General features: G+C 45.4%; 1 protein-coding gene and 1 non-coding gene across 2 annotated transcripts; both read right to left on the reverse strand.

Annotated features, from left to right (window-relative positions):
• Positions 1 to 17,260: 17,260 nt before the first annotated feature.
• PA2G4 (proliferation-associated 2G4) lies at positions 17,261 to 72,263 on the reverse strand. Its single transcript, XM_088473058.1, has 13 exons — positions 71,919 to 72,263; positions 63,710 to 63,838; positions 62,668 to 62,773; positions 52,285 to 52,354; positions 51,662 to 51,754; positions 33,126 to 33,189; positions 27,323 to 27,401; positions 26,877 to 26,955; positions 25,985 to 26,118; positions 25,408 to 25,502; positions 21,082 to 21,209; positions 20,412 to 20,465; positions 17,261 to 20,078 (listed from the first exon to the last, which is right to left on the reverse strand). The coding sequence occupies exons 1-13, from the start codon at positions 72,226 to 72,228 to the stop codon at positions 20,025 to 20,027; spliced, it is 1,395 nt and encodes a 464-aa protein (XP_088329184.1). The 5' UTR covers positions 72,229 to 72,263; the 3' UTR covers positions 17,261 to 20,024.
• Positions 58,909 to 59,022, reverse strand: LOC148523491 (U6atac minor spliceosomal RNA). The gene has a single exon (XR_015878465.1). It is a non-coding gene; the product is annotated as a U6atac minor spliceosomal RNA (small nuclear RNA).
• Positions 72,264 to 144,179: the final 71,916 nt, after the last annotated feature.

Here is a 144,179-nt window from a genome sequence, read left to right on the forward strand (position 1 = left end):
AACTTCCCAGTAATTTTGCAGGTCTATGGGGTCCCAGCCTTAATCTCTCTATGGTAGCGCAGGTTGGGGGACCACCTCCTGTGGTCCTGCGGTTTGCGGTCTGTCTGTCCATTAGAAGCCATGGACTTAAGTGCCGGCGAGAATCGGAGGAGGGATCTGAGTTTGCGCTGCCTCCTATTGCACCTATCCTGCTCCCTGACTGCAGGGGATTAAATTGTGGAGCTGCTGCCTGTGCCAGAACAGGAGTTTATTCTTTCTGGCTGCACTGAAGAAGGCTCCTAAAGACAGCGTTGTCAGTGCTCTCTGCCTGATACATGTGGGAGATTTACTGCAATAGGGTACAGTGAGTACCTTCTTATCTAGGAGCCCTGAAAATATGCTTTGTTGTGTACATAGCCCTGTTGTCCATTTTGTAAAGTCCCACTGGCTGTGGAGTGGGGCTTTACAAAATAAGATAGATCTTTTTTTAATTTTAGATGTCATTCCTTATAATAGATTGTGGTGTGCCTGGATATTATGTGAATATATTCCTGACTCCCCAGCACCATCTTGTGGCAGAACGCTGTTATTACAGTCCTGACTGTTCTAAAGCATCTGAAACCTACTCTTGTGTGTGTACTCCTGATGGCTTCCTAGTGCTCCTTTGGGGGGGACCCCAGACACACACTGAAATTATTATGTGACAGGTGCTCTACTTCCTGTACCCTGTGGAATACTGCAGCCCCAGTGTGAAACTCATCGCTTAGTGATGATCTCTGTCCACAGCGAGCCATTGGGTTGGATCTGTGCTTTGTGACGACAATCCTGTATGCACAAATTCCGAAAATTGTCTGTTTTTGTTCTCTATATTTGTCTTTCTACAGTACTGATCTCCTTTCATGAGCCGACGTCAGACACGTGGGTCGAAGAGTGTTCCCAACTCCACTGAAAAGTTGCCCAGTTCAGATCTACGGCGCTTTCTTCAATCTCCCAGAGGACCCACCAGGTGTGCTTCGCCGGGTCCCCTCCTCACCGGCCCACTCTTTGACCTCGGAGACCCCTTTTGGCATAGGGGACCATTCCGATACTTCTGCCCCAGAAGAGCAAAAGGATAGCCAGAAAGTTCTCCATCTTCTCGAATCCCTCCCTAGTAAAGCAGAAATGCCCATCAAGGCGGATTTTGAATCTTTGCAGAGTAAACTTTGAGAAATGGTGCAATCGGAGGTTGCCATGCTCAAGATGGAGCTCACACATCTGGGGTCCCGTATCACCACCCTTGAGGACTGTGGGGAGGCGACACATGATTTCCTGCACGCACTCGTCAGGGTTCTAAACGAGCAGGTTGAGGAGATTCAGTTTGCACGATCGCCTTGACGACCTGGATAATAGAGGATGTCGCAACAACCTGAGGGTTTGAGGCATCTGGAGGATATCCCACATCAAGGCCTCCAGACGTTCTTACTAAATTCTTTAATGAAACCCTTGGACATGATCCTAAGGAATCCATCATCTTTGATAGAGCTCATAGGGCATTGCGCCCCAGAGGTCTTCAATCTGACCACCCGAGGGATGTCATGTCGCTTGCACTACTTCACCCAAAAAGATGAGATTCTTCAAGACTCTGTGAATCTGGAGGTTTAGAATTCAATGGTCATCAGATCCAGGTGTTTCAGGACCTTTCCTGGCACACTCTTCAAGCAAGACGTCAGCTTATACCTCTGACTGACAGCCTACGATCCCTCAACATTAATATCGCTGGGGTTACCCCACACATTACACATAACTTAATTTATGGACATCTATGGTTTGATTTCTTTACATGTGTGGATTACATGGGTTGTTGCTGACATTTGGTGAAAATTCCATTACAATAGCCCCATTGCAAATATATTTACTGAGAAAAATGTTGGTGTGCTCATTACTTATTTTACCCACTGTATATCTGTTAATTCGGGAAACTATATTATTGTATGTGTTTCTTATTACAATTTTGTGTCTGTGGTTGCAACCGTCTCTCGCCAGTTGCCTCCTTGCACTGCTAGATTTGGTCCTAGTGGCGAAACAGGATTTTGCCATTACGCTGCTCAGGAGTGGTGTTGTGCTCTCTGTAATTTTTCTTGCTATGTTTTCATTTTTAGGATGTTTACGGTTTTTCTTTCTTTTTTTAGATTTTCTTTTTTCCTCACTGCCGGGGTACTGTTTCTCCAATATTTATTTTATTTTCTCTGTCTTTTTATTTGTAAGCGATTAATGAGGTTAGTTTTTGCCCTATCCTATACGTATTATATTACTTTTCAATGTCTCAGTTAAATATTGTCTCTGTTAACGCCAAGGGACTCAACATTAAAGAGGCGTTCTCGAGCATTATGTGAATTGAGAGCAGAGAAGGATGATGTTGCCTTCTTACAGGAAACACATTTTAAAGGTGCCGATGCTCCGCCTTTCAGGAATAGAGATTTTCCATGCGGGTGTTTACCAAATAATCCTGAAAGTAAGGCTTTGGTAGTTGCAATCTTATTTGCTCACCATCTTCCTGTAGCTGATATCACTTCCCTCCAGCTAGTTGTAGGTCGTGTTTTGCTAGTGAAGTGTACTATATGTACAATATATATGCTCCAAATAGTGCTCTACCGACATTTCTCAACAAGGTTTTTAATTTTGTTCAGCCACATGTTGAGGGGGTGTTGGTGCTGAGGGGTGATTTAAATTGGTCCCTAGATCCTACCCTTGGACTCTTCTAAATCATCCCCTAGATACTCCAACAAACTCTACCGTCGAGTCAAACGTTCCCAACATGAACCCCAACTGGTTGATATGTGGCGTGTACATCATTCCACTGTGCGGGATTACTCCACCGCCGTCAGAGTAGAAATCAAGAGAAGAGGGGGGCGTGTCCTGGAGTAGCTAGAACAGAGCATTTGGCCGGCTCTCCCGCTTATATACTTTTAATTATCCTGCTATTGATGACTTGTAACTTCCCAAGCTGATAATTACTGTGGGGAACCTTCTTCTGAATATTTGGGGCTCCGGGTGGAATCCTGCTGGGTGTCTTTCGTGATATATTCCTGGTGTTCTCAGCGACCGGGTCCTCTCCTTGCATTGTGTGGCGCCCCTGTCTCCGGCTCCAGAGGCTGTATCGTGTGTTGCACTTACCTGAAGACTTAGTCCTGTATCCTGGCTGCACCCTTTAAGATACTGTTGCCAATTCCTGCCGTCCACCTCCGATCCAATCCGTCTGCTGCGGTGTTTGGGGAGTGCTGGACGCGGACTGCAGCCATCTTGCTGTCATAGTTCTCCTCGGCTGCTATACAGATGCTCCGGGTTGATTCACACTACTGCAGCACAGCCAGCGCAGACCTTTGTCTGACTTCTAACTTTTACGTCTATTACCGCTGTCCACAGTGACCCTTGGATTCCCCTACTGCATACTATAAAGCCCTGCATGCTGGCGGAAAACTAAGGGGACTCTGCACGGAGACACCAGGGGCTCTCTATTCATAGAGAGAGAATATCTATAGCAGTGAGTACCTTCACAGAAGCTGCTATAATACCTATTATTTTTTTTATTGTGACTCTAATTGAAGTCTGACCCAGCACTGAGATGTAGAGAATATAAATACCAATAGCAGAGACCGCACGTCAGTGAACCCAGTATAACAAGGGTTAAATCCCAATGTGGAGACATTGCTAAAGGTGTTTTTTTGCAAATACCAAAATCATAACTGGTGGTTACTTTGCTTCTTATACAGCATGATCAGAGAAACATTTGTGAATACAGGTCTTATATATTTGTGACATTCAGTTAAGCAAAGAATACAATATATTTAGGTGATTGTCTCATTATTGTTCTTTTATATATACCTACATGATATGATATAATATGAGATATGGTAAGAACTTACCCTTGTTATCTCTATTTCTACGAAGTCCATAGGGTTCCACAGGATACCTTGGGGTATAGGTGTGACGTCAGTCGCAGGGCACCAAAGAGTTAAGCTTTCAGCCTCCCAGGATGCACTAGGTCCCCCTCCTATACCCCGCCCCCGAGCCAAGGCACCTCAGTTAGTTACCAAGCCATAGGCCGGAGGAGGAGAAGGAAGAGAGAGAACAAAGATCTGGACACATACAAGAATCACATTCTCACCAGAGGGAGACGGAAAACCGGTGACCAGAGCAAAGCACATCTGCAGCACAGGTGCGACAGGGCGGGAGTCCTGTGGAACCCTATGGACTTCGTAGAAATAGAGATAACAAGGGTAAGTTCTTACCATATCTCATATTTTCTACTTCAGGGTCCATAGGGTATCCACAGGATACCTTGGGGATGTCCCAAAGCAGTATCCTTTAAGGGTGGGGACGCTCCTGTGCAGAAAGGAGAATCCGCCGCCCAAAGGAAGCATCCTGAGAGGCGAAGGTGTCAAACCTGTAATACCTCACGAAGGTATGGACAGAGGACCACGTAGCAGCCTTGCAGATCTGGACTGCAGAGGCACCACGTCGAGCTGCCCACGAAGGACCCACAGACCTAGTGAAATGAGCCTTCAGAGAAGGAGGAACCGGTAGGCCTTCATGAAGATAAGCTTCAGAAATAGCCATACGGATCCAGGCTGCCAAAGTTTGCTTTGAAGCAGGCCAACCCTTTTTACGGAAGCCATAGAGGACAAACAAAGCGTCCGACTTCCTAAACGAAGAAGTGCGGTCAACATAAGTCCTTAAGGCCCGCACAACATCCAAAGAGGCCTCACCCACGGAAAGACCCGGTGAGTTAAAGGCCGGAACAACGATTTCCTCGTTAACATGAAACAGGGAAACAACTTTGGGAAGAAACTCGGGCCGAGTGCGGAGTACTGCCCTGTTCCCATGAAAAACCAAGAAAGGGGGTCTACAAGAAAGAGCCCCTAACTCAGAAACACGTCTGGCCGAAGCAATAGCCAGAAGGAAAACAGTCTTAGCTGTTAGCCATTTAAGATCCACTGATCCCAGTGGTTCAAACGGCGGTCCTTGGAGAGCCCTCAGGACCACAGCCAAATCCCAAGGCGCCACAGGTGGAACAAAGGGCGGCTGAATGCGGACAACACCTTGCATAAAGGTGCGCACATCCGGGATTGTAGCAATCCTACGGTGAAACCAGACAGACAGGGCCGAAACCTGTACCTTCAAAGAAGCAAGGCGAAGCCCATGATCTAGTCCCACTTGCAGGAAGGCGAGAATCCGAGACAGACGAAACTCCCGCAGTGCATAACCTCTCGGTCGACACCACTGGAAGAACGTATGCCACACGCGATGGTATATCCTCGCGGAAGACGGTTTCCGAGCTCGCAACATGGTACGCACCACAGAGCTGGAAAACCCCCGGGACCTCAGCATGGCCGTCTCAACAGCCACGCCGTCAAAGACAGCCGAGTCAGGTCCGGGTGACGACAAGGACCCTGAGACAGGAGGTCCGGTCGTAGCGGCAACCGCAGAGGACTGTCCACGGACAGACCCTGAAGGTCTGAGAACCAGTGCCGTCTGGGCCACGCGGGAGCTATCAACAGGAGCGTCCCTCCTTCCTGTTTGAATTTCCGGATTACCCGTGGAAGAAGGGAGACCGGAGGGAACAGGTATGCGAACCGGAACGTCCACCGGACGGACAGAGCATCCACCAGAGACGCCCCTTCGTCTCTTGTGCGAGACCCGTACACTGGCAACTTGTTGTTGTGCCGGGACGCCATGAGGTCGATCTCTGGAAGACCCCATCTGTCCACCAGTAGTTGAAAAACGTCCGGGTGCAGGGACCATTCCCCCGGATGAACGTCCTGGCGACTTAGAAAGTCCGCCTCCCAATTGAGCACTCCCGGGATGAAGACCGCTGATATGGCCGGAAGATTGCGCTCCGCCCAAACCAGGATCCGAGACACCTCTACGAGAGCCGCCCGGCTTCGGGTTCCTCCTTGCCTGTTTATGTAGGCCACGGTGGTAGCGTTGTCCGACTGGACCTGTACCGGGTGACCCTGGAGAAACCGATGTGCCTGCTGGAGAGCATTGAAGACCGCACGGAGTTCCAAGATATTGATTGGAAGCTCCGCTTCTGTCGGCGTCAACCTGCCCTGGAACAGATGTGGACCCGAAACTGCTCCCCAGCCCCGAAGACTGGCGTCCGTTGTCAACAGGACCCAATTTGGAACCCAGAACGGACGTCCCTCGCTGAGGTGGGTCGTCTGTAACCACCAAGCAAGGGACAGGCGAACCTCCGGGGTGAACACAATCATCTGGGACTTCAGAGACTGAGGCAGCCCGTTCCACTTTGACAGGATCAGGTGCTGCAGAGGTCTGGAGTGAAACTGGGCATATTCCACCATGTCGAACACCGACACCATGGAACCCAGTAACCTCATCGCCGAGTGTAGAGACACCCGGCGGCTGTGCAGACAACTGCGCACCCTTGACTGTAAAGCAGAGATCTTTTCCTCCGTCACGAAGATCTTTTGCTGTCCCGAGTCCAATAAGGCTCCAAGATGCAGAATCCTCCGAGACGGGATTAGAGTGGACTTCTGCCAGTTGATTAGCCAGCCGTGCCGTTGCAGCAGGGCAATGGTCAGGTCCAAGTGGCGTAACAGGAGCTCTGGAGATCCCGCCACCAATAACAGGTCATCCAAGTATGGCAACATGCGGACTCCCTGCAGCCAGAGAAGCCGCCATGACCGCCATCACCTTGGTGAAAACACATGGTGCTGTCGCCAGGCCAAAAGGTAACGCCCGAAACTGGAAGTGGTTGCTGCGGATTGCAAACCTGAGGAACTGTTGATGGCTCAAAAGAATAGGGACATGCAGGTAAGCGTCCTGTATGTCCAATGACACCATGTAGTCCCCAGGTTCCAGTGCCAGAATGATGGACCGTAGGGTCTCCATCCGAAACTTCGGTACCCGCAAAGACTTGTTGAGTGCTTTGAGGTTGAGAATCGGACGATACGACCCATTGGGTTTCTGTACCAAAAAAAGATTTAAATAGAAACCCTGGCCCCTCTGGGAGAATGGAACAGGCACTATAACTCCAGCCTGGAGCATAGTGTGCAATACCTTCCGCAGCTCCGTAGCCTTGTTCCGGTCTGATGGTAGACCCGTGGTGAAGAATCGAGCCGGGGGTCTGTGCCGGAAGGAGAGGGCGTACCCGTGGGAGACCACCTCCAGAACCCAAGTGTCTGTCGTAGTGACCGACCAACACTGGGCGAACTGCAGCAGGCGGCCTCCCACCCTGGGATCCTCCAAAGGGAGGCCCGGACCGTCAGGCCGCAGGCTTGTCATCTGGCTTGGGGGCCGGACGTCTGGTACTCCATGCCTGCTTCCGGGGCTTGACCGATTTCCTAGGGCCAGCCTGACGAGGAAACGACTGTGGTTTGGGCCTGCCCTGGGCCCTAGATGACCGAAAGGACGATGGTCCAGAACCAGAAGGAGCAGCGGCCGACGGGAGACAAGCCGATTTGGCTGCCGCCAGCGTGGCCACAATCTTATCCAGATCCGGACCGAAGAGGACTTCTCCGGTAAACGGCAATGCTTCCAGACCCTTCTTGGAATCTGCGTCCGCCTTCCAGGATCGCAGCCACAAGGTGCGACGAGCAGCTACCGCTGCTGAAGAAATTCTAGACACCAGAGTACTAATGTCTAGAGCCGCCTCGTTGATGTAAGTGGCCGAATCACGGAGATTGCCAATCAACTCCGCCTGTTCGGCCGGACAGTCGGAATCAAAAGATGCCTCTAATGAATCTGCCCAGCGCTCCATCGCTCTGGCAACCCAGCAAATGGCCATAGCCGGCCGTGCTGCCCCCCCGCAAGGGAATAAGCGGACTTCAGGCAGATTTCCACCTTGCGGTCCGTAGCATCCTTAAGGGAGGACATGGATGGCATCGGCAATGTGGCACTACGGACAAGACGGGTCACGTGAGAATCCACCTGTGGAGGGGATTCCCACTTAGCAAAATAATTATCCGCGAACGGATAAGCCACCGCCAGGCGTCGCTGCGGCTGGTATCTTTTGCCAGGCTGTTTCCACGCCTCCTCTAAATGGTCCACCAACTGACCCGAAAGAGGAAAGACTGTGGCATCGCCCTTCACGTCTTTGAAAAAGGCATACTTAGATTTAGCCGCTGGGGGAACTTCGTCCTCAATCACCAAGGCTGTGCGGACCGCCCGAATAAGTCCAGGAATATATACTTTGGACTTAGCATCAGCGTCTTTAGTATGGAGAGGTTCCTGATCGTAAGGATCCAGAATCTCCCCATCATCAGACGTCCCTTCGTCATCCTCATAAGGAGCGGACAGAGACACCACCGGCCGTTTATGAGGCCGCATCACAGACTCCCCTTGCAACACATCCGACAAGTGCTGTACAGAACTCGTCAGGGAGTTAACCCACGCTGGCTCCTGAGAGACCGGAAGGGGGGAAATAGGGAGACTGTGGGGTACCACCAATTCTCGTGGGAAACCCTGCATGGGTGACGACACCACAGACTGCTGGGACAAACCCATCGGAGTAAACGCGGGCTGCAGAGCTAACTGGCCCACTAAAGCTGTTAGCGCCTGAGCGAAACAAGCCCAGGGCGGCTCCTGTACCGGTGCTGTAACCGTAAGAGGCCGCGCCATGGACAAACACTGCCGGCAAAGACCCTCCGCGCTACCCTCCCCCTCCGCTAACGGTACTTTACACGTGGTACACTGTAGCCGGAGGGGAAAATCACTTTCAGACATGATGGCACCACGTATGTGACCCCTCTCACCAATTATATATTAAATAGGCGAGAGACCACCCTGCAGCACCGCACCGCAAGGGCTTAGCAGAAAGAACAGGGACAGTAATAAAGCTGACAGTCTTGAGAAGAAAAGTTACAGGCAGCAGCGCTAGCACAGTCACATACAATGCAAAGAAAATCAATTCCTGCACTAACAGCGCTGATCACTCAACTACACAGACACAGGGCCTGGTAGGACACAGCGCTGCATACACAGACCTGACCACAGCGGAGGAGAGGTATGCGGGGGGACCCAGACCACGATGCTTCCAATGCAGGCTTCCAGCAGCGTTCACCATGCTTCTGAAAAGATGGCCGCCGAGGAGCAGTGAGAAGGCTGGCCTGGGGGAGGAGCGCTGACACAGGGCCAGTCAGCACAGTGCAGAGAGGGCTGTGTGCAGCGGGGGAGGCGCCGGCTGTGAGACAGGGAAGGCGCGCTCCCCTGGCATGCATTTAACCCCTGGGACACCGCAGCGCTACCGCTCTGCTGCGGTCCGCTGTCCCAGGGGGTAGTGGAAGCGCAGGTTGGTCGCCTGGCTCCACGCTGCAGCCAGTCCCCAGGGAGCCCCCTGCCTGGGGACTTAGGACCATGTGATCAGCGGGGACCCACCGCGGGACCCCGCTGCTTACCTCTGTCCCCCTTGAATCCGGCCATGGTCCGGAACATCTGGGGTCACCGCTAGCTGTGACCCCAGATGCCCACCAGCATCCCCGTTCTGGTACCGGCGGGGTGTAGGGAAGACAGCATGGACGTCAGGAATGACTGTCCATGCTGTTCATCCAGATGTGCAGCCACAGCTGCATAAAGAAAAAGCTTCAGGGTCTCTTCTAGCCCCCACTCCAACAGGTGCACCCGACTCCGGCCGGGCACCAAACTAAACTGAGGTGCCTTGGCTCGGGGGCGGGGTATAGGAGGGGGACCTAGTGCATCCTGGGAGGCTGAAAGCTTAACTCTTTGGTGCCCTGTGACTGACGTCACACCTATACCTCAAGGTATCCTGTGGATACCCTATGGACGCTGAAGTAGAAATTTGCATTTCAATAAAAATATTGTTTTTTTTATATAATTCTGTGGGACAATGTGTGATTTTCAGTGCGCAACCACTTCCCTCTTTTGTACTATTTTGGAGAATTGGTACTTTCTTCTATATTAGCAGCTGCACTTATATACCGAGGTGTATTACAAGTAGCGCTGTCAGCATAAGTTTTCGTAAAATACAGATCCTCCTGCTGCTTTGGTGCTCCTGGTCTGGTGGAGCAGACTTTCCATTTGCCACCATCACTGGTCCTGAGGTTGCACTGCTCAGTCACCTCCTGATTCAGCGATCGTCATCTGGTGCTTCTTCTCTACACCTGCTGCCTGCTATCTCCTATTCATCTGTTGGTGAGCTCTGGTGGTGTGCTAGTCGCTGCCACCTTGCCTCTGGTCACCTTTCTGCTTGATATTTCACTGTCTCTGCTGTGAAGTTTGGACCTTTTATGCTACACTCCATATATTGCACCTGTAATCCTGTTAATATTCCTGCTGGAAAATAGTAAAGATGGCTGACTCTGTTACAGCTTCTCCGGGCTATTAATACCTCTACTGAGAGGCTTCTTATTAACAGGGCCGGCTCCAGGGTTCTGAGCACCCTGTGCCGGCTCTTGAGAGAGCGCCCTAAACTCGCGTGTGGCGAAGCCGCGCGCGACTGAATTACCATAGGCCACGCCCCGTGTGCCATTATTTGGAGGCGTGCCCGCATAGCACGCCTCCAAATAACATCAGGCTGTGGGTAAAGCCCAGCACTCCGTCACTGGCTGGGCTTCCCCCAGCCCTCTCCCGTCAGTGAATGGTTGCCGCGCGCATCATCCATTCACTCTCTGGGGGTCCGGCACCGCCGCACAGCTGCGGCTGTGGGGGTCCCCAGCCTCCCGATTTGACCACCCGCAGGCCACCTCAGCCCGCGAGTGGAAATCAGGATGCGGGGGAGGGGTGCTGCCCATGTGACTGCACTGGTTGAACACCCCTAGAGCCGGCCCTGCTTATTAAGCTTGGTAGCATGATGGCTGTACCCGTGTTCAGTAGCAGCTGTATGCACGGCTTATATGGAGGAGTTATCTTTGGATTTATCCTGTTCACTGGCGGAGCTTACGCCTGAGTTTAATACCTTATCTTCTCCTGGATGCTAAGGCTCTGTGGTGACTTCTTTGAAGATCAGTTCAATTGGGTCCGTGGATGGTCAGGAGTCTTCAAGATTTATTGTATATTTTTCTTTATTTTCTTGGGAATTCGGGACAGGACTGTTCATACATTCCTGCAGGAGGCTGAGACCTGGCCAGATTAATATTTTTGAAATTTATTGCTCTGAATTAAATATTTGGTCTTTTTTTTTTTCTTCTAATTAGTTTTTTGATTTACATGTTAGTTTGGTACCAAGCATTATATATGGGAGGAACACCATTATTCTGTTCAAAAGGTGGGAGAGTTGGTTTAACGCAGCCTGGTGGTTATTTGTCTTTTTTTTTTTTCTATCCTTCAACATATATATATATATATGGGGGGGGGGGGGTATCAGGATTTATGGTAGTTTTGTGTAGCTTAGGGGGATGGGGGGTTTAGGGATCAAAGTAGGCCTGGGCTATACAGGGTGAGGGGTCATGGGGAGTTTTGTTTTTCGGTTTAGGGGTATATGTATAAATTGGATAAATGTGGATTTTTTTTTTTGTTTTCTTTTGATATGTGGCCCTTATACCTAAGTTGGTCATGGTGGGGTATCTATGGGCCGTATTCAATTCAGTACGATGATGAATAGCCGCAGGAGGAAGCTCCGACAGCTATTCAATACACCGCGCTGTATGGGCAGCTAAAGGATTTCTTCTTGCACCCCCCCCCCCCCCCCCCAGCTGTTTGCTAGCTTAGTGCAGCACTAACAGCCTCACACCCGGCACTTGAGCCAGAGAATGCCAGTTACCGCGCCTTAACACCCAGGTGAAGTCGTGAGAGCCGGCATTCTCTGACTTAACCAATTCCTGACCAGGCAAACAGTGTGGTGTACTGAATTGCTGCAGGAGCTCCCTCCCGTAGCCATTCATCTTCACACTGAATTGAATTCAGCCCTGTATCACTTAATATTTTTTTTTGTAATCCTGCTTGCATACTGTACTTCTCTTATCTCCAAATGCATGTGCCCAAATGGCACCTTCAAGTTTTTTTTGCTCTGACTTTATATATTCCTGTTATTTATATACCATATTCTACTCTTATGTACACTGCCACATGCTCCTGCCTACCCTATGCTATATTTGTTTTTCACATTACCTCAGTTCAATTGCTTTATATCTTTCACTGTGTAAGTTTAAGCTTCAATAAAAAAAAAAATACTCAATTAAAAAAGAAAATCAGGAGAAGAAATACCAGTCAGTGCTGCTAACTCAGAATCCGTCTGAGAAGAGGCCATAAGCCACTGCAGGTCAAATTGACACGAAAAGGGTCAACAGGAGGCCACTAAAGCTCACCCAATACCAAATTGAGGCCCAATGCAGAACATACAGTGAGTGGTTGTATATGCAGAACACCCTGCATGATTGTCTGGAATATCTGAAACTGGACAGAATGTCAAAACTTGACCATTTCACAAAGAAAGCAGAATACCTTGCGACAACCTGGGCTGCAAAAAGGAAAGGCGACACGGTAAGTGAAACAGATGCTGAGAATCTCCTGAGCTCACACACAATGTAAGTTTTCCATATACAGTGGTTAATGGCCACAGTGTCCATCTTACAAGCCTAAAGCATAGTCCATATCACAAATGCAAAAAAAACCTCTTAGCCATCAAAAGCTTGGTTTCAAATCCCACAATTACAAAGTCAGCCGAGGCTCATCCAGATGCAGGAATGACCTTTGCCTTAGCAGATCATCCCGCAATGGCAGCCACCAAGGCGGTTTGACCAATAGTTAATACGATCTGCATAACACGTTCTCCACTGCCAGTCTGGAGCTAAGATAATAGCATAAGCTTTCCCCCTCTTGCAGCGAATCACATGCAGCAGGGTGATTGGAAGTATCAAGTAACCCACACAAAAAGATGACCTGTGGGTCAGAGCATTTACTAAGGCTGCCTGTGAACACAGTAACCATGTCCTGTAACAGAGCAAATTCTTGTTTAGGTTGGAGGCTACGAGATCAATGTTAGGAAGATCCCAATGCTCCAGATGAAGGTTGAAAGTATTCTGGTGCAATTCCCACTCAGCCAGGTGGACCTTGTGCCAACTGAGGAAGTTGGCTTCTCTGGAATGAATATGGAATAGACAGCCAGAACGAACTTCTCCACACACCACATGATTCAAGTGGTCTCCACCATACCCTGGCAACTCCTAGCCCCACCCTGTCAGTTACAATCTGACTGGAGGTGGAGTGCTGAGCTTGAAATAGGACATTCCAGACTGCTCACAGCTCCAGCACATTGCCCTTTCTATCAATCTCCTCCTGGGACCAGAGCCCCTGAAACTGGAACCCTAGGGTCACACGTGCCCCAGCCCAGGACTGGCATTGGTAATGACTAGGGTCCAATCCCAGATTGACAACCTTTGGCCAAATTGGGGTAGCTAAACCATAAAACCAAGAATTGTTGTACCAGAAGAGACAAATGTGACATCTGTCCAAGCAAGTATCTGATTTCCTCTAATGCTGCAAAATAGGATGTTGGAAAGCCCAGGAATGGAATTGAGCAAAGCAGACTGCCTCAAAAGGCAGCTACCATCTTCCCTTCAACTTCATACACCAAAGAATGGTCAACAGGCATGGTTGCAAAAGAGACTGTACCAAAGACTGCAGGTTTCTGGAAGAATCCACACCGACAACATGTGTCAAATAGAAGCCCCAGAAAGATCTCTGAACCGGTACCAGGTTTGGGAAAGTTGAGAATCCAATTAGGTTCCTGCAAGGCCAACACCACCACCTGTGGATGACAGCTGAGTAGGGACTAAGGATGCCTCCAGTCATCACTTATCTGGGAATCTGTATGTAATGCAGGCTGTCAGGATGCTTCTTGTCAAAATACCGAAAGCGGCATCCCAACAGGGGTCGGGTAAGTATACTTAGCCTCTCCTCCCAACCAGTGGTGCCTGACCTTAACCCTCCCACTCTAAGGGTGCCTAACCACCTCCCCCCCCCCCCCAAAAAAAAAATAATAATAATAATTCTAACGCTAACCCTGCTATGCCACCTAATCCTAATGCCCCCCCATGGCTAACACACTGGCTTACCCTCGTTCGGGCTGTCATCCTCCTGGATTCCAGCGTCAGTATTTCAAAGCCCATCTTAAGTCCCTTTTCGGGCTTCCAGCGTCTGGATTGAGACCGGGTGGCATCGCGGCCGCCGGTCTCACAATTACATCCTTATCTGGACACTGATCATCAGGTCATCCAGATAAGGGATGGCAGAAATTCCTTTGTGACATAACAGGGAGTCAGAAACTTGAAGACCCTGGGAGCTGTAGCAAGTCTGAACTGCAAAGCCTAAAACAGGAAGTGGAGAGACCCATGGGAAGCTGAAGCACCTTGTGGTCTCATTCCCAAATGGGAACATGCAAATACACATTTATCCTTGTCAACCGATGCAAAGAATTTCCCCCTCTTTCATAGAAGAGAAAGTGCAGATTCCATATTGAATGTTTGTACCCGTTGAGTGTTTAGCCACCAGGCTGAGAATGGGCCAAATAGACCCACCCAGTTTCTGCACCAGAAAAAAAAAAAAAAGTGGAAGTAGAACCCCAACCCTGGTTGATGTGCAGGAACTGAGACCACCAGTCCGAGGCCAGGAGAGAGCGCACCTGCAGCAAGTTAGCCAGTCTGAATTGGTCCCATGGAAGAGGGGTGACCCAAAACCCCATGCAGACAAGGACCAACTAAATCCAAAACGTATCCTCAGGTCAGAATACCCCCCCGGACCCAAAAGGTCCGCGTCCAACCGAAACAAGATATCCCAGTTCGCCTTGTATATTTTGGCCAAGGAGTATAAATGTCTGGCCCCCTGCCAGGGTGACAAGCAGTCGACATGACTGCTGCTGGGTCTGCTTCGGAACCGGTAGGTGCCTGCCAGTTTACTTTTACCCAAACTTTGCACAGTTCTTTTTTGCCAAAGAGGGCAACTTGCAATTTTTTGGGGGGGTAATTTATCATTTTGGGGGGTGGGGTCCAAAGGGTTCTGAAAGAAATCTCATTTTTTTTGCCAAAAATAGGGTTTTTGCATTTTTTTTCATCTGGAATGGAGATAACTTTTCTACGTTTTTTTATGCCAATTGCGTTTGCCTGTTTTTTGGCAAAAATAGTGCCTTTTTTGGTTGAAACCGTCCGTTTTCGCCGCTAATTGAATACGGCCCTTAAAGCTTAAAGGGGTTCTGGTAACACCATTATTCATGCAGTCACTAGTATCAGGAGTGATTCCAGAGGACTGGAAAAGAGCAAGTGTAATACCCAGGGCCGTAACTAGGGTGGTGCGACCTGTGCCATGGCTCAGGGCTCCGCAGGGCAGGTGGCGCTGTTTGGGCCTGTCAATTTTCTTGTTTATCATCATTCTCACTTGTAGCTTCCTCTTCCCTTATCCCCAGCACCTCCTGGCCTCCCCCATCTCTTCACTGGCCCTTCCCCATGAGGCCTTGGCCCTTTTTTGGGTTATCTCCCTATTTAAAAAATAGGGGGGGCACCAATGCTCTTTCTGGCACAGGGCACCAAAAAGTCTAGTTACGGCTCTGGTAATAACACTGTACAAAAGAGGAAGCAAAGCAGCAAGTAACTACAGACCAGTAAGCCTTACATCAGTAGTAGGAAAAAAATAATGGAAACACTATTAAAAGAGTTTTGGAATATCTCAAATCCAACAATTTGCTGATTCCCAAAGAGCATGGATTTTCTTGGGGGAGATCATGTCAAACAAATTGATCTATTTCGTCACCTAGCCAAAAAAGTCAAAAATGTAGCTTATTTTAGTAAGGCTGTTGACATGGTCCCGCATCTCAGAATGATAAACAAACTGGAAATCTTCGGATTGGATTCTATGACTGTTGAATGGATAAGATCTTGGTTGCAGGATAGGAGACAGTTGTAGTAAATGGAGTGTATTCATGGGAGGGCAAGGTTACCAGTAGAGCACCCCAAGGATCTGTACTTGGGCCAGTGCTTTTTAATATCTATATTGGTGTTATTGCAAATGGTATTGAAGGGAAAGTATGCCTTTTTGCAGATGAGACAAAAGTATGCAACAGGGTAGACACACCAGGAGAGGTAAGACAAATGACTGAGGATCTGGATAACTAATGGTAATTTTTGATAATGGTCAAAAATGTGGCAACTACAGTTTAATGTCAAAAATACAAAAACATGCAATTGGGTCTCAGTAACCCAAAGGCTAAATATAGTATCAAGGACACTATAATGGAAAATACAGAGGAGGAAAGGGATTTAAGAGTCACCATTTCAGATGACTTGAAGGCAGGCAAGCAATGCACCAAAGCATTGAGGAAGGCAAGTCAGATGCTTGGTTGCATAAAGAGAGGATCCAGTAGCAAGAAAAAGTAGTAATGCCCTGTGTAGGTCTTTGGTACAGCCTCATCTAGAATACGGTGTTCAGTTCTGGAGGCCATATCTCCAGAAGGATATAAATGCATTAGAGATGGTACAAAGAAGGGCAACTAAAGTGATGCATGGCCTACAGCACCGAACTTATCAGGAAAGACTAAAAAGATTTTAATATGTATAGTTTGGAGCAGAGAAGGGAAAAAGGGGGGCCATTATAAAACCCTTGATGTATTTTAAAGTTTCTAACAAGGTACAGGATGGAGACATTCTTCAAAAGGAAGAGATGTACAAGAATACAGAAGGAAATGCACTTAAACTTGAGGTAGGTAGGCTCAGAGGAATTACTTCACAGAAAGGGTAGTGGATAAGTGGAATAGCCTCCCATCAGAGATGGTTGAAACTAAGACAGTGGAACAATTTAAACACGCTTGGAATAGGCATAAGAATATCCTTAACAGAGACCTAAGGAGCACATAGGGTTGAAGTTGCCAAAAGGATAAATGAAAAGGGGCAGACTAGATGGGCCAAGTGGTTCTCATATGCGGTCAAATTTTGTGTTTCTATGGATGGCGAGAGGTGTATAGGCAGCAATTATTGCTATTGTAATAAAATATGTACTTAAGAAAAAAAATAGAAACAAAGCCTGAGGGGCAGGCTCCGGTACAATTACAAGTGCACTATGCTTCCCTGGCTTGCCATTCACACAAACCACAACATCTGGGAAGCTGCGCTGCTTAAAGCCGCAGAGGTGTACTTTGTTCAATACAGGGTCCCAGAGTACCACGGGTGCCTGGTGACCCACCGTACTTCGAGGGGGTGGAGTTTCTGCTACAATATTTTTTACTATTAATGCCTACACCCAGTGTCGGCAGCATTCCACAGATAGGCTGTAAGGCGGAATTACTACCTGCATCTTTAATTTAAACACAATCAAACAATAAAGAATACTTTGCTAAAACATATACCAGTCAGTCAAATTCAATTTTATTTGGGAAAATGTACAGTTTGCAAGGGAATTTTACAACACAACTTGCAGGCATTTTTTTTTCCAAGAAATACATATCCAATAGTGAAAGGGAGTAGATCATGTATTACTTCCGTGTTGCAGTCAGCGATTTAACCCATCCTTGACTGCAACTGCCCCAGTGGGAAATTGCACCATACGTCCTCCATCAGCACACGGATTTACCATGTACATGGATCGCCTCAATGTTTCTTCCTCATAAGAAAAGGTTTGTCCCTTCTTGTCACATTCATGTTAAGTGTGTATAACAACTTTAAAATGTAAAGCTTTAAATTAATCTAAGAGTTGGGCCAATATCAGCCAGAGTTTTCTTTAACATACAATTCATATGTAAAATTACACTAAAGCCCCTGCAGCACACATCTGCCCAGGCAGAAGAGAAGTTCACGTGAAGAAGCTCCCACACATCTGGGAGTGGAGATCTTTTGCACCTCACATGTCTTCCACATTTCATTCTTAAAAGCTACTTTTTTGCTTTTTTTTTTATAATTACATGATATAAAAATATATATTTTCCCCTGTCTGGGGGAGGGTTGGATGGATCCAATAGTAACAAACTGAAATGAAAGGGGAGATCCCATCACCAATCTGCTGCACTAAGAACACACAAATTTGTAGCAACAATGTCTTAAAATGCTACAAATGGGTCATCATTTCCACAGGAATAAACCACAGGTTTGCAGCTAGCAATGAATAAGGAAAATGGTACTTTTCTTAATTAGAGCATTAATTATACCAGTTGTAGGACAGGGACACCCTTTTCTAGACTTGTTTCTGCAACAGAACATGAGGGAAAACACCTCTGCTATTTTCTGGTCAGCTCATCCGGGTTTAGGAAGAATGTTGGTTTTCCCTATTAAGTGGTTCAGGTTTTTATCCTGGCACTTGTGTAAGTCCAATCTTTAAAGAGTACCCATCATCTACACTTTGCTGTGGCAGCCATTTTTTGGACTGAAAATAAAAATATTTGTGAGAATGCCACCTATACCTGCTCACTAGGAACTAGTGATGCTCTTCAAAGATAAGTTGCAGGCTCATGAGACTCTTCAGACCACTAAAAGTTCTTAGTAGTCTATGTACTAAGCTATGGAGAGAGATAAAGTACCAACACCCAACTCATTTTTTTCAAACAACCTGTAAAGTGAGTTAGGAGCCGACTGGTTGGTACTTTCCCTCTCTGAGGGTTAGTACATAGGCCCTTTAGTGCTAATTATAGAAGTACGCAATGGACCACCACAATAAGGTTGCCTACAGCCCTTCATGGCTACAGATTCATTTGGTTTGGGAGAATTATAGGCATGACAGTTACATCTATTTAGCGTTTGTTTTAAACACTTTATATAAGTTGCATGTGACTATCACATTGTTATAAAAGAATGGCCACCAGAGTCCACTCATGACCAAAAAGAATGGAACTATTTTGGTTATTAGTTGCCATTACCAGCAACAAAATCTACTGTGTCTTTGTTTTATTTTTTTAATTCCCTTCAATCTATAATGTTTTAATTTTTATTTATTCTCTCTAGGGACACATTTCTAATTCTAGAACAGATAAGAGTTGGGGAAAGTCTTTCTTTGGCACAGGATTTCTCAATATGTACTTTTAAAATAAGTGCTCTTGCTAACACCTGCACATAATTAGCCCTCCTCTTGACCAACAATTCATCTATTGTATAGGACGCACTTCTAATGTAAAATAAGAGTATTTACCATTTGAGATGTAAATCAATTTCAGAGCAAGCAAAAACAAAATAACTACATTAGTATAAAAAAAAAAAAAAAAATACTAGAATTTGATACCAATTCAAAAAATAAAAACAAAATGTGGCGCAGCTGGTGACCAGGTAACAAGACCAGTATGATGACTTTGCCAGTACAGGAATAAAGAAATATTCTAACAAAGGTAACTTTAGAAGAAAAAAAAAAAAAAAAAAAAGTTACAGAAGAGGAATTCAGTAGAGGTGGTAAATAGAGGCTCAGACTGGAGGCAGCAATGAAATACAAAGTAACTGAAAAATGAACATAGGAACATATGGGTAAGTAATGTAGAGAACTTCTTACAGATACAAAATGTAATCTGTTACAAACTCACAAGCAAATAAAAACCGAACTTAACATCACTCTTCAATAAGAATACAAAAAAAATATATATATTTCCAAAGTTCCCATAATCTATTAAGTGCATGGTGTGCTTTTTACCCTACACATTGGTGATCCCAATTTCATGTTTCCAGTAGAACGTGTCCAGAAATGGCATGAGATGCAGACAGCACACAGCAGTAGTATGGTAGTCGGTAATAGATTTACATGAGAGCAGAGTGAATTTTGCAGACTTAGCGGCAGCAGTTGTTTAAACTTAAAGATGACGTATCCCAATCTTAGAAAAACATTAAACATTATTTTAGAAAGAGGGGCTTAAGACTGGTTTTTATGCCTGATTTTATTTTTTTTTGTCTTTAATATATTTAATTTTTTGGTTAAAGTAGTCTGATGTGAATTCCAAAAAGGCCCTTCCCTCAATGTCCATGTTTGTATCCAAAGAGGGTGGGGGGTAGGCCTGGTTCCTCTAGCGCTCCGTCAGATCTCTCAACAGGGGCTCTTAATGGTTTCAATTCATTTTTGGTGGGAGAGGGGAAAGAGGCAAAAGTAACACAGATACTAAAAAAATAAACTGGCAGGTGGAGCACTTCCAAAAGCTTTCCTCACTCTGTGACTTCATTCTCTTCAGCAGTAGCCTGTTCAGCGTTCTTTGAAGCCTGCAATGTACAACATTTTAATACAAGTCATAATTACTAGTACAAAACAGAATTTGTGCGTAAAAGTCTAAAGATAAACGGCATTTCTCAGTAATATGATCCTAACAGCCGCTAATACCATAGCAAGACATATGGAGTCCACTTATCGCTAAAGAAAGCATCCCTCAAGCTTTCCAACTGCCCTGACATTGAGGAATTACATTTAAGGTACTTCAGGCTTCAAAATGTAATAGCTTAACTGTGTCAGACATGCACTCACTGCACTGCACAGAGTCTTATCTGGGAAGAACATAAAAGATTGTGTCAGATTCCCCTTTGGAAAGGTATAATTACCTTCTTTTTTTTCTTTTTCTGAGTCTTCCGACTAGCTGAGCTTTGCAGAAGTGCCTGAAAAGAAAACCACCTGGTTACAATAGTGCACATCTATTGGTACATCTATTGATAAAAAAACATTCTAGCAAACAGAAGGTTATGTCAGACTTCTATAGCATCTTTTGTATTTTACTAGTTGGAAATTGTAATCATGTGGCTCCACCTTCATATTACTGCTGTTCACTTCCACTGGAAAAACGGTTCTGTAAATGCCAAATAGAAGGTAAATATTATGCAGTGGGGAAAAAAAAACCCAAAAACCTATAGAAAGCACATTACAGAGATCCACCTAACAGATGAAGTCTTTTCCCTTCAGACTCGCACAAACACAGGGACCCAGTTTCCAGGACCACAGCTGTTCCTCATCTCACACAGCAAATGTCTCTGGCTCATTGAATAAACATTACACGGAACAGTAAATGCCTGGTGAGGCAACGATTACTCACTGTAGAGATCAGGTAATTACATGGCTCTACTAGATGTGAAAAGTGTAGAAGGTGTAAAATATAATGCGTCCCAGAATGATCCCTGTGCCCCATAGTGGAGGAAGAATAGAGTTTGGACACCTCACCCGTTATTAAGCAGGAACATTTCTAATTAGACTATGCCAATACCAGAGACGTGTACCAACCTTCAACTCTGTATCCTTCACCTCCAATTCAGAATTGTACACATCTGGTTCAAAGGGGCCACTTGTTATTCTCATGGGGCCATTAGGCATCAGGAGAACCGTAAACTTGAATTGTGCAACATATTCTCCTGAGAAGAGATTATTAAACAAGCGTCAAGTTACATAATGCCGATAACAAATCACGGGTTACAAGAAAATATAAGGTAATGCTCCTACATGTCATTGGAAGGGTGTCTATGCACTTTGATTGGCTATAAAGGGAAGCGACCCATGTTGTGACTAGCACTGGTAACATTGTTGTAAAAACAAAGTGTTACAGTAGATGATGCACAAAACTAGTAAAGTATTCTACAGTGAGGCACTCATTTATGCAGTGTAATCAAAATATAAAACCTTTGTTACATTTATTTAGAAGTAAATTATAAAAACCTATTGTTCTGTAGAATATATTGTCTGCTAAGGAAAAAAAACAGACACCCCAATTATGGGGTATTATTCCCTAGTCTTTCTAGCGTATGCCTAGAGCCAAGTTGCAGCAGATTTTAGGTAGGGGTATATCGATATTCAGGTTTTATTAAACGGCTTTGTGATTTACTATGCAACAATGTTTCTCTTTGGTTTACAGGAATGATTCATGTGGTATAATCTGCTACATGAACAGTCACTAAAGGTCAAATCAATTAACTCCTTCAGCACACACCTGTGTTGGTAAAGGTATTTTACACAAATCACTTAAATTTCTGGGATGATTTGATACATACTGAAGTCTTTACTGTAGTGCAATCACTGTATAATATCCTAGTGTGGTAACTTCATGTCATGCCATATAATTGATATGGTGTACCAGATGGTCAATTATTAGAGAGTATGCCTTTCTACCTATAGATCTGTGTTATTTCCCAGTTTTGTTCTATTAATGTTTCCAATTGTAAAGCGCAATGGAATATGTTGCGCTATATAAGAAAAAAAAACAAACAAAAAATAGAACACTATCATATAAAACAAATACATCTCGTGGGCTGTCTCTTTATATAAAATTGTCAGGGCAAGCATATTCCATAGGTTTCAGATGTCTATTTCTAATGCAATTCACAAGGTCAACTAAGCACAAAATATTTTTGCTGTTTTATTGGGGGATGATCTTATCACATGCATTATTAGTGAGTTCAGGTAGTGTTCAGACATCGTGCTTTTAATGCAAATTTCTATCAGATGTCTGGTCAAGTATTGCACACAATATCTAATATGCAGGCTGCTTCCACTCGCTCCTCATTATAGGGGAGACGTATAAGATTAAGTACCAATCAGCTCCTAATTGTCATTTTTTTCAAATAACCTGTAATCTGAGTTAGGAGCCGATTGGTTGGTACTTTTATCACGCCACTGCTTAGTACATCTCCCCATTAACAAGTACCTTATTTAAGATCACTTCATCCACTAATTTGGTTACACCCTTGTCTCAGTGTGCATTATCAGAGGCTCTCCTATGCAACAGTAATGCTGATCTAGGTTTGGTTTGCCTACTGTTTGCTGCACACCATAGGTTTCTCTTCATTTGGTATATTAATTAATAGTCTATTTAAGGAGATTCAGCCCAGCGATACACACAGTATTTCTACAGTTAAGTTCAATAGCTCCCTGATGGATCACACTTATGAAAGTCACTATTTCACACTTTTCATATAGCCGCTGCTGTCTGGAGAATACCCATGACAGGAACCTGTTTTAAATGCAATCTATTCTAGGGTGCACCTCCCACGAGAACCATAAATCGCACCAACCAGATTTTAATATGGGAGCAGTAAACAAATCTGAACAACAAATTGTACTATTGTGCGGGTAAAAACCCTTACTTGATATATTTCCTAGAGTCGGTGGTACTGCAGATTTAGTGAGGAACTACAATTTCAGAAGAACTTCATTACAGGTACAATTTTGACAAAGTATTTGGAACTCACCCATGCACAGTTTCTGGGTATAGTTATATTGGATAACTTTTCTTGAAAAACGATGCAACTATAAACTTAATGTTTTCTCTGTATTAAGTGTATGTTTATTTAACCTGGTGTGGCTTTATATGTGCTCAACTGTGAAAGCCCCGACATCCTATATATTCTCATTAGGGTTGCCTTCTTCAGTGTAATGAGGTGCCTACTACCACATACAGCCATGGCCAAAAGTTGAGAATGACAAGTATTGGTTTTCATAAAGTCTGCTGCTTCAGTGTTTTTAGACCTTTTTGTCAGATGTTACTCTGGTATACTGAAGTCAAATTACAAGCATTTCATAAGTGTCAAAGGCTTTTATTGACAATTCATTTATGCAGTCTCAATATTTGCAGTGTTTACCTTTTTTCTGCAATTCACCCTGGCATGCTGTCAATCAACTTCTGGTCCACATACTGACTGATGGGCACCCATACTGGCCTAATCAATGCTTGGAGTTTCTCAGAATGTGTGGGTTTTTGTCTGTCCATCCGCCTCTTGAGGATTGACCACAAGTTCTCAATGGGATTAAGGTCTGGGGAGTTTCCTGGCCATGGTCCCAAAATTTCGATGTTTTGTTCCCAGAGCCACTTAGTTATCACTTTTGCCTTATGGCAAGGTGCTCCATCATGCTGGAAAAGGCATTGCTAGTCACCAAACTGTTCTTGGATGGTTGGTCGAAGTTGCTCTTGCACGATGAATTGGTACCATTCTTTATTCATGGCTGTGTTCTTAGGCCAAATTGTGAGTGAGCCCACTCCCTTGGCTGAGAAGCAACCCCACGCATGAATGGTCTCAGGATGCTTTACTGTTGGCACGACACAGGACTGATGGTAGCACTCATCTTTCCTTCTCCAGACAAGCGTTTTTCCAGATGCCCCAAACAATCTGAAAGGGGATTCAGAGAAAATAACTTTACCCCAGTCCTCAGCAGTCCGATCCCTGTAACTTTTGCAGAATATCAGTCTGTCCCTAATGTTTTTCCTGGAGAGAAGTGGCTTCTTTGCCGCCCTTCTTGACACCAGGCCATCATCCAAAAGGCTTTGCCTCACTGTGCGTGAAGATGCACTCACACCTACCTGCTGCCATTCCTGAGCAAGCTCTGCACTGGTAGTGCCCCGATCCCACAGATGAATCAACTTTAGGAGACTGTCCTGGCACTTGCTGGGCGTTCTTGCGCACCCTGAAACCTTCTTCACAACTATTCAACCTCTCTCCTTTAAGTTCTTGATCCGATAAATGGTTGATTTAGGTGCAATCTTATTAGCAGCAATATCCTTGCCTGTGAAGGCCTTTTTGTGTAGCAATGATGACTGTACGCGTTCCTTGCAGGTAACCATGGTTAACAGAGGAAGAATAATGATTTCAAGCTCCATCTTTCTTTAAAAGCTTCCAGTCTGTTATTTTAACTCAATCAGCATGACAGAGTGATCTCCAGCCTTGTCCTAGTCAACACTCTCACCTGTGTTACTGAGAGAATCACTGACATGTCAGCTGGTCCTTTTGTAGCAGGGCTGAAATGCAGTGGAAATGTTTTTGGGATTAAGTTCATTGTCATTGCAAAGAGGGACTTTGCAATTCATCTGATCTTTCTTCATGACATTCTGGAGTATATGCAAATTGCCATCATAACAACTGAAGCAGCAGACTTTGTGAAAACCAATACTTGTGTCATTCTCAAAACTTCTGGCCATGGGTGTACACCTCCTCTATCTTTAGTATGGCCTACAGTGTAATGAGGTGCCCACTACAGCATACACCGCCATAGATTGTGCAGATTAATTTCAACACCTCACAGGTTTTTGCAACTCACCTTTGTTTTTCAACAAACCCTTTTCATCAAAGTTGATGCAGAGTTTAACGCAAGTCGGTTTCGCAGACGAATCTTGCATACTTATGGACTACGCATGCTTCAGCTCTTAGCACCTGCGTCTACAAGAAATGTGGAGTTGTATGCAACTCAATCGCATCTTCCTACGTGGCTGAAAGGACTTTGAGTGCTTTTATGTAGGTCAAGTTTAACAGGGGCATGTCAATGACATTATGGGCTATGCAGAATTATGCACACACAAAGATAAGCCCAATATCAGACGGGTGTATTGCATCAGGGATAGGGGTGGTGCAAGTGACCAGTGATAAAGAACAAAGTGTGCCGATAGGGCTGGTGCTCTGCACAATGGCAAATAGCCACCTCTGTATCAGCCCTTCACACTGATGATTTGTTGCAACTGTTAATGCTGAAAGCAAGTTCTGGATCCTAAAGGTATATTTGTACACAAACCAAATCAAGAGGAAGAGGGGAGAACATGCACCAAGAGCAGTGTATTCATGATCATCTCACCTTCCTTCTCATATAGTACATTGAAGGGCTGGAGTAGTTCATGCTTGGCGCACTCCACCACACCCATTCGCGCCTTCTTTTCATCTTCAAATGCCCTATAGAATAACAAAAAAAAGGAATTTCAATGCTTATTAATTGTTCACAGAATGTGTTTATCAGCGTGCACAGGGAAACCATCTTGTAGAACACTTAAGAAATGTGTAAGATAAAGTTTTATGTGCTTGGAGCCAGGAAATGCATTATGGCCATCAAGGCTGCATGCAACTTTCCTGGCCAGTATGGCTCCATCCGTTCTAGCAGACACTGAAGATCAAGGCTGATATCATCATTAATCAAAGTTTAAAACGAAGTCAAGAAAATGCTCTAGTGCCTGTCTGATCAGCAGGACCACACAATTCTCTGCAGGTTTGCAGTACAAAACATAATACAGAGATTCTGCGCTTCCTTAAGGACTAATAAACTAAATAGATCACACTGTATGGTGAAGCAATGGAAACAGGCTGATAAAGACAAGGACATTAAATCTAGTCTAAACCTTGTCAGCATTTAGGAGGCAGCAGCCATGAGTGAACTATACCTGAGAGTGAATGGCATGGCACCAAAACGTCTCTCAACTTCACTGAAAAAGGCACGGGAGGTTTTCATCTTCAGACCATACTGCTTTGTTGGGTCCCTTTTGTAAATGGTTGTCCTCTGTCCAGCATCCTTTGCCTAATTAAAATAAATCAACATACATGTCTGCCTGTAGAGAACAGTTACATACAGTGAATATACACTAAGTGGCCACTTTATTCGGTACAACTTTTTGTACCTAAATTATTATAGAAAACTTTCAAACTGTTGATGTAAAGTAGGATGGATACATGGATTTAACTGGTTTACACCAATTTCTGATCCCACAATCTGTATATTGAAGCAGAAATAAAGTTTCATCAGAAAAAGCAGTGTTTTTCCAATTCCCAAATGTAGAGTTTTGGTGAAAAGTGCATTGGAGGCTCTGTTCTTAGCTTACAGGAGGGGATTCTGGTATGGTCTGCTGCTATAGCTTAGACTAGCTGTGCATTCAGAGATGCTTCTCTGCATTACAACACCTGGATATTTTAGTAGCAGTCAGTCTCCTGTACACTTGAACCTGTATGGCTACCTCCTCTGACCCCTCTCACTGATAGAACTGCCCTCACTGGATGTTTTCCATTTTGCACACCATTCTCTGTAAACACTAGATAACTGGTGTGAAAATACCAGATCAGCACTTTGAGGTACTCAACCACACCACACAGTCACTTCGATCCCATTCAGTCCCCATTTTGGAGTTTGGCATGGATACGACCCAACATGTCTGCATGGCTTCCTGCATTGAGTTTCTGCCACATAATTGGCTCGTAATACAATTTCATTAGCATAAAGGTGCACCTAACAAAGTAGCCTCAGAGTGCACAAGTTACTTAATAATTTGCACCAAATCTTACCTTTCCTTCTCCGGTGCTAATGAGAACATCAACAGCATAGACTTCATGAACCTCAAACTCTGCCTTTTCATGGTCCTTCCTACAACAAATACACGATAACCAAGATGCCCAACAGAAATTATTTTTAAGAAATGAAACACTGCCATGTCACATCTACAGGGTGAACAGTGTAAAACCTGTAATGGGCATAGACTGAACTGTATTTTATTCTAATAGTTGACACTGTATATTGAGGTTAGGCTACCAGCCAGAGGAAAAGAGGGGTATAGACCATATTACTGGTTTTTCTGGTTACAGAATTTAAACATCCAGATTGTTCATTCTACTAACAGCACCCACCCAAAGTGAAGCAGGCGTTCCAGGGAGCAGCATTTTCATTCGTATGGACTAGATATTTCAACACAAAGGTCATTTTAGAAACAAGGCTGGAAGATGAAGAAACATACTTTTGCTGGTCAGTTGGGTTTTGAATGATGGTCTTCTCTCCATCAATGACATGCTGTTTCAACTGGTGAGAAAGCATCCCTGATGAGAGAAGTAAAGAGTTACAGTCACTGAACTTTAAAGACAAATAATAAAAAAAACAAAAAACACGCTCGCTTTTATAACAAAAAAAAAAAAAAAACCCCCACACCCACACACACTAAATTAACAGTTCTTTAAATAAAATAGTACAAGGTTTCCCAAAATCTGCCATTACAGTTCAGGTTTTAAGGATATCCATGCGTGAGCACCAGTGTCAGGGTTCTCTCCCCATCTGCGGCGGCAGGCAGCGCACAGGGTGGAATCAGGGCCTGTCTTTGAGCTGGTTAGTGCAGGGATCTTACCATAACAGCGCGGGCAGGAAGGCAGTGGTGGCACAGCAGGGGGTGTGTACAGTCAGTGCTGTCGTCAGGCTGGTTAGGACTGAGAGGACCCCAGGGCTGCCTTAGCAATCTGCCTGTCACACATCCATAGAGACTGCCCCTGCAGACACTGCCTGGCAACATACAGACAGCCTCCCTCTTCTCTTGGCTTCTGGAACGGTGTATTCAGTGTATATATTGTGTGAGCCAGATGACAGTAAGTGGCAGGCAGGCTAGGAATTTTATATATATATATATATATATATATATATATATATTATATCTATATATCTATCTATCTATCTATATCTATCTATATCTATCTCAATATCCAGTGACTGGATAATAATAGTTATTAAGTGCTGTGATATCCTACATGCTGCGATTACAAAAAAAAAGAAAAAAAAGTTGATGCAGAATGTCGGTCTTTCCAAGAACATTGGACAAATGAGTATTTTTTTTATTGAAGTCAAAAGCAAACCTGTGTGCCTAGTTTGTGGCGATGCGTTAGCAGTAAGGAAAAAAAGTAAATCTGGAGCGTCATTACAGCTCAAAACATGCTAAACTCAATGATTTGAGAGGCCAAATGCGTTTGGATAAAATCAAAGCACTTCAGGGGAGTTTGGAATCACAACAAGCCACTTTCACTAGGCCTCATTGTGACAGAGACAACGTTATTCAGGCGAGTTTTGTAGTGAGCGAGCTCATCGCAAAAAAGCTGCGGCCTCATATAGAGGGAGAGTTTGTGAAGGAGTGCATGGTGGCTGCTGCGGAGTTATTAGCACCAAAGTAAAATGGTTTCAGACTGTTAGTTTGTCTTGGAGAACAGTCTCAGATCGGATTTCTGACTTAGCACAAGATATTGAAAAAACACAGGTTTCTGCAGGAGATTTCCAATTTTTCTTTCTGGCTTGTGACGAGACAACAGACATAATAAATACTGCCCAACTGGCTGTTTTTGTTCGTGGGATAACTGAAGAGTTTGACACGAGAGAGGAACTGCTGTCACTAGCAGCCATGCATGGCACTACAAGAGGTGAGGACTTGTTTGAGAGACTTGTTTTGGCAATGAAAAAGCTTGAGCTAACATTTGAAAAGTTAAAGTGGCCTTACTACAGATGGAGCTCCAGCCATGGTTGGCTCACAAAAAGGGCCAATTGCATTTGTCAAGAAAGAACTGAATCGTCTCAGTCTTGATCCAAGTGATATAAATATATGCCACTGCATCATACACCAAGAAAGTCTCTGTGCACAGTCATTGAAGCTCAACAATGTGATGTCAACAGTAGTGTCATGTATACATTTTGTCAAAAGCCGAGGGCTTAACAGCGGCCAATTTAAGGAGTTACTGAATGTTCTTGACTAGAGTACGGTGAGCTTGTTTATCACTGAAGTCTGGTGGCTGAGTCACGGGAACATGCTCATGAGGTTTTACCAACTGCGGGATGAAGTCAAGCAGTTCATGGATATGAAAGGAAAACCTGTCAGGGAACTCAGTGATAGCAAGTGGCTGTGTGATCTAGCATTCATGGTGGACATTACCAAGTACCTCTCGGAGCTGAACATCAAGCTGCAGGGACCCAGCCAGCTTCCTAGCTCCCTGCTTTCAAACGTGGAATCATTTGAAGCTAAATTAAGGCTGTGGAAAGTGCAACTAGAAAGGAATAACACGGTGCATTTCCCCACTCTGGAAGGACAAAAGCCTTCTACGACACTCGAATATTCTGGTGAATGTGAAAAACTAATTGAGGCATTTGAATTAAAGATTTAAAGACGTGAAAAGTAAACAAATACGATTGAACATCTTTGCTACACCTTTCAATGTGGAACCGGCTGATGTGCCTGATAACCTCCAACACGAAATCATTCAGCTGTAAAGTGATGAGGAGCTGAAAGCTAGATACCACAACCTCCCACTGCTTGAGTTCTATAAACGTTACATAAGCAATGCTGAATTTCCCACTTTGAGGAGACATGCATTGAAATATGCATCTCTGTTTGGAACAACTTACTGCTGCGAGCAGTTCTTTTCAAAACTGACCATCGCAAAGAGTCGACTGCGCTCCAGACTGACAGACGCAAACCTGGAAAATCAGTTGCGAGTAGCAACATCAGCAATACCAGCTAACATCACACGCCTCACCAAGGATAAGCAGTTCCAGCCATCGCATTAAGAGTGAGTTAATACAGTTTTTAACCAAATATAGGAGGCTAATTTTTAAGTTAATTTTGTATGGCCCCCGAATGATTATCTAAAAATCTAAATGGCCCTTGGCAGAAAAAAGGTTCCCCACCCCTGAACTAAACCAAAACAATAAAAAGTTCTTTCTACACTAGCTGAAGATGCTTGAGCAGTCAGAAGTTGTAAACCCCAATGTATTTCCCATTAACTTTTTTCAATTGCGCTTTTTTTTTTGCTCATCCACCATTCATAAGATAATATTGTGACACCACAGAGACTTAAGGCCCCCACACATCAGAACGATATCATTCCAACCAGCCAACTAGTAGGCTGGTTGGAATGCTAATCGTCTAGTGTGTGGGAGCAAACGATTAGTCAGCCGTTTGCCCCCACACGCTGAAAAACGGCCAAAAACAGTCACTAAAGCCTGGGGATGGTTGCTCTTTTGGGAGAGGGGTCATGCAGTTTTTTTTTTTTTTTTAAACAGCAGCACAGACGGGTCTCACTGTTCCTGTCCGTGCATCTGTGTTTTATTTATTTTTTTACAGACAGATACATGCATCACGGATATCCCTGATATGTGCAAGCATCTGTTTGCTATCCTGCACGATCTAAAGATGGACAAATCTTTAGATCGTGCACGATAGATCGTGCAGCTTTCGCTGCACATAGTGTCCTGGAGTGCCGGGGGAAAGTTCAAGGGAAATTGGGTACGATATCGGATCGTTACCACATCGCCTAGTGTGTAGGCACCTTAAGTTCCCCCGGTGGTTCCTAAACCTAACCCCCCATCCCCGGGCTAAGTGTTGTACTTAACCGGCAGGAGGGAGATTGGTCCGGCATCAGGATTAACATAGGCGTCCGAATTTCGACGCCTATGTTAAATCTCTTGCCGGGATTCTGCAGTTGGAATTGAGACCGCTGGTCTCATAATTACATCCCTATGGATCGTATGTATGTATGTATGCATGCATGTACGTACCACACACATAGTAATGATTGCATTTGCAATGCGGTCTGGGCACCATATTAGCGCCCATGATCACATTGCAGGATGCGATCATACTGCCTGGATGTATGAAGTTCCACCTGCAGAGACAGCGGTCACTTCACTCCTGTGCTTGGATCCTGCGCATGTGCGGTCTGCAGACCACACATGCGCTGCGGCCATTGTAAAGGGATGTTTCCTTTGGAAATTTCTTCCAGACAGATTTGTGATGTGTAGCCCATAGGCTACAGTGGCTTACGCCATCTTCAGAAGGCTCATGCTGCGCGCATCAAGGTTTCGGAATGTTTCACATTCCGGAACTTAATAAATCTGTCAGCATTGCATCGCCTACAGAAACTAATGGGGGTTGTGTTGCCGACGGAAATGGAGGGACAGCAACAGATATCGGAGAATACTTAATATTTGCGGCTATCCCCGAAAACGCAAATTTTGAATGATAAATGGGCCTCTATATATTTTATGACCATCTGACTTCTACCGCATCCGGCCACCATGGCTCCGTACCTGCCGATCCATCCCAACTCTCCTCCCCTCATTCGGCACTGTCCAGTATCACACACTATATCTATATATATTTATTTATTTTTATTTTTTCTCAATATATTTATTCAAACCATGCAGAAGTAGGCAGGCAGTCTCCGCCTACTTCTGTGACATCATAAGTTGGACAGAAGTTGGCTGGTCTGTTGAAAGAGTTGGCAGGTTGCCTGAAAAGTTGGTTAGATGTGTGGGGAAGAGTTTTAGTTGGACAGACAAGTTGGACGGTTGGTTGGAGGAAAGTTGGTCTGATGTGTGGCCAGCTTAAGGGCCATATTCAATTTGAAGCGAAAAGGTAGTTATCGCCGATGACGTCATTTTCACCTATTTTCATTATCCCGTATTCAATTTCAAAGATTTTTTCACCGGAGCGAAAAGTCTTTGAAAAAACACGGGGATAACTTTTCATCACTGAATAGGTGGCAAAAAAAAGTGCAGAATTAGGGTTTAGGGGTGCAGGCTTAAAAAAAAAACCCTGCACCCCTGGGGGAGTCCCCTAAAAAAGCTGTGTGTCAAAAAAAAGTTTAAAAAAAAAAAAAGTTTCAATTTGGGGTGAAAGTAAATAAATATGAGGAACAAGTTTGAAACTAACAAAATTAATTCGGGACATCATTAGGGGGGTCCCTGGATGCTTTCCATAATTTTTTCCGATACTTACCTTTCCGCCGGGTCCCGTTTTCGCAGCTTTCAAATTGAATACGGGAAAAAAGCGGTCGCGCGCCCGATACTTTATCCCCGTAAACCTTCAATGTGGAGCGAAAATGCCAGCACTGACTTTTCGCTCCAATATTGAATACCCCCCTAAGGCTGGGTACACACCTAAACGACCGGCAATCGTGCCGATGTTCAGGGCGATTTGCCTTCACCCTGGACATCGCATGATTGCAGGTACACACTGCACAATTTAATGGACAGAAAGATTACTTGTTCCATCCTTCATTAATATATATTGCGCCGCACGCAATCGTGTAATTGGCTGCAGCACAGCCAATCACACGATAACGTATGCGACCAGCGGGAGCACGCAATTGTGCATACACACTAGGTGATATACATGATTTGTCATGCCGATATGCCAAATCGTGCAGATCACTCATCTCAATTAGGACTGAAGGTCTTGAATTGAAACACAAAGGAAAAAAACATGGCGATTAAACCATACGGTGTTTCTCAGTATATTGCCTGTTTTATATGTTGGTGTTTACTCTTACTAAGATTGAGAATGTTAGCTGTGGTTTTTTCCTGCCCTATCAAATTGATGGGGGAGAAGTCTTAGCTTGATGCAAGTCAGATTTAGCACCTCTCTTATCTGGTTCATCCTCCCTATATCTTTGAAGTGTGTGCGATTTACTGAATTGGTTCAGCTTACTCAGATAAAAGACCACAAGTAACAAGTATGTGGAATACTACCAGTCACGGCGTTGTGCCTGTAGTCACACCATAATAGAAAAACCAGAGCGTTTAACACCCCCCCCCCCTTACAAAAAAAACCAAACACCCACCACATTTGGTTTAAATAGAGTTGGTTTAAACCAGCCAACCCTGACGTGCGGGCATAGTTATTTGAGTATCTATATAGGTTATACATTATATTTAACCCATCTATAATCTAGACTTTTTAATTTCCAACGATAAACCTGTGATTTAACCTATCCCTACATTTAATGAGTACTTGCCTTCAATGGGTACACAGTTAAAAGACGGAGAAATCTTGTTCCAAGCTTCAGTCACCTGGGTGTTCTGAAAGTGAAAAAACACATCAAGTCGACATTGAGACAATTTCAGCCACTAACCAGTCCTTTATTGTAATCATGTTTCCCAATGTAATCACACATTAAAGCCTAGAAAAGACCATTTTATAGATATCATAGAGAACAAAAAGAATCAACGTCCCTGAAAAAGGAAGAAATACAGAGCAGACAAGGTTAAAAAGGTGCAATACCACAGAGCATTTGTTTGTGTTAAACATTTAATATACTTGTTCTAGAAGAAGTACTTAAACATTTCAATACAACTCAGTTCCCATTGCAAAACTGCTTTGTGTGGGGAGATTTACATGGCTACCACTACAAGATAAATACCCTCTCCCCATGGGAACAAATATCAACTAAATGTTTCAAGAGGTCTATTTCGTAAACAAACACCCCCCCCCCCCCACCCAGCCACCATTTACTTACCGGCGGGGCTGGTTCAGCCAGCATCAGGTTGTGCATGACCTCGCGTCACGCTGTGCGCAGTGCCAGGCTTTCAATCGCAGCCATTTTTTAGCCCCAAATCCTGGGATCCCGATCCCAGGATTGGCCTCCCTAATTAGAGCTTCAAGAGTCAGGTCACTGTGGTTCTCATGGAAAATTTGGCCCCTATCACAATGGTTACGGACAATTTGACATTGAGTTCTCAGCCTGACTTATTGACCATGGAAAAGTGAATGCTACAACCATCGATTGTTCGATGTTGATAGTTCTCCACCATCAATGGATTTGCGGCAATGTTTTGATGACAAGCTTGTGGATGCCAAAGTGCTACACCTCTGTATGGAGATGCCAGGGAGCAGATGTAGTGGACACTGGAAAGTAACGCAAGGGGCCATGATCGGGACATAAAGGATGGTGGAAGATTTAGGCCCTCATTCAGAGCCACTCGCTAGCGGCAGTACGCTCGTTCCGAGCGATATTCGCACATCTGCGCATGCGTACGGTTTTTAGTACGCATGCGCGAACCAGTCAGTGCGGCCGAAAATCGTTGGTACGCAATATAGCGAGGGCCTGCTATTTTGAGTGACAGAATGAGGCGTATGTGGGTGGTAACAGGGGAAGGTGCTTGAAAACGGGGAGTGGAGATCCGAACGCAGGCGTGCTTAAAGGTCAAAACGGGCGTTTTAAGGGAGTGCATAATTAATCCAGCAGCGTCATTGACCACGTCACTTGGTTTTTTTTAACTCAGAACTGCTCGCAAAATAGCGGTTGAAAACACCAACCACAAGAATAGCGAGCAGTTCATACGCTGTACGATGTACTCGATTAATCTAATAAATAGCGGACATGACGTATGGTGCGTGCGGCCAGGGGGCGTTTTTATCAAAAAAACGAGCGTATGTTTTGCTCGCTCGTTCAGACTTAGAGGTGGGAACAGACTGCAATTTGCGAACGGATCATTTGAATAGCCACCCCTTGTTTTTGAACGAACGACCACAAATGGCGAACGGCTCTGAATCAGGCCCTTAGTTCAGAAGATAATGTACCACACAGGATCAGAGACACGGGGCTATGGAAAGCTAATGGTAGAACTAAGGCCCTCATTCAGAGCCGTACGCTCTGCATGAGGGCCGGGCTCCTTTTTCATGGAGCGTCCTCCTGGACGCTCGTATAGCTGTGGGTCACCACCCACAGGCTATACGAGCGTGCATTTTGATGGCCGCGATGGTCGTGACCATCGCGACCATCGAAATTGCGAGCCGGAGCCTGCGGTTGAGGTTTTCAACCGCAATCCGGAGTGATTTTGGCTCTATCAGAGCCAAAATCACTCCCACTGACATCACTAGTGATGTCAGTGGGCCGGCTTCTGACGGGAGGCGTTCCCGTGGGAACGCCCCCGTCAGGGAGGCACGCCCCCGGCACGCCCACCAAAGGGGGCGTGCTGTCAATCAACATTGACAGCACGCCCCCTTTGATCGGACACAACGAGCGAAGGAAAGTCCTTCGCTCGTCGTGTCTGGCGCATGCGCACGACGGAGCTCCCTCCGTCGTGCGCATGCTCAGTGCAGACCATCGACCCACTTGCGAGCGTACAGCCGCTCGCGAGTGGGTCTGAATCAGGCCCTAAGTTCTCCTGCAGTTGGGGGAAGCTCAGCTGCATACTCTGACAGTGTTCACACTTGTAACTACATGACATCGGGGGCGATACAATTATTTTCTCATGCCCGCCACTAGATGGTGCCCATCGGCAGCAATTCTTGTTTTGCCGTTTGGGCTCCCACAGATGCGGCTGCTCACATTTCTCCATGCAGCCTCCTGAGGTGGTGAGGCGAAATTTGCGATAAGTCCAGGGTTTGGGTGCCCTAACACAGACTTTAGGCGGGTTACCCAGTGCTTTTGGGTACGACAAAAGTAAATGACACCCGATTAGAGCAACAACTGAATTGCTCTGCCGGGTGACCAGTACTTTGGGTGCCCCAAAAAAATAGACAATGGAATTCCCCACACAATGTAATAGCCACCACTTGCCATGTACAAGTAACCGCTGTGTCCAGAATACACATCCTAGCAACTCTGACATCCAAGTGTTGATTATAGCGCTGTCTACAATCCTTCCACCGATATAATCAGGACAGGCAGTGTACACAGAGGACAGGTGTAAAATACTCTTAAAAGCTGTAGGGCAGGACATGTTATCCTGACAGTAGTGGGATTTGGGGATTGTGTTGCCTCCTATAGTGCACTATCACAACATGTTGCCATTCAACATAAAACTACTAAAATGTTATCACACTCTTTGGCCACATTCGTTTTGGCACTTGGCAGAAACTGTGAATGATCACATTGACTGTAGTTCGGCCATTTTTGGAAAAGTAAAAACTTTAAATAAATTGCACAAAGACATGAAACAAAGTACAACCCATTTGGTATAGAATGGTAGTTGTAGTGCTAAACCTGGACAGAAGGCTGAGCCATAGTCAAATGTTTCAGACTATTTAGACTGCTCCAGTCAAACTAGTTCAGTAATGGGTGCACTCATATTTCTGAAGGTTATTCTTGGATATTGAAAACACAACTGCATTTGCCATAAACTGTTTAATGTGCAGATCTAGTATGTTGCATCTCAGGGAAGGCTTGCTGTGTGCACAGGGCACTTCATCCCTTCCCTGCTAACAAGCACAAGGTGTTCCTCCTCTGAAACCTTCCAAACCTGTCCACCCGTCACACTTGGCAAGTACTGGGGCATTCAGGGACACTGATCTGGACACTAAGCTTATACAGCAAATTACACACCACCCCGCCAAGCAGTAAGGAGCCTTTATGTTTAGAATATAGCACTTGGGTGTCATGACCTGAATCATATTTAGAGAATTCAGGCATCAAAAAAGGCGTTCAAGGGCTTGCAATAGAGACCCTTCCTGAACTATCAGGGACAAGAAAAACAAGAGATATGGTAAGAACTTACCTTTGTTATCTCTGTTTCTACGAAGTCCATAGGGTCCACAGGGTTGACCTTGGGGTATAGCTGGATCTGGATCCACGGGCACCACGCAGTTAAAGCTTTGCTGCTCCCAGGATGCACTTGGGTCCGTCCTCCTCTATACCCCGCCCCGGCCACAGGCACCTCAGTTGGTAAGCAGCTAAGGCCGGAGGAGGAGACTAAACAGAGAGAAGGAAGACTGGAACACACAAGAAACCATACTCACAGAAATGGGAGACGGAAAACCGGTGACCAGCCACACAGCCCATTTGAAGCCAGGTGCGTCAGGGCGGGCGCCCTGTGGACCCTATGGACTTCGTAGAAACAGAGATAACAAAGGTAAGTTCTTACCATATCTCGTTTTCTACTTCAGGGTCCATAGGGGGTCCACAGGGTTGACCTTGGGGATGTCCCAAAGCAGTTCAACTAAGGGCGGGGACGCTCCTGTGCTGAAAGGAGTACCCGGCGCCCAAAGGATGCATCCTGAGAGGCGAAGGTGTCAAACGCATAAAACCTCAAAAACGTCTGAATTGAAGACCAAGTAGCCGCCTTACACAGCTGAACAGCGGAGGCGCCCCAAGAGGGACCCACAGAACGAGTGGAATGAGCCTTAACAGAGGCTGGCACAGGTAAACCCTCCTGCGCATAAGCCTCACAAATAACTGAACGAAGCCAACGGGCTAACGTTTGCTTGTTGGCAGGCCAACCCCTCTTGTGAAAACCGAAGAGGACAAACAAAGAATCCGACTTCCTAACCGAAGCAGTCCGGTCCACATAGATTCTAAGTGCCCGGACCACATCCAAGGAAGCCTCACCAGCAGAAAGATCAGGTGACTGAAAAGCTGGCACAACAAGTTCCTGATTAATGTGGAACTTTGAAACCACTTTGGGCAAAAACTCAGGACGCGTGCGGAGCACTGCCCTGTCCTGGTGAAAAATCAGAAAAGGAGGGCGACAGGAAAGCGCCCCCAATTCTGAAACCCTCCTGGCCGAAGCAATTGCCAGGAGAAAAATGGTCTTAAACGTCAGCCACTTGAGCTCCACCGACTCAAGCGGCTCAAAAGGAGGACCCTGCAAGACCCTCAGTACCACCGTCAAGTCCCACGGAGCCACCGGAGGCACGAAGGGAGGCTGGATCCTGAGAACACCTTGGAAAAAGGTGTAAACATCTGGCAGTGTAGCAATCCGTCGCTGAAACCACACGGACAAAGCAGACACATGAACCTTCAGAGAGGCCAGGCGTAAGCCGAGGTCCAAACCCGATTGAAGAAATTCCAAGATTCTGGAAACCCGGAACACCTGCGGATCATAGTTTCTGGATTCACACCACTGAAAATAAGTGCGCCACACCCTGTGGTAAATCCGCGCGGAGGCAGGCTTGCGTGCCCTAAGCATGGTACCAATCACTGAACTGGAGAAACCCCTAGACCTCAAGACGGCTGTCTCAAGAGCCACGCCGTCAAAGACAGCCGACCCAGATCCGGGTAAAGGCAGGGCCCCTGAGACAACAGGTCCCGACGCTGAGGAAGAAGGTACGGAGCGTCGATGGAGAGGCACCTCAGATCGGAGTACCAAGGACGTCTGGGCCACGCCGGAGCCACCAGCACGAGCGTGCCGCCGTCCTGCTTGAATTTCCGCAGAACCCGAGGAAGTAAGGATATCGGAGGAAACAGATACGCCAGGTGAAACGTCCATTTCACCGACAGAGCGTCTACCAGACAGGCGCCTGCGTCTCTTGTCCTTGACCCGTAAACGGGCAACTTGTGATTGTGACGGGAGGCCATCAAGTCCAGCTCCGGCAGCCCCCACCTGTCCACGAGTAGCTGAAACACCTCTGGGTGAAGCGACCATTCCCCGGGATGCACATCGTGACGGCTGAGGAAGTCCGCCTCCCAATTGAGGACTCCGGGAATGAAGACTGCCGAGATCGCTGGAACGTGACACTCCGCCCAAGCAAGAATGCGAGACACCTCCGACATTGCTGCCCGACTGCGAGTTCCCCCTTGGTGGTTGATGTACGCCACCGTGGTGGCGTTGTCGGACTGCACCTGAACCGCCCTTCCGTGAAGAGCGGGGCCGGACGACTGCAGGGCCCTGTACACAGCCCGCAGTTCCAGGATGTTGATGGGGAGAAGTGCTTCTTCCGCGGACCAACGACCCTGAAGCGATAATGAGCCGGTCACTGCCCCCCAACCCCGAAGACTGGCATCCGTCGTGAGCAGGACCCAGTCCGGGATCCAAAAGGGGCGCCCCTCGACCAGATGCACCGTCTGAAGCCACCAAGCCAAAGACTGCCGAACCTCCGCGGACAACACCAGCATCTGAGAGCGGATCCGGTGAGGTAACCCGTTCCATTCCGATAGAATCAGCCCCTGCAGGGGCCGGGAATGGAACTGGGCAAATTCCACCATGTCGAATGTCGACACCATGGACCCCAGAACTCTCATAGCTGAATGGACCGACAGGCGGCAACTGCTCAGGCAACTGTGTATCCGCAGCTGCAGGGAGGAGACCTTCTCTGGAGTCAGGAAAATCCGCTGCTGACGAGAATCCAGCAGGGCTCCCAAATGAACCATCCGCTGTGATGGAATCAGGGAGGACTTCTTCCAGTTTATCAACCACCCGTGTGCTTGAAGACAAGCAATGGTCAGGTGGAGATGTCGAAGAAGCACCTCCGGGGAGCTCGCCAGCAGCAGAAGATCGTCCAGGTACGGCAACAGACGTAGACCCTGACCCCGAAGGTGGGCAGCCATAACCGCCATCACCTTGGTGAACACCCTCGGAGCCGTGGAAAGGCCAAAAGGCAACGCCCGAAATTGGTAGTGATGGTTCAGGATAGCAAACCTCAGATACCGCTGATGTGCCGGTGCTATGGGCACATGGAGATAGGCGTCCTGGATATCGAGGGAGACCATATAATCCCCGGGTTCCATCGCCAGAATGATGGAACGTAACGTTTCCATCCTGAACCTGGGAACTCTGAGGTATCTGTTCAGAGACTTCAAATTCAGGATAGGGCGATGAGAACCATTGGGTTTCTGTACCAGAAACAGAGTAGAATAGTACCCCGTCCCGCGCTGAGATTGCGGAACGGGAACAATGACCCCTGCTTGTAGCAAGGATTCTATAGCTACCTGAATCTGACCAGCTTTGGTCTTGTCCAGAGAAGGACTCGTACAGAAAAACTGGTGGGGCGGCCTGAACCGAAAAGACAGGGCGTACCCCTGAGAGACTACTTCTCGAACCCAGGCATCCGTGGTGGTATTGTGCCAACACTGGGCGAATTGGAGAAGTCGGCCTCCCACTCTGGGGTCCCCCAGAGAGAGGCCTGTCCCATCAGGCAGCAGGCTTATCCTCCTGCTTGGAAGAAGGGCGCCGAGCACTCCATGCCTGCTTCTTGGGCTTGGGTGCGGCCTTGGTAGCCGAATGTCTCGGGAAGGACTGGCCCTTGGCCTTACCCTGAACCCGAAAGGACCGAAAGGCAGAGCTCCTCACTTTAGCCGGCGCAGAGGCCGAAGGGAGAAAAGCCGACTTGGACTTAGCCAAAGTATCCACTATTCTGTCCAAATCTGGACCAAATAGTAAATCACCATTAAAAGGCAAGGCCTCCAGACCCTTTTTTGAATCTGCATCAGCCCTCCAGGACCTCAGCCACAGGGAGCGCCGAGCAGATACCTCTGCAGCCGACACCCGAGAAGTGAGCAGGCTGGCATCCAAAGACGCTTCCCCAATATAGGAAGCTGCATCCCGCATCTGTCCCACTAACGCTCTCTGGATATCCGGAGCCTCATCAGGAAAGGTATCCTCCAAGGCATTGGCCCATGCCTCAATGGCTTTAGCCACCCAGGAGATAGCCATGGACGGGCGAGCCACCGCCCCGGAAAGAGAATAAATGGACTTTAAACAAGTCTCCACCTTCCTGTCCGTGGGATCCTTCAAAGAGGAGATAGACGGCAATGGCAACGTCGCGCTTTTGATCAAGCGGGTAACGTGGGAATCCACCGCCGGCGGAGTTTCCCATTTCCTGCAATGAGCTTCAGGAAAAGGATAGTTCGCCGCCAACCTCTTCTGTGGATGGAACCTCTTACTAGGTAATTGCCAGGCCGCCATATGATCCGATAATTGATCAGACAGGGGGAACACAGTTGAGGTCACCTTGGCCTTTTTAAAGGTAGGAAATTTCGACCTAGGAGCCGGCGCATCATCCTCAACATGTAGGATAGCCCGCACCGCCCTAACTAAGGCTGGAACATTAATGGAGGACTTAGCTTCCACCTCCTGCCCCATGACATCAGAGTCAGGGATCCTCATGGATTTCTCCATCATCTGAGGACACTTCCGAGTCCGACAACTGCGCAGCTAGTGAACTCACAACCGGACGTTTAGACACCCTTGGTGGCACATCACCTTGCAACATGGACTGAAACGCCGAGGATGAAGCCGCCAGACTCTGTACGGAGCTGGATAGAACATCCACCCAAGGCGGAGGAGCCGTCGGAGCAAAACTCTGCAAAGGCACTACAGACTGACACGTCCCTGGGGAAGACTGCACATACACAGGCAGTCCCGAGTAAGGACCCACAGTCTGGGCCCCGGGGGAAGACCGCAACATTTGTGGAACCCTCGGGGAATGGGGGATGGTGGGCTGCGGTAACGCCCTAGAAGGGACCGCTGATGGGACCGATAACCGGTCCGCAATAGACGCCAGCACCTGTGAAAACATCGCCCAAGGAGGGTCCTGTGATACAGGGGGGTTGGAGGGGCCCGGTACCAGCTGGCACCGCCCGCACAGACCATCCTGAGATAAGTCCTCCCCATCAACTCCAGCAGCACAGCGTCTGCAGGAAAATAGCACAGGAGCCACAGAGCGCTCAGTCTCCTCATCAGACATGATACCGTAAATCACAAGAAACAGGTATCACCAGAGGAATTACGGTTTTAACACCCGCGCACTCACCAGTATGCGACACAACAGCCCAGATATGGTACTGTGTAGCACACAACAGTATGTGACTGACCCCACAAATACGTGTTTTATATAAGTGAGGGTCTCAGAAAAACGCCCTTCCCCCACACACCTGCCGGGCCGTAGGAGAAGGAAAAGGATAGGTATAAGCTGACAGTAAAGGAGAATAAGTCACAGACAGGCAGCACTAGCAATAGTCACATACAATGCAGAAAAGTTATACTCACTGCACCTTCCGCTACAATCAACCGCCCAGATTCAGTGTCTGGGAGGGCTATAGCGCTGTGTACACTGTCCTTTAGCAGGGGAGAGGTACACAGGGGGACCGGTCCACTTGATACCGCCTGGGAGTCTGCGATGTGCCAGTAAAGATGGCCGCCGGAGACCTCAGAGGAGGAGTGGCCGAGAGATAAGAGCAGCTCAGCGACGCCAGACTCCTAGTTGAAAGGCGCGCTGAGCTGAGGGGAGGAGCCGCTAGACAGGGAAGGCTGCCTCCCCTGGCTAGCAATTAACCCCCGGGTTGCCGGTCCCGCTACCAGCCTGATACCCTGGTGGTCTAGCGGACACGCGGGGTATTCCTCAATTGAGGGGGAGCCCGCCGCCGCTAGCGCCTCCGGTCTGTCCCCAGAGACCGGAGGCTCCTGACTGCATTGAAGTATCCGCGGGCCGCCGCACGCGGCGACCCGCGGCTTACCTGATCCCCGTCCGTCCGGCAGCAGTCAAGGGAGTCCCCAGGCCCGGCTAGTACAGGCTCTGGGGTCCCGCCGCGATCCCCAGAACTGTACTGGCGTCGCGGCGCCAGCGGGGAGAAGGAGCGGCAGCGTGGACGTCCTAAAGGACAGTCTGATGCTGCCGCTCTAACAGTGTAAAAAAAGTAGAAAAAAATAAAAAATTTCTCTTTTAAAATAAAGCTTAGGGGCTGCTCCTGCAGCCCCACTGCGACAGGGTGACCCGACTCCGGCCGGGCACCAACTAAAACTGAGGTGCCTGTGGCCGGGGCGGGGTATAGAGGAGGACGGACCCAAGTGCATCCTGGGAGCAGCAAAGCTTTAACTGCGTGGTGCCCGTGGATCCAGATCCAGCTATACCCCAAGGTCAACCCTGTGGACCCCCTATGGACCCTGAAGTAGAAATGAGTGTGTTATGGTAATAACTTACCTGGGTTAACTCTTTCTTTGAAGTCCATAGGGTTCACAGGGAGACCTTGGGGTATAGCTGGATCTGGATCCCGGGCACCATGCAGTTAGTTAAAAGAGAAGGAAGACTGGAACACTCGAGAATCACACTCAGAAGGAGACTGAAAACCGGTGACCAGCCACATAGCCCATATGAAGCCAGGTGCGTCAGGGCGGGTGCCCTGTGGACTTCGAAGAAAGTTAACCAAGGCAAGTTCTTACCATAATATTTTCTTCAGGGTCCATAGGTTCCACAGGGAGACATTGGGTATATCCCAAAGCAGTCCTTTTAAGGGTGGGGACGCTCCTGCGCTGAGAGGAGAATCCGGCGCCCAAAGGAAGCATCCTGAGAGGCGAAGGTATCAAATGCATAGAACCTTAGAAATGTCTGAATGGAAGACCAGGTGGCCGCCTTACAAAGCTGAACAGCCGAGGCGTTACGGCGAGCTGCCCACTAGAGGCCCACAGACCGAGTAGAATGAGCAGTAACAGAAGCCGGAACAAGCAAGCCTCTGCCTGTGTGTAAGCCTCGGAGCTAGTCATACAAAGCCATCTGGCCAATGTTTGAGATCTATGGATTTCACAAGAAAGGATGGCCATCCAATAAACAATGAGTCTGATTTCCGAAGGGAACTGGTCCGGTCCACATAAATCTGGAGAGCATGGACCACATCCAGAGAGGCCTAGAGGCAAAGAGGTGCATAATTGTTCCCACTAAGGGTATCTTGTGTTTCATGGCCATAGAAAACGTAAGAAACACGTGGAAATATAGAGACCTAGAAACTAGTCTAGCTAAAAAAGAAATTAATTGGATTTATAAGTTAAAAACGCAAGCTCCTAGAGGCCTAAATCTAGACTTTGAATTGAAATGGTTTTTATAGATTTGGATTAATTTGCATAAAGTTTTAACACAGTTTTAATGTATCTATGAATTATATATCATTTTCTTTGTTTTAGGTGCATTATTTATTATACATTTGATTGCTTTTCCCTTAAGTGTTATAATAATCTAATAGTAAAACTACAAGTTAATATCTGGCTTTTTTATCAAAACATATAATGTATACTTTTTTAGAAGTGGTATTTATAATATGTTGACCTTTAGAATGGAGGCTATACATTCCAGTTACGATAGCTGTGTTAAAAATATTAGTGTAAAGTGCCTATTTCATTCCCTTTTTCTCGAATCATAGAGTAAGGGACTAAGAAAGAGCGATGACTGGCAGACTACAGTGGATAATATGACCGGAAGGAGTGATGACGCACTTCCGGGAATCACTGAAGTCGGAAGTGACTGCGTTCCAGGAGGCGCGCCAATAACAGGAAGGAGCAGCCTATTTAGAAGCCATACCAGGAACAAAGATCATGGTGGGACCTAATAGTGAATGATCCCATGTGCCCGGGGAAGCTGTGAGGATGAACACCAACCGGAAGTAGCCGGAAGGGCACTTCTGGTGCGGCGAAAATGTTCAAAGGTCTTCTTTTTAAGTGGTGCTTTATATAGATTAAATGAAATGTAGAAGTATTTATAGAAATATAGAGAAGATGCTTCATGATGTAGAAAAAGTGTTTTTACAAATGATTGTGTTGGACCCTGTGACCCAGAAATAGTTCCCAGTCAGGGTATAAGAATCAACACTTAGCAAAACAGTCACATTACCTTGAGGAAGAGAGGCATAACTCCCGAAACGCGTTGGTGACAGTGACTGGTTGTAGACCTGGGTGAAGGATCCAAGAATTCCTCGGCTAAGGTGTGTCCTCTAAGGTTTCCGGACACCTGCAACCGTTTTACCAACTACAGGCCCTTTTGGAGGAGGAATATCTGGTAATTCCCCACCATATCGGAATATCTGGTAATTCCCCACCATATCATCTGATCCTTTTTTGGATTTTTTATGTATTGTAGCATCGTTGTGTGGATGCAGTTACCCTAAATTTTAATATTTGAGAATCAATAAATGTGTTAATGATATTACACTATGGTTCTTTCTTATGCTTTATGTTTTATATGGAATACACATCTGGAGTGAATATGGAAGACCTATGATAGGAAAACAGATTATGAAGGGAAGTACCTTTTGTGTGAATATTCATTACACTAGCGCAAGTCAATGATTACTTAAATGTTTATATCGTTCTTGCTAGGTTATTAATGGATATAACCATATCATTGATTTGCTGCTGATTGGTGTTTTTTTGGCGCCCAAGGTTGCACCACATTCAATTTATCTACTTGAATCGGAGAATGCCCTGTAGAAAGGTGTGGATATCTGGGAGCGGAGCTATCCTTCGTTGGAACCACACTGACAGTTCAGAGACAGACATACTTTCAATGAAGACAAGCGAAGGCAGAGGTCCAATCCTGCTTGAAGGAATGCCAGAATCCTGGAAACACGAAACACCTCAGGGTCGTAATCCCGAGAACGACATCACTGGAAATATGCATGCCACACCCTGTGGTATATTCTGGCCGAAGCAGCCTTACGTGCTCGGTGCATCGTGCCGATGACTGAGCTAGAGAATCTGTTGGACCTTAGGATGGATGTCTTAAGAGCCACGCCATCAAAGACAGACGATCCAGGTCCGGGTAAACGCAAGGACCCTGAGACAATAGGTCCAGATGTTAAGGTAGCAGGAACGGAGTTTCGGTGGATAGACTCTGGAGCTCAGAGTACCAATTGCGTCTGGGCCAAGCCGGAGCCACCAGCAGAACTGTGCCTCTGTCCTGACTGAACTTCCGAAGAACCAGGGATATTGGAGGAGAGAGGTATGCAAACTGGAAGACCCACTTTACTGACAGAGCGTCCACCAAGCTTGCTTCGGCATCCCTTGTTCTGTACACGTACACTGGTAACTTATGATTGTGTCGGGAGGCCATGAGGTCCACCTTTGGGAGGACCCATTTGTCCACTAGGAGTTGAAACACCTCTTGGTGAAGAGACCATTCCCCGGGATGCACGTCGTAATGGCGGAGGAAGTCCGCTCCCCAATTGAGAACTCTTGGAATGAACACTGCCGAAAATGCCGGGAGGTGGCACTCCTCTCACATCAGAATGCTTGACACTTCTGTCATTGCTGCCAGACTTCGAGTGCCTCCTTGATGGTTGATGTAAGCCACTGTAGTGGCGTTGTCTGAATCTGCACAGATTTTCCGTGAAGAATGTGATTTGCCATCTTGAGGACCCTGTACACGGCCCGAAGCTCCAATATGTTGATGGGTAGAGCTGCTTCGACTGCTGTCCAACAGCCCTGAAATGAGTGCGGACCGGTCACTGCGACCCAGCCCCGGAGACTGCCATCCGTCGTGAGAACCCAGTCCGGGACCTATAAGGGGGCGACCGTTTGTGACATGAGATGTCAGGAGACACCGAGACAGACAGGCGCACATCCAGAGAGCACCATCGTCTGAGCCTTGATCCGGTGGGCTAATCCGTTCCATTTGGAGAGGATCAGCCCCTGCAGAGGCCTTGAATGAAACGGAGCATATTCCACCATGTCGAATGTGGACACCATGGACCCTAGAACCTGCATCACCGAGTGTACTGACACTCGACTGCGGAGGAAACTGCGCACTTGAAGTTGCAGCGAGGAGATCTTTTCTGGATTTAGGAAGATTCTCTAATGCTGAGAATCCGGAAAAGCTTCCCAATGAACCATCTTTTGAGGTAATTAGGGAGGATTTTTTCCAATTGATAAGCCACCCGTGCGCTTGTAGACAAGCGATTGTCAGGTGTAGGTGGTGTTGCAAGCACCTCATGAGAACCCGCCAGCAAGAGGTGGTCATTCAGGTATGGCAGGAGTCGTATACCCCGACTCCACAGATGGACTGCCATAACTTTCGTAAAAACCTGTGGATTGGCCAAAGGGTAGTGCTCGAAACTGGAAGTGTTGGTGCAGAATTGCAAACCGTAGATAACGCTTGTGAGGACATTTTGGGGATATGCAGGCAAGCATCACGATTATATCCCCAGGTTCCATAGCCATTATGATAGAACGTAAAGTTTCCATCCTGAACTTGGGCACTCTGAGGAACTTGTTCAGAAATTTGAGGATAGGCCAATGAGACCCATTTGGCATCTGAACCAGAAACAGAGTAGAACAACCAGTCCCACGTTGAGATATTGGAACTGGCACAATTACCCCCCTGCTTTCACCAAGGACTCTATGGCTTCCTGGATCTGCAAGGCCTTGTTCTTGTTGGAAGGAGGGCTTGTGCAGAAAAATTAGTGGGGAGGTCTTTGCCGAAATGAGAGTGTACCCCTGAGACCACTTTTTACCCATCCAGAGTAGGAGGCCGAACTCATCAGGCTGAGGGTTTATCCTCAGACTTGGAAGCAGGGCGTTTTGCGTTCCAAGCATGTTTCTTAGGCTTGGTGGTAGATTTGGTCGCTGTCCTTTGGGTTTTTCCTGCGGATGAAAAGGAAGAGGTTCTAGCCTAGGCAGGTGCAGATGCTGATGGCAGAAATGCAGATTTAGATTTTGTCCAAGTCCGGGCCAAATAATATCTCCCCATTGTAGGACAAGGCCTCCAGGCCCTTTTTAGAATCAGCATCCGCCCCCCCCAGGAGCGTAACCACAGGGAGCGGCGAGCAGACAGCCGCGGCAGAGACTCTAGAGGTCAGCAGACTGGCATCCAAAGAAGCCTCACCAATATAAGCAGCTGCATCTCTAATGTGGCCCACCAAAGACCTCTGAGTTTCAGGAGCCTCCTCAGGTAAAGTGTCCTCCAGGACATTTGCCCAACCTTCTATTGCCTTAGAAACCCATGGACGGACGGGCAACTGCTCCTGAGATAGAGTAAATAAATTTCAGGCACGTTTCTACATTCCTATCCGTGGAATCCTTCAAGGAAGAAATGGCAGGCATGGGTAGTGTGGCACTTTTTATTAAGCGAGTAACATGAGAATCCACCGCAGGAGGCGATTCCCAATTCTAACAGTGCCTCTCATGGAATGGATAACATGAGGCCAAACGCTTTTGCGGCTGATACCTTTTACCAGGTGCTTGCCAAGCCTCCGCCATATGGTCTACCAGCTAGACAGAGAGGAAAAACTGCCAAAGACACCTTAACATGTTTAAACTGAGGGTATTTGGATTAAGGGGCAGGAACGTCATCCTCTATATCCAATATGGATCGAACCGCCCGCACCAAACCTGGAACATTAATATTTGATTTAGGCTCCACCTCCTGTGAAGGGGAATCAGAATCAGACGCATCATCCAATGACACGTCTGTGTCTGATAGTTGTGTAGACTGTACGACAATACGGTGCAATTAGATGCCTTCTTAGGTCTTTCAGTTCGCAACATTGTCTGAAAGGGCATAGATAAAGCTGCCGAACTCTGAATTGAACTAGAGAAACATCCACCCAGGGTGGTTGTACAGCTTGCGTTAAGTCCCTGGAAGGGAATGACAGACTGTTGTGGTACCGAAGGGGATTGCATATATTGAGGTAACCTCTGTTATGAAGAGACAGACTGTAGTACAGGAATAGACTGTACACAATGCGGGATACTTTGAGAAGGATGGTTTGTTGAGGTAACCCCATATGGAGGGCAAAACAGCCGAGGCCACCAGGCGACCCGCAATAGAGGCCAGGACCTGAGGAAAAAAATGCCCAAGGGGGATCCTGACTCGTTGTTGGGGGGGTTTGAGGTGCCAGGCAACTGATAGTGCCTCACACAATCCATCCTGAGTTAAATCCTCCTTACTCACCTCTGCAGTACAGAGCCTGCAGGAGAGCAGAGTGGGTGCAGCATTGTGCTCAACCTCCTTGTCAGACATGTCTGACTATATTTACGTATTGGAAAATCAGGAAGCGCTATACTGGGCAATCACATTGTATGCAGCACACAACCGTATGCGACAGACCTCACAAATACTTGAACCTATATATGAGGTCAAAGAACCACCCTAATTACACCTGTTAAGGCTGGTAGTAATGGAAAAGGATACATATAACTGACAGATCAGAAAAAAAAAAAAAAAAAAGACAGTCAGCGCTAGCATAAGTCACATACAATGCAGTGCTGATTCCATACAGTGCCTTGCAAAAGTATTCACCACCCCCCCTTTGCATTTTTCATGTTTTGTTGTCTCACAACCTGGAATTAAAATGGATTGTTTGAAGGTGTGCATCATTTCATGCACAGAACATGCCTACAGTTGTGAAGTTGTGTTTTTTTTATATTGTGAATCAAACATTCAGGACAACATAACAGAAAACTTCAGCGTCCATAACTAACTATTCACCCCCCTAAAGTCAGTACTTTGTCGAGCCACCTTTTGCGGCAATCACAACTGCAAGTCGCTTTGGACAAGTCTCTATGAGCTTGCCACATCTTGCCCCTGGGATTTTTGCCCATTCCTCAAGACAAAACTGCTCCAGCTCCTTCATGTTGGATGGTTTCCGCTTGTGAACAGAAATCTTCAAGTCTGACCACAGATTCTCAATTGGATTGAGATCTGGGCTAGGCCATTCCAACACATTTAAATGTTTCCCCTTAAACCACTCGAGTGTTGCTTTAGCAGTATGCTTTGGGTCATTGTCCTGCTGGAACGTGAACCTCTGTCCCAGTCTCAAATCACAGGCAGACTGAAACAGGTTTTGCTCAAGAATATCCCTGTATTTAGCACCATTCACCTTTCCCTCGACTCGAATCAGTTTCCCAGTCCCTGCTGATGAAAAACATCCCCACAGCATGATGCTGCCACCACCATGTTTCACTGTGGGGATGGTGTTCTTGGGGTGATGGGATGTGTTGGGTTTGCGCCAGACGTCGTTTTTCTTGGCGGCCGAAAAGTTCAATTTATTCTCAACTGACCAGAGAACCTTCCTCCATACATTTGGGGAGTAGCCCACATGCCTATTGGCAAACTCAAATCGCATCTTCTTATTTTTATCATTAAGTAATGGCTTTTTTCTGCCCACTATTCCATATAGTCCAGCTCTATGGAGTGTACGGCTTATTGTGGTCACATGCTGATACACCAGTCTCTGCTGTGGAACTCTGCGGCTCCTTCAGAGTTACCTCTCGTCTCTGTGCTGCCTCTCTGATTCATGCCCTCCTTGCCCAGTCTGAGTTTTGGTGGGCGTCCCTCTCTTGGCAGGTTTGTTGTGGTACCATGTTCTTTCTATTTGATGATGATGGATTTGATGGTGTTCCAGGGGATCATCAAAGATTTGGAGAATATTATATATATATTTTTTTATTTTATTTTTTTATAACCCAACCCAGAATTGTACTTCAACAACTTTGTCCCCGACTTGTTTGGAGAGCTCCTTGGTCTTCATGGTGTGATGCCTCTTGCTTAGTGGTGGTGCAGCCTCTGGGGCCTTTCAGAACAGGTGTGTTTATACTGACAGATCATGTGACACTTAGTAAGTTAAGTCCACCTGTGTGAAATCTAATTATGTGACTTCTGAAGGTAATTGGTTGCACCAGAACTTTTGAGGGGCTTCATAGCAAAGGGGGTGAATACATATGCACATGCCAATTTTCAGAATTTTATTTATAAAGATTATTTTTTATATATATTTCTCATTTCACTTCACCAAATTAGACTATTTTCAAATTGGCACTATAATCAACCGCCCAGATTCAGTGTCTGGGAAGCCTATAGCGCTGTATACACTAACCCAAGGCAGAAGTATACAGGGGGACTGGATCACGCGCTGTCCTCAGATCAGCAATCAACCAGAGAAAATGGCTGTCGGACACCTCAAAGGGGGCGTGGCAGCAGGCGGAAGCAGCTCAGCAAAGCCAGACCTTAGCGGAAAAGCACACCGAGTTGAGGGGAGGAGCCGCTAAACAGGGAAGACTGCCTCCCCTGGCCGGCAAATAACCACCGGGACGCTGGCTCCCGCACCAACTACAAGTCCATGGTGGTCTAGTGGAGCGCAGGGTATTGTGTGCCTGCCACCACAGCCAGCGCCTCCGGTCTGTCCCCAAAGGTTTGGGCTACTAATGCGCAGATCACCGCAAGCTGTGATCCGCTCTTACCTGTCCCTGTACGTCCGGCAGCAGTCCAGGATGTCCCGCAAAGCCCGGCTAGCACAGACCCCTGGGTCCCCAGATCTGTACTGGCGTTGCGGCGCTGGTGGGGTGATGGAGCGGCAACGCAGACGTCCTATGGGCAGTCTGCTGCTGCCCGCTCTGAAGATCAAAAACGATGAAATCATAAAATAAAACCAGCTTTGGGGCTGCTAATCAGCCCCTCTGCGTAAACAGTGACCCGACTTCAGCCGGGCACCAACTTAAACTGAGGTGCCTCTGGCTCGGAGGCGGGGTATACTGAGGATGGACCAGTGCATCCTGGAAGCAAAGCTTTTATCTGCATGGTGCCTGGGATCCAGATCCAGCTATACCCCAAGGTCTCCCTGTGGAGCCTATGGACCCTGAAGAGGAAAATTAAATATGTTCAAAGAAAAGATCCTGGCCTCAAGCATGTTGGTATAAAAGGAGTACAGAAATCCCCAAGCAACGAGTATTGGGAAGCATTTTCAGGGAGATCTTTTATACATTTTTCAACTGATGGATGTAAATTGGCTGTTGTGGAAATTTATAATGTAGCCAGCAATAAAGATCATTACATTCAGCTCTGCCAAGGGTATACCTACAGTATATGGACAGTGAACCAAGATCATTGCTTTTAAGTCATCTGCACTAGAGATCCTAGAGCTCTGAATCAGTGCAAGGTGTGTAGTAATTATCCCTCTGCATGCATTAGTTAAACATGTCATACAATCCACTAAACCAAGAAACAATAAATAAAACGGTATGCTAAATAACAGGCTGTCATCACGGGATTGCAGTATGACTTCTCTGCACATAAATAGATTATAAATTGCAGAGGCATCGAACACCCCATGGTTAGCGACGACCCTGCCCTCACCTGGTTTCCTGGTTTCACCAAACGCAGAGCCGCCTCCGCACACAGGTGCGCAGCCTTGATCACATCTGCTTTACGACCAGTCACTGGAGTCTCCTGAAACAAAGAAACGGAAAATATTTAGTCATTTTTTATTTTTAAATGGATTAGTCACAGTTTTGGATAAAGAAAATCTAAACTATCCTTAATACACAGCTAAAAGTCTAACTGCAACATCCAATTATTAGCACACCTCATTCTTGACAAAAGCTAGAAGAAAAAATAAAAATCCCCGTCTGTGTGTGATACTTCCCACAATAATAACATAAGTGTTACATAAATTAGCTATCTGTAAGAGCTACAGTTCTCGTGTGCACTTTCAGAAGAAATCAGCGGCCAGTCCTGGAAGCTGAACACTTCATCCTGCCCGAGGACATGAGAGCTCAGCTTCTGCCCGCACATAGGGGGTTTGAAGAAATTATACAAGTGTTCCGACAGTAAATCTAACATTTTTGTTTTAATATAGATGTTCCATGTGCTCTTGTGGTCTGTGACAAGCTTGATGGCAGACACAAGCTTACGTAATAAAAACATTCAATGACTATACTTTCCGTTTAAATGTTATGTACGTCATCAATAATTATTACCTTAGATGCACCAACGACAAAGCTGTGCGCCACATTAGCAATGAAACCATCCACATGGACTCCTAGGTCACTGCAATGCAAAAATCAGGCATTAAACATGATTATTTATAATACACCACAAAAACACACAGCACCGGACAGTAGGGAAGGAGAGCATATAACCAAGGAATAACAGGCTTAGTAGCGGGCATTCAGTAAGTAGACAGCTGTGCATATGACTAATAAAGCAATTTACATAACAAATCCAGTAAAAAAAGCATGGACAAGGCAATACAGCAAGGGTGAGGGGGAAAATGACCAAACAAGACCAGCAGGAAGGAAGGCCATGCTCATAAGAACTACCTAATGCGGTAATAGAAGTGTGAGAGAACAGGGGGTTTACATGGAGCTGGCATACGGAGGCTGGAGGTAGGAAGAAGACTCCTAGGTTTTATAAACAAGTGGTCTTAACCATTTCACTGCTGAGGATTTTATCACAAGCATAATTGTAATACATTTCCCCTCGTCACAAAATATCACTCACACAAGCTACACCATGTTGTCTTTGCATGTTCAGAAAATTATTATTTGTTTTGCTCCTTCTAACAGGCAATAAAAATTGACCAAAATGGTCAAAAGCATTTTTCTTTAAAACGCAAGATAGTGAACTAAGTAAAGGTGTAGTCTTTTTTTTTTTTTTTTTTTTTAAAGAAAACAAAATGCCAAAAAAAAAAACTAAAAACTTTCTGGCTATTTCCGTGGCAATAATCCAAACTTTGCAAAATAGAAACAAACAGGATTCTATGCGGAGGTTTTCATAGTAAACCCTGTAAATTAAAAAGAAGATGACATGAAATGGAAATTGCAATGGGGCAGTGTGGTCCCTTCCAGGATTGGAACATGCAAGAACGCATCCTACATGTCCACGGGCAGCCTCAATTGGTCCAGAACAGACCTTGCTCCAAAACCTGCAATCCATGCAAGCAGGGAGAACGCTTGTGATTAGGGCCTAATAAATATATAAAAAATAAATAGGATTTTTGGTCAAATTACCGTAGAATCCTTTTCTCTTAAGCAGGCTGGGGAACACTGGACCATGGGATTGTAGGTTGGGGCTGGAGCTGGCACTTAATGATACTGTAGCTTTAAACCCTAAGCCCCTCCCCCCTGTAATCCCACAATTCATATATATAGAGATAGAGATAGATATAGATATATCTATATATATATATCTATATATCTGGAGAGGAGTAGCAGGAACCCCATGAAACGTTTAGAACAAACCAACCAATGGGGAAAAAATATGGTCAAGAACCAAAACCTTGCACAACTGTGCATGGGGGGGGGGGGGTCAAAGTTATTATCCCGCCTGCTTAAGAGAAAGAGACTCAACGGTAAGTTGAACACAATTCCTACTTTCTCTTGCAGCAAGGCTGGGGAACACTGGACCATGGGACAGTCAAATGCTGCCCTCCAGGGGTGGGAACGCTGCCTGACCGGAGAGCTGTACGCCCAAAGTGGGTGCCACCGGAGACAAAAACCTGAAAATTAGCAAAAGTGCGGACAGGGAACCCAAGAGATGCAGTACGGACCGATGCAGCTGAATTCCCGCATTGTGCTGCCCAAAAGGTTGCCGCCGCCCTTGCGGAAGGCGGTGACGGTCTTTTTGGCGGATGCCCAGCACCAGAATAGGCTTGAGTGCTGACCGAGCACATCCAACGCACAAGCGTCTGATGAGTAGACAGCCAACCATGTTCATGCACGTCATAAAGACCCCGCAAAGAACGGCATCCCAAGAATACATACCCAAGGAAACCTGCAGAGCTTGACACAACTAGCAGAGCCAGATCTTCCCGGTCCCCGAAATCCGCCGAAGGAGGAAGAACCGGAATGACAATATCCTGTAAGTACAAGGCCAAAACAAGTGTCGGCTGGAACATAAAACCTGTATGAGACAACCGCACAATCGTCATGGAAGACAAAAGGCAACTTGCCAACCCTAAACACGGAACTCTGCCGAGGGAAGGCAAAAGCCCTAAGGAAGACCAGCTTCAAAGCAACAGACGATCCCTTGAATGCCACGACGGCAATGGAGCCTGGGCGAGAGCCAAAGGATAGAGTAAGATTCCACGACTCCACCTTTGGTTGAACGGCGGTTAAAAAAAAACAAAAAAAAAAACGCAGCATACCACCTACCTTGAAAAAGCGGTTTGGACTTACGGAAGAGCCAGGTGGAGTTTCCTAACCAAGATGTAAGCAAGAGATTGAAACAGAGCCTGGGCTCGCAGCCTAGTACAGACCCCAAGAGCAAAAAAAACAAACAAAACACGTGCAGCTTTCTCATTCTCAGTCACAGAAGTCCCGTCATGAAAACCGACCAAGAAAAGTGCCCTTGTAGAAATGGGCCAAGTTGCAGCACAACCGGACGAAGTGAAAGACGCCAGCCCAGACCCAATGACCTTGGGAGAATGTCTGCGTACCATGACTAGCGTAGGAAGCCTGGAGCCACTAGGATTACCGTCACCCAGGAAGCCCCAATGCCCCGCGGAAAGAGATGCTATGGATGAAAAATTCCACAGAACAGGCAAGGCAAATCACATGCGGAAGGCAGCGTATACCCGGATCCCATACCAAACTGTGAAGCCTTACAAACATGCAGGGATGCCCTGATATTCCCATGCTGAAGGCCTCACACCCGAACGGTAGGAAGACCACTGAAGAGATAGCCCGCTGCCCTGGGAGAAACGTGGTTCTGCTGAGGAAGTCCACTGTCCAATTTCCCCCTAGCGGTACGACCACCGCTGAGAGACGTTACAAAGATCTCCGCCCCGGAAAGATTTTGGCATTGGTGTCCTGCTCTTGTGCCTGCCAGAAGACGTACCTATGCCCTCGCCGGGTTGTGTGTCCGACCGGCCAGTCGGTGAGAACGAACAGGGCCCCCAAAGAAGCCCAAATGATGGCTGGTAGAGTCCATTGAACAGCCGAGCCGTTGTGGATAGTGATCCAAGGGCCCGAAGCCGAAAAGCAATGTCATGGCACCTCAGCCCAGGAGACTTGCAGCCGTGGTCACAAAGTCAATCCCGAAAGAGCAAGGATTGGCCCTGGAGAAGAACGGAAGAACCCCCACCAATGGAGAGTGACAAGTGCTGTCGGACAGAACGAGAATGGAGACGAGAGGGATGTGGAGTAACCTTTTCCAGTTTGGAGAATTAGCCCCTGGGACACTTGCAAGTAGAAGCTGATCCACAGAATGGTCCCTAAGTAGAGACCATCACGCCCAACAACCGAATGTTCAACATAGTCGATGGACGAGGCACCGACTAAACCGTTGGCCAAGGTTGAGTGGGTCCGTTGACTGTCTCGATAAAAACCCAGCTGGAAATAGGCATCGGAAACCACCCCCAGAACTGAATACGCAGATGAGGAAGCAAGGGAGACCTTGCAAAAAAGTCAGGATATAGTACTGATCTGAAAGTACTTGAAACAAGCAACCTAGGAAGTTCCGTAACTGTGAAGCCCAAGTAGCCTTCTCGAAATCAAACCTTCAAATAGGGCCGAATTGTGACCCCATTGTGTTGCATACACATGGAGACAAGGCGCCACCGAATGGTAGGGCCCGGAATAGCCAGGGAAACGTGGTCAATTTCCCACTGAGGCGCCTCAGAAATGACTCAGTGGGTAATTGACCATGTTTCCCATGTATTTTCAGGTTCCGAAACGGAACATGAAAATACATGTTCCAGACAGCTAGCGAGGGTTTGTTGGCCTCCTTGCTGTGGAGTCCTGATCGGGGAGAGTTCAAGCGAGTAAACTACCCACCCCCTGGAGCTTAAGTCACGAAGAAACAAGATCCGTCGCAATGAGCCGTGCAGCAGTCGAGCTAGGAAACAATTTGACGGCAGATAAGAACCACTTGGCCCATCTAGTCTGCCCCATTTTAAAACATATTGTTACCTCAACCCTTATTGATCCTTACTTCTTCTGAAGGATATCCTTATGTCTATCCCATGCATGTTTAAATTGCTCTACTGTCTTAGCCTATACCACCTCTGATGGGAGGCTATTCCACTTGTCCATTACCCTTTCTGTGAAGTAATTTTTCCTCAAATGTCCCCTGAACCTACCACCCTCCAGTTTCAGAACATGCCCTCTTGTTCGAATACTTCTTTCTTTGAAGAATGTCTCCTTCCTTTATCTTGTTAAAACACTTTATATATTTGAATGTTTCTATCATGTCCCCCCTTTCCGTTCTCTGCTCCAAATTATACATATTAAGATCTTTTAGTCATTCCTGGTAAGTTTTGTGGTGTAGACCTTGCACCATTTTTGTTGCTCTTCTTTGTACAGTCTCTAATGTATTAATATACTTCTGGAGATATGGCCTCCAGAACTGAACACCGTATTCGAGATGAGGATGTACTAATGACCTATACAGTGGTATTATCACTTCTCTTTCTGCTACAGATTCCTCTTCCTATGCAACCAAGCATCTGACTTTCCTTCCTCATTGCTTTGTTACAATGTTTGCTTGCCTTTAAGTCACCTGAAATAGTAACTCCTAGATCCCTTTTCTCTGCAGTAGTTTCCAGTATAGTGCCATTAATTCTTTATTTAGCCTTTGGATTTTTGAGACCCAAGTACATGATCTTGCATTTTTTGGCATTAAAAGATAGTTACCACGTTCTTGACCATTCCTCTAGTCTACCTAGATCATCAATCATTTGCTTTACACCTCCTGGTGTGCCTACCCTGTTGCATACCTTTGCGTCATCACCAAGGAGATAGAATGCTGGTGTCTGTTCCTGCAGCGGAAATGAAGCAAAAACATGCCCCCCAGAAACACGTAGAATGCCCAATGTCGCTGCTTCCCAGGGAAGAGCTAAGTCCATAAACAATACCCAGCTCCCTAGAGGTGGACTGCCAAGGTCCAAGATGGAACCATAGCAAATGATGCCAAGCACCCCAGCTGTCTGCAGACTTCCCTCAATAGTCTTTGAAATGCAGCCGTGTGTATGTGTGAGTGAGAGAGTGAGAGACGCAGACTACGTGAGTCCCAAGGCTTCCTTGGAGTCGTGTCTCCAGAACAAAGTGTTACTGGTAAAAACTGCCCCAGGAAATCGAATGCCTGCCGGGGAAGAGTTGGCTTGTGCCAGACTGACCCGCCAAGGACGCTCCACCTCGAAGGTGGTGCGAAAACTTGGAAACACGGACCCAGCCATTAGGGATGGCCTCCAGCAGAAAAGTGCATTCCCTGCTGGTGGGGAATAAGTAGTTCTGGCCCAGAGAGAACATCCTTACCAAACAGAAGATAGTGTAAGGAACTATCTGGCAACAAATACGTATGGAAAGACCCCGTAATTCCAAACTGGCCGTGCTGAAACCCGGAAGCCACCTGCGCCCAATCTTGCCTTGCCTATCCCACAGAGCCTGCCACGAATGTCCCACTCATTCAGCAGGGAAACCAAGGGCGAATTACTGTAAAGCCTTGTGACAAATTTGTGACAAGAAGTGACCATAGCTCACACCACCTATGTCGAGGCTCGCCAAGGTCGGATAACAATCCCAGCACCTATCAAACCAGACCAGAGACAACCCTCCAAGGTCTAGTTAGCAGAACCCTGCAGGACGCCGAGCCCTGCACATGAAGGGGTTTATGGTTAACTAAACGCCACTGTAGCGACCAAGGAAGATGCTTCCACTTGGCAACTCAATCCGCCGGAAGCGAATGTGCAAGGAGCGGATACTTCTGAATCCGGCTTCTCCTAGGCCTCCTTGACGAGACTGAAGAGCTTTGCATAATGGAAAAGAATGACTGTCCATCGCCAACACAAGGATAGACCTACAGCCATCGCTTGGGAATCCATATCTAAACAGTCTAGATAGCTGTGCACGGCAGCAATAAGCAAAAAAATAAAGAAACCACACACGCGACAGCAGGTCCTCATCCTACGGGACGGCGAAAAACTTCGCAAGCGCCTTCGCATGTGAGATGCCGTACAGAGTCCTGGCAGGTGGAAGACATGCCAAAAGAAAGGAAGCTGTCATACATCCAGATGCCGCACGCTGCAACGCATGGTGCCAGAGCGAGACATACAGAGGCTGGAAACATAACTCCTAATGCTGGCCATACACTCTACAATTATCTGTCAGATATCTGTCTGGTGGGAAGGAAAATCTGGTCCGTTTTCTAGTGTTTGGGAGCAAATTTCTATTGTCATTTGCTCCCATACATTACCAGGTTTTCATTCCAACCAGCCAGATTGGATAGATATCTGACAGAATTGTATAGTGTATGCCCAGCATTAGAGGGAAAGAATCCTGTGCCAGAAACAAGGGCATACCCAAGCCTGAACTGGGTTTCCCTGTGCAGCGCAACCAGCGCCACTAGGGTATACAGCGACATGCTTCGACCCTGAGCCCACTCTGGTGGATGCAGCCCTCAGTTGCCTGCGCATCACTGGGCCCATACATACAAGGCCCTCAAGGGTAACGCCTGGTACCCAGTGCAGGAGAGAAAGCATTGGCCTAAATTACAGTAAAAATCATACATACATACTCCATACAGTTAGGAACGAACTCACGACGGCCGTGCAGCGGGGCCGCCCTGCTAACCATTACACTATCTGCGCTGCCCCTTGTTTAAGCAAAGACAGCAGGTGCGGTTAGATGCCACGAACCGTAAATGTGTTGTAAAGGCCACTTGGAGCTCTTCAATCCTTGTCAAGGGGAGTGCCAACCTGCTCTCCTTTCATGCAAAACACTGCACTTTAAAACAAGCAGCTGTGAAAACTGTGTATGTAGACATATAGCCCCAAACACATAAGCAGCTGAACCCATAGGCAGTTAATACAATTGTAACAATTAATTGCAAAGTACTGAACCTTCCAGGAGCTGTAGGGGAGCCATCCAGTGACATGCAGGAGAAACTGGCAGTGCCAGCAGAGGCAGTATGCCCTGTGCATCTCCTGCTGAAAGCAGACTGGCTGTCTGTGCTGTTGCAGAAAGGGGAGAGCAGCATTGGAAGCGCTGCCCCCTCCATCTCCCACTCCGCCGACCGGGAGTACTTCCCATGGTGAGGGAAGACTTAAACTCTGTGACACAAGGGAAGGCCGTCAGAGCGCGCACACCCCCTCTTCTGTGGAAGGGGAGCCGCCGCCACAAGCCCGATTAAATGGCGGCCACAATCCAGGACCGCACCCTCCGACGGCACCCTCTAAAAGGGCGCCTCGTGCGCTGGTCCCACACAGTTTACAAGCCAAGATCGTGAAATTTTACATACGAGCGAATTAAAACACGGCGTAGGCAACTAAAAAAATTCTCTCATCTAAATTACTGTTCATTTTTAATTAATTACAAACCACTTTTTGCTGTACACATTGTGGGGCCTCACGGCATATGGGTAGGGCCTCGGAGCAAGCGTTTTGTATTGTCATGTTTTATCATGATCTTAATGTTTATTATCGAAGAGAGCTTTAGCAGGCTTTGCCAATATTTTCAGCTCTATGGCTATACCAAATTAAGCAGAAACATTGACTTCTTTCTTCGAACGGTGTCAAAATGATGACCTTGCAAGGACCCTGCTGTACTGTGAGCTGCCAAAATATTACACATGGAATGATTCTCGAAAAGTTTTTATGTGCAGAAAACAGGGAGTCGCTGTAGATGGTCATCCTTGTATCAGAGCAACAGAAGCTCTTGGCCGTGTTTACACTGTACATCCGACAGATTTTGAATGCTTCCATCTCCGAAGTTCGCTTTACACCGTTACAGGTCCTACTTCCTTCGAAGACCTTAGGACTGTTGATGGAGAAGTTTGTCACTTTTCGTGAGGCCTGCCTAAGGAGAGGTTTGTTGGAGGATGATGTGTAAACAAACATTCTTAAAATCCCAGGCAACGCCGGGTACTCCAGCTAGTAAGATATAGTTTAATGTATGCAATAAAATATTACCCAATATATAGGGCAATTTATTTCATAAAAAGTACATACTGAATATCCACATATTGTGCAAGTGAACAAGAATTATAACTGTTCCACTAAATGGAACAATGTCTCACTCCAGAGGATATTACTGATAGAATGTATCCAAAAAGTGGAAGATTGGAAAACAGATCAGTACTTTTATAGACTGATGCTACTGCATGTAGCGGTATCAAATGATGACTGCACTATACTTGATCAAGGGGAAATCCCCAATAGCCTCAGTGGGAGAATATTCCAATGGATAACAATGTGGTGAAGTTGCGATAAGTATCGTATCACCAACCGTGTAGTGAATGTACAACCATCAGCAGGTCCGTTACGGAAGCGCAGTGGGATCGCGGTCCCTGCTAGCCAAGTCACCGCTGTGGCAGTCCATCTCCCGGCTCTAATATTTTGGCCTCAAACTGAGAAGGTTTGGGAACCACTGGCTTATAGAACAAGCCCCAAAGTGAAGAACAACAGACATCAATGGGGAGGAGGGGGGAGCCCAATCACACAGATGAGGAGGGGGGAGCCCAATCACACAGATGAGGAGGGGGGAGCCCAATCACACAGATGAGGAGGGGGGAGCCCAATCACACAGATGAGGAGGGGGCAGCAGAACACCACAGACAGGGAAGAGAACCAGAGCAGGGACTATATGGCTGCACCCAGTGACCTCTTCCCCTTCACAGAGTGTAATTATTCTGAAAATAAGGGGGGGGCGCGCCAGTCCCTTTCTTTGCCAGGGGGCGTTTGGACCGCTAGATACACCCTTAGGGCCAATGTAGTGTTTTATTTCTCTGGGGCCAATGTAGTGTTTTTTTATGTGGGAGCCAACATGTATGTTTTTTCATAGGTCGCGCACGCCGTATCGCCAGATGGTGTGCCTTGGCAATTTTAAAATCTTGCGTAGTGTGCCTCGCGTTGAAAAAGGTTGAAATTCACTGTACTAGAGGAATTATAAAAATGAAGTATTCCCCCCCAAAAATCAGTCAGAAGTACACACTTACATGTAAATTTATGACCATTTATTATTGTAAAAAATATAGCAGGTGTCATAAGCATATTCGCAAACCTGGTGTGGTGACCTCCCAAGGGGTTCTTATACACAGTGCCTTTACATCATATGGCGCGAGACGACCAGCGCAACGGAGACACTCCGAGAGGAGTAGCGTACATTATTTTTCTTAAAATTTTGCAACTTAGTTGCATAAAATACGCTCACAGTGCACCAGAGACAGTATGCTGGGACATTACCAGCACAGGTGTTAGTATTAGACATGTACAAAGTTGCAGATGAAGCACAAAGGAACGCTGCATGGGAAAAAGCCGCAGCTGCTTGCATCAAAGCCCTTTTTAAAGCTTTAGACTCAGTCCCCCACATACATAAATGTCGCAAATCCCAGTGGTCGGATTACACTAGCTATGCAGTTTTGTCATTTCCAGTTTTAATTATGAGACATTTTTGAGCAAAAAAAGAGAAAAGGAATAAACCCAGCTCGGCCGAGTCGCACGGGACCTGGCTCACTGAGAGGGGCTATTTGTCACAACTGAAGTCACAGAATAAAAAGGACAAATCTGTATTAAAAATTAAGGAATTAATTTCAGTAGTGTTCATTTCCTGGGGATTAATGAAATATTGAGGCTCAGTTCTAGATTTCCACTTTCCCCAATAGTAAATAGAAGAAAATATGCAAGTTTAATAATTTTTTGTTCTGTATATTTGTTTGCTTTTATATTATCGTATGTTAATTTTATCTTATCTTGTAACAATAAAAATTGTGACTTTCTATTCATATTGAGTTCCATGTAACAACATTCAGTCCTTGTATTCTAAACAAATGTACGTGCTAGATATCTAGTGTTACAATAACCAAGCTAACAGTAATTATGGTGATTATTTTGTTTAAGATAAATATAATGCAAGTATCATAGTGAGATAAAATAGCGATGGGTCAGTGCTGTCCCTTCTGTGGTGGTAGGGCAACACCAGCTGCAGGTGTCAATATCGACTGTTCATACACGGCCCAGCTTATCGGTGCTGCTATCTAATACATAGCTGCGCACCTGTCATTTACTGCCCAGCCCCCCAATAATACATGGGGAGAAGCAGTATCAGCGCACATAACATGCGCTGATACCGCTTCGGTGGGTTCATACAGCTCTCCCAAATACCAAAATATAGAAAAGCTAAGAGGTAGCAGACAATCATTGAGTTTGCTTGTAGCTCACACAAAGATAAACTAGGTCTAGCACAGACATGCTTGCTAAACAAAATTAACCAAAACAATTCTAAAATAAGAAGCTTTAAAAAAATATATATTACTTGCACTAGGTATACAGTAATATTTTGCAAGCGAGTTAAATTTTATGAAAATTGTTTAGAAAACAGAGAAAAACAAAATTAGGAACATCGAAAGTACATCCAGCTCCTACTTACATCTTTATTAAATCACCATTCTTCAGAAGGTAATCTTGGTCACTCTTCAGAGGAGAGAAGTGACACACACAGTTATTGACAGATATACTTGTCGGAAAGGCGATTCCTGTAATACAAGCAACAAAAATGCACAAATGTAACTAAGGAAACTACAGAGATCGCAAACAGATTCAGGAGCCCATTACTTGTTTCTGAAGGGCCAAAGTTTGTCCTGAGCTGCATTCTAAATTGAATAGCTGTGAACTGCGACTAAAGCTGGCCACCCAATCAAAAGCTTATCACTCCAACCAGCCAACTAGTTAACTGGTTGGAAATAAAATCTGGTGAAGTACGGGAGCAAACGTCAAGTGGCCATTTCTTCCCACAAACCAGAAAATAGCCAAAAATGGTCGTTCAGACGAGATGGTTATATGAAATGATTTAACCAACTTATCTGAACAATAGTTTTTGGACATTTTCTAGCATTTGGGAGCAAACGGCTGTTAGTTGGAATGATAATCTTTAGATGCATGGCCACCAAAAACACCTTTCAAATATTTTAGAACAATGGTAAGAAACAGGTAGCCCTGGTGCAGCATGTGGCTGTTACAGGGTCATAGGAATTTCCCACTTTGATACTCTTCGTATGGAGTCTAATATCAGAAAACAAAAGAAGCATTAACACATATCAGGTCAAAGGGACTGTGATGTCTACACACACAGCGGTTGTACGTAGTGACCACAGGCAAAATTATTGAATAGTTTAATGTTGCCCACATAACTTTAAATAGTTTCTCCAACTAAAAACAACTGAATGGAAATGTAATTTGTGCAGATGGCTGGATATTATACTCCCCAGTCCCTTTACATGAGTCATTTCCCTGGCACAGCTTTTGTCAGCCATTTGTATAGCCATTGGGTTACTATTCAAACCAGTGTATAAGTTCCTACACAAATGGACTAGTACCAGTGTTTGCAAAAAACAGCTGGTTTCAACCTAGTTTATCACACTTTAACAGCTAGGCTAAAGAACATCGCTGCTGCTGAAGTAGATGATACATACCTTTTTTAATTTCTTTTTCTTTTTTGAAAATCTTCCCAGTTTCCTCCATAATCATCGCATCTCCCTTTTCGCACAGGCTAAGAATAGAAGCACCTGCAGTGGCTGCCTCCACAAGTGCACGCAGGACCCCTAAAACAGACACGCAGAAGGTTAGTCAGCCTGATAGGCTTTCATTTGTAAGTGTCACAATGTGCTAGAGTGAGTGGGCTGAGCAGCGTTTGTCGGGTATTCCAGTTAGTGTGGGAGATTCCATTCTTAGCTGAATTATTCTTCTACAGAGCAGTAATTTCAGTTAGTACATGATGTTTATGTACATGATGCTAGGATTATTAATGCTTTGAACGGCAAAGTTAGAGTTTTATCCCAACAGGTAAAATGAAAGGATATAGTCAATTTTAACAGGTCCATTTATTTGTAATAATGGTGGTAAAAAAAACCACACTAAACACAATATAATGCCAAACACATAACATTTTAGGATGGAGAAAACTATATTACAAGAAATAGTTTAGTAAAAACGTCAAAAACATGAATATTCTGCAGTCCAAAGACTTTAATTTAAAGATACAGTATATGGGCCAGATGCATCATGCTTCAAGAAGGAGTGGAGGTGAAACAATCACTGTCGGGTAAAGACGCGCACTGCAACTGTTCATGCTGCTGGGAGAATTTTGGGGCTGGTTATCTCCACGAGTACTGAGCAGCCCCCTACAATGATGAAGAGGGGGCGCATCTTAAGGACACCCCCCCCCTTTTTGGCGCGCTCAATAGTTCCTTATACCCACAGATGCCCTGCCCCAGTCCAGCCCTAGAGTGAATACTATAGATTTATTCTGCATGTAAGCAAACAATGGGCAGAATTCAATTCAGTGCGCTGTTGATAGTGCCAAGAGGGAGCTCTCCAATTCAGCGCTGTTTAATCCAAATAAGGTTTTCTCCTCACACCCTCCTAAAGATGCGGGGAGAAATCCGACTAAAGTGCCCGCTGCGAGGCAGTGTTCTTAGCGAGGCGCCAACAGCCTTGCGCCAGCAATTCAGTTCCCTCCCGACACTATTCAACTCCTGATGAATTGAATCACCCCCTATGATTCAAAATACAATTGATAGTATTGTATTTAAAATACAATAAATTTGACAGGTGGCAGAAAGTCCACCTATGGAGCAGAGAAAAATCTGGATTTCCCTTTCTAGGATACAAAGCAAGGTGAGGCTTTAGCTCGTAAAGGTGGGTACACACCTGATAGAAATATCTGCAGACTGTGCAGAACATATGTCCTGCATACAGTCTGCACGATCTGTCGTCACAACGACATTAACATGAGCCCGGCCAGTTAAGCTGTCAATCTCCGCTGGCCCATGCAGCAAGTGTATTGGGCATCGGCTATGCAGCCGACGCGGTATGTCTGTAAGCAACGTCGTTCACAGGCATATCGCTGGGTCCACACCGGCCAACGCACACACGATATATTGGCCGTTGAATTGAACAGCCGATATGCTTGGTACACACTGGCCGACTTAAGTGAAGCTAGTGGAGATCTAAAGCACTTTGGCTCAATAGGCTGTCAGTCACCATAATTGAATTAAAATGGATTGAGAAACTTGGCAAAATAATTCAAGCAGACCTGTGAGATTTGGCCACCTCCTAAAATTCCACCCTGCTTTCATATCAAATGACAATGATTGAGGACCATCATATCTGCAGGAAATGTGGGACAAATATACCCCATTGGCTTTATAGAAAACATCAACTTTCTATCAATCCCAAGCTCCTAAGAAGAGCAGTTGGTGGGATGCTCAATGTGACAAGGAGAGTATTTAGACTGGACACTAATATTGATCACACAACTAAAATATAGAGTTCCCCTGTCTTGTGTTGTAGGATGTGTGAACAGAATTACATCTTTGGGGTGTTCTATTGCACACACAAGTCAACCTTTTTTAAGTTAAAAATAATATTTATAGGATTTTGTAAATTATAGCTGCAAATGATATGATTTTAGCATTGACATGTGATTGTCTCTGTTTGTGCAATGGCAGCAGACAGTGTGAAAGACATACATCTATATGAAACAGCTAGATAAAAATATGCAGGGAGGCAATGCAATCATTGTGTGTATTGTAGCTCCTGTCTAAAGATTCCGGTGAGCTATTCGGTTGTTCTGCACGACCAGTCCCGAGGCTGCACTTATCACGGATTTCTGCTCCAGAGGTGCGAGTAGAAATCCGCACCTCTGGGCTGCTCATGAACATTAGGACACGAGAAAGGGACAGTCGCGGGAATTAAGGCAACAATTTAATCGGTCACACAAAACAATTGACTAGCTTCTGGACTCTGCAGACAGAAGCTACAATACATGTAAGCAATTGAATTGCCCCCTTGGAGTAAATCTACTCAAGCAAATTGCACCTGTTGCTATTCCAAGGAGGAGATACAAATATAACCTAAAATGTTTTGCAAATAAATAAAAACAAAACACATTTCGTGTCTTGGTAAACGCAGTTGTTTTTGCAGGAAAGCCGAGAGCTTCTATACAGATGGTTTGGATTCTCTCAGATAATTCACCACACCCATATTAATGGCTACACATTAGACTAGAACATATTCAGACATGTTTTAAGAACAAAAGCACATTAGAGAAACAAAATGTTAGGATATCTATTTTCATTATATAAGCAAATAATTGGAAGAAGACCTTTTGAAATCATGATCATCCGTTTGCCCACCTCACCATGACTTCATATATGCTTCCAAGTGCATGCACTTTTCACCTAAGCGCTAGATACAGATGTGTCCTTACTAATCTTTGCTGCAGTTGCGGTAAAATAAAGCTCCTCTTGACGCACCATGTCCCATGAGAATCTGCTAGTGCAGGACGTCTTTCAGCGAAAAGGTGTCTTGAGCGCCGTACGAAGCGATCAGACAACGATCATATATCTTTGTCTGATCGCCCTGCATGTGCTGGATGTTCGATATCGAACATCCAGCACATGCATCATCTCCCAAACGACTATAACAACCCGCGATCAACGTTCAAGGGTCTCTTTGGTAACTAGGCTGGCCTGCATGCACGGCCGATGGTCGATATCGATAACCATCCATTCCCACGCATCGACCATCGTTTGGGGGTTGGAAGGGACCAAAAAGAGGACGGTATGAACGATAACGATATGATCTATATCGTTATCGTCCTGTTATATCTGACTGTTGTGTATGCACCATAAGCCTCAATGTGATGCGACTAGGACGCACCAGCAGACTGTGCTGATTAATTTGATAAATGACACTTGTATATCTGTCTGTGACTGAGCCACTGAATCTGTATATGACGTGCTACAATCTAGCGGCCACAGCATTTTATTCAAAGCTCCGTCTGCTGGTGCTTTCTCGTCGTATTGCACCTTAGACGCATTTGCTGTAAAAAAAAAAAAAAAGACACACGACACTAGTAGAGTAACATGGGACCTGGTGGCTCACTCACAACAGGCAACTCACACTGCACGGCGTATTGAGGATGCATCTGTATGGAAGGTGAGCAGCAAATCCAATGAATCAGACAACTTACGTGCTGTCAAATTATAGAAAGTGCCGTAGCATAATTGTAAGCATACCCAAACTCACAATTGCATTTAATTAGGCTACATGTGACACGCATGTAGCCTACTTAAATGCAATTGAGAGATTGAGAGCGAGGGTATTTTTTACATTTGTTTAAATCAGACATACATTCGATGTGGTTTGAATATGATTTTCATGTGCTTGCTTTTATTTATTCTCTAAGAAGGGGAACTCAGCGCAACGTTGGCTCTACCTAATTTGGCTGATATGTGCACAGCCGGTTATCAGCGGCACACTGCATTCAAGTGAATTCCCCCCCTATGAAGTCAACTACAAATTTTGTATTAAGGCTGTTCGAAAATTAGTTTAAAGCATAAAAAAAAAGTTGTACAAGTTTATGAACCAGTATTTCCTATATACTGCAATTTAAAGGTAGTGTGCATTAGAACATGAGAAATATAGAACACACTGAACCGGTTTCTAAGTCATACGCTATATGTACATAAATACGGACCTTGGCTGTAAATTAATTGCAATTGAAATGCATAAATATGCACGCCCTAAAATGTACACTTTGCATATTACAATGTAGTTTACACTTTAATCCTCAAATAGCCATCTTTTTATTCCAATGAAGCAGTCTTTCTTTAATATCACCCAAAGTACTATGCACTTCAGTGGATCCAACATTCCAGTCACTATGAGCAATCACAAACGGCTTGGCTTCTGTTCACTACCTTTTACTCCCTGCTGTATCTTCTCCTTGTGCCCCAACACCAGCATCTCTCTGCATGTATCCTCTAAGGTAGGGGCGGGCAATAGGCAGCCCCCTAGATGTAGAACTACACATCCCAGCATGCCTTGCAACAGTTTTGTTATTTGGCCATGCAAAAAATAGTTACAAGGCATGCTGGGATTTGTAGTTCAACAAAAGCTGGAAGAACGGTTATTGCCCAGCCCTGCTTTAAGGACTCCTCTGGAACTCACTTCCCCATCTTATAAGGACTGTCAAGCAACCTGAATGATTTAAAATGTGGCCTGAAAACACAGCTGTTCATAAAAGCCCACCAGGCCTCACAACTCACTTAAGTTACACCCCCTGTCCACCTCCTCATCTCTTATTTCACCTCCACTCCCCTAGACTATCACAAGCAGGACTCTCCACCCTTTTGGCCGTCATCCTATACTATTCTTGTCACCAGGGAACACCCACTTACAGTGAACAAATCCTTCTGTCTGCCCTGCCAGGGCTCTGGGTCATTGAGTATTATGGTTTAAAACGATCACTCACTATGTCTCACTGTGTGTGGGGGGAATTCAATTGTTAGCATCCGCTATTGCTACTAATGGCTGCCCGACAGAGCAATTCAATTGTTGCTCCGTTCGGGCACAAAGCCACGGGAGCACACATTTCTGCTCGCATCCTCCTGAGGTGGCAAGCAATAATGGGGTAGATGTATTATAGCGGCACTTACCGTGCCGCTATAATACCTCTTCCCGCTTCGCCTCTTTACCGAGGCGAAGCAGGAAGCACTACCGATGAGATGTATAAACATCTCCTCGACCGGAGAGGGGGCGCGTTAACTCCCCCCTCCAGCGCTACCTGCTAGAGACAGCAGCGCATCACCCTAGTGCTGATGCGCTGTGCCTCTGTCCCGGCCGGCTCCACTGAGCATGCGCGGGATCCCCGCGCACAGCCTGGAGCCGGCAGCCGCCGCAGCAGGGACAGCGCTGTCCCTGCTGTGGGGATAGGCTAGCGCCAGGCTGTAGCTGTCGATAACTACAGCTACAGCCGGCCGAACGGTCAGACGATCTGACCGTTCGTACAAAGCCCAGGCTATCGGCGCTGCTATCTTGAGGGAGGAATTTAATTATTTTGGCCATTTGTAGATGCTATCTAAAGTGACAAGAAGCTATTCAATTGTTTGCGCAACCAGCCCCTCGCTGGTCACGTTCTTGCGTCCAAAATTCACAGGATTAGCTGCCTAAAGTTGCTTCTCCCATGCAAACAGCCAGTTAAGGAACCCAAAAGCCAGGCTTGCTAAAGTCAAGGTGCCCCAAAGACCTACTTTGGGTGAATTTCTACCTGCACCTCAGGAGGCTGCAAGCAGAAATCTGTGATAAGTAATGGGTGACCAAAATAAATGAAAAGCCCCTTGTCACTTTAGATGGGAGTTAAGGGTCCCCAGAACAATTTAATTACCCCATAGTGTACAGGGTACTTAGGATCAGGTTTTTCTTTGTTGAAAAACAAATATACGATTCAATTCAGTGCACTGTTAATAGGAGAACGCTGGTTAGCACGACTAAAGCCGGTGTTTAGTTGCACTAACCGGCATTCTCCGACTAAAGTGCAGGCCGCGAGGCTGTTAGTGCCGCGCTGAGACGGAAAACAGCCTTGCAGCCGGCACTTTAGTCGGATTTCTGCTCACATCCTCGGGAGGATGCGAGACGAAATCCTTTAGTCAGGCTAACAGCACTGTCAATTGAATGAATCCAGGAACTCCTTCTTGGGGCTATACAACATCATGCTGAATTGAATAGCCTCCATAAAGTCTCAGCTAAAGCAGAACAGTGCATGGCACAGGTCACTCATATCAGACATGTCTCTTGCCTTTTAAACCGACTGCATACTTTTTCCTCAGTTTTGAGTCTTACTTTGCTTATAGTGTACTAGGTACTTAGGATTAGTATTTTGTAACAATGGAATCTGTATAGTAGTGTTCCTTCTAGCACCCTGCACCTGTTAAAACCTGTGCAGTTCCGATTTCCTACCTGGGGTGTCGCTCTCTGCACTGGTGCTTCTAGCACACAAACTGCTGATTCTCATAAGTTTGTTGCATCAGTTGAGTGTGTTAGAAGCACCAAAGCAGAGATCGATACAGGCAGGATAGAGGGACTGCACAGTGCTAGAATGAAAACTATATAAAGAAAGATTAAGGGCTCTATGTACTAAGCCTTGGAGTGGACAGAGAAAATACTGTACCAAACAATCAGCTCCTGACATTTTTCAAACCCAGTCTGTAAAGTGACAGTTAGGAGCTGATTGGTTGGTACTTTCTCTCCAAGGCTTAGTACATAGACCCCTAAGCATACTGATACTTGGTGTGTCACTCGTATTTTACCCCTCTATTGCCTTTTTACTGTGCAATTTTGCCTGTTTTGCATCTTCGTATGCTAACAGTGTACTAGGTACCTAACTGCGCCAAAACACATTCTAAGTCGCAAAGTCTGTGGCGCTAAATGGGACTATTTGAGGATACGTGTATGTGGACACCTCTGTAGGTATGACTTTTTATAGGAGAAGGGGCAGCATGGTTGTGGGAGGAATTAAACTGATAAACTTCAGTAGTTAATAAAGAATCAGGCCTGTGCCATTGTCTCATCTGTCTGTAGGATAATGCCGGGCATACACAGAGCGATTTGAAAACGTATGACACCTCGGTAAGTTTTCAAATTCAGCCTGAAGCATCGCATGCTGCTGTGAATGGTAAACGATGCATCTTACATGATGCTTCGTTTACTTATTTAACAGCATGACGGATAGCAGATCTTATGGTTTTTTCATAAGATCTACGATGCCGATGTACGACGGCGGGGACACGCATCGCCATCTTACAGCATGCCATCTTACGCTGTGATCGATCGAAATCGTACATATTGTGTTTAAAATCTTACAGTGTATGGGGCCCTTAACAATCAAGGGCCATATTTTAGTGAGAACGATAAAATTTTTAACAGAAGCTGGAAAAGCACTTTGCTACTACAGAAGTCATTCAATGGATACAACTTAAACTTTAGTACATACATATGTTAACAACAATAGAATAGGCTGGGTGTGAAAAATTACTCCCGACGTCACGGAGTGAGCACCATACAAACGCAATCTACATTATATCTCTAACCAATCTCCCAAATATCAGGCCACAGGCTAATCTACAGCTTTATGTGATCTGATGTCTCTCTGTAGAATGCAGCCCCACGAGGCTCCAGAAAACATCGAAAGTAGTCTTTTCATACTTTAGTATGTACCTCGCAATTACCACCTATAAAACATTACCTATACTGCTCACCTCAATTACCAATATGTGTATATAAGTACCAGAAAGTCCTACACGTCTTTAAATACAAATACCGATCCTAGTTACCCATATTATATTATATTTGCTGATACATTAGACTGACCCATAGACCTTTCAAGTACCATGAAGAAACTCAAGTATACACAGTTTACAACAGAAATGGCTATCCTGTGCAGGAGGCAGGGTGACATATGGAGGGGTGTGCATACAGCACGGGTGGGATGGGAAGTGATAATATAGGGGGCACAGTGCAGTGACAGAGCCCGGGAAGTATGGCGTGTAGGGACAATGGGAAGGACCCTGGCCAGTCACACACAGAGCAGCAGGAGTGGCCACAGCACGGGGCGCCGGGCCCGACAGACACGTGGGTGCCCCGGAGGTGTATGGGTGCCGGGGAGGCACATGGCAGCCGGGACACGTGCGATCCCCTCCCCCACGCTCATTAGCACACAGCCCGGCAGCGAACCGGCGGGCTCGGTGCTGATAAGGAGACAAGACGGGGAGTCCCGGGCACCTCTCCGCCTCTCCCGGGCCGCGGCAGCCCGGCACCTGCTGACAGCTGGACACTCACTGTTGGCGATGTCTCCCCCCATCTTGTACTTGGTGACCACCAGGTCCTCGGCGACGGTCTGTTCCTGCTGCTCGTCGTCACCCGACATGTCGGCGTTCAACAGTCTCCCCTCGGCACGGGTACAGGCGGCTGCGGCGAGCGGCAGACACAGAGAGAGCGAGGGCTCAGGAGGCGGGAGCGCAGGGCAGGCGTCGGGTCGTGGGTCAAGCGAGCTGGCCGCAAAGGATGCTGGAAGTTGTAGTTCGCAGTCACAGCCCCGATGTGACGTCTGCGGCGCCGGGCGGCTCGTCGTGACCTGAGCCACCCACATCTGCGGCTTGCAGGCAAGGTATGCCGGGAGATGTAGGCCAGGCGCCCCTGGCGTCCTGTCCCCCTAATGACTACTAGCGTGTAAGGGGCGGGACACCTGTCCGTCAGTCATCCTCTGTGTCATTGATTGACTGTGGGTCTGTCAGAGAGAGACGAGCAGGGCCAGGACGTGAGGGTGTTAGGTGCAGTAGTGGGGCTCCAGCAGCTGTACTTTATCCTGCGTCTGATGTGACATTTGTCAGCACCATCTTTGTAACTCTTTGCACTGGACAACTATTATGGAGAAAATGGGATACCATGTATGATTCAGGTAGTGTCTAGATGCCTTTCACAGAGTGGACCCTGACGTCATCAGTTACCGTCCAACATCATTCCCTAGTATTCACGTGGACATAGCGAGGGGACAAATTTTTTTGTTTGGTGGCCTTTATGGACATGGGACCGCACTTCCGCCCTCACTTCCCGTCACTTTCAGGTCCTTACAATAAAGGGGAAATAAGCTCAGCCGTATGATTCAGTCTAGATCCGGTTGAGACCCCACAGGGCCCTAAGCAACATACAGGTTCAGGGCCCAGTGCTCTCCACAGGCTATTTTCTGCGGGTGCATCGCCCGGCAGAAACAGCCCACCGCCCGGCACTTCCCTCCGCCTCCTGGTGTGGAACGCTGGCCTCTGAAGCAACCGGAGGCTAAAGAAGCCTCCGATCGCTTCAGAGGCAAGCGTTCCTAGTGATACACTACGCAGGTGACGTCACCCGCGATGTGAAGAGCCTGCCCTGCGTGCCTGCTAGATCCAGTCAGAGCGAAGCAGGGGGAGTGGGAGAGCCGCCGCCGAGCATGTGCAGGTAAGTTCTGGGCTGGGGCTGGGACCAGTCTGGGGGCACTGCATAAGGGGCAAGTCTGGGGACACTGCATAAGGGACCAGTCTGGGGGCACTGCATAAGGGACCAGCCTGGAGGCACTGCATAGGGGCATTACTTCAGCCTGGGGGTCACTTCATACTTCATAAGGGCAAAACTACAGGGGGCAATGCATAAAAGGGGAAAACTACAGGGGGCAGTGTATAAATGGGATAACTACAGGGGGAACTGCATAATGGGCACTTTTGACTGAGAGCCAGTGGTGGAGCAGCCTGAGACCTGTCGGGCTGGAATGGTAAGGGAGGGCAGTATTCTCCCCAGGCTGTTTTTTGCGAGTGCACCACTCGGCACTTTGGGAGCATGCAAGTGGGGACAGTATCTGGGAACTGTATAAAAAGGACCAGATCCAACAGACTGCAGCTTTTTATAATCAGACAACTGGGCCTCTAATAAGAGGAAAATTAATAAATAAAATTTTATTTCGAGTTTAAATCATTATGAGGTCAGGGAGAACACTGAGGGCCCCTATTAATGTAAAGAGAGGGAATACATAGGGCAGCATGACAGTCATTATGTTGACACGTTATATGTGGAAGCCAGCTTCCCGGCACCAGTCTGCCATCAATGTTAATGAACTATTTTAACTGTGTCGCTATTAGATCTTTAAATATGCTATATTAGTGACACTGTTAAATGCTTAAATTGCATTTTAACAGAGCATATTGGCAGGGGCGTATCTATCCCTTGGCCAGAATGGCACTTGCCAGGGGCGCTGGCCGAGGGGGTGCGCCAGCCGTGGTGAGTCCTGGGAACGCCCCTGTCTCCTACCAAGGCACGCGTGACGTTATGACATCACACGGGCCACATAGCTGCATGTCAGACTGAGGAGATGGCTGCAGCTGTTGCCAGAAGGGGATCTACCCACTGCTCAGCCAGAAGAGATGGTAACTAAGCATATGTGAGCTTCGGGGGCAGGATGCGGGGTGGGGTGGGGCGAGCATTGCCTAGAGAGACATAAGGAGGATGGCTGGGGACACAGAAAGGGGGTTGTCTGGGGAGACAGAAGGGGGTTGGTTGGGGAGACGTTAAAAGTACAGAATGTAATTTAGAAAATATTGGGGGAGGGGGAACCAGTCAATTACTTTGCCAGGGGCGCTTGGACCCCTAGATACACCCCTGCATACTGGTGCTGGCATACTGGCGCCCAGACCTGTATGGCACACACGTAACAACCATGCATTAGCATGCGTGTTCATAGTATACATACAGCTATGATCCTGTGTGGGTGCTATATGCATGCTATATCCAAAATGTCAAAGTATCAACTTCCTCACTCAAGTAAACTTTGCAGAGCTGAAGTGGCACAGCACACAGGCGGCGTTGCTAGAAGTGTACCCAATGATAGTAGCTCAGGAGTCGCACAGTGTGATTCCCCCCACATTACCCAAGGGCCTGCATGGCGCTACTGCAGCTCCCTTTTTCCATGCTGGCAGTCAGCACACACACATGAGGCTCACTCACCAGACACCTCCTTCCATTGGTCACCAGCATGGGGGCTCAGCTATAAGCTTGCGGTCAGATTGTCCCTGTATGAGAGGGGCTGTAAATTGCCTGCTATGCTGCATCACATGTATGTAGCGTTGCTCCCATGTGTGTCTGCTGTACCAGCGACTCTCACTCTGGTCCCTCTATGTAGCATGTTGCTAGTGCACTGGCGATCCATAAAGTCCCATGTTGCATTGCTCACTCCGGCAGATGGGGTTCGTTCCTCCTAGGACTACTTCCCCTAGATGTCCGCCTGTATTGCCTTGTCAGTAATCTGGCTCTGATTCAGTCACAGCCTTACTGGGGCTTTTTAGTGTAAACTTTATTAGTTTTCAGCAAAGTCACAATAAACAGCGAGTAAACAGGAATCCCCATTCAGGACAGCAGTAGGGAGGACCATCCAATAGTGGTGGCATTGCCACCATCACAGCTCACTGTCACATTTGGTATAGAAGGACCCCCTACTGAGGGGATGGAAGCTGAGGTCCCAGGAGGAGAGAGAAGCCGGAGGCGTGGGCCCTGTATATATGATCTCATCCACGAATGTCAAACGTTGGCGAGACCTGTCCAAATGCGCGTAGCCTAACTAGCTTGGTGGTGTTCACCAGTGACCCTTCCAAGCGGGATATGGGTTTAAGTTGCACCCAGCAGGCAGGTCGCGGCCCTTTGGACAGGTGTCTGTTACTGTGGGAATAGAGACAATATAACAAATGCCCAAGAGATATACTTCTAAAAGAAGTACATTTGCACAGGAAATTGGTACTTGCACTGGTATGTAGGCAAGTGTTTTGACGCACTGTTGTGCCAAGGAGTGGCACTTGTAACTGCACTGGAAAGGGGTACTTGATGCAATGTTGCCCCAGGAGGAGGTACCTGTAAGTGTTCGCAGGCAAGGTATTAAAAACGCACTCCAAGGAATGGCACTTGTATCGCACACAGGCAAGATGTTCGGACGCACTGTTGCACAAGGAGTTGGCACTTGATACTTGAGGAAATCACGTAGGGAACCTGGAACGGGGTAACAGCAAGTATACACAAGGTAGCAACAACGTTGCACAGGCAACTTCCTGCTATCCGGAGGCTGGCTAAATACACTGAGGTAGCAGATCATTGGTGGAGAGCGTCAGCTGACCACCACCATGCTACCATTGGGTAAAGGGCAGTCAGGTGACCAGACTTATGGCTGTGTCCATGACCACTCGAGGAACTAAATAACAACACGGCTCATGGTTGTTTACGTGGCTGTTAGGTATAATACTCAGCGTGTCACTCACCACCGCACCTGACCTCTGACTACTCGAGGAATCATGGGAAGCTGGGGTGGGTAACGACCAATCCTAGGCTGCAACCTGACAGTACCCCCCTTCCAGGGTGGATTCCAGACACCCTCAAGGCTTCTTAGGAAATCTGTGAAAAGCTCGTACAAGTTGAGCATGTACATCAGACGCCTTGATCCACGCCCGTTCTTCTGGTCCATATCCCTTCCAATCAATAAGGTATTGAAGGCCATTAAACTGATATCGAGAATCCAGGATTTTCTCTACCTCGAACTCAACTCCCCGATGAGTCTGAACTTGAAGAGTCTTAGGAAGAGACTGTTGAAATTGATTAAGTACCAATTGATGTAGCAAAGAAACATGGATAGTATTAAAAATTCTTAATTGTGGAGGTTCCAACTTGTAAACCACAGGATTGATTACCTTAAGAATGTGGTAAGGTCCGATGAAGTGTGGTGCTAACTTCATACTCGGTACTTTCAGGCGAATGTTCTTGGAAGATAGTCATACCCTGTCCCCAACTCTCAGGAGGGGAACCGCGAGACATTTTCTGTCTGCAAATTTTTGTAGTTACAGGAGGTCATTTTTAAAGAACAATGAACATCCTTCCACAAATTTGAAAAAGAATCGACCAAGTTGGTAACGGCAGGAACTTCCACAGGTGGTAAGTCTTGAAAATCGGGCACTCAAGGGTGTCTACCATACACAGTGAATAATAAGGTAGAATTTGATGAGGAGTGGTACCTAAAATTGTGGGCAAACTCTGCCCAAGGTAATAAATTGACCCAGTCATCTTGAGAGGAGGATACGAAGAGTCTAATAAAAGTTTCCAGTCTGGCCATTGGTCTGAGGGTGATAGGCTGACGAAAACTTCAATTTTATCCCGCAAGAAGCACAGAGAGCCCTCCAAAATCTTGCCACAAATTGTACGCCTCGGTCAGATATGATCTCTTTAGGCAAGCCATGAAGTCTGAAGATCTCTTGGATAAACACCTTTGCTAGCTGAGAAGCGGAAGGGAGACCAGTTAAAGGAATGAAGTGGGCCATCTTTGAAAACCGGTAGACCACTACCCAAATAGTATTGTGTCCCTTAGAAGGTGGCAACAGAAATGAAGTCCATTGAGAGATGGGTCCAAGGAGCATTCGGCACAGGCAGTGGACGTAGAGGACCAACAACTTTATTACGATTGGACTTATGCTGGGCACATTTGGCACAAGATACAATGAAATTACGGTCATCTTCCCCCATAATGGACCACCATTAAGACTGTTGCAAGAATTTGAATGTTTTGAGGATGCCAGAGTGACCGGCAAAAAGAAAGGCATGGGCCCAAGTCAACAGCTTTTCTCGTAATTGAGGAGCTACGAAAATCTTGCCAGGAGGGAAAGATAGAACTTGAGTGGGAGCCAAGACAGGAAGATCCAGTATTGCAGTATTGTCTGGGCCTGCGGTTGAACCTCTTCTTCCAGAGAGGACAAAAAGGATCGAGACAGTGCATCCGCCTTTTTATTCAAGATCCCTGGGGTGGAATTGGAGTTTGAAGTTAAACCGGGCGAAGAAAAGGGACCAGCGAGCTTGTCTGGCATTTAGGCGATAAGCCGTCTGAAGATAGACAAGATTTTTGTGGTCGGTGATTATAGTGATTGGGAATTTTGCACCTTCCAACAGATGTCTCCATTCCTCCAAGGTTAGGCGCATGGCCAACAGTTCATGATCTCCAATACCATAATTTTTCCCAGCTGGAGAGAATTTACTAGAGAAAAAACCACAAGGATGATTCTTCCCATCATCTCCAGTTTGTGAGAGCACTGCTCCTACACCCACAGAGGAGGCATCCACCTCAAGAGTAAAAGGTTTTTCGAGTTGTGGTTTACGTAGAATTGGAGCTGTGGAAAAGGCAGTCTTAAGTTTCTGGAAAGCTGCTATAGCTGTGGGTGACCAACGGGAAGGATTGGAGCCTTTTTTTGGTAAGTGCCATGATAGGCATTACCACCGTGGAGAAATCCAAAATAAATTGTCTATAATAGTTAGAGAAGCCTAAGAATCGCTGAATGGCCTTCAAGGAAGTCGGCTGGTGCCACTCTTGAATTGCTTTCAACTTGTTCAGGTCCATTTTTAAAGAGCTTCCAGAAATTATGTGCCCAAGGAATGGCACAGAGGGCTGCTCAAAAAGACACTTGGATATCTTCCCATACAGACTGTGATCTCGAAAGCGAGACAACTCTGACATGAAGTTAGTGAGACTAAATTCTCAGAAAAAATTAATATGTCATCGAGATATACCACCACAATTTTATAAAGAACATCTCTAGAAATCTCATTGATATATCCCTGATACTAAAAAGGTGTGTCAGGAGAGGGTGCGCAACACCTGCAGCCCTCCTAGTGTACAGAATCTGAGTGTCACCCCACTCAAAATACAATATGAAGCGAAAACAATCTGCACATGGGATGGCGCTGGATAGCAAAAATACAGTTAATATGATGTCCAAAAGAGCTACTTAATCCTCTTTTTCTCCTTCGGTTCGGTATTGAATAAACTTCCTTGCAGGTGGTCAAAATCTTCTCCATATTGTTTAAAACCGAAAAAACACAAGCAAAACAAATGCAAAGTTCTTTTTTAGATGTGGTTTTAAACAAGATGATTCCCAATACACTGGAAACAATCCTATGTGTGTGTAGATAACGTACCCCAACTCACATATAAGCAAGTGGGGGAAATCCTATCTGGGTATCTCTATCTTCCCTCCTCGTTGCGTCACCCAGTGTGTGAACAACAACAACTAGAGGTGATGTACAAAGGCAAATACGTACCCTACTTACAGGCAGGGAACACTCAAGTAGCTCATCAAGGTTTCTTTGATGAGTCCTCAGTGGTCTTTTTGTATCGAAATAAGGAGCTTAATCCTCCCCTCATAAGATATAAACCAAAAAATTGGGAATTTGAGGCTCACATCAAAGTTGACAAATTTAATGTAGCAAACAAAATTACAATAAAATACAATAAAAAGTTCAATAAAAATAGAAATCATGACCTGGTACTGCAGAGAAAGGAATTGGAGTCCAGAATTCCAAATATTTCCCCACAAGAATGAAAAGACCAGTAAATGTCCAGAATATCAATATTACATTGATGTAAGAAGCAGTCCCATAAATCAATGCGTTTTGATCTGCTGCCTTGCAGATCTTTATCAAGGTGTGTGGGACATGTTCATAGAGGGCTTTTTATCCCCTAAATAATCGTCATAATCACAATCCAATTAGAAGCCCTTCTATGTGGCTATATCATCTGCCCTTTCTCTTATGTGTTGATTGGGAGTGCATAAAGCATGTTCCCGGTGAGTCTCGCCGTGTCCACGTGGTGCATCACTTCCGGTGCACGCCACATGTCTTCATAGTATTACTTCTGGCGCGTCCCGTGTTTGTTTTGCTATGGACGCGTCTATCACCTCATTCTACACGTGTCTAGACTGCAATCTTGCAGTGAGACATGCGGTGGACTTACCCGGAAGTGACACAAGCTCCCCATGGGTTCCAAAACACATGTCCTTATGGGTTCTAGGGAGCGGTGGCAATCTTGGAAATCCACATACTGGGGCTTATGAACTAAAAACATATATACTGTGTGTGTATGTATATATATATATATATATATATATATGGTACATAATACAAACAGACATGACAAAAATCAGACTAAAAAATGAGTTGCTATATAAAAAGAATATAAAATACAATTAATGGACAAATCCACATTACAAAACCACTTTACTTCAAAATCCTGTTTCAAACCACCAGGAATCAGGGTATTGTACCTATAAATTAATTTAATTTCCTCTCTTGCAATAATGGCTGTATTATCCTTACATCATAATAATTCTTTAACAATCTTTATTCCATAGAAATTCCTTATTTCATTTATTGAGCAATTATGGACCGCTTTAAAGTGTGCAGATAGGGCATGAGAATTTAAACCTTTTTTAATATTCCAGAGATGCTCTCAGATACGAGTTTTTAGGTTTCTTGTAGTGCGGCCAATATAGAATTAGCTACAACTACATTCTATTGTGTATATCAAGTTTTTTGAGTTACATGTAATTAAATCTGATATTACATGTGTTTTACCAATCAGATTTACTTTGTTTTTTTTTCTCATCACCTAATTTTTTTTAAGTGTCTGCAACCTAAGCATAATCCACATCTATAGAATCCTGTGGACTTATTGATAGTGTCTTTTTTTTTTACCATACATGGATGGGTGCTCCTCACTAATTTAATTTTGAGGTTAGCTGCCCTCCTATATATATGCATCGGTTTTTGTGGAATAATTTTCCCTAAAACTGGATCTTGTTTTAATATTGACCAATGCTTTCTAAAGGCCTTCTCTATTTCCGTATATTGTGAGTTAAAATCCGAGACAAATGCCCACTGGAACCTTTCATCTTTCACAATCTCTGGTTTATTCTTCAATAATTCCTTCTGGTCCAGTTTTTCCGTCAGTTCCAGATCCCTTGTGACCTTCATTTCTTCATAGCCACTGGTGAGAAAGGCTTCTTTCATAGTATTCGCTTGGTCTTTAAAAACCTCAGATTTTGTACATATACTCCTAACCCTTTTGAATTGTCCGCCCGGTATGGAAGTCAGCCATTGGTTATGATGGCAGCTGTTGGCCTGAATATAAGAAAGGGAGTCTGTTGGCTTTTGATAAGTTTTTTTGTATATTTCTCCATCTTCTACATATATGGTTATGTAAAAAAAAATGAATGGTTTCCATTTGGATATCAAAAGTCAAGGTTATATTCTGTGCATTCCTATTTAGTGCCTCACAAAAAACTCCCAAGTCCGCTTTTTCACCTTTCCAAATAAAAAATATGTCGTCTATGTATCTGCACCCGAGCACTAGGTTTGCCCCCTGGGGATTATTATGCCATATGGTCTCATTCTCGCATGCCACCATAAAAATGTTGGCATAACTCTGGGCAAACCTAGTGCCCATCGCAGTGCCAACTTGTACATATAAATCTTTAAAAACAAAATAATTATGCCTCAAAATATATTACATTTCCTGTACTAGAAAATTTTGTAGGTTAGCATTTATATCCGATACCTGTAGGGCCGATCTCACATCTTCTATCCCCTGTTCATGCTTAATTATGGAAGATTGCTGGAGCATTACATAAACCGAACGGCATCACCAAGTAGTCAAAATGACCATCATGCATGTTGAACGCGGTCTTCCGTTCATCACCAGATATAGAAGCTCATTCACACCCGCTTGCTAGATGCGTCCGCTCGCTCCCAGCATATGGAAATTCAGCTGTGACATTAAGGCAGCCGCTCGCATGGCAAGGCATAAGCACGCCCACTATGTCTTGGCGAGCGATCACTTTGAGTTTATAGATGCCCTCCAGCCTGTCTTTAGCCACCCACTAGCGTACATCAACTCCAGGAAGTATATACAACCATCAGTACATCATGTTCCATCGAATCTGACCGCAGCGCTTACAGTTGACTACCCTACCGTATGCACTGTGAGCACTTCAGTGTAATATTCAACCAGGTGACGTGTACCTTGATGCTGCCTGTTAACTATGCATGCCCCAGAAACGGCGTGAAAACATTGTGGGTGGGTACATACAGGTACAACTCGAGACAGTCAATTGTGAAAACACCAAGCAAGGATTTGCATCGTAGACCAGTCCAATGTAGGATTGTGTTTCCTGAGCCAGGGTAATACCAGAACTAATTCATAGGAAGTTCTGGGAAGGACCAGGAGTTCCAATACTTCCTGATGAAGGCAGCCCACCTGAAGAGACACTGGGTATCAAACAAAATTGGATTACCAAGAATAATGCTGCAGTCCACACCAGAGAGATCTAACTTAGTTGTAAGAGGAGTAACAGGTATATCCAAGGAAAGAGCCAAGGCTTCAGAAATAAAATTTCCCTGCTGCTCCGGAATATACCAAAGCCTTCAGTTCTCTTGTCTTCTCCTTGTAGGAAAGAATAAGTGTTAAAAAAATATCCATGACATGGGATGTCTTGATTAATACCATTAACTGGACGCTCCCACAACCAGTTAGGGTCTTGCATTTCCCGATATGAGAGGACAATTCTTTAGAACATCATCCGGAGCGGCACAATAAATGCAAAGTTTGTTTTGGAACCGGCGGGTTTGTTCAGCAGAAGATAATCGACATCTGTTGACCTGCATTAAATCTCTACTAGAAGTGGAGGAAGAAGAACAAACAGCTTGAGATGTCTGATTTTGGAAGCAATCCAATCGACCTCTACTTGCCATACGCTCCTGGTGATGTCAGTCAATTTTAATACAAAGAAAGACCACTTGAGCAAATAAATACTGAAGAGACAAGTTCATCCTTCATCTTCTCATGGAGAAAAGCTGCCTTTAGAGCCTCCTTGTTCCACTTTAATTCAGAGGAGATAGTCTGGAACTGAACCACATATTGTCCAACAGTACGGGTTCCTCAATGAACTCGTAGCAGGTCAGAAAAAGCGGAAGCCGTACGACCAGGCTCAGCAAAAATTCTCTTGAAAGAAGAAATGAAAGTCTCTTAGTTGGAAACTAGCGGATCTGTTCATTCCCACAGTGGAGAAACCCAGTCCAAAGCTGTTCCAGACAACAAGGAAATAATATAGGCCACCTTCGATCTAGGCGTGGGGAAGTTCTGCGGAAACATTCAAAATGTATCTCACACTGGTTAATTAATCCTCGACACCGTCGAAGGTTCCCATCAAAACATTCCGGTAATGCCAGCTGAATCTGGGACTTAGGGCTTGATTCAGACACGCTCGCGAGCGGGTCGATGTTGCCCAAGTGCGCATGCGCGAGACCCGAATAACGACGGCCAAGCCGTCGTTAAGGGTCTCGCACCAAAGGGGGCGTGCTGTTGATGGTGATTGACAGCACGCCCCCTTTGGTGGGCGTGCCGGGGGCGTGGCTGCCCAGACGGAGGCGTTCCCATGGAAACGCCTACCATCTGGGGCCGGCCCCACTAACATCACTGTCATCAGTGGGAGTGCTTTTGGCTCTGATAGAGCCGAAAAGCACTCCAGGGCTTGCGGCAGAGAGACCCTACCGCAAGAGTCTCGTCGCAAGCCCGATGGTCTTGACCATCGTGACCATCATTTTGGCCGCTCGCTATAGCTGTGAGTGGTCACCCACAGCTATGCGAGCGGCCAGGAGGCCGCTCCAAAAGGTAGGAGGGACGGCCCTGATTCAGAGCGAGCGCTCTGTCAGAGCGTCCGGCTCTGAATCAGGGTCTTAGTGCCACCAGAAACCGAAGACTGAGCTGGTGGAGTAGGTGGTGCTACCATCGTGGGAGAAGGAAGGAGAGTGGCTAGTGTCGCCTGTATTGACAGTAGCTGTCCAGAAAGCTCTTGCAGGTATTGAGCCACCTGGTGTTGCGCCACCTCCTGATTGTCCATGTGCGTGGCAAGATCTTGTAATGCCCCCGCTGCCCGGGAACCCTCAGCTTCCATTGGGCCTGTGCAAACTGTCACATTTGGTATAGAAAGACCCCCTACTGAGGGGATGGAAGCTGAGGTCCCAGGAGGAGAGAGAAGCCGGAGGCGTGGGCCCTGTATATATGATCTCATCCATGAATATCAAACGTTGGCGAGACCTGTACAAAGGCGTGAAGTCTAACCAGCTGGGAGGTGTTCACCAGTGACCCAAGCGGGATATGGGTTTAAGTTGCACCCAGCAGGCAGGTCGCGGCCCTTTGGACAGGTGTCTGATACTGTGGGAATAGAGACAATATAACAAATGCCCAAGAGATATACTTCTAAAAGAAGTACCTTTGCACAGGAAATTGGTACTTGTACTGGTAAGTAGGCAAGTGTTTTGACGTACTGTTGTGCCAAGGAGTGGCACTTGTAACTGTACACTGGAAAGGAGTACTTGACGCAATGTTGCGCCAGGAGGTGGTACTTGTAAATGTTCTCAGGCAAGGTAGTAAAAACGCACTGCTGCTCCAAGGAATGGCACTTGTATCGCACACAGGCAAGGTGTTCGGACGCACTGTTGCACAAGGAGTTGGCACTTGTATCGCACACAGGCAAGGTGTTCGGACGCACTGTTGCACAAGGAGTTGGCACTTGTATCTCACACAGGCAAGATGTTCGGACGCACTGTAGCACAAGGAGTTGGCACTCGAGACTTGAGCAAAATCACGTTGGGGACCAGGAATGGGGTAACAGCAAGTATACACAAGGTAGCGCCAACGTTGTACAGGCAACTGCCTGCTATCCGGAGGCTGGCAGTGTCAACTGACCACCACCATACTACCATTGGGTAAAAGGCAGTCAGATGACCAGACTGTCATGACTGCATCCATGACAGCACTCGAGGAACTAAATCACAACTCATGGATGTTTACATTGCTCTTAAGTATAATACTCAGCGCATCACTCTCCGCCACACCTGACGTCTGACCACTTGAGGGATCAGGGGAAGCAGTCGCTGGGGTGAGTAACGGCCGATCCTAGGCCGCAACCTGACACTTGCCTCATAATGCCTGTACTGTAGTCCCTGCATGTTAACCATTCGATAGTTTAACTATCAATGGTTTGCCAGTGCTCATCAGTGGGGCCGGCCCCAGACGGTAGGCGCTCCCATGGGAACGCCTCCGTCTGGGCAGCCACGCCCACCAAAGGGGGCGTGCTGTCAATCACCATCGACAGCACGCACCCTTTGGTGCGAGACCCATAACGACGGCTTGGCCATCGTTATTCGGGTCTCGCGCATGCGCACGATGGAGCCGCCTCCGTCGTGCGTATGCGCACTTGGGCAACATCGACCCGCTTGCGAGCGCTCGCGAGCGGGTCTGAATCAGGCCCTCATTCCCTTCATGTTCTGTAATGTGTTCCTGCGAGTCTGTATGTTCTTTAATGTCAGGGCCAGCTCCAGGTGTTCCAGCACCCTGTGTGAGAAATGTTGACGTGCCTCTGCCACACTGTTCATTGATCCCCAATTCCCATAATGATATCTCAGCACCACCACCTGTTCACTGCATGCTGCTGAGCTGAGTGACTAGCTCGCTCCTCTTCTAAGTTTTACCAGAACTTTACCGCACCCACCCCGCCTGCCACCACCTCCACACTGATACACAGTCCCACCCTATCTTTAAGCACTGCCACCTGCTCACTGTATGAGTGACTAGCTCGCTCCTCTTCTACCATACCCAGTGGGGCGGCCACAACCCACCACCTCCACACACTTCACAGTTTTTCTATTCATGGGCTGGCAGCAGGCACTGGCAGGCAGGTTGTGAGTGTGACCACATGACGCTGCAGCGCAGTCACTTACCGAGTCTCTGATCCGTCTCCTCTTTGGTCCATCTCCTCACCATGGCCTCGTTGGTCTTCTCCATGACTCCGGCGTCCAGCCAGACCCAGTGCTCACTGCAGATATGCTGAGCCTCACATCACGCTGGTCCAGTGGCTGGTGGCCCTCCTCCCACTACCAGCAGCCAACCAGTAACTACGCTGTGCTGCCAGTGCCCAGCCACGTCGTCCACCGGAGACTGCTCAGACAGGGATTGCGTGTGACATCACACCCGGCCCGCCCAGCCCTGCCAATCTTGGAGGAGGGACTGGCTGGCCACTGATAGTTTTTTATAGGGTGGCCGCTTCACTGTGGGTGTGTCTAAAGCCAATCAAAGTGCCCCGGGGTGGGTGGGTAGCACGGCCGGTATTCTTAGACACAGTGACTAGTGACAGCACAGCCAGACAGGGCCGGGAAGGGAAAATGGCAGCAGAAAATTGGCACGCCCACTGTAGGTGGTGCCTTGTGCGGCCGCTCAGGTGGAACATACCTAGAGCTGGCCCTGTTAATTGTGAACACCTGCTGTATTTTTTTATTGTTCTCCTCTGATGATATTAAAATTTAACCTCTATACACACCTTCCTATACCTTCTAATATCCTGCCTATACCTTCTAATATCCTGCCTATTCCTTCTAAGGATGACGCTAATTTGCATACGCAGTCATACAGTAAATAAAAGAGCTGGAATTTGTGGTTCCAAAGCACAAGTATTATTCAAGTAAAAGTACAGTCAGTTACACGCAATTGATCCAGACACAATTTAGGCACAAAGGAATTATACAGACCCAAGTACAGTATACATACGCAGCGCTTCTGGTACCAGATGTTAGGCATCAGCAAGAAACCCCTCAGTCAGCATTCAGCAAGAAGACTAAAGACCCAGTGTTTGAACACACATATTTATACCCCCCAAGAATAGGCAAAACAATAGGGACGTTTGTTGCTGATGCTATTGGTTCCCAAGGGGGATCCATCTGTTACGGAGCATTTAACAGGCTGGTTCAAATAGACTCACCCAGCCTCTAACAACTGGGGGTCTCTCCCTTCCCGCCCGCTGTAACATCCTAATAGTTAATACATTTTGTTGTTTGAAGTCTCTGCGATTCATACCTCGAGAATGCATGATGCGATCTCCCCACCGATATCACCGGAATACTGTGCAAAGAGTACGCATCAGTACGAAACCAAACACGGCTTGTTTAGCATATATAAAACCTTAGTTACCAAATATCTTTATTTCACAGCATTTATATTAACTGAATAAACTTAAATTTTATACCTTGAAGCTAATGGAACCTTGTAAGTGAATATGTAATGTGTGAGTGTACGGGGTTTGATATGAAGATGCTAGTTAACTGGGGACAGATGCATGTGCATTTAGCTACTAAACGATATTTTCATTCGGGGTCTTAAGCATAATGTGTGTATGTGAAATGGTGAAAGATGCAATCGCATGATGCTAATAATTGTGCATTCGCTACTGGGCGTCATGTTAGCAGCTCAATTGTGCGAAATGTGCGGTGTTTATGTATGAGATTCCCTCTATGATGGACTTAACATATTTATATATATACATACACACACATATCATTCCTCACAGTTTCAGACTGCAATGCAAATGTGACCTCCAGCTGTGAAGCTAGGCCATTCTGTCTGGGTGTGAAACTAAAACCTGTTTAGGATTCAGATAAATCCAATTGTGTAGATCAATGCCTGGATTATATTACAATTGCCAACAGGGATTCCCAATTTGTATGTAAAACACTCACAGTTTCTGGTGCATTGTCTTTTCTATTTACTTTTTCACATGAGGCTGTTCCTAGTTGCCCTTGGTAGATTATCAAAAACATTGCCATCTGTTCTTAGCTCGTGAGTTGTAACTTAAAGTGACGCTGGTTGCAAAATGGCGTCTTGCAGATTCTTGTTTCTAAAATGGAGTCTAGCTGCCATTTGCAAGATGGCATCACGCACGCTTCAGTTTTAAACTGATCTTGTCTCAGCTAATTATCCAGCTTTGACAGTCCACCCTTTGATAGCGAACAACATGCTATCACAATCTGCTATTAGAATTTAATTTAGGCTTACATTTACATATTATTTAGTGTTATTATGGGATGGCACAAGGTGGTTCTTAATCCATCAATAATGTGTCTCTGGATGGGGACATAAAACTACTATTACACGCACACCGCGGATCTTGGAAGATCATGTGAAAGGTGTGGGGATGCACCAGTCTTATAAAAGCAGTCTTGAAGGGGAATTTAGACTTTACATTATCTGAGGTGTTTTAAAAATAACATTTCAATAATACATTCTATGCATGGCTAAATATAATACATTAAATGATGGTGTTTCCTAGCTCAGGGTTGTAATGCTGTTCTGTATTTACCTCGGTATTCATACTGGCCACCATCATAATTTCATTTCGTTTTTCTCTATTTTTACATTTTCCACACTTCAACACAATAGGAACACACCGGACACATATGCCAATTATTATGATGACAATTAGTATAAGGATCAAGAATTTGCCTATGCTGGTGATCACTTCCTGGACCCATTCCCCTAGACCTGAGAACCATTTCACTGGGTTCAGCCATGACACCCATCCTTCTATCTTTTCCCCTACTTCAGCCACTGAAGCATTATGGTTCTTACAAAATTCCCATTTTAGCTGCAGAATTTCATCTATCCTCCGGTCTATCACCTCTTTAGGGTTGCTGGTATCATTGGTGACATAGGTGCAACATTTTACTCCAAACTGGGTGGCCAATGTTACACAATACCCTCCAGTAACAGCAGTTAAATAATTCAGCACTAGTCTGTGTTGCACCAGTTCTTTCTAGTACGCTTGCAATTCTCTCCCTGTATACCTGAATGTGTCATCGTACATCTCGGTGATATTATCTATCAATTTAGCAAGTTCCTGAATATATCTAAAATATAATGTACCCCGAGCAATTCTGGTGGGATCCAGTGCGACTAAAACTTGAAAGCCAGTTGTCTCACTGATTAACTGAGCGGCTTTATGCACATCACCAGGTATCATGTTTCTTTTGCCTCTGTGTTCATATTGCGTGTGAAGATATGGTGATGGTATGTTTTTTTACGTATACCAAGCATTTCAACATGTGTGAGGGTCATAAGTTCTGGAAGTATTCTTCCCAAATAACATAACAATTACAATACTAAGACTGGTCAGACAGTCCCCTGGTTTGGTATAGCACTCCTCCTCCTGACTTCACTCCATCAGCTCTGCCATCAGCTCATATTTCCTTTATCGGTCCTCCATCACAGACACTGAGTATCCCCAAACAGATCATCATGACAAAAACTCTGGAAAAAAAAAGAACTAGGATGACCACAGCAGACCACTCCATTGCTGGAAGCACTGATCTACACATTTCTTTAGCTCAGATATCTCACCGTCACCTTTTGAATCCTTCGGCACAAGCTTGCAATCGACAGGTCCACGTTATCGGCCTTGTCTCCGCCTTGTATCTCCACCGGTTGGTTAACCTCCCTATAGTGAGTGGAATGGACCCATGTATCTTCCTCGGCCACCCTTTGAGGATGTTGTATCGTCAGATACGGACCTTTCCACCGATCAGTCAAACAACCTGAGATTTTGTTATTAATAGCTACTGCTCTAAATAATGCCTGGGCCACTGGGTTGGATAATATTCCGAGTAGTCGACCTTAGCCTGGCATGGCTGCCGTTTATCCTTATCAACCTTGTGTCCTGTGAGTGGGAGACAAGGCACAAGTTTAATATCATACAACAATAAATCGTCCACATTCTACACTAGAACAGATCCATCGGCAGGTTGAAAAGATTGTAAACAGTCATATAAGGCCTGGGAGAAGATACTGGGGTTGCCTATGAACCCATGGGAAACCCGTGTTCATGTGTGGTGTTCTTTACTTTGCAGTACTTACTTATGTGTCCCACTTGGTTGCAGTTAAAACATGTTTTTGAACGGGTTGGATGAAAGGATTGTTGTGGGAGTTGAGCAAGAGGAAAAGGTGGTGGGTATGGGTAAGGATATGGAGGATAAGGGTATGGTGGGAGGTATGAAGTTTGTGGGTAGTATGAGGCCTGTGGTTGTGTATGATATGTGGGGTAAGGATGTGTTTGCTGTGGTGTGGGATTGGTGAGGACATGTAACTGTTCAGGTGCAGGTGTGTCTGTTGGCTGTGATGTTATTGTCATTCCATCCAGATTTTGGATACTGACAGCCATTAGTTTTTCACTCTGGGTCTCTATCTCTTCTTGGAGATGTTTTTATCATGTTCGATGGCGGTTTCTATGAGGGTATCTATTGTGAGTCCCCGCCAGCCAGGCTGTGAGGTCTGAACCCGAGTTTTTTAATCTCTCCTTCAGACCGTCCACGAGTATCGTAACTATCATTCCCATGTGGTGAGTGCTATCTTTAATATCCTCTATCCCAGTGTACTGGGTGATAGCCTGCAGAGCCCGATCGCAATAATCTTCTGCAGATTCACTCTCCTGCTTAATGGTGAAAATTTTGTTCCAGTTAACTACTGGAAAATATATACCCAATTGAGTTACAATACGGGAAATGTTACCTTGGTTTACTTGGTCTGTTAAGGGAACGTCACTATCCAATACACAATCCGTGATAAATTTTGTCACGTCGGTATTGCGTGGTAGACAGGCCCTTAAAACCACACGCCAATCTTTATTAGTGGGTTCATGTGTACTACCCAAATTTCTCAAAAATCTTTGACATTTGGCTAATTCCTTTTTGGGATCGGGGAAATAATTTATGATGGAATTTAGTTCTGCTCTTGTCCGCGGACAATGCATTACTACTTCCCTCGTGGGCACTATACCATTTGCATCTGCATTTCCATTTGGAACAGTTATTGTCCGAATGGGATGCAGACCGGTAGCGCTGCTACCTTTGACCTGGTTACCTGGCTGGGGGTTTAGTCTGCTGCTGCTGCGTATGGTATGAACAACTTCCTCTATGGGTGCAGAGGGCATTAACACTTCCCTTGCTGTTACCGATGGAGATGGCGGCACCACTCGTGATTGTGGTGATGCAGCATCTATCATTTGTACAGCATGGGAACTGGCAGACATTACAATAGGCTCATCATCCACATCATGAACATTTTCTTTATAGTTGCTTAAGAGAGGGTACAAGTTGCTTGTTACATTTTTATCGGTATTTTTGGTAACTGTACTTGCACCTCCATCCACATAAGGTGGGGGAGGTGAGCGTGAACTGCTGCCAATACTCTCCACGACACTACCTTGCCACACTGGCACGCCATTTTGCGGCTCGCCCGTATTGCAATTCAGCGTTGCGGATGTATTTTCTGGCAATGTGCTCACAACGCTAGTTTGCATAGTTTGCACATTCTTAAGCCACGCATCCCCTTCATGCTGCCACAGTTTTAAACATTCAAAATATTTAACCTTTTTCTCTCGGGAGCGCATCAGACCGATGTGATCCCGGACATTATCTAACACATTTTTATCAAAACTACCAATTCTGGGAAACGGTCTAACACTCTTCATCGTCATTTTAAATCGTACATCACAATACCTTATTGCATAAGTACCATACTTAGTATGCATAATACAATGGGTTGATCCAATTGGAGCTTTCATTAGCAGCACATCATTGTCTAACATCTTCTACTGTTTGCATGGCTCCCATTCTGAGACAAAATCCTAAGCTTTTCAATAAAGATTTAAACTGGTGAAAGACAATCAAGATACTTTCACTTACCTGTGGACGATTTAAGTCGGCGGCGCCCACACACCTGGATAAGATTTGAAAAAGGCAACTTCCACACCCGGATAAGATTTAGTAAGGCAACTTCCACACCTATGGGAGTTTATATGTCGGCCACTCCCATGCACCTCTCTACAACAAAGACAACATGTACACCTGCTATTGTGTATAGAACGGTAAAGCTACTTACCGAGCGGCTAGACTAACCCTTGCACCTAGCCCTTAAGGATCATATGATACCCTTAACTGTCCAACAAATACTCATTGTTACACACTTTTTCCTGCGCAGAAAAAATAAATGTTAACCCAGATATTGCTAACAATTGAAAAAATTTAAACCTCAACGGCTTTGTTTAAACACCATGGCAGCACAACCGGAAGTACGTATACGCTATTGTGCGACCAGCCACATAAAAAATAATGCGACTACCACACAACCATATAATGACTTTTTAACTGTGTACGCAAAAGTGCGTCTTTTCTGTGCGCAAAACTGCGACTCAGCCGCATACTCAATACTGCGGCACCCCTTTAAACGCTATGTTCTATTAACAAAGGAAAACAAACTTTTTCCTTTCTTGTCCCTGGATTCTAGTCAGCTTCCTTTGCTCATGCGAAAACGGATAGCGATTTTTCAGCACAAAGCGGTTGCAGGAAAACCCTGCATGTGGCCACTCCACCCTTTGCTGAGATATCGATAGCCGTATGTGCCGTGTGAGTAGGTAAGTGATTTCACTCGATGAGCCCCCATCTGATGATAAAATTGAACCTCTATACACACCTTCCTATACCTTCTAATATCCTGCCTATACCTTCTAATATCCCGCCTATACCTTCTAAGGATGATGCTAATTTGCATACGCAGTCATACAGTAAATTAAAGACCTGGAATCTGTGGTTCCAAAGCACAAGTATTATTCAAGTAAAAGTACAGTCAGTTACACGCAATTGATCCAGACACAATTTAGGTGCAAATGAATTATACAGACTCAAGTACAGTATACATACGCAGCGCTTCCGGTACCAGATGTTAGGCATCAGCAAGACACCCCTCAGTCAGCATTCAGCAAGAAGACTAAAGACCCAGTGTTTGAACACACATATTTATACCCCCCAGGAATAGGCAAAACAATAGGGACGTCTGTTGCTGATGCTATTGGTTCCCAAGGGGGATCCATCTGTTATGGAGCATTTAACAGGCTGGTTCAAATAGACTCACCCAGCCTCTAACAACTGGAGGTCTCTCCCTTCCCGCCCCCTGTAACATCCTAATAGTTAATACATTTTGTTGTTTGAAGTCTCTGCGATCCATAACTCGAGAATGCATGATGCGATCTCCCCACCGATATCACCGGAATACTGTGGAAAGAGTACGCATCAGTACGAAACCAAACACGGCTTGTTTAGCATGTATAAAACCTTAGTTACCAAATATCTTTATTTCACAGCATTTATATTAACTGAATAAACTTAAATTTTATACCTTGAAGCTAATGGAACCTTGTAAGTGAATATGTAATGTGTGAGTGTACGGGGTTTGATATGAAGACGCTAGTTAACTGGGGACAGAAGCATGCACATTTAGCTACTAAATGATATTTTCATTCGGGGTCTTAAGCATAATTGTGCACTCGCTACTGGGCGTCATGTTAGCAGCTCAATTGTGCGGAATGTGCGGTGTTTATGCATGAGATTCCATCTATGATGGACTTAACATATTTATATATATATATATATGTATATACATACATACACACACATATCATTCCTCACTCACAGTTTCAGACTGCAATGCAAATGTGACCTCCAGCTGTAAAGCTAGGCCATTCTGTCTGGGTGTGAAACTAAAACCTGTTTAGGATTCAGACACATCCAATTGTGTAGATCAATGCCTGGATTATATTACAATTGCCAACAGGGATTCCCAATTTGTATGTAAAACACTCACAGTTTCTGGTGCATTGTCTTTTCTATTTACTTTTTTGCATGAGGCTGTTCCTAGTTGCTGTTGGTAGATTATCAAAAACATTGCCATTTGTTCTTAGCTCGTGAGTTGTAACTTAAAGTGACGCTGGTCGCAAAATGGCATCTTGCAGATTCTTGTTTCTAAAATGGAGTCTAGCTGCCATTCGCAAGATGGCGTCGCGCACGCTTCAGTTTTAAACTGATCTTGTCTCAGCCAATTATCCAGCTTTGACACCTCAAACATCACTTTTAAGACCTGATCATGAGTCGCACGCAATGCCGATGTTCACGTAGTTCAGCGATTATTCACAACTGTGCATGTGAAAACCGCTACAGCGAATGCATTACACAGAGTGCACGCATGCAGGTTCTGTGGCATTCGGGTCAGACGGTGGCTAGTGGTGCATGCAAAAATGGTCTGATCAGAAATATGGGAATGTTGCAGGCATGTCATTGAAAGCATCCGCATTCACAGGCGCAAGCATAGGAGGCCATGATCAGACGAAGAAATTGCACTTGCCATACGTCAGGTGCGAGTTTCGATGATGGTGTATAAGGAGGTACTGATCAGTATTACAGCGTGCACTGTTGCTAAAAGTGGGTGTCTCTAACCTTGCACATTTGGCCAAATGGATGTACACAAGGGATAGTGACATTTGCATAATCTCTCAGACAGGCGACCGCCAATAGACAGCTGTGTGCAATCAGCACTTTAATGTGTTCCAGGCATCCCATCGTTTTATGATTATTGTTTTTGGTGCTAACCCCTCTCTCTGTAGTTACCTTACTGTAATTCAGTCCTTCCACTCCTTACCACAATTATATTCCCCAGACAGCCCCCATCAGTATTTGCCATAACATTATGCCCCAGACAGCCCATTAGTATTTACCATAATAATAAAAAGCCTCAGACAACCCCCCGTTACAATTTAGAATAAGAAAGTGCCCCAGACCACCCCTCATAAGAATTTACCATAATAATATGCTCCATACAGCCCCCCATTATTATCATAACTTTATGCCCCCAGAGAGTCCCCATCAGTATTTGCCATAACAATATGCCCCAGACAGCAGCCCCTTTTTGATCTGTTATTTCTACTTCAGGGTCCATAGGGGTCCACAGGGTGACCTTGGGGTATAGGTGATGATGGTAGTCACCCGGGCACCACGTAGTTAATTTTTCTTCCCAGGATGCACTGGGTCCTTCTATACCCCGCCCTCGGGCCAGAGGCACCTCAGTTTCATTGGGTGCCCAGCTGGAGTCGGGTCACTGAACGCAGTGGGGCTGTTCCAGCCCCTGAAGATCTTAATTTCTTCTGAGCGAACAACATGGACAGCCCAGTGGACATCCGTGCTACCTCTCCGTCACCATGCTGGTGCCGAGACGCCAGTACATATCCAGGGATCTCAGCGGGCTTCCGGAGTCTTCACTAGCAGGGCCCTGGAGTATCCCTGGACTGTGGCCGGACGCGACGGGGATTAAAGGGAAGCAGCGGTTCTCTGCGGTGGGGACCTGCTGAGACACAGTCCTTCTTCCCCAGGGATGGGGACTCCCTGGGATGGCAGCATGTGGAGCTACTAGACCACCAGGGAAATCGGGGCTGGAGTTATGCGGAATGATCCAGTGTCCCAGGGGTCAAACGCTGGCCAGGGGAGGCAGCCCAACAGCTGACTCCTCCCTGCTGCACAGCGCAACTTTCCACTGTAGGTGACAGCTAGTCTGTGACAGCTCTCCTCCAGCTCCGCCCCCTCAGAGATCTCCAGCAGACATTTTCTTTTGGCTAAAAGTCGCAGATCACAGCAGGCGGTGCGGAGCTTAGGTCCCTCTACATACCTCTCCTTCTGGACATGGTCAGTGTATGTAGCACTATATCCTACCAGACACTAAGTAAATTTTTTTAGCCAATGTTTGCGTTCTGTGCATGCGTATGCATCACCCTGTGCATGCGCGAACCACTGCGACAGATCGGGAATCACTCGCTCGCTCAGCATAGACAGCCCACTTGAATGAGTGACAGGAGAGAACGTTTGTGGGTGGTAACAGGGGCAGGCCAGCAGAAATAGGGGAGTGGAGGTGCGAACGCAGGTGTGCCTGTGTGTTTCAACGCCATTTCATAGGCGTGCATAATTAACAGGTTAACAGGCAACGTCATTGTACATGTCACCTGGTTGTATTTCACACTGAAAGGATCGCAGAGCTTGCGGGGACCTCAAGCGCTGCGAGCACATCCGATGGTGCCCGATGTACCAATGTTTTCATGCACTTCCTGGAGATGACATGCGCAAGTGGGCATCTTATGAATGGCTGGTGGGCATCTGCTTATGCAAAGTCATCGCTCACCAAGACACAGTGGGCATGCTAATGCCTTGCCGAGCGATCGTCTGCCTTGCTGGGTGTTCGCTGGATTTGCATACACTGGGAGCGAGCGATCACATCTAGCGAATGGCTCTGAATCAGTCCCTAAGTCTGGGTAGTTGATTAAGTAGTGCCATTAAGTGCAGGGGTTATTATTCTGCATTGTATGTCACTCTGTGCTAGAGCTGTCTATCTGAGTTTCACTTTCTAAATCTGTCAGCCATTTTACTTTCCCTGTGCCTGTTTTTTCTCACTGAGCCCTAAACACAGGTGTTGTCAGGGTGCGACCTCACAGTCAATTTCTGTGTGGTAGGTCACATACATATATTGGTATCCTCTTCACCATGTCTGGCAGTGAAAGTGATATGCCAAATTTGGCTCCCGTCCGGCTGTCATGTAAAAAGTGTACAGCGGAATTGGGGGTGGGAGACATGGTCCTTGAGGGTTTATGTTTGAGGTGTTATGCTCCTCCAGGTCCATCTATAGTCTCTGCCACGCCTCAGGAGCCCCCTTGGGCATGCTTTGTACAAGCACTTATGGCTATTGCGGGACTTTTAACTGTCCCACTGGGGTTCACATAGCAACAGCTTATGCCCTCTCAAAGCCTGCTTCAGCTGGCTGCAACCATGCAGGTGTTATCCCCCCTGTGGGTTAATACGATTCCCACTGCATTGCAGAATGTGACTGAGGTGCGGCAGGGGGAGGCACCCCAAAGTAGACCGGCTAAAATATTTTTGCAGTCTCAATCTACTCTATATGCGGATGACAAGATCTCATCTGATGGGGTGCTCCCAGATGAATCTGACTCAGAGTCCTCTACACATGATGTGGAGTCCAAGTCAAAAATATATATTCCGGGTCTGATACAAGCTGTCCGAGCAACCCTGGTCAACCTCAGCTCCTAAGTCCAAACATGTATATTTCTAAGTTGTAAAGGTGACCGCTGCTATATTTCACTTGTCCAACCAGCTGGTGGACCATCTAGAGGTAGCATGGAAAACACCTGGAAAGAGGTACCAGCCTCAGAAGTGTCTGGCCTATGCTTATCCTTTTGCTGAGGACTATTTTACTAAATGGAAAGATTAACTGGCGGTGGATTACAATGTGGCGCACTTGGTAAAAGCGCGACTCTCCCTATGCCTTCCATGTCATCCCTGAAGGATACTACAGATAGGAAGGTGGAGGTGTGCCTGAAGTCTATTTTATTCCCTTTCAGGTGCCGTGTGTAGACCAGGCATGGCAATCTGCTGGGTGGCTCGGGCTATGGAATGTTGGGCAAACACCCTGGAGAAGTCCATGTCTCCGGATGCTACAAGGGAACTATCGAATTTGGTGGCTAACCTCCGAGATTCAGCTATCTATATTAACGAGGCTGCCTTAGATTTCAGCATATTGAATGCCAGGATTTCCGTGGCGGCCATTGCAGCTCGCCGCTCCCTGTGGCTTCGCTCTTGGAGGGCAGATGCAGACTATAAGAAGGGCTTGGAGTGTTTACCCTATAATGGTAAGGTCCTGTTCGGCCCTGATTTGGACAAAATTGTGGATACACTGACAGCCGCTAAGTTGGCTTGTCTTCCTTCTGCTCCCTCATCCTTTCAAACCTATCGGGCCCTACGTAAGGTTAGAACCCAGTCCTTCCTAGGCTGTCAACCACCAAGAAAACTACCAAGCCTTCGAAACAAGCTTGGAGTGCGAGACGTCCAGCTACCAAGCCTGACGACAAGCCCTCGGCCTGACGGGGCGGGCCTCCCCATGGAGGATCCCATCCATGGAGGATCCCAGGATGGGAGGCCGGGCAATTCGCCCAGCACTGATGTACTACCACAGACACCTGGGTGAGAGAAGGGGTACGCCCTCTTCTTCCGCAGATGATCACCCATCAGTTCTTCTGCACAGGCCTCCTGTCAAACAGGGATAAGGCCTTGACTATTCAAGAGGCTTTACAATTCATGCTTCAGGCAGGGGTCATTGTACCGGTCCCGTTATCCCAGAGGGGAACGGGTTATTATTCCAGCCTTTTTCTGGTTCAAAATCCGAACGGATTCCACTGACCTATCCTCGATCTCAAGTCCCTGGACAAATTCCTCAGGGTACCTCGGTTCAGGATGGAAACTCTATGTTCCATCATACTGGCTATGGAACCTGGGGATTTTATGGTGTCTCTGGATATTCAGGATGCATACCTGCATATTCCGATTGTCTCGGGTGCTTACAAAAATGATGGCGGTAATGGCAGCCCATCTGCGGCTGCAGGGGGTCCGCCTGTTACCATACCTGGATGACCTTTTGCTGTTAGCAGGGTCTCCAGAGGTACTTCACCACCACTTACAGCTGACAATTTCTGTACTACAGATGCAAGGGTGGTTGATCAATTGGAAAAAGTCCTCCCTGATCCCATCTCAAAGGATGCTCCACCTAGGAGCTCTGTTGGATTCTCAGCAGCAGAGGATTTTTCTGAACACAGACAAAATCTCCACTTTGCAGACGCGAGTGTGCAGATGCCTTCCCAGATGCTGAGTGTCCCTATAAACACTCAGCCATGCAGTTACTGGGATCCATGGTGTCGACGTTTGACATAGTGGAATATGCCCAGTTTCATTTCTCGGCCTCTGCAGAAATTGATCCTCTCCAGGTGGGACAGATTACCCCATCGGATAAGAACATAAACAATGGTACTCTCTCCGGAGGTGCGTCCATCTCTGACTTGGTGGCTGCAGGCCGTCCACCTCACCAGGGGGTTCCCATTTTGTATTCCAGACTGGGTCTTTCTGGCGACGGACGCCAGTCTCTGAGGTTGGGGTGCAGTGACAGGTCCACACACCTTTCAGGGACAGTGGACAGCAGAGGAGTCTGCTCTACCAATCAACATATTGAACTTCGGGCAGTCTTCAGGGCCCTGCAACAAGCCAGACTCCTACTTCATGGAAAACCCGTGCAAGTTCAGTCAGACAACGCCACGACCGTGGCTTACATAAACCATCAAGGAGGGACTCAAAGTCAGGCGGCAATGTCAAAGGTGTGTCATGCATCCTGACATGGGCAGAAGGCTATCTACCAGCCATATCGGGAGTGTTCATTCCAGGAGTTGTCAATTGGGAAGTGGACTTCCTCAGCCGTCATGATGTGCATCCCTGAGAATGGTCTCTTCACCAAGAAGTGTTTCTGCACCTAGTGGACAGGTGGGGCCTTCCGGACGTGGACCCCATGGCCTCTCGACAAAATCACAAACTGTCACTGTACGGTCCAGAACATGAGATGTCGAGGCATCCTTGGTAGACGCACCAGTAAAGTGGACCTTCCAGTTTGCGTACCTATTCCCTCTAGTCCCCCTTCTTTCTTGAGTTCTTCGAAAGTTCAAACAAGACGGAGGCACTGTCCTGCTGGTGACTCCAGCTTGGCCCAGACGTCACTGGTACTCAGATCTTCGGAGTCTCTCCATTGACACTCCGTTCCTACTGTCTCAACATCCGGACCTGTTGTCTCAAGGTCCTTGCCTTTACCCAGACCTGGGTCGTCTGTCTTTGACGGCGTGGCTCTTGAGACATCCCTCCTACGGTCCAAGTGTTTTTCCAGCTCTGTGGTTAACACCATGCTCAGAGCATGGAAACCTGCCTCTGCCAGGATTTACCACAGGGTGTGGCATATCTTTGAATGGTGTCGTCCCAGAGGTTATGACCCCCAAGTTTTTAGGATATCCAGAGTTTTGGCTTTCCTGCGGGAGGGTTTGGGCCTTGGTCTCCTCCTTCACTGAGGGTGCATGTCTCTGCCCTTTCAGTGTGGTTCCAGCGAAGAATCACTCCTCTTTCTGATATCCGCACTTTCCTTCAAGGGTTCCTTCGCATTCAGCCTCCCTTTGTCCCTGTGGCGCCTTGGGATTTGGCTGTTGTCCTTAGGGCCCTCCATTTGAACCCCTGGACTCAGTGGATCTCAAATGGCTTACTGCTAAGACAGTTTTTTCTTCTGGCTATTTCTTCTGCCTGAAGAGTGTCTGATTTGGGGGCTCTCTCTTGTCGTTCCCCATTTCTGTGTTTTCACCAGGACAGGGCGGTGCTTCGGACTCGCCCTATTTTCCTTCCTAAGGTGGTCTCTAATTTCCACATTAATGAGGAAATTATTGTGCTGGTCTTCAATTCCCCAGACCTCTCGGCAGGTGAGGCCTTATTGGATGTGGTACGTGACCTCAGGATTTATGTGGACCATACTAGTTCCCTTCGGAAATCAGACTCATTGTTTGTACTCTGGATTCCACAAGAAGGGATAGCCAGCCAATAAACAAACTTTGGCTAGGTGGCTTCGCATGGCGATTTCTGAGGCTTATGTTCATGAGTGCCTTCCAGTGCCGCCCTCTATTACTGCTCATTCTACTCAGTTTGTATGTCCTTCGTGGGCAGCTCGCCGTGGCGCCCCGGCTGTTCAGCTTTATTAGGCAGCCACGTGGTCTTCTGTTCAGACCTTTCTGAGGTATTATGCATTTGATACCTTTGCCACTCAGGATGCATACTTCGGGTGGTGGATTCTCCTCTCTGCACAGAAGCGTCCCCACCCTTGAGGGTACTGCTTTGGGACATCCCCAAGGTCACCCTGTGGACCCCTATGAACCCTGAAGTAGAAAATGAGAGATATGGTAAGAACTTACCTTTGTTATCTCTTTCTACGAAGTCCATGGGGTCTACCTGGCCACTCGCAATAGCTGTGGGTGGTAAACAACAGCTATGCGAGGGGCCGGGAGGCCACTCCAAAAAAAAAAACACCCTTATTCAGAGCGAGCGCTCTTTCGGAACGTCCGGTTCTGATTCAGGGCCAGAGTACACGCGCTGGTGATCCAGACAGACACAGGAGATTTATAGCTAGAGTTTCAGCACACACATGTGCTGAAGTAAACACTGGAGAAGTCTGACATTGCTTATTGAAGTTGTTAACTGGAATTTTCAGCACAGAGCCAGGTGCAGAAATATACAAAGGAGAACCAGACGCTGATTTGTGCTGAAGTTGTTTTAACTGGAGTTTCATCACAGAGACAAAAACAGAAGAAATCACTGGAGAAGTCTGATGCTGACTAGCACTGGTAGGAGTCACTGGAAATAGCAAAAAGCCAGGAACTAATCTAGACCCTAGGATATAACCCTGGTAGGATGGAACGTGGAATCTGGAAAGCTGCAACAGCTAGAAATAACTGGGAGTAGCGAAGTTGAACAGCAGATTTCTGATCTTAGAGTCAGATTAAATACCCTTAGGTAGTGGGTCATTGGATCAGAAGATCAGCTGAGTGGCCACAGGACTACCATTGAGAGAGACTAGTCAGGTGATACCGACCCTCGAGAACCAGGATGCACGTATGGAAGCTCTAGCAGACCCCGGGTAGAATACTCAACCCACCACTCACCTCCACCCCGGTGACTGAACAGTTAAGCTCAAGGACTCTGGCGCAGTGGTGAGTATCGGCCGATCCTCTCGCTCTGCAGAGGAACCGATTTGGGGTAGGTCATTGGTTCTATTTATAGCTTCAGTTATGAGGGAGGAGCTGTCTAGTTTTGTATTCAAAACCAAAAGAGATCCCGCACAGAAACTTTAATAAGTATGTATAAATTTTTTGTGTATATTAAAAAATAACTTTTAATAAAAGCTTTAAATTATTGTGTCTCAGACTATAATTTTATCCCCTTTATGAGAACACTCACAATAATAGCAATTATATATTGTAACATGGGTTATAGAAATCAGAATTCCAGACAGGCAGGTATTCGGTTAAGCAGTTTCTTTTAATGGCAGCAAATACTGCACTTAGCATACAGGAGCTTAGGCCTGGACACACACAGGCATATAACACAAATAAACAACTAAACATAAAAGGTTCCAGCACTCCTCGTGCTTAGCAGTCAGCAGTGGTTTGCAACCACAATTGGTCATGCTCTCCCAGCATAGCCCTTGGTCCCTGGCACTACAGACACTTAGTCCTACTACCTGGCCGCTAGACAGCATCAGGGCAAAGAGCATCAGGTGTGTGAGAGTTTTAAAACCTTCCTGTGCTGCTGACGTCCTACTGACTCTGGGTGACCTGAAAAACCCAGAATTCTTTATTTCCAGGTTGAGCTGTGCAGCCCAGAAAACCCAGAGTTCCAAACTTCTATTGCAGGTGCAGAATGTGCCAGTCTTGTTTTCCTCTCCCTTGGAGGGAGCTGATCCCACCAGAATGTGGGCAATTCAGGTGAAAGACCACCCCTCTCACCACACATCCCCCCTTTCGCTTTTCCAAGCTTGGAGAAGTGCACTTTTCCTTTCGCAACAGCCAAGACCACTCAGCCTTCTGAACCACCTTTCCAGGTGTGTCTTCTTCATATCCCTTGAATGTGGTGCGTTCTGGCAGAAGAACAACCATCCTTTTCCTGTAGACACCGGGTTCTACTCTTCCGCTGCCCCGTAGACAAAGAGCCAGTGCGACATTCAAGCGATCTAGTACAGGGTCTGGACTTTCTTCTTCCCGGGTAGCTTGTCGCTGCGATAAGGACCCTGCTTTATGCCCACTCTTTCAGGTGTATTTATCACGTGCTCTATGAAGGCAGTGCACCCTGGCAGGGAAGAAAACACATCTTGATTATTGCGAATTAAGGCTTTTGCTTTTCACTGTTTTGCTGACAAGGTGTCCACCTGCGGAACTTCTGCAGTTCAGCGTGCCACCGCTTGTGTCATCCAGGTGGCACAGGCCGCACTCCAGCGTCCTGCGTGCCACCGCTTGTGTCAACCTGGCGGCACAGGCCACAGCCTTCCAAGGCTGCTATATGGCTCAAAGGCCGCATCTGATTATATGGCCCCCAGGCCATAGTCTGTATAGGCTGCTACATGGCCCAAAGGCCGCATCTGATTCTGCGGCCCTCAGGCCACAGTCTGTCTAGGCTGTTACACGGCCCAAAGGCAGCATCTTGTTCTAAGGCCTTCAGGCCACAGCCTGCCATGGCTGCTACACGGCCCAAAGGCCACATCACATTCTATGGCCTCAGGCCACAGCCTGCCAAAGCTGCTACATGGCCCAAAGGCTGCGTCACATTCTACGGTCCTCAGGGCACAGCCTGCCAATGCTGCTACAAGGCCGCATCTTGTTCTATGGCCCTCAGGCCACAGCCTGCCAAGGCTGTGACACGGCCCAAGGGCCGCATCACCTTCTACGGCCCACAGGCCACCATTAGCCCTCAAGGCTGTTCCACGGCTGCAGCTAGCCAAGTATACCAGCCCACAAGGCTGTAGCGGGACTTTATTATATCTCAGAGCATAACACCTTCTTGAATAAACCTCTGATTTCTATCAGTTATCCAGTCAGACATGTGTCAGCTGTTAACATTTGCAGAGAAGATTAAGATAGGAGCAGATTATTTAGATGCATCTTTTTAACATTCTATTTTTGGATTAGCAGTTGTGACTAGGCGAATATTACACTTAATTCATGGAATGCTGATTCTGAAACAAATACATTTTTGGAAGGCTTGCCTTTTGAAGAAAGCTTTTGTTTAGTCCGGAACTAGATAAGAGCATTTCAGAGTCCACTGGTGCTATTTTTTTACCTGTAAGTAATTCTTCTAAATCTAAATTTAGTTTTGTCTGCCCTTTAAACAAGGGTAGTCAATATCAGCTTTCTGGGACAATAGACATATATCCTTATTCCGAGGTGTTTCATGTAGAGGGCAACAGCCCAGGATGAGTAAAAAGGAATCAGGGGAATGTGAGGAGCCTAGGCTCCAGGATAAAACAGGATGACGAGAAGGGCATACACCCAGAAGTGTCTGTGGTGGGTGCCTGTCTTCTATTATTCAAGCATCAGTAGAGATTAAAAGGTCCCCTATAGACCACTGGGTGGCAGGTATAATGAGGTTATATCCCCAGTCTTTCGGATCTACCACCAAATAGATATTTTTTCACGAAATTACCAAAAGACAAGGAAACGTCTCTGGACTTAGATCAGTCAATAATAGTCCTTCTGGATTCAGGAGTACAGTAATTGTTACAGTAGCAGAAAGAAATATTAATGGAATTTTACTCCAATCTGTTTTTAGCTCAAAAACCAGATGGGAAACACAGACCTATCTTAAATTTTAAATACAAGACTGCATTTGGCAGATTCAAGATGGGATCAGATTAGTCATCTTGGCTGAGGTCAGCTGAATCCATTGCAGCCATTCACAGAGACTTTTTTCTCACATGACTCTAGTGTCCAATCCTGGTGCAGAGTGCCCTGTATAAACCATTTCCAGGCACCTGTGCTTTTTCAGTTGAACTAGTCTTTTTGGAGATCCTGTCTCAGAAGCTTGTTTTCTAGCTACTCCTTGTCACTACCAGGGCTGTGTGTGGCCAGGGCCAGCCAGCCTTACCTGTTCGGACGCTGTGGCGGGGTCCCTCTGGCGGGGGCGCGGGCATCTGGAGGTCAGCGCTGCATACTTCAGGGTCACACAGACACAGAGTTCTGAATGCAGGTGTCAGTTTGGGTCATTTTAGGCAGTGCTGCAGCACTACATGGGCATTGCCATCTTTGATTTCATCAGGTGACTAATTTTAGCCAGTCCAGCCAGAGCATTATCAGGAATCTTAGCAACCATGCACCTCCTTTGGTATTTAATGGCTGCTGAGCAGTCCTTTCTTTGCCACTGCAATGTTAATCCCAGTGCAAGCTGGGTACTAGTTCTCTGTGCTCCCTTGCTGTTACCTGTTCCTAGCTACTATCCACAGACCCTGCTTGCTCCAGACTCCAGCTACTCTTGTCAGACTTCTGTAAGACAGCAGTGCTTCTCCAGGCTACCACCCCTAGGGGGACTCCTGCTGACATCCGAACAGTCTGCGCTTCTCCCCAGTTACCAGTCGGCCGTACTCAGCATATCTGTTGAGTTTACCTCCGTCTGGGCTACCACCTGCCAGCGGGCCAATCATGAATCATACCCCTCTGTAACCTGCATCCTTCCAGTACCAGCAATCTGCCCTGAAGACCTCTCCAAGCTCCACTCCTGGGCCAAGTCCTAATCCTCTCGTGACACTCCTGACTCTGTATCTGCAAATCTGTGTAGCTCCAACCAACCTGCAATCTCTAATAGTTTCCACACTACAAACATCCAAAGCTCCATTCTGCAAAACCACTGCAGCTCCAATCTGCAATCTCTTGTAGTTTCCATACTGCAAGCATCCACCCACAGTTCCATTCTGCAAAATAACTGCAGCTCCAACCTTCAGTCTCTTGTAGTTTCCACATTATTAGCATATACAGCTCCAGTCTACAAAAGACTGCAGCTCCAATTTGCAATCTCTTGTAGTTTCCACACTACAATCATACACAGCTCCATTCTGCATAAGCGCTGCAGCTCCAACCTGCAATCTCTAGTAGTTTCCACACTGCAAGCATCCACAGCTCCATTCTGCAAAAGAACTGCAGCTCCAACCTGCAGTCTCTTGTAGTTTCCACAATATACTGTAAGCACATACAGCGCCATTCTGCAAAACACTTGCAGTTCTAATCTATATACCAAATCAATTCTCACATTGCTACTTCTAGCCTGTAACCATCTATTGAAAACCTTTATCAGTGTTTCTCTACTATCAAGTGCTCATCAACATCACCTGTAGTTCACACTGCTCAACTACTAGATACAACCTGGTCTTCTCAGCATGTGCTTACTAGCACCACCTGCAGTTCTCTCTGTATAAATTCCAAATAAAACTTTTTTTCAGCTACAATTCATCTGTTACCAGTTGCTTTGCCGGTCCCATCCCAGTGACCAGTTGCATTGCCGGTCCCAGCCCAGTGACCAGTTGCATTGCCGGTCCCAGCCTGGTTACCAGTTGCATTGCTGGTCCCAGCCTGGTTACCAGTTGCATTGCCGGTCCCAGCCCGATTACGTATTGCTACACTGGTCCCAAAACGGTTACCATATGTTATTCAGATTCCAGCCTGGTTATCTTATATTAGTTATCTCCTAGGACTTACTGTTTACTATTTCTTATCTAGTGCCTGCTGTTCTCAGACTTTACTCCATGTGAAGTAACTTATTCAAGCCTCCTAGTTTTCTTCACGTAGCCTCCCAAACAGCTCCCACTGAAAACTCAAGGCCAGGTGCAGAAAAGTCTTAAGTCCTGACAGTTTGAACTGGCCTAAAGGAGATCAGGTTCAAGGGGTTGGGTATGGATCTCTTCGGTCAGGATGCCAATGGTCAGAATACCGACAGCAGCATCACGATAGTCTGAATTCCAACAGGATAAGGTAAAGCATTCTAATCCTAACCCTCCCACCCGTAGCCTAACTCCACCCAAAGCCTTGTGAGCCATCTGGAGAATCAGGAGTCTACACAGAGACAGGTTATGCAATTTCTACAGGAGTGGTCTACGCTCCTGTATAATATTATTTATTTATTTTTTATTTATTAAGTTTCTTATATAGCGCAGCAAATTCCATTGCACTTTATAATTGGAAACATTAATAGAACAAAACTGGGTAATAACAGACGGATATATAGGTAGGAAGGCCCTGCTCGCAAGCTTACAATCTATAGGGAAATAGGAATTGATACACAAGGATAGGTGCTATATATTGCATTCTGGTCTAACCAGAATGCAGTTTCTTTGTGGGCTGCATGATCCAGTCACACAGGAATGTTGGCCAAATGTCAGGAGGATGTGAAAGACAGACAATGTGTTAGGTTATGTGAGGAATCTGAAAGCGGATGTAATTAGATCAGGGGTGGGAAACCTTTTTCTACCGAGGGCCATTTTGATATATATAACATTATTTGCGGGCCCATTGCAGGCCACACTCCGCCCATGTGATATCACATGGGGTGGGGCCACAATCACCGGTGATTACAGCAATGCTGTAGGGGATCAGTAAGGGTAGCGGTGTGACCATCTGAAGTGTCCTAAGGATGCTCCAGGCGGCACTGCATAGATTCTGGCTGCAGGGTGCCATTCTAGGCACTCTGCTAGCCCGATGAGGCTAACAGAGAAAAGCTCCAAGGGCCAGATCAAATGACTCCGCAGTCCTTATACAGCCCCCGGGCCTGGGGTTCCCCATCCCTGAATTAGATGATAATATCCAACATACTATTCATCAAGATACACTACCGTTCCAAAGTTTGGGGTCACCCATACAATTTCTTGTTTTATATGAAAACTGACTTTTATTTATCAAATGAGTTGCAAAATGAATAGTCAAGACATTGGCAAGATTAGAAATAATGATTTTTATTTGAAATAATAATTTTGGCCTTCAAACTTTGCTTTCGTCAAAGAATGCTCCTTTTGCAGCAATTACAGCATTGCAGACCTTTGGCATTCTAGTTGTTAATTTGTTGAGGTAATCTGAAGAAATTTCACCCCACGCTTCCTGAAGCACCTCCCACAAATTGGATTGGCTTGATGGGCACTTCTTGTATACCATACGGTCAAGCTGCTCCCACAGCAGCTCGATGGGGTTGAGATCTGGTGACTGTGCTGGCCACTCCATTACAGACAGAATACCAGCTGCCTGCTTCTTCCCTAAATAGTTCTTGCATAATTTCGATGTTGTCCTGTTGGAGGAGGAAATTGGCTCCAATCAAGCGCTGTCCACAAGGTACGGCATTGCAAAATGGAGTGATAGCCTTCCTTATTCAAAATCCCTTTTACCTTGTACAAATCTCCCACTTTACCAGCACCAAAGCAGCCCCAGACCATCACATTACCTCCACCATGCATGACAGATGGCGTCAGGCACTCTACCAGCATCTTTTCACTTGTTCTGCATCTCACAAATGTTCTTCTGTGTGATCCAAACACCTCAAACTTCGATTCGTCTGTCCATAAGACTTCTTTACAATCTTCCTCTGTCCAATGTCTGTGTTCTTTTGCCCATATTAATATTTTCCTTTTATTGGTCAGTCTCAGATATGGCTTTTTCTTTGCCAATCTGCCTAGAAGGCCAGCATCCCGGATTCATCTCTTCACTGTAGACGTTGACACTGGCGTTTTGCGGGTACCATTTAGTGAAGCTGCCAGTTGAGGACTTGTGAGGCATCTATTTCTCAAACTAGAGACTCTAATGTACTTATCCACTTGCACAGTTGTGCACCGGGGCCTCCCACTTCTCTTTGTACTTTGGTTAGAGCCTGTTTGTGCTGTTCTCTGAAGGGAGTAGTACACACTGTTGTAGGAAATGTTCAGTTTCTTGGCAATTTCTTCCATGGAATAGCCTTAATTTTTAAGAACAAGAATACTGTTGAGTTTTACATGAAAGTTCTCTTTTTATGGCCATTTGGAGAGTATAATCGAACCCACAAATGTGATGCTGCAGATACTCAACTAGCTCAAAGGAAGGCCAGTTTTATTGCTTCTCTAACGAGCAAACCCTGTTTTCAGCTGTGCTAATATAATTGCACAAGGGTTTTCAAGGGTTTTCTAATCATCCATTAGTCTTCTAACGCGCTTGGCAAACAAAATGTACCATTAGAACACTGGAGTGATGGTTGCTGGAAATGGGCCTCTATACACCTATGTAGATATTCCATTAAAAACCAGACATTTGCAGCTAGTATAGTCATTTACCACATTAGCAATGTATAGGGTGTATTTCTGATTAATTTAATGTTATCTTCATTGATAAAAACAGTGCTTTTCTTTCAAAAATAAGGACATTTCTAAGTGACCCCAAACTTTTGAACGGTAGTGTACCTCCAAATCTTTTAATTTTTATCTAAAATTGCCTAATTCAGAGGAATTATACAGTGATCCAAATTGGAACAGAGAATTCTGTAATCGGAGTAGGATTCATGTTAAACTGCACCGTAACAATTTATCTACAGGTATCCTACCTGAAAGAGTATTCATACCATCACTTAACTATTAAATACAACCTGGTCCTCTCAGCAAGTGCTACCTAGCACCACCTACAGTTCTCTCTACTCAAATCCCCAAAACAACTTTTACTTCTCAGCTTTCCATCTCCTCTTTTCCCTGGCTTGTTAAACCTGGGTGTGGTGCAATGACAGCTAATGGGAACTGGTTCCTTTGTGTAGGCTGTGTAAACCCAGGTAAAAGAGGAAATTAGATTTTTTGATGTTGATGTTCCTCCCCAGGGTGTAATACGAAGCCGCTGCCATCTAAGTCTCTCTAAAGCCGGGTACACACTAGACGATATGTCATCCAATCTGACGGATCAGATGACATATCGTCCACATTGGGCAGTGTGTACCTGCTATGTTGCTGATGATGTGCACTCCCGTGCGCCATTAGCAGCATCGCCCGTTAACCTGCATGCAGGTCCGATGGGCAATATCGTCAACTGCTGGATGGCCCCTTCTGTCACGCTGTTGCTCCTGGCATTGGCAAGTGAGTACACACTTGCCGATGTCAGCCCCCCTGCCGGGTACCATAATTAACGAGGTCGGTACACACTAGACATCGTCTAGTGTGTACTGCCATAAGTGTCAGTAAATTCGCTTGTTGGTGTGTGTTAAGGAAAGCTCAATTTTTGCTATTTTGGCCTGGATAGCAAGATGGAGGAAATGCCCTGGGCCTAAACTAATGTGGCCACCATGCAGCAAGCCCAGCAGGGCCAAATGCTAGCTGTCGCCAAGGCCCAAGTGGAAAGCAACAGACTGCTGTGGGCAGAGCTCAGTCAGCTCCAACAGGATGAGTACGGGCCTGCCATCATGCAAAAGATCACAGGCCTGCCATTATGCAAAAGATGACATGCTCGGATGACGTTGAGGCATTTTGTTGTCATTTGAAAGGGCGGCAACTCTGCTTAAATGGCCAGTAGAGGAGTGGGTGGAAAAATAGGCTCTATACTTGATGGGCAAAGCACAGCGGGTCTATGTGGATATGCCCGAAGAACAGGCAGTGAGTTACCTGCAACTAAAGAACGCAATTCTGGTGAGGATAGGGGTAACAGGGCCCGGGAAGGCACAACAATTTTATGACTTGATTTAGGCCACGGTCCACCATGTGTGTCCAGCTGGCTGACCTGGAGAAGTTAATAAAGAGCTGGTTAGAACCCGACCCAAATTCACCAGTAAGAATCTTGGAAATCCAGGCAATTGACCATTGTGTGCGGAACTTAAGATGGGAACTGCAATAATGGGTTCTTCAGACTGACCCTCAGTCATTTGAAGAGCTTGTGACAGCCATTGACCGGTATTAGGCCTTGGAAAATATGGCCTGGACACCTGAGGAAGTAGTCAGGTCGAAACCAGTACTAGATGTTGGAACAGACTGCAAGGTAACTCCAGTGGGGTGCTTTGAGTATGGCAAACCAGGGCACTTCTGGATTAATTGTCCAAATAAGCAAGAACCAATGGATTGTTCAGTGGTACGACTAGGCGCCACGTTTCCGACCTGTTTTAACATATCCTTATCCAAGGGTGGTCCATTTCTGTTCCAAGTGACTGCCCTGATACAATAACAGGCGGTGTAGCCGCATTATTGGGTTCGGGAAGTGAAATCAACTTGGTATCCAGCAACGTAGTTCCAGGAAGACCCGGCTACCGTCAGTAAAATTCTTATGCATATATGCAGGGCCACCAAGGGATATGACCATGTCTGTCTTCCTGTTACTGTGAGGGGACCAAGGCTGCCATACCCCCTTATTCTGGGGCGTGACTTTCTCCTGTTCCGGGAAATAAGTGGCAAAGCTAAGGGGAAATGTATGTGGCAAAGGGAGTACTTTATTCAGATTTAATTTTGCAAGAAAAACCACAGGTAAGGTTAAATATCCTGCTATTACCTGCAGAAAGAGTTCTACACACAGGTATACTACATGGATGTGATTGGTTTGGAATGTGTGGGGAGGATAAAAGGACTGTGGGATTCTGTGGGCAGGGCTTCCGACACTGAATTGCAGCAGGATGATAGCTAGGGCTGGTGGGTTCAACTAGTGTCAGGAAGCTGTGGAATGTTTAAAGTGTTGTACCACAGTGTAACTGTAACTAAATAAAGAAGCTATCTGACTAAGCAGACCATAGTGAGGAGTGGTTTGTAAGCAGGATCCTTACTATATATATATATATATATATATATATATATATATATATATATATATATAAAATAGAGTGTAGGATGCTGTGAAGGAGCTCCAATATTAGCTCATCTCAGTGCCATTAGAATAGGTATGCAATGAGTTGGTTAGGACAATCTCTTCTTATGTGTCCCTTCTGTCTACACCTGAAACAAATCAGATTCTCAGTCTCAGCTGGTGGATCAGAATGCTGAAATACCGTTTGACCATGTTCACGATACGCATGGTGGCGTTTCTTCCTTATACCTCTGTGCATATCATGTTCCCTAACTTGGACAGATTTCTTAAAGCTCAATAGTTCTTTTCTGAATTCCTCAATTATTCTGGCTGCACCTGCAATTGTGGTTTCCCTTTCTCCCATTGTGCGCAAATTGACATTTGTGTATGTGAATTTTTCCACAAATGCGCGATTTATGCCTGGTGGAGTATGGGATCTATGGTCATTGGTTCTAGTCCTATACACGGCTTCAAACTTACCACATAGAGCTGATGGCTCATGTTGTATGGTGGGTTTAAAGTTAGCAAGGATGTTGGGAGTTACTTCCTTGTGTCATAAGTGCAGAAAGTCTTCCCTCGACTTCCGGTGGGGGGGAGGGGGGGCATCGAGCATGGCCACGTTTTAAATGTGCTCCTGCAAGAAGCTTAGAAAATCCAGTTTAATCCCCTAAATTTGGACCATCTGGGACTAAACTACATATACCATCTTCTTCCTCAAATACTGGGGAGTGGATTGAGCTACAAATCGGCTCTGTGGGAGAGAATCATTATTTTATATTACACTGGAGCCTGGCTGACTGAATATCAGGCCCGCTTGCCCACACCAACATGGGCGCGTAAACCAGCGTGGGAGAGGAAGAAGAGGTGAAGTGGTCAACCGGCTGGGATTGACTACACAATAAGGCTGAGCCCGCACACTTTCCACTGCAGAGAGACCATACAGAAGACACTGGAAGCTGGGGACTAGGTGAAAACTGATGGAGCCCACAGGAGGGACCACGTGATCACCGCTAATTATACCCCTTTCAACTACCTCCGCTTAGCTGGAACTGATCTGGGGATGCTGGATAGCGGCGCTGAGGACATAGCCGCATTTAATCAGCTTGACCCTTCATGCCGACAGGACCAAATAGTGGAGTGACACGCTCATCCCAAGCAGCTCTTACCACTTTATAAAACTTTTTGCAAATGGAGCTGCAAACGGAAATCACCGGCATGAATGGGTGAGTGATGCTGACTGTCCCCACGCTGCTAACACCGGTTACACCAGGACATATCTAGGCGGCCAAACAGTGAGATAATCACAGAGATTAAACCTACCTAGCCCTTGTTCACATAACAAGCTGTTGGGAGGTGGAATATGCCCCAACCAGACAGCTAATATCAAATACAGTTCATCCACATGGAGTGGTTTCACTGATGTTGCACATAATCCGGTGCACATAATCTGACAAGACACGAAATTAGTGATCAGGGAAAATCGTGACTAGCTGACCTGTCACTGAAAACACAGCTGATTACCAGTGGGTACCAGAGGCAATAACTTTGCTGATTAACTCCCTTGAATCGTGAATTCAGCAAAATATGAATAGTGACAACCCCAAGGGAAATCTTTGCTGAGCATCCTATTTGCCCTTGATGAGGAACTAAGGTTGCAATACCTGGTGGAACTATATTTTCCTTCATATTTCAACTTACTCCCACAAGCGGTGGACCTGGGAAGTATTCTTACATTCAAAGTCCTAATAGGAAGAAGATAATGAGATAAGGGACAATATTGCCGGTTTACTATAGAAGTGACTGAGTCCTAGATTTGTATTGTTTTCCAACTTTCTATTCCACCTAAATGGAATGATATTGGTGACCTGAATGTTCGGAATATTGTAGAACAAAGTGGTTTCGTGATTACATACTGATAGGAAAATGTTTATTGTATTCCTTAACATTATCACTCGTAATAATCCACAGATTATTTTTCTCTGGTAGTATTCTTTTTTTTGCTGATATTTATCTACTGTCATCCTATTTTGTTGGGGAGAAAAGTGTAATCTGGTGTATGACTACCGCCATCTACTGGTGTATAATACAAATCATACATAGATTTGAATTTATGTGAAATATACTAGTTTACATTATACATTGCATGATCTCTTGCTGTATATATACAAGTGTGTATCGTGTATGGAGAAATATCTCATTAAGGGGCCTATTCATCAACACTAAAATAACGTTTTTAAGGACATTTTCCTTAAATAACGTTATTTTAGTATTCATGAAGCCACTTAGCACAGGAGATATCACTGATATCTCCTGGTTACGTCCCCCTGCATTAATTTCCACACTCCCCCTACATTAGTATGGGGATATGGAAATTATGGTATTCATCAAATTCTGAAAATTATGTATTTTCAGAATTTGATGGAGTTACTATTCGCTACTGTGAGGTGGCGAATAGCAGGACAGACTTACCTGCTTCCAGCTGTGCAGGTCCCCCGGAGTCTTCCTTCGGTGCTCTGATGCGTCCTCTGGCTCTGTCTGCAATACTGACATTGTGTTCTACCAGCAGAACACAATAAAGTTTAGAAAAAAAAATTTTTTTTTTTCTAAACTGCACTGTGTGCTGCTGGGAGACCACATGACAGACCAGCAGGACGGAGCCGGTGGCGTTGCAGAGGGCAGGTAAGTGCAGGATGGGGGGGAGGTGAGTGGAGGGGGGTTTGGGGGGGGGCACACAAACTTACAGCAGCTGTAGGTAGTGCTGCCCATGGTCTGCGTTTACGATTGTAACAGCGCATGCGCAGCACGGATTCCAGCTGCGGTAAGTTAGAGCAGGCAGGGAAAACTATCTTTCCTGAAAAGCTGTCACGCAAAAGTCACAGCAAAAATGACAGCTTTTCGGAATAGATAGTTATGGGGAGGAGGAATAATGAATTCCTCCGGTAATTAGGTAGAACTCCATGCGAGTTCTAAACCTAATTACCTCCCTCAATATTTTAGATATGATGAATAGGCCCCTAAATCTCTACCTCCACTACCACAGAGAACCTATTCACGTACAATGGTTAAACCAAATAAAACACCTGCGATATGAGTTACATCGCCATCCTTTCCCACAAAGATCCCTCCCATCGAGCAGTCTGACATGAGGAGAGCTGAATCTATAACCCCAAACCCAGATATAGCTGTTGCTCTCTTGAATGTTATCATGCCTAAAATAGATGAAACATTTGAAACACTTAAACCTTTAATTGACGAGATATTTCATCAATTCCTACCAAAAATGGAAGATAAACTTGATCAGTTTGCCCCTAAAATCAATAAAAGGCTAGATAAAATTCAGTCTTCCCTAGATACGGTCTTGTCTAGGATATCAGAGCACTCCGATAGACTGGACACTGTTGAATAGAGAACAAGCGATGTGGAAAATCAATTGCATAACTTACAAAAGTTGCATGATTCTTATGTGGCCTCCCACAAATTGTTACTAGAAAAAGTCGGTGACCTAGAGAAGTGACACAGATGTAACAATTTGAGATTTATAGGTATACCAGAACAGATTAAGGGATCTGCATTGTTTGAATATTTAGGCAAAACTTTGATCACAAATCTGGAACTCCAAGATGACGAAGGGGTACCTCAAATAGAGAGAGCACATAGGCTAGGCTCAGAAAGAGATAGACCAGAAGCAGGCCGAGACCTATGATTGCAAAATTCCTGGACTTTAGAGCTAGGGAAAAAATCCTATCAGCTTTCAAGAGATTTAGTGATTAATGATCAGCGTATTCTTATTTTCCTAGACTTCTCTGTTGCAGTTGCGCAAAAACGCAAAGAGTTTTCCTCGGTATGTAAATTATTGGTGGAGAACAATAAGAGATTCGTATTATTGTATCCAGCAAAACTGAAAGTTTCTGACAATGGCCAAACACTATTCTTTGATAATCCTGAAACAGCATGCTCACACTTTCTCACAAATTTCTCTCCTAGAAATTCACCTAGTCGTTCCCACTCAGGTTTGTCTACTAAAACCTAAGTATAGAGTAGTAAAGTAATACTTCCTTAATGGACCTAAGGATACTGCCTTTGAACCTCTATATACCCCTGCCTATACCTTCTAATATCCTTCCTATAAACCTCTAAGGATGACGCTAATTTGCGTACGCAGTCATCCAGTAAATAAAGACTCCAGACTTAGAACATGTGGTTCCAAAGCACAAAGTATTATTCAAGTAAAAGTACAGCAGTTACACGCTATGATCCTCATATAATCTTAGTGCAAAGAGATTATACAGACCCAAATGCAGTTATACATACGCAGCGATCTCTGGTCCAGATGTTAGGCATCAGCAAGAAACCCCTCGTCAATCAGCATTCAGCACAAAGACTAGGAACCCAGGGTCGGAGCATATTTATACCCCCCAGAAATAAACAACACAATAGAGAAGTTTGTTGCTAATACCATTGGTCGTAACGGAGAGGGCATATGTTACAAGGCATTTAACAGGTTGATTCAAATAGACACAACCCAGCCTCTAACAACTGGGGATCTCTGGTTTCCTGCCTCATGCAACATCCTGACAGTTGTTCATATAATGTACATTTTGTTGCTTGAAGTCTCTGCGGTCCATAAGTTGAGAATGCATGATGCGATCTCCACACCGATGGTACCCGAATACTGTTGAAAGAGTACGCATCAGTACAATACCAATCACGGCTTACTTATCATGTATAAAACCTTAGTTACCAAATAATCTTTATTTCACAGCATTTATGCTAAATGAGCAAACTTAAATCTTATACTTTAAAGCTTATTAAACCTTTTATGTGAATATGTAATGTGTAAGTATGCGGGGTATGATGTAAAGATGCTAGTTAACTTGGGGCAGATGCGTGTGCATGAAGCTAATAAACAGCGTTTTCATACAGGATCTTATGCATTCGCTAATATGCGATTAGTTACCAGCGCAATTGTGTGTATTAATGTGTGTATGAGAAATGGTGCACTTAAATCTCACTTAAACTAAGTGAACACCTAGCAGTGTGGAATGCTGAGCCTTGTAGTTCCACACGCCCCCCTCTCTCAGCAGCCCCCACCCTTCCCAGGCTCAAAAGTACAGTCCTTTGTTCTCCCAGGTTCTTGTGTAAATGCAAATTAGCACAGCTACAAGACCCAAACCTCAGATAACACTCTTGGCTTTGAAGGTATTTTATTGTAGGAAGCCTGCTAATGACCCTCTTGCTGTATTCGAGCAGGGCCACCTGGAGTGAGAGCAGACGTTATGTCCAGGAAGCTTGTCTACACAAGCTAGTTGTCATGTGGCCATTTGCTCTGTACAGCTAATGCAATCCAATTTTGACATACTGTACAGCCATTTCTGAAATATATCCTTTAGGGGAATTATAATAATATACACTTTATCCAGAGCACCCAAACTACGTAAAGTCATGAAATGGGCTTTTGGTGAATCGCTGTAACTTATGGCGATGGTCACAGATGCAATCGCATGATGCTAATAGTAATATCGCCACATGTACTAAAGTGTGAGTTTATCTAAAATGGCGCTTAGGCGGCCATTCGCAAAATGGCATCTTGCGATCTCATTTCCAAGCTGGCGTCTTGCGGCCAGTCGCAAGATGGTGTCGCTGCGATTCAATTTTAAACTGATCTTGTCTCAGCCAATAATCCAGCTTCGACAGACCCGATATTTATATTTTAAAGAATATGGGAACTGACAGCATATGGTAATGGGAATGAAAAATCCCACTTTATACTTTCATCCATGTTATACTTTATTCATTAATATTCTTTTAATTATTTTTTGTTGGTATAAATTTACCGTTGTCTGAGAAATACAATCTGACTAGGTATAGTAAGATGTTGGATATGAAAAAGTATAGAAGCATATTTTATATTTGAATTATTGCACAGGTACAGTAATGTTATGTGAGCTGGGCCCAGATTCTGATCTTTTATTGTATACACCGTTAATTCTCCCTGCTGGCTGGGACAGGGGGGGATTTGGTTATTTTTGAATCATACCTTCTATGTTTACTCTTTGATAGAGGAATAGGATGACGACTCCCACAGTGACCATAACACCTCCTAACTCTCAATTATCACAAAAAATCAAGGTTACTTCTTGGAACGTAGGGGGTCTCAACACACCAATCAAGTGCAAAAAGATAATTTGTCACTAAAAAAACTGAAACCTGATATAATTTACATTTAAGAAACTCATTGGAAACGGGGAGATGACTCCACTTTAATGACTGTATATCAGCCTCCTATCATACGAAAGCAAGAGGTGTAGCTATCATATTTGCTAATCATATACCATATACTACACTCTGCCTCAGACCCAGAGGGACACTACATACTGAGAGATGTGCAAATTTATGAAACCAAATATACATTACTAAACATATATGCGCCTAATAATGACCACAGGCTTTTTTCCAACCCATAACGCAAGTCTTACATAGTAGAGTTAACTACTGTATAATTTAATAATAGGAGGAGATTTGAATAATGTAGCTAACCCTAACATAGATAAATTACCAATTCCAATGAATCCCCTTGCTATCCAATGGACATATGTTCCGCAGTTTATGACTGAACATACTCTAACAGATATTTGGGGACTGCACAATTCTACAGACAGATCATATACTTTTTACTCAGCAGTTCATGGGTCTTTTCACGAATAGACTACATTCTAATTTCTCCAACACTCGTTTCAGACATAATATCTACTTCCATAGGGGACATTGCAATATCTGACCGTGCACCAATATTGATAACTTTAGCTGCAAATCAATTCATTTGCACCCCTTCATTTGGCGCCTCCCAACCTTTTTATATAATTCTGAACAATTCCGTAAATATTTGGTGACAAAATGGACAGAATTCATGGATGATAATTTCAACCATTGGGACACACCCATTTTATTCTGGGAAACATCTAAAGCAGTCATGCGTGGACACATTCTTTCCTATATAGCAAAGAGAAATAAAGACAATAAGATACAATACACAGTATTACAATGGACTTTACAATCAACATTGGCAGATTACATTTCTCAACCCACAACAGAAAATCAATTGACATACCTGGAAGCGAAACAACTGCTGGACAGTTTTGTGCTAGCCCAAGCACAAATAAAATTAGATCAAACAAAACAAAATGACTTTAAATGGGGCACCAAGACCGGTACATTATTGGCAAACATGACAAAAGTTTTAAAAAGTGACATCACATAACTGCCATTAGAGACACTCATACACAGTTATTACTTACCAATACCACTGATATAACAAAAAAAATGTCAGGAATATTTCACAAGATTATACACAACAGATACCCATGATCCTGCATTGTTGACCAAAATATTGGTTGTGGCAGCACTACCATGTTTAAAACGTCTACAACGTGAAGAATTAGAAAGTGACATTACTGAAACAGAAATATCTACTGCAATATCATCCATGAGGACCTGACGGTTACTCAGTAGAGTATTATGAAATTTTACAACATGAGATAATCCCAACACTATGTGCCTTTTATGGCAAATTAAGAAAAAATACTCCTTATTATCCAAATTTTAATCAAGCATATACATCCTTAATCCCAAAACCCAATAAAGACTTAACTTTAATATCATCATACCGCCCAATTACCCTACTGAATATTGACTTTAAAATATTAGCTAAAATTTTGGCAGATCGCCTCCAAAAATTTTTTGCCACTTTATTTACATCAAACCAATTAGGCTTTACTAAAGGAAGGCACTCAGTAAAAGGCATATGTACTGCAATAGCAGCGGTAATGGCAGCCAATTTACAATCCACAACCCCGTCTATGCTCTTGAGTCTTGATGCTACCAAGGCCTTTGATATGGTCTCATGGTCCTATCTCTATGCAATTCTTGACAGAAGGGGTTTTGGACCAGTATTCCAATCACTTAATCATTTTTTTTACACACAACCGACCACTTCACTGCTAATTAACGGAACTATAGGAGAAATATTAACAATGACCAGGGGCACCAGACAAGGCTGTCCACTTTCTCCCATACATTTTAATTTGGCCTTGGACCCTATGTTAAGAATCCTGCTAAACTGGACACAATTCAAGGGAATTACTATTGGCACACAGACACTGTTAAAATGTAAGCATTTGCAGACAATGTCTTTTTATTTATCTCAGAACCCCAGAGAATACTTAGCCCGTTAATGAGGCAAATATTGGAAATTGGGTCAGTGTCTGGTTTTGAGATAAATTAAAAAAAATCAAAGGCACTTTATTTAAAAAAGGGTTGTGTCAGCTTGGTTTAGAGAAATCCCTATTGAATGGACAACCAAATCTATATCGTATCTAGGGATTCAGTTACCTAACTATCTTAATAATTTATACGCAATGAATATGAAACATATCTTTCACATTATTAGGCATGATATAGAGAGATGGAAACATCTAAACATCTCTTATTTGGGTCGAGCCAAGACTCCTATACCCACTCCAATCTCTCCCTATCCTATTAACCAAAAAGGACACATCTGAAATAGAAAAGCTGATGCGAACATTTATATGGAAGGGTGGAAGGTCAAGAATTGGTATGGTGAAACTTCAATAACACAAATCAAATGGGGGTATCAATATGCAGAACATCAATATGTATAGTCATGCCGCACACCTTTGCTATTTGAGGGATTGGATTCACAATAAGAATTAATATGCCAATACAACCTTAGAAGTAGCATTTCTGGGGAACACTAAAGCTGGCCACACATATAAAGATTATCTGTCCAACCAGCCAACTAGTTGAATGGTTGGAATGAAAATCTGGTAATGTATGGGAGTAACTGATGATCAGCAATTTGCTCCTAAATGCCAGAAAACAGATGAAAATGGTCGTTCAGACAAGTTTGTTAAATGTTTGATCTAAACAATTTGTTCAAACAACAGTTTTTGTCCATTTTCCGGCGATTGGGAGCAAATTGCTGATTGTCATTTGCTTTCATACCTTACCAGATTTTCATTCCAACCAATCAACTAGTTGGCTGGTTGGACAGATAATCTTTAGATGTGTGGCCAGCTTAACATCATATCCTTTATGCATCTACATGATGAAGAAATACCAGAATCGATTCAAACCAATCCCCTTTTGATGACTACCAGAAAACTATGGCATATTTTACGCCATAGATACACACTAAACCCATATTTCTCCTTACACCTCCCACTTATTCACAACCCAAATTTCCAACATGGGAATGCTGGACACCCCTTTACTTTAAGGCATAGACGTGGAATCATTTCAATTTGACATTTCATAGACAGTGACTCAAGAAAACCTTTAATATTGACCCAAGCTGTGGATAAGCAACCAATAGTTAATACTTCTCCCCTATCCTACTTCCAAGCTCAACATTATATGGCCCAGCTCTCCAGAAAATTAGCACCAAATGATTATACTAATAGACTAGATGATCTACTAATAACAGAGAATCCAGAAAACAAAGCTATATCACAGCACTATTTATTTTTACACAATCCTTTAAATTATGATATTCAACAAATAGGTTTGGCACAGTGGAAAGAACATTTTCCATCTTTATCCATAGAACACTTACTGTGTTCGTTTGAACAATCAGTCAAACTGGTGCCAGCAACATCTTACACAGAACTCTTTTCTGAACGTATTACACAGAACCTATCTCACCCCTTACCATAGACATGCAATGGGACTGCTAGAAAATTCGAAATGTCTTTGTTGCAGAGCGCAAGGTGCAGGGCTGATGCATTGTTTATGGAACTGCCCAATAATACGGGGATTTTTTGTCATGGTGGGAAACTACAGTATGTCAATAGATATTTGGTGAATTGTCTACCATTAACATCTGAGTGGGCAATATTTGGTATCACGCCCAAAGAAACCAAAGTACCAAGAGGGGTTAAGAAATTATTAATTATCATATCGGCAGTAGCAAAGAAATGCATTTTGCAAGTGTGGTTACAGGCTATAGCACCTACATTAACATTGTCACAATCACTGAAAGAACAAATAGGGAAATGTTTTAGGAATACACTCTGGTACGAAACACATATTTATGCAGGAGATCCCCCGATATTGCTTTAGAATATCTGGTTATTTCATTGAGAGTTATGAAGGGATGTCGAGAACCCGGACTCACACTGTGTATACCTACTCATATTATTGAAGCATATACTGCTTTATATATTATTCTATAGTAATATATTTGTGAAGACACTTGTTGATAAATAATTGTATAAATTTTTAGAAATTATTTTTCTGTATATGTGTCACTGTTATTATTTACACTAAATGTATCTGTGTAACTTTTGTACTATTGTAATTATGTTTACAATTATTGTGCTTCAATAAAATAAAAAAATTATTTAAAAAGAGAAAGTCTTTCCTCTCTGTCATGGTAACAGAAATTTTGGGGGGCAGAGTCCCCAGTGATGTTACACTGTAGCTTTGACTGAGGTGAATGGGCAACCACAATTTGAACAAATCCATGCGATCTTCTGGGGCTACACTAAGTTGTGTGCAATGTCCCTCAAAAATATTGCATGAAGTGAAGAGATCTAAATTACCATCATATTGTGGGAATTCTCTCTTGAGATCTAACAGGAACTTTGTTATCTTTATATAATTTCCTTGAGGAGGTTGATTAAAAGAAAACAAATTATTTTTCCTATTGTGGGCTTGTGCAGAGCTAGAAGTGGCATCTAATACTTCCCATCCACGTCTACAATCTGACATTTTAACATTTGAAGGATTTAATCTATATCTAATTGATACAGATGGTTGTTGGAGAGGAAAGGATGCCATATTGTGTCAAGGAGATGTGGATGACATCCTGAAGGAACTAAAGGAGAATGAGAACCAAGCGACTATGAAACTGGATGATGATACCATAAAAATAACAAATATTATACACGCCTTAGAAGAAGACACTAAAGTATCTTGGTGGGAAAGTATCTTCGGATACAGTCCAAAGGCAATATCATTCTTCAACCTTCTCATATACCCCATAATAGTTCTCATTATTTTAGTATTGATTATGTACATTGGGTTAATAATTGTCTACCGGAAGATAAAAAGACTGAATGCACAACTACAAGACACAGTACAACTATACAAGGAACATTTTCCCACTGTGAACAACAAGGAATACACAGAGGTTTTTTTACCTCCCCATAACTTTTTAAAATTTTAAAGAATTATTTGACATTTTGATTGGAAGGACTTTGCGTACGGGCTGGAAACACTTTGCATACGGGCTGGAAGGACTTTGCATACGGGCTGGAAGGACTTTGGACCTCATTCAGAGTCGGTCGTTGCGGCCGCACGGTCATACGCCACCGATGTTCGCTATACTGCGCATGCGTAAACTTCGCAATGCGCGTGCGCAAACTAGCCGCTACGATCAGAAATTTCTCTCTCCTTGAACACAGCCAGGTCGGTAGTTTGAGTGACAGATGGAGGCGTTTGTGGGTGGTAACAGGGGAAGGTGCTTGAAAACGGGGGAGTGGAGATCCGAACACAGGCGTGCCTCATTGTGCGAACGGCGTTTTATGGGAGTGCATATGGATTATGGGAGTGCATAATTAACAAAGTAGCATCATGGCACATGTGACATGGGAGGTTTTTACACTGACATGATCGTAGAGCTTAAGAGAGGGTATGGTCAACCTTAAGCTCTACGACCAGTTCCGATGGTTCCCGATGGTCTCGATTAATCCTTATATGCCCGGAGAGGACGTGCAATGCGTACGAGAAGGGGGCGTATTTTTTTGTCTTCCGACCGTTTCCTCCCCTTGGTCGGCCAACTACCGATCCGAACTTAGGGACGCAACTTGCGAGGTAATCATTTGAATGTCCGGCCCCTTTTCCCGTACGACCATGTGGCCGCTTCGACCGACTCTGAATGAGGTCCTTTGTGTACAGGCTGGAAGGACTTTGCAATATATATATATATATTTAAGAACATGTTGATTGAAAGGTTGTGTCTATTTATTGTAACTATGTTGACTCCTAAATGGTTGTTTTTGTTTAATATGTACAACTACAGAAGTGAATGGGAAGGTAGCAGGAAGTAATGTGAAGTACATTTCCAACTTGTAGTGTCGGATTTCCGACAACAGGGGGACTGTGAAGGAGCTCCAGTATTAACTCATCTCAGTGCCATTAGAATAGGTATGCATGGAGCCAGAAGATTTAGATTTTATATAGTTCAAACTAGCTCATATCAAAGGACTGTACTAGTAGCTAGTTAACAGAAAATAACACCTATCAGAGTCTCTTGTTTCAGGCCATGTGGATGAGTGGAGGTTTGAGCTGGTGCAATGCATGCTGGGTAGGGGTATATAAGTCTGAAACAATCCAAATATAGATCTCTTCTCTGCCATTGCCATCCAAGACACACACACAAAGCTTCCAGAGATCTGGATAACCAACACATGCATTCTCTCTATATTTTCAGAGAGTAGGGACTTGCAGTAAAGTGGGGTCCCGTGACGGGGGCTGCAAGCTTAAATGCATTGATCAATTCATGAACCAAAACCCCACTTTGTGTTATGTTTATTATTATTATTGTTAGTTATTATGGTGAATGCAGAGCCCCTGTGATTTCTATTTAAACAATGTGGTCACATACCATGTTGCACCCCAAATCTAGGAATGGTGAGTGCTGTGGATTAGTGCTTTATATATACATATATATATATATATATATATATATATATATATTCAACCAGGCGCTGCACTCGACGGTCTCAAGAAAAATGTAGATCACACAATCATTGCTGCAATGTTTCGGGCTTTATTGCCCGTCGTCAGGCTGCACATACATAAGCAAAATAAGTGTATCATCTTACCTTAAATACCCATTGTCCTCCTTAGACTCACGCCGGGTCCCGTTGCTCGCGTCCCGTCCCGTGTGCATCACTTCCGGTCACGCCGGAAGCGTGTCAGCACACCGGTGACGTCATCGTTGCCATAGAGACCCGACGCCTGCCAGGGAGACAAAAAAACAACACCATGTGAAGATACAAAAATAATAATCATACATCGTGTATCATGTACTAAACACACAATCGTGTATCATGTACAAAACATACAAAACAAAAAACATAATAAAACTAACGGTACCTGTATTAAGGAGATTCAATATATCAAAAAATTAACCACTTGATAGTATCACTAAGTATATTACAGGGATAACTAGTAAATATAGGGTATTAAATAATGTCAGAGCCAAATCTTAACGAAAAATACCATAGTTGAGCTGATCATTAAGACCTTTGGGTCTGACAGTATCTAAATAATGAATCCACTTGGATTCTAACATTAACAACCTTTTGTTCCTATCACCCCTCCTTCCATCATCCAAGGCCTGATCAATTACCATATATTTCAAACTTGAGAGGTTGTGCCTAGCTTCCAAAAAATGCTTGGCAACAGGTTGTTCAGACCCCTTCCCGCTGAGTGCTGATCTAATAGCTGACCTATGTAGGGCCATGCGCTCCTTAAAAGAACGCATGGTCTTCCCTACATAGCAGAGTCCACAGGGACATTTAATAAGATGAACGACAAAAGTGCTGGTACAGGTCAGTCGGTGCCTTATCTCATACTTTTGTCCTGACTGCGGATGATAAAAACATTTTCCCGTCAGCATATAGCCACATGTCGCACATCCTAAGCATTTAAAGCACCCATTGGTAGGTCTACACACTACTTGAGATGACTTATTCAGTTCTGTTACATCGGAACGAACCACCCAATCTTTAATGTTCTTCCCTCTTCTATAACATGGCCTAATCCTTGTCTTTCTAAACACTGTTAAGTCCCGGTCATTCTGTACTATCGGCCAGAGTTCCTTGCAGGCCTTCTTAATGGTTCCATGTGCCGTGCTGTAGGTATATACCCAATTCAGAACATCCTCCGATTGGTCCTTATCCTTATGTTTTAGTGTCACTTCTCTAGATATTGTATCCACCTTTCTTCGAGCAGATTGTAGTACCTTTTCAGCATATCCTCTAGCTCTAAATTTGTTCAACATTTTATCTAATTCACTATCTAATATTGAGGGATCGCTTGTAATTCTTTTTACCCTTAATAGCTGCGAAAAGGGCAAACTGCTGATTGTTGAGGCTGGGTGGAAACTATCGGCTCTCAATAAGGTGTTCCTATCGGTCGGTTTCGAATAGACCCTTGTAGAGAGAACGTTGTCAGACACTCTGATTGTAACATCCAGGAAATTGATTTCCTCAAGGCTCATGTTATAGGTGAATTTGATGGGGTGGTCCAATGCATTGATCCCTTCAATTATGTCCATAAGCTCACTACATTCCCCTTTCCAAAAGAGAATTACATCGTCTATATATCTCTTATAAAACAAGACTCTGTCATGCACATCCCTGTTGAAGAAGAAATCTTTCTCTACCTTTGCCATGTATGCATTAGCATATGTCGGAGCGACATGCGACCCCATGGCACAGCCGCTTTTTTGGATGTAATAGTATCCATCAAAGTAGAAATAATTTCTTCTCAAAGTCATATCCAGCAGTGTTAGAAAAAAGTCAACGCGGGGACCTTGATACAGCTCATTGTCAGTAATTAAATCACTCACAGCCTCCAGACCCCCTATATGGGGGATGTTGGTATAGAGGCTGGAGATGTCCAAAGTACAGAGCCATGTTCTAGAGGGTACCTCACCCAATCTGGATAAGCTTAGCAATAAGTCTGTTGTATCTTTCAGGTAAGTATCACCCGCTTGGACACAGGGCTGCAGAAAATGATCTAGAAATTGTGAGACATTACTATATAGTGAACCTCTCGCCGACACTATAGGGCGTCCAAGGGGATCAGAGAGACTTTTGTGGATCTTGGGTAGTGAATAAAGGAGCGGTATCCTTGGAAAATCAGTATTCAGGAAGTTGTACGTCTCCTTGGTGATGGTACCTCCATTCACTGATGCAATGAGTAAATTATCTAACTCGATTTTGAAGGTATCAGTTGGATCCTTCCTAAGTTTTTCATAAACTGATTCTTCAGAAAGTTGTTTGTAAATCTCCTGGCTATACCTATCCACATCCAGTATAACAACCCCTCCCCCTTTGTCCGCTGGTCTTACAACGATGTCCTTATAAGCACTAAGGTCTCTCAGAGCATCCCATTCCTCCTTGGTAAGATTGTTTCTATGGGGAGTGTCCTCCTTCAGGGTACCAGAAACACATACATCTAGGGCTTTCATGAAACTATTAATGCCAATGTTGTTAAGGGGGGGTTCAAAATTAGATCTTGTTTTAAAGGGTTCTTCTTTTTTAGGATTTGTACTCAAATTTCTGTTGTCAAAAAATCCTCTTAACTTCAATTGTCTATTTAAATGCTGTTGATCAATTTTCCAATTGAGTGAGCTTAATTTATTAGTTGGTATATATCCTAACCCTTTGTTTAATACCCTAATTTCGGCACATGTTAGATCCCTGCTAGATAGATTGTAGATAAGATTCATCTCCTCCGTCCCCTGCCTTTGGTTCCTTTTATGGCACCTCTGTCCTCCCCTTCTTTTGTGTCTCCTTCCCTTCCACGACCTTCCGCGACCAAGAAAAATATGTGCAGGTATTCTTAGGTAAACCTTCAGGGGGGTGCCAGACACCGAGGCTACATAAACTGTTGCCCCAACATAAACTCCAACAAGGTACAGCACACTCCTTCCTTAGAATATCCACTGCCGCGGTGCCAGCTGCAATTCGTAAATATATTCAACCAGGCGCTGCACTCGACGGTCATTGCTGCAACGTTTCGGGCTTTATTGTTTTTTTGTCTCCATGGCAGGCGTCGGGTCTCTATGGCAACGATGACGTCACCGGTGTGCTGACACGCTTCCGGCATGACCAGAAGTGATGCACACGGGACGGGACGCGACCAACGGGACCCGGCGTGAGTCTAAGGAGGACAATGGGTATTTAAGGTAAGATGATACACTTATTTTGTTTATTTATGTGCAGCCTGACGACGGGCAATAAAGCCCGAAACGTTGCAGCAATGATTGTGTGATCTACATTTTTCTTGAGACCGTCGAGTGCAGCGCCTGGTTGAATATATTTACGAATTGCAGCTGGCACCGCGGCAGTGGATATTCTAAGGAAGGAGTGTGCTGTACCTTGTTGGAGTTTAAGAATACCTGCACATATTTTTCTTGGCGATTTTTATTCAAAGGATATGTCAGTTTTCAACTTTAATTGACAAGTCAAACATTATAGAGAAACGTCTCCTGTTCCAACTATATATATGATCAGTGGTCATTCAGGATTTTTTATATATACAGGAATATTGCCAAGTTTTAGTGAGGACACGGTACGTGGTTTTTGAGAGTGGAGTATTATTAGGAGTTCACCATGGATGAAGCCAGTGGATTTTCGTGGACAGAGGTCCCTATTGGGGAGACATTAAGTTTCTCGGAAAGTGAAATTGAATCTGTATTATTTAAGGAAAGATTGGTGGACAACATGGGAGATACTTCGCCAGAAGAAATCCTAAATAATTTGTTAAAATATAAAAAGAAAGAAATTGACTATTTACTACATGGGATAACATTATCAGAGTACCTAAGGGAGAAAAAAATCCCAAGGGGCTTTCGTGTCCGCAACTCCCCTACTATAGGAAGACTGAATAAGGAATTTGTGAGGCGGTGGATAGCTGTCCTCAACAAGTGCTCCTTAGATTTAATGACTTTGGTTGTTGAGGAGTCAGCTAGAGAACTTGCCCTTGTGAAGCAAAAAATTACTGATTACATGCACTCCAATAAGTCTCACCTACAAGGTGATTGGGGTAAATGTGAATTGGATAAATTACAGCAACAAGTGGAGAATTATAAAAAAGAACTGATCCTCTTCAAAAAACGAAAATTTGAAGTTGTTAATAAAGATTACGAAGAAAGGAGAGTGTATCGTTGGTTGTCAGGGGGGACAGACACAAAGGTACGACATGTACAACAACGACGCTTTCATGGACAGAGGGATAGAATGGATAACTATTCATCTAGTGATTTACCCTCGACCTCTGGTGATGAAACCCCTGGTAACAAGGCACGGGTTCCATATCAAAAACCCCCTTTAGGAGTGAGGACCCACGCAGGTCGCGGAAGGGAAGGAGACACAAAAGAAGGGGAGGACAGAGGTGCAATAAAAGGAACCAAAGGCAGGGGATGGAGGAGATGAATCTTATCTACAATCTATCTAGCAGGGATCTAACATGTGCCGAAATTAGGGTATTAAACAAAGGGTTAGGATATATACCAACTAATAAATTAAGCTCACTCAATTGGAAAATTGATCAACAGCATTTAAATAGACAACTGAAGTTAAGAGGATTTTTTGACAACAGAAATTTGAGTACAAATCCTAAAAAAGAAGAACCCTTTAAAACAAGATCTAATTTTGAACCCCCCCTTAACAACATCGGCATTAATAGTTTCATGAAAGCCCTAGATGTACGTGTTTCTGGTACCCTGAAGGAGGACACTCCCCATAGAAACAATCTTACCAAGGAGGAATGGGATGCTCTGAGAGACCTTAGTGCTTATAAGGACATCATTGTAAGACCAGCGGACAAAGGGGGAGGGGTTGTTATACTGGATGTGGATAGGTATAGCCAGGAGATTTACAAACAACTTTCTGAAGAATCAGTTTATGAAAAACTTAGGAAGGATCCAACTGATACCTTCAAAATCGAGTTCGATAATTTACTCATTGCATCAGTGAATGGAGGTACCATCACCAAGGAGACGTACAACTTCCTGAATACTGATTTTCCAAGGATACCGCTCCTTTATTCGCTACCCAAGATCCACAAAAGTCTCTCTGATCCCCCTGGACGCCCTATAGTGTCGGCGAGAGGTTCACTATATAGTAATGTCTCACAATTTCTAGATCATTTTCTGCAGCCCTGTGTCCAAGCGGGTGATACTTACCTGAAAGATACAACAGACTTATTGCTAAGCTTATCCAGATTGGGTGAGGTACCCTCTAGAACATGGCTCTGTACTTTGGACATCTCCAGCCTCTATACCAACATCCCCCATATAGGGGGTCTGGAGGTTGTGAGTGATTTAATTACTGACAATGAGCTGTATCAAGGTCCCCGCGTTGACTTTTTTCTAACACTGCTGGATATGACTTTGAGAAGAAATTATTTCTACTTTGATGGATACTATTACATCCAAAAAAGCGGCTGTGCCATGGGGTCGCATGTCGCTCCGACATATGCTAATGCATACATGGCAAAGGTAGAGAAAGATTTCTTCTTCAACAGGGATGTGCGTGACAGAGTCTTGTTTTATAAGAGATATATAGACGATGTGATTCTTTTTGAAAGGGGAATGTAGTGAGCTTATGGACATAATTGAAGGGATCAATGCATTGGACCACCCCATCAAATTCACCTATAACATGAGCCTTGAGGAAATCAATTTCCTGGATGTTACAATCAGAGTGTCTGACAACGTTCTCTCTACAAGGGTCTATTCGAAACCGACCGATAGGAACACCTTATTGAGAGCCGATAGTTTCCACCCAGCCTCAACAATCAGCAGTTTGCCCTTTTCGCAGCTATTAAGGGTAAAAAGAATTACAAGCGATCCCTCAATATTAGATAGTGAATTAGATAAAATGTTGAACAAATTTAGCTAGAGGATATGCTGAAAAGGTACTACAATCTGCTCGAAGAAAGGTGGATACAATATCTAGAGAAGAGACACTAAAACATAAGGATAAGGACCAATCGGAGGATGTTCTGAATTGGGTATATACCTACAGCACGGCACATGGAACCATTAAGAAGGCCTGCAAGGAACTCTGGCCAATAGTACAGAATGACCGGGACTTAACAGTGTTTAGAAAGACAAGGATTAGGCCATGTTATAGAAGAGGGAAGATCATTAAAGATTGGGTGGTTCGTTCCGATGTAACAGAACTGAATAAGTCATCTCAAGTAGTGTGTAGACCTACCAATGGGTGCTTTAAATGCTTAAATGTGGCTATATGCTGACGGGAAAATGTTTTTATCATCCGCAGTCAGGACAAAAGTATGAGATAAGGCACCGACTGACCTGTACCAGCACTTTTGTCGTTTATCTTATTAAATGTCCCTGTGGACTCTGCTATGTAGGGAAGACCATGCGTTCTTTTAAGGAGCGCATGGCCCTACATAGGTCAGCTATTAGATCAGCACTCAGTGGGAAGGGGTCTGAACAACCTGTTGCCAAGCATTTTTTGGAAGCTAGGCACAACCTCTCAAGTTTGAAATATATGGTAATTGATCAGGCCTTGGATGATGGAAGGAGGGGTGATAGGAACAAAAGGTTGTTAATGTTAGAATCCAAGTGGATTCATTATTTAGATACTGTCAGACCAAAAGGTCTTAATGATCAGCTCAACTATGGTATTTTTCGTTAAGATTTGGCTCTGACATTATTTAATACCCTATATTTACTAGTTATCCCAGTAATATACTTAGTGATACTATCAAGTGGTTAATTTTTTGATATATTGAATCTCCTTAATACAGGTACCGTTAGTTTTATTATGTTTTTTGTTTTGTATGTTTTGTACATGATACACGATTGTGTGTTTAGTACATGATACACGATGTATGATTATTATTTTTGTATCTTCACATGGTGTTGTTTTTTTGTCTCCCTGGCAGGCGTAGGGTCTCTATGGCAACGATGACATCACCGGTGTGCTGACACGCTTCCGGCGTGACCGGAAGTGATGCACACGGGACGGGACGCGAGCAACGGGACCCGGCGTGAGTCTAAGGAGGACAATGGGTATTTAAGGTAAGATGATACACTTATTTTGTTTATGTATGTGCAGCTTGACGACGGGCAATAAAGCCCGAAACGTTGCAGCAATGATTGTGTGATCTACATTTTTCTTGAGACCGTCGAGTGCAGCGCCTGGTTGAATATATTTACGAATTGCAGCTGGCACCGCGGCAGTGGATATTCTAAGGAAGGAGTGTGCTGTACCTTGTCGGAGTTTATATATATATATATATATATATATATGTACACGTACACCAAGTTTAAGGATTAAATCGAATCTGCATTGAACTTTATTTAGCAACTGCTGCATGGGGTAATTCATTACTGGGATTAAAATTAGAAATTCATTTCTGAGTTATTTACTGTGTACTGTATAATCTCTTTATATTATTCAAGCTTTACCCATAACGCTAGACGTCTGATTTATTGCTCTCACAGATCTCGCTGTCTTCCGGATATACCAGACACGTATGCTGGTTGATCTCCAACCTGAGCACAGCTCACCTGGTATTCGGGTAGCCTCTGGCGTCCCCCTGTACTACGTACAAAACGGACTTAGCGGTACAAGCAGAGGAGGAATACCAGCTGACACGGAGTAGCGGTGGAGCTATACGGTGTCCTGCATGTGCAGACAGCGCCTGAAGGTCGTACCACACTGGTCTCTCGCATATGTAAAGGTGCATACACACTAGACGATATGCTCCCTGAGCGATATCGTCTAGTGTGTCCCCGGCAGGCTGTGCTCAATGTCGTTCATGACATTGAGCACAGCCGCTGAACGATATCATTAGCGATATCGTTCAGCGCCGGGCTCTCTCACCCATTCCCTGACATGCAGCAACCTGACGAGGTCGTCAGGTTGGCCTGCATGTCAGCCCGATGAACGAGGATGACGAACGACCCGCGGGAACGCGCGTCGTCGTCATCGTTCATCTTTTTTGTGTTAAAAATGGACGATAAAGTGGACGACTGAACGATAACGATATCGTTATCGTTCAGTCGTCCACTTTAATCGCCCAGTGTGTACGCACTAAGTGAGGAGAAAGCCCGATCAGCTTTAATCTTATTTCAGCCACAACAGCATGGATAGGACATCTAACTAAGAAACCTATCAGTGAGTGTCTATACATTGTCCTAGAACTTCCTTTTTTTTGCCGTGCACGGCTTTTTGTTGATATATTACTCGCTGACAGACTGCATTTCCTCCGTTTCCTTTCCTATATTTGCTGTGATTGTATGGAATCCTAGTGACTTATCAGATCACCCAGTGAGAGGAGAGCAAATGTTTCTTATGACTATTCTAATTGTTCCACAGAGAGACTGTAATTGTGTCACAGTTACTGTTTGGGATTTTGCAACAATCGTTGCTATTTAGTGCCGTTTAACAGGAGGCGACTAGCCAATCTGACTCTCATTGTTGCAACCTTATCTGCTTTTTGTGTCTGTTATTCAGACTGCCACAGAGGCTATTTATATCATCAGTACTCTCCAGTGGATGTATTTGTCATCTCTTTATACATATTTTTTTAACAGACATCTTATGTTTAGAATCATATTTTAATGCATGTTATTTATGCTTATAATATATATTCTTTTTTTTTGGCTGATCTTTGGTTAAAATATATGAATATTCTTAAAATTTATTACCACTTTTAGAGACAGCGCTCCAAACCCTGTTCTTTTATACTGTATTTTTTTTCTGTTTATGAGGTATCAGCTCCTCATTTTTTGGTAGCTGCAGTCTCCAGTGTATTTCTTTTTATTAGTGTATTAGGTATAATATTCAAATATTTGGATGTGTATGTGTATGTTTGTGTGTATGTTTGAGTGAATGGTATTCGTGCACACACCATATACATCCGTCTGGATTTTCTTTCTTTATATTATTCACATCTAAACCATCTATTACCTTGCAATTCCTGTTTATGGAGTACATGGGACCTTATTCAGAGTCGGTCGTAAGCGGCCGCTCGGTCGTACGCATCCAATGTTTCCAAACCACGCATACGTATGGTTAGTTGTGCGCATGTGCGTACGAGACCTTGCGAACCAAAATGCTGTCGATCGTACGGCTTACGAGCAGGAAGTGGCTTCCGAGAGTTGATTGACATGAAAGGCCGTTTGTTGGTGTTGACGGGGGTGGTGGTCTAAAAAGGCAGACGTTCCTCACCGTTTTCAGGGTGTTTTAGGGGCATAAATAAATTTCCTGCTGCGACCGACATAGAAGGCCGGAAGTAGTAAAACGTCACTCTGCGAGCAGGTTAGAGGCCTGGCTGATCGTACAGCTTGAGGTTGGGTATGTGCTCTCTCAAACACCAGAACACAATCGATACTATCGAATGTGACTGATGTTATGTTTGATGTTTCTATTTTGTGCCACACAATACAAGCAGCTAATAATCGTTTGTTGTAGCTAATAACACTGCTAATTGAATTGTAATTGATTCAGTTGCGTTAGCATTAGCGAATAATAAGAATAAATATATTTCATGGGGATGGCTTATTCTATGCGGTTTTTGTTAATTTTTGGTGTAATTTGCACACAACACAAGCGGCCGCAACTATCAGAAGAAAATTAACATACAGCGACTGACAACGACTGACAGCGATTGACTCGATTGCTAGCTGCTATCACTCGCTAGCTAGAGGAGGTGCATTGTTCATGTATGGGCGTCACTTTGGTTGCAACCGACTGGCTGTGCGATTACTTCCTTTTTCAGTTTTGCGGTCATTAGGCGTATGACCGAGCAGCCACTTACGACCGACTCTGAATGAGGTCCATGGTCTCTAGATAATAGAGTATGATTTCAAGGTTTAATTAATATGCAATAATACATTATGGGTAAGATAATCAGGTGACTTGATAGATTTGTCAAGGGATATTTGGGTGGTTTCGGCCCAGTAAAAGCTTGCATGTTTAGCGCCACATGGAGCTTTGGTTGTTATGCATAGCATGACAATGGCAACCCTCTGTCTTGGTTTTTTATTGTAAAAAGACGGAATACGTAAGAAGACTGTATGGAAGGTTAATAAAGTAATCTAGGGGGTCACAGATGTAACAATATCAGACAGAGAAAATAGATTAAAGAGGAAAATATTGTGTCATATTCCTATAATTAATTGTAATCATCACTATTGATGAAGAGAAACTTTTGTGTAACTATTAGACCCTCAGAGAGGAGAGGAGGTCATGCAGCCCGGAAAACACTCTCTTACAGAGGCTGGCACTCATTCTTCTATAACTTGCATCTTGCCTCGGTGCCGCTAAACCAAGAATCAATATACACCAACATATAAAGTAGTGGCACTCTGTGGACTTGATATAGATCATACAACCAGGTACAAATCACTAGGGCACTGGAGCCATCCTTAGAATAGTCAATGTTTAAAATGAAACTTTGACTACGCTAAGGATAGCTCCGGTGACCTGGTGATTTGTACCTGGTTGTAACATCTATATCAAGTCCTCAGAATGCCACTACTTTATATGTTGGTATACATATATATATATATATATATATATATATATAATGTGATGTGTATGAGGGCTGATTGAAAAGTAATGAGACTGATTTTTTTGCTGCGTTTCAACAAAGATTCAAAAATGTGCAGTAGACTGTTTTGTGATATCACTTTTAGCATTGCAGCTGTGGCAGTTTTCACTTCCTCATCTGTTGAGAACTTTCTACGCAGTTGTCTTTTCAGGGTTGGGAATGCCCAGAGATCATAGGGTGCTAAGGGCCTGATTCAGCAAGGAGCGCACAGATGCAGACGCATGCACTCGTCCACTGCGAGAATATGCTAATCAATGCACACACACGGAGACAGCAGCACAAGATGCAGACGCCCAGCTCCATACTATGCTGTCCATGTCCCTTTACTCACAGCCTGATGAGCAAGCAAGATATCATAAACATTGGTAACATCGAGAACCATCGGATTCATTAGCATAATAGTGGTTGAACTGACCTGCCACAGGTTTTTGGCCACTTACGGTATGGCTGTGTATGCTACCGCACTGCCTTAATTATGCACGCCTCTGTAACAGCGTTATAACGCCTGCGTTCGCCTGACCACCCCCGTCACCAATGGCACTTCCTGTCAATATCGGAGGGGTCTGCGTACACACTGCGTGTAGTCTGTGTACCCTAACCCGATTGCACTGACTAGTTCGCGCACACGCAGTGTGATGTATACGCGTGCACAAACATCGGCAGAGTGCGTGCGTTCTCTTCTGTGCGTTTCTTGCTGAATCAGGCGCTAAGTCCGGGCTATATGGAGGGTGTCCAGTGCTGTCCCAGCGCTGCCAATGCAACAGCAGCAACATGTGGTTGGCGTTGTCTTGTAGCAAAAACCACTGTTTCTTCAGCAAATGTGGTCTTTTCTTCTTAATGGCTTCACGCAAATGGGTTTTCAGGACGTTTGCATTGTAGTCACCATTAATTGTTAACCACATGGTGTCAGGGCATAACTGCTGGCACACAGGAGGTGTTTTGGGGATGCACAGGGAGAGGCGGCTATGGGGCGGGCTGAAGGAATGCCAGGCGGTGGCAGCAGCGGGGTGCGGACCAGTGGCAGCAGTGCACCGGGCATCAGCGGGCGACAGAGGTGCTCACTGGCGCTGGGCATGCATCTGAAAAAATAAGACACAGATGCATGGATGAATCAGTGAGATACATATATGCATCTGTTTTAAAATTAGAATTCGTGTAAAATAAAAATGAAAAAAAAGGGACATTCCCCCCAATTACAAACACAACCAGCCCCAGGCTTTTCACTGCTGGTCCTGGTTGTGAAAATACGGAGGACAAATGACATAGGGGTCCCCCGTATCATGCACAACCAGCACCAGGCTAATCAGAACCAGTCCTGGTTGCCAAAATAAGGGGGACAAATGAAATAGGGGTTCCCCATATTCAGCGCAACCAGCACTGGGCTCTGAGCTGGTCCTGGAAATACAGGGGGAAAAATGAGTAGGGTTCCCCTGTATATGCCAGAACCAGCACCGGCTTTTTCTAGCGGGGGGCTGATATCACAGCCAGGAGAGCCCTTTCACCAGGACCCCCAGCCGAAGCATTAACCCTGACTGCTAGTCAGCCCAGGCCAGGGATCCCTGGGGAGCTGGGGATCCCTCCAAATAAAGGAGTCCCCCTCTCCAGGGCACCCCAGGCCTAGGCTGATAGCCTTGGGCTATCCCGGCACCCCTGGGGTGGTGGGTGCCGGGATGACAGTGTAAAGGGGCCCCCTCCCCCTAAAGCACAACCAGTCTTGTGCTTTTCACTGCCAGTCCTGGTTGTGAAAATACAGGGGAAAAATGACATAGGGATCCCCTGTATTTAACACAACCAGCACCAGGCTAATCAGAACCAGTCCTGGTTGCCAAAATACAGGGAACAAACAATGTAGGATATTCTGTGCAACCAGCACTGGGGTCTGATTCTGGAAATACAGGTCTGGAGAAATGCATATGGTCCCCCTGTATTGTTCAGAACTAGCACCAGACTTTTTCTAGCAGGGGGGCTAATGCCACTGCCAGGGGAGTTCTTTCACCGGGCCCCCCAGCCAAAGCATTACCCCTGGCCATGAGTCAACCCAAACCGGGGATCCCTGGGGATCCCCCCAATAAAGGGGTCCACCTCTCCAGTGTACCGCAGGCCTAGGATGATAGCCCAGGGTTCTCCCCGACACCCCTGGGTGGTGGGTGCTGGGTTGATTGTGTAATGTGGTTCATTTTAAGGAATATTGTCTTTTGCAGGTAAACTATAGGTCCAAGCAAGCCTCCCCCACATGCTGGTACTTGGAAACCCACCAATACCAGCAACCGGGGCATTTAGGGCCCACTGGTACCTGTAGTACACCTGTAAAAGAAATATTAAAATGAACAGACTACACCGACTACAGACTACAGACTTTTAGTTTTTAAATAAAATTTATTTTGTCTGCACCTTTACCTGGGGGACGGCGGCCATTAAGCTCTTTTTTGTGGCCGCCGCCACCTCAGAATTTAGTAGTCTTTGCCTGACGGGCGCCAACCCACCAGGGCTTCGGGGTCTTTGCCTGGCAGGTGCCAACCCACCGCCCACTAGGACTTCCGGCTTCTTCGCCTAATGGTCGCCAACCCACCAGGGCTTCAGCATCTTTGGCTGGTAGGTTCCAACCCGCCAGGGCTTCAGCGTCTTCACCTAGTGGATGGCAGCCTGTGTCAGCTCTTTTTCATGCCCGCCACCCACTAGTACTTCCGGCATCTTCCTTCTTCAGGAGCTCTAATTTGCTCCCTCCTGGCCGTCGGACTGCCATGCTGCCTCTTCAACTGGCTTATATAAGCCAGCCAAGGGGGTGGGGCTATGATGTTGTGAGCCGTGATTGGCTTGTGGTGGCCATCTTTGAATTTCAAAAATGGCGCTGAGGCACCATTTTTGAAATGGGCTCCGCTGCTGAACTCTGCAGAATAGCAGGCAAGGACTGGATCCTCTTGGATCCAAGCCCGCCACCAACGCATGCACCGCCGCCGGTTCCCCCGCCACCGCTGGGTCCCACTGATGTCCGCAGTGCCACCGCTCACACCCGTGCAGCCAATGATGTCCGCACCGCTGCCATTGCTGGGTCTGAACCCCAAAAGGCCCTACTCTGGAACAATAGCTACCTAATAAAACAAACCCCAAGTCTAAATTCACCCCCTACCCTGAGTTCTGCCTTCCCAAAAATCCCCCATAGAGAACAGCAGAAAAGTGGTTCTAATTGAGAGTCAGAAAAAACTGACAGCTGGAACTTTAGATTGTTCCCAAATCCTCATTTTGCAGCTCTACCTGCCTGTGCCAAATATCAGCCCGGTACCTCAAATAGCTTTTGAGGTGTAGCCCCTTAAACACCATGCCCTGATTGCCCCCCCTGAATCCGCCACTGGGTGACACTGCCATAGGCAAATGCAGGGGGGGTTTCAGTCTGCCTAGAAACCCCCCTCGCTAGCTCACACCATAATCACAATAGAAATAGTAATATAATGGATTTTAATAGCGCTGCACATTCTTCTCATATACACACGTTGTGTGCTGAGCTGCTGTGATGGAGGGAGGGGGCGACGTTGGACCCCTCAGGAAGCCTGGGTAATCTGTACCCGCTCACCCCCTCTCGGCGCCCCTGTCTATGCACAAGCATGGATATCCTTAAAACCTGGACTGTTAGTGTGCCTTGAGGACCGTGGTTGGGAACCCCTGATGTAGAGAATAAAGGATTTCAGGTGCACATTATATGCATATATGTGGCAGATATATGAAATAGAATAAAACTGCCTACCTTGTCTGACTCTTTGTGATATACATCTGTATGTAAACCATTTCTAATCAAAACTTACTATAACAATTGATTGTGCAGTGTAAGGAGCATTTGCGAATACCTCTCTTTGTAGCATAGTGAGCTTCTCGTGTTCATTATCAGATGGTGAGTTTCCTGCTAAAAGAGTCATGTCAGCAGTACTTATGTTAGTCTATGGGGCATATTCAATTAGCCGCGGGGTTTACCCCGCGCCTAATTATCGTGCTTGATGTAATTCAATTAGCGGGGATTGCACGCGCGGGTGTCCCCGAGACCCCGCGCGCGAGTCCCCGCTGTTGGCCTTTACCTCGCACCTCATGTAGGTGCGAGGTAAAATATGCGTGTAGCCATCCTAATCGGGCTCGCGCTAGATGCTATAACACACTGTTTCCGCGTTGCTCGCGGAAACAGTGTGTTCCCACGTGCGACATAGGAGTTAATGGCGCGGGGAAAAAGCTATTTTATTGAATAGCTTAACCCCGCGCCGCGGGACTATCAAGCCCCAATTACTCGCGGTAATTGGATATGCCCCTATGTGAAAAATATTCTTCTTTTTTCTTCAGGGTCCATAAGGACTCCACATGGATTACCATGGGTGTAGTTGGTTGGAGTGAACCATGCACCAAACAGTTAAAGCTTGAGCTCCCAGGATGCACCGGCTCTCTTCCATATATACTCCGCCCCCAGCCACAGGCAGACATTTTTTTTTTGGTGCTGGCAGAAGCAGTAGCACCTTTGAGAACAGTGGGGTCCATGGTATCCACCTTCGATATGGTGGAATATGCACAGTTCCACTCCAGGAACCTTTAACAATTTATTCTCTCCTGGTGGAACAGACAGTGAGCCTGCTTCAGCAAGGAATGCACGAATGCAGTTGCACGCACACACCTCGCCGCTGCGAGAATATGCTAATGAATGCATATGCACGGCAATCGCAGCAGAATAAGCAGATGCCCAGCACTACATAATACCACCCACTTCCCTTTACTTGCATCCTCTATGCCTGGCAAGACAGCGGAAACATCGGACCCATACAGTGGCGTAAATTCATCCCAGACGCCCGGAGGAAAATTATAATTTGCATGCAGACAGGCTATAAATATAGATGGAGGTGACAGCTGATGGTCTGACATGGTGCTCTCCACTAGTGTATGGTGGCTTCTCAGGTGCCGGGAATGGGTGCCATGTATTGGGTGGCCGTGACTGTACACTCCAGGTACATAGTAACAGCCCTAAGTGGGGTGAATATGTTGTGGACAATGGAGGCGGTGCCCCTTCAGAGCTGGAGCCCAGTGGCAGGCACCTCCATTGTCTCCCACAGTTCTGCACCTGGAACCATACACACAATAGTGGTTGACCTGACCCTCCTGCAGACATAGCGAGACTTCCTGTCTGCAACTAGGCCTCAGGCTGCGTCCGCCGCAGCAAGGGCTTAATTATGCACTCCCCTAAAAAGGCATTCAAATGCACAGGCACGTCTGCGTTACCCCGACCACTCCCCCGCCACCACCCACAAACGGCACTTCCTGTCAATCAAATGTCCCTGGGGCTGCGGACTCCCTGCATACACATACTCCATCACACTGGCCGGTTCGCGCACGCGCACTGAGATGCATGCACAGAGCAAATACATCTACCGATTGCGTGCATCTGCATCCGTACGTTCCTTACTGAATCGGGCCCTGTATCATCTGATTCAGTCCCAGACAATCCTCCTCTCTCCGGAGGTTCGGCTTTCCCTCTCATGGTGGCTACAGATGTCCCATCTGGACGAGGGTCACCCCTTCTGGATACCAAAGAGGGAGCTCCTCACTACAAATGCTAGTCTTCGCGGATGGAGCATGATGACAGGTCATACCTTTCAGGGAAGATGGACAACTCGGGAAAAGTCACCTGACTATAGACATCCTGGCGCTTCGAGCTGTGTTCAGTGCACTCACTTTGCCTACCTCAACCATCAAGTTGGGCAGCCATGTGGGAGGTAGCACACATCCTAATGTGGCCCGAATGTTATCTCCTGGCAATCTCTGCAGTATTCATGCCCGGAGTCCTCAACTGGGAAGCGGACTTCCTAAGCCGTCAGGATGTGCACAAAGGAGAATGAGCTCTTCATCCAGATGTCTTTCAACTGCTGGTGAACAAATGGGGACTACCAGACGTAGACCTCATGGCCTCATGTCACAACCACTAGGTCCCCAGGCAGGGCCGGACTGGGACTAAAAATAGGCCCTGGCATTTAAAGAAAAGACAGGCCCACCTTGGCGTCAGCATCTGGCTCCTGGCATAAACTCCTCCCATTACTTTTCCTGACTCCTCCCACTTCTTAATCTATGCTTTTACAAATATAATTAATATTAGAACAACATACAAGTATACATCATTCTCTGTATTAAAATACAGACAACAGAACTCATCCTACCAGTGGCGTCTCCGCCAAAAAGGGGGCATGGACACGTGTGAAGGGGGCGGGGCCATGCAACCCAAACCCCCCCCCCGTGCTTATTTGGGAGGGTAAAAGGCAGACTGCCCTGTGTGTGTAGTGCCGGCCGGCTCTTTCACAATGTCAGGGGCAGAGTGCTATACTTTATGCTACAGTGCAGCACCCGGCTTCTGTCACTGAAGGGGAGTCTGCACCTTGGTGTCACCCCTCGGCGAGTGACACCCCGGTGTGGCCCGCACCCACCTTGTGACGCCACTGCATCCTGCAGGGGATTCATACATGTGCCATAGTCAGATATTTGAATGTTTGGTTGGTTCTGTTAGATAAAGCTGGTACTTCATTGGTGTAGGTCACACTTAAAGAAAAGGGAAGGCATTTTCCCCAATTGACCAAGCCCTAGCTTAGCAGTTGTAGAGGATTAGATAGCGTTCACTGTAGGAATTTTTAGGGCAGAGGAGGACACATCTGTACACACCAAAGCAGAGTCATAACTACATACTTTGGTGCTCTGTGTATATAAAGAGCATTGGTGCCCCCCTCCACACTTTAAGGAGGGAAAGAGCGTGCCATAGGCACGCTTAGAAAAAAAACAGGTTGTAGCCTTGCTGGAAAAGGGCGTGACCACACAATAGTACCCTCAATTCAAATTATGCCACACAGTAATGACCCTTAGTCACATTACACCGCACAGTAGTGTCCGTTACACATTATGCCACACACTGTAATGGTCCTTACATACATAGTTGAAACTAGACATTTGTTAATGGGTGGTCCCAACAGGACTGCCAAGACACTGGGCAAGCCCAGGTATTGTGGGAGTGCATGACTACATGGGTGGGCATGGCAACTCGTCACTAATTTACTGCATGATTATAGTGTTAGCTGCTGTGGAGCAAAGGTGTGAGTTGAGTTGTGTGTGGTTGCTGCATATTGGAGATATTGGTTACACCTCTCCTGTACACCCATGCCCCTAAAGAGACTTGGGTACTTTGTACTCATCCTTCTGGGTCCCAGTTCCAACCCATCACCAGAACTTTTGTTTCCTTGACCAGAGGTGTATCTAGGGGTCCGAGCGCTCCTGGCAAACTAAGGGACTGGCGTCCCCCTCCAATGACTGCTTCTACTAAAAAAAAATAACACACACTGGGGGTAGTTTAATTCACACGTGAAGAAATAGGGAGAGAATAATTTTTATTTCTCTTTGTAATATATATATCTTTTATAGAATTTACTCCATTGCAAACCACTATATATAAATTTATTTATGCAAAAAAACACAGGAAAAGCTTAAAAACATTGAATCAAAAACAAACAAAATGCATTATGGTAACATAATTGACATGTATTTAAATTGGCCTATCTATACTGCATTACGCATTTTAACAACTGATACCTACACTCCACCTTCAGTTTACTGGGATGATAGATCTTTTATATTTTCCAACATAAGAATGAAGACAGTCCATATGGATCATCAACACAGGGTTAGCCGCAACCCATAAAGATCATAGCCAGTCCCTTACACTGGGGGTAGTTCAATTTACATGCCTGTTGCCTGTACAAATAGGGAGACAATATATATATATTTTTATTATATATATATATATATATATATATATATATATTTGTTTATTTTTCAGTTATAACACTAACTACATGCAAAGCACTGTTTATTAATTTCTATATGTCAACAACACAGGAAAAGAGGGCATCAATAACAAACAAGATGCATTGAGGGCAAGATAATTTGCATATATGCAAATTACCTTGTGAATAGAGCCTTGTGATTGATGTGGTGCTTGCACTCTTTTCCTGCACAGTTGACATATTGGAATTAGTGAGTGGTGATTGGTATGTGTTGGGTATTGTGGGGGAAGAGATATATTAGGGATAAAAATAAAAAAAATGTTCTCTCCCTAATTTTAAATGTTTCTGATATAAAGGGACATATAAGAAGGCTAATACATAGTAATATTCAGTAACATTTAATGGAGAACACTGGTAAGAGCAGAGGAGACAGAAGCAGATTAGGGATCTTTGCTGCAGCTGACTGCGGGACACTGCTAAGAGCAGAGGAGACAGGAGATCATGTGCTAGTGATGTCGGGCTGAAACAGTGCCCCCCCCCTCTGCCGGTGCCCCTGGCAAGGGCCACCCAGGCCAATAGAAAGATACCAGTAGTGAACGCAGGATTTCTAGAGGGGGGGGTTCCAAATGCATGATTTTTACATGATTTTTGAGTGTGGCCAGTCCATGAAGAGGACATAATTAGCACTTAACCAGCTTTAATATGCATCATCCAAAGTGTTTTGAAATTTTGAGTGTCATAAATCCAGCATATACAGGATCAGTGATCACAGTAAGCCATTAACTGCGGCAGTAGGGCCATTTGAACTGAATGTTTTTATTTCAGATGTAAGCACCATTCCAGAGCACTGGAGCAAGTCCAGGAATCTGGGGGAGCAGCAGAAGAACCTGGCACTGCCCAGGACATATACTGTATGTACATATTGGTCTCGTTATGCACTGGATAGTGTATTATTATACGGTATTAACAATTAACCCTACTAATGGTCTATAACAGTTCATGTTTTCCAGAACTCCTAGTTGATGCACACGTATATTTATTACTGGCTGATACATGTGAAAAGATCCACAGGTGGTGCTGATTATTTTATTTGTGATACTTAGAAGAACATGCAGCATTAGTAAAATTCATTATATTACAATTTCTATTGTGGCCATGGTGTGGGCTGGGGGTGGAGGGGGGTTTCCAGGCATCCGGAAACCCCCCCTGCGTTTGCCTATGGATACACCCCTGTCCTTGACAGTTTGCCACCCTGTCTCATGACCATTGCATAGGTAAAGTTTTCAAGCTTCAACTTTAGTCCCTGCGATGTGTTATGCTGGGCATACACTATACAATTATAGGGACCATCCGCCATATATCAGCAGATTGCCCTGATAATTGTACTGTGTATCCGGGTGGCTGAGGGTAAAATATCGATTTGTTGGGCATGCAGGATCATCCAGCATGCCCGTCCGATTTGATATTCTGTAAGTAAAATGTCGGCCAGATTGGGCAGTGTAAATCCAGCCACCGCCGACTGACAGACATTTCCTTTTTCCTTCACCGGGAAGGAACGGGGAGATGTCTCCTCCCCTGGGGTAGAGCGTAGATATCTCAGTCACTGTGGAGATATACTAAGCTCTGGAAAGTGATAAACAGCCAAGCACTCCTAACTCACGTTACAAGCTGTGTTTGAAAAATGACACTTAGGAGCTGATTGCTTGGTGGTTTATCACTCTCCACATTATCCCTTTCCAGAGCTTAGTACATTTGCCCCACAGTATATGCCCCCAATATCTGTTGGGTGTCAGGCTGCCAGATAAACGATCTGTCAGTCTGACAGGCATTTTATCTGGCAGTGTATGCCCAGCATTAGGAATGAAGTGACTGCATCAGCGATATCTTCACTCCTCTTTTGGCACTCCTGTGCATGCCTGGTCTGCTGACTACTCATGTGCAGCGGCCATTGCTGGGGAGGGTTCCGGGCTAACACCATCTTCAGATGGTGTAAGCTGCGGGAGCCAAACCCTGGAATGCTTCATATTGCGAAGCTTGGTAAATCTAATAGCTTTGCAGCCCCCATAGAAACCTATGGGGGTTGCAGCTGTGATCGGAAATGGAGGGACCGCATCAGATATAGATATATCTGCTGCAGTCCCTCCATGGTACATTCGGGAAAAATCCTTTTTTTGATACATACAGGGAGATCCAAGTGTGTGTTATACAGAAATGTACAATAGTGGACAATATAAATAGACTGCAGACACACACACTGACACAGACACAGACACACACACACACACTGACACAGACACACACTCACACATACTGACACACACACACACACATACTGACACAGACTACAGACACACTCACACACTGACAGACTACAGACACACACACTGACACAGACACACACTGACACAGACTACAGACACACACTGACACACACACAGACTACAGACACACATACTGACACAGACTACAGACACACACTGACACAGACACACACTGACACAGACTACAGACACACACACTGACACAGACACACACACTCACACACAGACACACGCACTGACACAGACTACAGACATACACACACACATACTGAAACAGACTACAGACACAGACACACA

The sequence above is a fragment of the Taudactylus pleione genome, unplaced genomic scaffold (assembly GCF_031769625.1).
Source record: "Taudactylus pleione unplaced genomic scaffold, aTauple2 ptg000130l, whole genome shotgun sequence".
NCBI classification, from domain to species: domain Eukaryota; kingdom Metazoa; phylum Chordata; class Amphibia; order Anura; family Myobatrachidae; genus Taudactylus; species Taudactylus pleione.

Excerpts from the sequence above, each read along its gene's own strand:
- PA2G4 (XM_088473058.1), bottom strand. The coding sequence starts at position 72,228 with ATGTGGGTGGCTCAGGTCACGACGAGCCGCCCGGCGCCGCAGACGTCA. Across the intron at positions 51,755-52,284 it reads TTGTCGTTGGTGCATCTAAG|GAGACTCCAGTGACTGGTCG; the intron begins GTAATAATTATT and ends TCTTTGTTTCAG. Across the intron at positions 33,190-51,661 it reads TGGTGAAACCAGGAAACCAG|AACACCCAGGTGACTGAAGC; the intron begins GTGAGGGCAGGG and ends TTTCACTTTCAG.